Source organism: Pithys albifrons, chromosome 5 (genome assembly GCF_047495875.1).
Source record: "Pithys albifrons albifrons isolate INPA30051 chromosome 5, PitAlb_v1, whole genome shotgun sequence".
NCBI classification, from domain to species: Eukaryota; Metazoa; Chordata; class Aves; order Passeriformes; family Thamnophilidae; genus Pithys; species Pithys albifrons.
In genome coordinates this window covers 51,738,864-51,846,804 of record NC_092462.1, presented here as the reverse complement: position 1 = coordinate 51,846,804, position 107,941 = coordinate 51,738,864, and the positions used below count along the sequence as shown (strand labels likewise).

Below are 107,941 nucleotides of genomic sequence, written 5' to 3'. Positions count from 1 at the left end.
TATTTTAATGGCTTTAATCTTTGTTTTTAAATGGTAAATTAAGTGTGATCTAAGTACAAAAATTTGACGTGATTAAAAATTTGTTTCACTTGCATTTATGCTTAACATTATGTTGTCACATTACTATTTTTTATTGAAATATTTTATTAGGGCAGCATCTCTAACATGATTTTGTTTTCTATTCCAGGAAAGTATTACATAGCAACTATGACCATGATCACAGCCTCCACTGCATTGACGATCATTATAATGAATCTCCATCATTGTGGCTCAGAAGCAAGGCCTGTTCCACAATGGGCCAGGGTAGTTATTTTGGATTACATGTCAAAAATCTTTTTTGTATATGATGTGGGTGAAAATTGCACAAGTCCGAAAAGAGAGAAGGAAGAAGAATGTAGGTTAGAGGGGGATGATGGGTGTCGAAGGAGGCACAAAGAGGTTAGGAGTCCTCTTTCCAATAGGAATGAGGACTCTAATCTTAGGGAGAAGCTCAATGGAAATTTGAATAAAAGCTATGGAATTCATAGTGAAAATATTAGGGAAACTGTAAATTGCTGTTCCTGTTACAGAATGCTGATTAAAAATATCGAGTATATTGCTAATTGTGTTCGAGACCATAAAGCAAACCGGGCCAAAGGAATTGAGTGGAAAAAAGTTGCAAAAGTGATGGACAGGTTTTTCATGTGGATTTTCTTTATCATGGTGTTTTTTATGAGTGTGCTGATCATTGGGAAAGCAGCCTAACTGAAAATGAACATATTCCTTTTGTCAATCTGAGTATACTGGGTTAGTTTGTTTTGTTGGAGTTCTGGGACAGGGGTGCTTTTGAGAGCTTTGTCTTGCATTCTGTAACAATAAACAAATTGATTCTATAGGCTGTGACAGTGTGTTGAGACATTGTGTAACTGAGGACTTTGTTGGTGATTGTCCTTGACTTTTAGTGTGGGAGTACAGCCCTGATGAGTCTGCAGGGTGAGCACTCTGCTCCACATTGATGGGTGGTGGCTGTAACTTCAGGCTGAATGGGCCAGAGCATTGCATTAGTGGAGCAGACAGTCTAGCAGGAGCACCTTGTTCACAAGCACCTTGTAACGTGATCAGCCCTTTCTCTCCCGGAAAAAAAAAAAGTGTTTTGGTGACACAGTGTCATTTTCTGGAAATTATCCCTTTACGGCATTGCCATTTTACTTTTATTTAACCTTGTCTTCTGAACTTATATTTTTTCTTATGGTTCACTGATCACTGTTCCTATAATTTCATGGACTCCACTTTTTAACTGTGGCACCTTTCACTTCTAATACAATTGAGCTTACTGAATATGATGTCTACTTTGATCTTCCTCTTTATCATTCCCTGCTGCTGGTTATTACTGTATTGTCACCTTGGCTCCAGTAAGCAGGTCTGCCAGGGCTTCTATCTCACCAAGTCAAAGGGCTTCTCATCAATTCTTTTCCTTGAGCCTAATAATAGGAGGAACTTCTCCTGTCCTTTCTACATGTCTCATTGCCCCGGGCATTCGTGTAAGATGGGCCTTTAAATGCTACTTGAGACTGCTAGAATAGGAGGCTGTGACTTTTGTCTCTGCTCATTGTACTTACCTTCACCAGTGTTCACCCCATGTGTCCTTTGTCTACTCTTACATGCTCTTTAATACTTAAATTTTAAACAGGAATGCCAAAGTTGCTCTGTGCATTACTTAGCACAAAATCTTGATCTTACAGGCTCATTAAAGTAGTGCTATAATCAACACTCCTTGCTCAACACCTTAGTACTTATATGTATGTGAATGGGTTTGTTGCTGACAACACCAAAACCTGGTCTTCTGTGTGTTAATTTTTGTTAACTCTCTCAGACTGACAGAGCTCTGAAGGAAGTCTCTTGTAGTAAAGTGAGAAACCAGTACCCCTGCAAGCCCATGGCAAATAAATTGCTTTTACAAAGCACCCTGAACTTTGAAACCATGATATTCTAGATGCAGTGAGAGAGGCAGAATGACACTGTAATGGATCCCAGTCAAAAGTTCATGTGATAAAACTCATTTTCATAATTGTTGCGATTAATAGGAGCATACCTGTGAATAAGTAACTTAAGAGTAAGGAGCCAAATGGCAAAGTGGTTTGGTTGTTATGCCCAAATTTATTGGAAGAAAGGGTATTGTTATTTTGGTTATAATGATGTAAATGATGCATTGAATTGCTAATGGTAGGTTTTCTTTTGTGTGGAATAATTAACACTGTAAACTTATCTGTATTCTCATACATAATGCAACACTTAAAGTCCAAGTTTTAATGTAAAGCTAAGCTGGGTGTCTAGCCAAGAATAAACTCAGTATATGGAAAAGTCTCAAGTGTGTTCACTGTGTATTATCAGTTCCCAGTCAACCAGGGTAACTTTGAATAGCTCCTTTATAAGACAAGCTGTTCATTTGCATTCACTGTGCAGAAAAATGGTTGCACCCATTTGCCATGCAGTTCAGGGTTTGGCACTTACACTGCCTGCTTGAGGAAACTGATTTGCTCTTTATTGTGGAAAAAATGTCTATAAGGCTGAGGGAGAAAAGTATGTAAAGATAAGGGTAAAATATTCAAACACGAGTCTTCAGCATGGAAAACTGGCAACCAAAGGTTTGTTCAAGGCTTATAGGTGGCATAAAGAGTTCTTGTTCACAGTCTCGTACAATACAGGAACTGGGTACGTGAAATTGGTACAGGAAATGGGTATAGTGTGGACAAGTCTGTAAGAAGGCTGAGGAACTCTTTGCAACGCAATTGGTGAATGTTAAAGACTATATAGATTTAAAGATGGGGAAAACAGAAGAAAAATCTGTTAGCATACTTCTAAATACAGTCACCAAGTGTTGAAAGGTGGAGCAATATTTTAGGGATTCATGTCTGCATGTTTTTCAGAGCTCTTCATCCCACTGCTGGCACTGTTTAATGTAATTCTGTCTGTCTTGGTCTCTTTCTTCTTTATGTGCATCATACATAGATCTAGTAACATTTGAGGAAGATTAAATCCAGAAATGATGAATGACCATGATTATAGTAATGGAAAAACAGTTATTTATGTACTTGCTTTAGTAACTCTGCAGGCTTAACATGAAGGCAGCAGGGTGACTTTATATTTACTGAGGAAGACAATGATGCTGTAAAAATACTGTTTGAGATCTGTGTGCTGCAGAGGCCTTTGAGAAAGGAGTTGACAGATTTTTTTGTTGTATCGTCTCTTGGCAGAGAGATCACCTCTCCTCTCTAGTATTGAGTCATTGCAGTTTTAAAATGATGAGAAATATAAGCTATCTCCTGTGATGCCTTTACTGCTGTCTTCACAAGCAGAATTACAGAGCTAAGTGTGATGGGATGCAAGGGTGTTGCATTTCCAGTGGTGCAGAAAGATAGGGAGAAGCTTTTACTACCAAGGAAATCTGTTTCTGTTTGTGGAAATTGCAGCCTGAGGATTCAAACTAAACCCAAAAGGATCATCCTGAACAATAATTGACTTGTGAGATAGAGAAGTGATTGTCACCATGTTTCAGAAATACAAATGTCACATTGTAAGCATCTGCATGTTTTGTCCACTGCTTAACCAAGCTTGGTTCTCTGACCCTGCCAGAATTATGGCAAGGGCTTCAGAGTTGTTTCTCAAGAAATCCAGAAGTGTGGCAAGAACTCCTGATTGTGCATCAGTCCCAACCTGAGAAGCAGAAAAGATGTAATGTGATTGTTTAGAAGATGGGAAAAGGAGACTATGGGTTGAAAGGGATCTCCTTCCATTCTGTTTATAAAACTGAGAAGAATCCATCTTTTCTTACAAACTTCCATTACTTATTGAAGAAAAGAATATATTGACTCTTGTTTTCCTTCTTAAAATCTTTTCATCAGTGACAGGATATAGGACCAAAGGTGACCTCATGAGTTTGTGTGCAGCCACCTCCTTTGTACTTGCAGACAGAGTGAGTGACCTACAGGTCAATTAAAGGAGGAGAGCAAGCCAAACATCTCTTTTGTCTCTGTTCTATGAAGTCTACTAAAAAGGAGAAATCTTTCTTCTTTGTTAGAGACAAGGCCAGCTGTGTGGAAAGGACAAGAGGTAGCAGAGGAGTTTGTATCTAGTTTGTGCTGTGCAAATTGAGCTTCATTGTCTCGAGACACATTCTAAGAACTCTGTTCTGCAAGGTGGCAGGGAACAATATTGTTTTTACATCTCTTGCAGCAAGGAATAACTGAGATAGCAAGTACCTAGCTCAGGTTTGGTCTAATCTCTGTCTCTCCAAATACTTTTGTGCATTTGATTCCTAGTCTGTAGGCCACAGACCACTGAAGATCTGCAAGGCCACCAGGAATACACTAACCCACAAAGATGAGTGTTTCAGAAGTGCAACCTGCATTCTGGTTATCTGAGATGCAGGAACCGACCTTGCAGCAAGCTAGTGGCAAACTAAGTCATGCCCTAAGTCACACAGGATCTTGAGTTGCTTTGTCTGGCCATGACAGTGGTATATATTCTATCAGGTGTAGTTATAGCCACTGTGTTTGGGAAGGCAGTCCAGGGGTATCTTTGCAACAGGATGAAAGACAAATATGACTGCTGAGGGAGGGATACCAGCCAATGGGAAGCACAGCAGGGTTGGTCTGTGCAAAAACTGCACCTGGAACTGTTATGACTTGGTCTCTCCTTGGGTACTCCCTGTTCAGAGTATAAGTGCATCTCATGAACATCCAGAAAATGCAAATCGAGATTAAAAAAAGAGCAGCTACAATCTCAAATAGTTCTTTTTAGCTTCAGTTTCAAATAAGGTTTTTATTCTAGTTTCTGAAGACATTTATTTAAAAAGTGATTCAGTGCTACCTTGTAAGTAACCTATCTAGAATTATGAATTTTTCTGAGGAGTAGTTATCACTGTTTGTTTCCTCAGCTATTACCATGTTTTATGCCTTTGCATTCATACAGCTACTCACAATAAAGTTTTTACTCTGTTTTAGAAGAGTGTTTCAGCGAATAAAATTATTAAACTGAGATTCACTGGGTATTTGTTTGCTATGTACCACCACTACCAGACAACTTTGATTAATAGTGGTCTTAAATACTGTATGATCATATTCTGGTTTTGTTTGCTTTTGAATTCTCCATTAGCCTGCTTAGGAACATGTTAGTAGGAGATCTTTGAGACATAGTGTGAATGAATGAAGAATGATACTGTAATTAATGCACACATCTGTATGGTTCTGTTGTTAGTGTGCCACAGGTAAGTAACAGATCTGGCCCTGTTTCATTCACTCTATATTTTCAGTTCTAGCTGAACACTACAAAGCTGCTTACTGCATTTCAGTGACAGGAGTGCCTTTTGCTAGCGTTTCACTGTAGCAAAACCGGACTCTGACAATAAAGTTAAACAGATGGTAAAGTCATCTGGAGTATCCTCCAGAAGTTAGAAAAGACCTTTACAGATAATGCAGTTGGCTATAACATGGAGTCCATGCTCAGTGGGGATGAAAGTGGTGGTGTGACTTCCATAGGGCCACAGTTGGTTAGAGTATGGCAGCAGACACATTTGTATTGCAAAATAATGCTACATAATGTTTGCAAAATGAAGAAGAGAAAAGAGAGGGCAAAATCTAACTAAACATGAGGTGAAAAATGTAAAATTACTGCGACTGTCATTCAGCACCTGTGAGTTCACTAGAGCATGTTCTAGCTGTGGAATAGCTACTTTCATTGTACATCCCATTCACTGGCCAGCCTGTATTCAGGGATGGACTGCTAGGGAGTCCAACACAGCTTCTACGCTGTGGCTGTACTGCAGCAGTGGGTCTGTTCTGGGGTAGGAGGTTACTGTCCCAGTCAAGGGCAAGGGTGCCAGCTTACCCTGAGGCATGATGATGTGTTCAAGCCCTCACCAACTTGATGGATAGGTGGAACCCTGAGGACCTACTGTCATCACTTACTGGTAAAGTAGTTCCACTTCATCTCTCTGCTCAGTTCCCAAAGGTATATGTCTTGGTGGCACTCAGTATGAAGACTGTCACTCATGTGGTCTGGAATGTTGGATTCCTCTGGGCTATTTCATAGCCCTAAGTTGTTTCTAACACCATGATTATTCAAATAATTTTCTGTCCAACTCACCCAATTTTCACAGAAAGTTGGCAGCTTCCTCCTCAGGAGGTCTGACATGGTTCACAGCTGTTTTAAGTGTATTATCCTGTCCTGCAGGTTGTGCGTACTTTTGTTTAGCATTTTAATATTCTAAGTGACTGCCAGCAAGATATATGAGGTGAATGAAACTTGTGTTGCTTTAATCTAGTGTTTTTACTATAGCTGAAAACAGAATGGTGATCATGAGACGATCCCTTCCCTTACATTTAAAGGACCAGAGTTTATGAAAAATTTTGTGAAAAAGATTTGACACTAACATCCCAAACCCAAGGGTAGACTGGTTTCTCACCCCCTTGCACTGAAACAGTAGGAGAGTACAAATGAGCTCAGGGGTATGTTGATAAGAGGTATGGGTAACAGGTACAGTGCCTCAGTTCTGGTTTTGAATGCCATGTTCACTACCCTGCAGAGGTTGTTTGAACTGTAACAAATAGCATTTCTCAACACCATAGTTCAAAGTAGCTTGGGCTGGACAGGTGGCTATTTGGCACAGCACGCCTGAGCTGCATGACTTCTCAGCAGTGCTTCAAGCCAGCAAGTTTTGTGTCTGTAGGAGCATTACAGTGGGATCCTCAGGTCCTGAGGCATCAGCAACAAACAAGTCCGGAGTCCTGCCCCCAGGGGAGGGTTGGAGAGGTGGTATAAGAAGGAGTCCAGGGCCAAGTGTCTCTGCTGTGAAAGCACCTTGCAAAAGTTCCTCCTGTGGAGTTAGTTCCTCACCTAAATCTTGAGACCTCTAGGGGTCATACAAGTGCTGTTCTAGTTGCTGAGGGTGATTCAAGGCCATGCAAGGCAAGAAAATTTTTTAAAGACAAAAGCTAAAAACGCCCTTGTGCTCTTGAATCTAAAAGTACTGTTTTCTCTAAGATGCAGCAAGTGATTTAGCCTTGGTTCCCTGTTAGCAGACTTGTTCCTGTTAATCTTTTGTTAAGGACTAAGTAAATGAAGGATACTGTCCTATGGCCAAGTGCAAGACTACAGTTCTGAAAGGCTGCTTCATTACTTCCTCAGAAGCCATGCTTTAATTTATAGTGTGATCCTGAGGTCAACAGTCTTAGGGACAGACCTGATTTGAGGTAGTTTGTTAGTCCTCGATGTACTGCAGATTAAGGCTTCATGAGCTGTGGAGGTTGTTCCCTACACCTGGTAAGGATAGTATGGTATATTGCTGGGACCAAGAGACAATTCTCAATATTGGAGGCATTGGGTGCTATGGCAGGAGGAACTCGAGCACTTGGCGAGGTTGTGGAATTAATTTTCCCAATGGCAGCCCTCACAGTGCTGTCCTTTGTATTGGTAGCTAGAAAGGTGTCAATAACACACCTGTGTTTTGGCTGCTGCTGAGGAGCACTTCACTCCATCAGGGCTGTCACCCCAGCATTCCCCTCATGAGTAGGCTGAGGGTGGGCATGATCTTGGGAAGGAACAAAGCCAGGACAGCTGACTCACTGACCAAAGGAATATTCCATAACATATGACATCTGCTGAGCTATAAAAGCTAGAAGGAAGGAGGAAGGGCCAGGGAGGGAATTTTTAAGCAAATGCTATGCATGCTGAAGCCCTACTTCCTAGGAAGTAGCTGGAGAGCAACTTCTGATGGGAAGTAAAGAATAAATCTTTTATTTTTCTTTGCTTTCATGCACAGCCTTTGCTTTTGCTTTATTAAACTGCCTTTATTTTGATCCTGGGCATTTTTCCCCATCTTATTTTCTCCCTCTCTGTCCTGCTTAGGAGGTGAGTGATAAAGTGGCATGGTGGGCACCTGGTGTCTGGCCAGGGGCAACCCACCACAACAACTTAAACTTTCACTGTTGCATCAGATGACAATCCTCTGGAGGATTCCTGGAGTGTAGAGACTGTGCAACTGCTGCTATGAGGAAACAGATGACATAAGACTGTGTTGGAGGAAATTTGGTCTAATTCAGGAGACCCACAGGGCTGAAACTGCAGCCCTGTCCTTGCCTATGCTCCAACCTTCCCCCATGACACTGTTTCCATCGTACCTCCTGCTTTTTGCAGGTGGTCCTCTCGAGTCCAGCCAAGCAGGTGACTCCTTCCCCTTCCTGCTCTACTCCAGAGGCACGGACACATGAAACTCTCCATGCACATGGCAGAGGGGAGGAGGCAGTGCTGCTGAGCAGGCAGAATGGCTGCAGATAGTAACAGACTGTCATCGGTCTCGGTGTATTTTCTTGAATGGTCATACAGCCAGCTTGGGCAGCAGGACTTCATCTTTGTGCAGCAGCAAAACATCAGTCACTTTTATTTCCACTCTGCTGCAGCTGTGACTGTTACATTACTGTTTTGTAACTTGTATTTTCTTTTTAAAAAATCAACAAACAGAAAAAATAGTTGAAAGAGGAAGGTAAATGTTAATCAGATAGGTATGAGTATTGGCTTGAATACATTAAATACATGAAGCCCTGCCTATAGTGAAGGACCATGGCAAAATTACTGGTTTTAGAAATTCCTGTCCATACAGGGCATCTGAAAAGTTGCAAGCAGTGAACTCAAATGAAGGAAGCCTTGTGGGGATGCAGTGGGACCTAAACCAGAAGGTTTTGCACAGGGATGATGGGGCTTTATCACAGACGGGAGAGAGCCAATGCCAGATCTGCAGTGCTGGGGCACCTAGTTTTGATGAGATACTCTAGAATGCTAAAAAGGAGGCACCAAAAGATGATTATACCTCTGGGCCTTGGTCCTGCTGCTGCTGCTCTTGTTTGACTGAGGCCTACTCTTGTGCCTTGTCCAGCAGCAATCACCCTGTGGGTTTTTGTTGCAGGGTATGTGAATAACTTGCTCTAGATGGAGGTGAATACAAGACTGAACAGAGTGACACCAGGTTTCTTCATGGCCTGCTGTGTTTAGTGGGGGTGCTTAGTTAGGAAAGTGTGTTGCATTAGTGATTTCTCTATTCCTTTTAGGTAACAACTGTAGCTTTTTTTCTTTTTTTCCTTTCAAAATTAAGCATCTCTTCACAAATTTAGAGATGGTACTTTTAGAAATGGAGCGCTGTGTTAGAATAGCTGCTTTGGCTAAGCTCTGGGTGCTGCTGAGGCTGCTGACACCCACGAGTGCTTCATGCCCTAGAGGCAAGACCACTACTTTGGAGGTGTCCCAAAAGCGTGTTGGGCTTACCTACAGCTCCACAGTTCTCACATGTTGACCCTTCAGATGCACCAGGTGTTATTGCTGAAAAAACAAACACCGGCAATTTGTATTACACAGATAAAGATTTCTCTTAAAATGGATTAAATCTACAGGGAAAGGAAATAGAGAATTAATTTTATCCAGGAAGAGCTGCAGTGGGGAAAGTGTGTCAAACAAAATGTAGCTTTGTTAGGATTTTATTACTTCTCATCTGGTACATGAGCTTCCTCTCTTTTTATCACTCCTATGGATTATGCTGTCTCACTGCAAGCAAGGTCTCTCCAAAGAGCAGCTTTATCTATACCAAGTAATTCACTTAATTGCATGCTATTGAGAGAAAAGGGTTTTCCTCTGGTAACACACTGGAAGTTCCAAGGTTGGTTGCAAAACTAGGAGAAAAAGTATCTTATCAGGGAACTATACAATCACTTGTAGTTTGCTTTTGTTCTCTTAAATACTGCCCAACAACTCTGGATCCTGCGTGAAATAAGTGGGTTTACTTTTATGACCTTGGCATAATAACAACTGATGTTTTGCAAACCTGTTCTCCTGAGAAGATCAATGCTAATTCCTTTCACTTCTGTTGGTGGGTGTAGCACTGCCTAGCCTTGGCTTTTTTGCTTCAGCCTTGCTAAGTTGAATGCCAGAGGTTTATTACATGCTTTCTATCTGGGTTAATTTTTTTGGCCTCTGAATCTACTAATTGCAGTTTGTAAATTTTCCTGGTGGTAAAGGTCACAAAGATAACTTGGCTCCTATAGCTTAACCTCTTGGGACATCTCAGGTTATGAAAGGTGGTGTTGAAGTCTGCTGATTAAATTTATTACTGAGGTTTCATCACAAAGAAAGATGCTTTTGCCTTTGTAGTTTGCTTCCATCCAATTTTTGCACCACATCTCAGAGTTGGGTTAGGAAACTCTAATTTTGCTGGGGTACAATCAGATGGTAGAAACAGCTTTGCCAAACATAAACCTGATCCTGAACTGTGTGTTGTATAGGTGTCTTCCCCTGCTTCATGAGACTGGAAGACATGCTGTTACTAGGTACATCTCCAGGCTGATGAAATTAGAGCAAAGTCTGAGAATAAATCCATGGTCCTTTGGTGCCTAAAGCCACACAACCCAGCACTCAGTGCTCACTCTAGCCCCTGCAGACAACTTAGTCATGGAAGTGTGTGCTTCTGAGAGTCACATACACTTTCCATAGCTACATCTAAGTGCAAATAGGGGACCCAGTGGCTTAAACTAACCTGTTCCTGTTTAAGGGAACCAGGAGCAAGCTAACACCAGTGTGTCTTCATAGAAACCTAGGCTCTCCCTGTTTCTTCCACCTGGCACTCCTGGTTAGCCTTTGCTCCCTTGCACTGAAATGCACAGGCCTGTCTCCACTGCTATTCCTGACAGTCACACTAGCAGAGTCCAGCAGGGCAGGTAGAGCTGAGTTAATCCCAAATCATGCAGAATGGCCGTTTATGTGAGCTATTTGGAACAGGTGGTTGTGGGCAGGATGTGCAGAAGTGAATGCCCTTGCCCCTTCTGCATGCTGGCCCCTTCTGCTTATCTTTGCCAAGGTGGCCCTTACTGTGTTTTATTGCTGGGTACAGCATTGCAGAGGTGGCATCACAGCTTTTCTGGACCTGTTGCAGTATAGCTGGTCATGGTAATGTGCTGGCACTGAAGTTTACAAAGCTTCCCAGCACAGCTGCAGATGAGAAGGCCACTATGTGCAGAGGTAATCAGCCCAGGGACATCTCACCTATCTCCTCTTTATGGTCTGGGGTCCCTATGGACTTGCATTGCAGCCTTGCCTTTTCTGCCAAGAGCATCTCCAAGGCAGTTGCAGCAAAGTCACTGTGGTAGCTGTAAAATGTAGTTTGTGAGTTTAAAACTAGGCAGTAAAGTATACTTATGGCTACATGAATCACAAAGCAAGAGGTAATCATTGCATTCGTAGACTCATAGAATGGTTTGTGTTGGAAAGGACCTAAAAGATCATCTAGTTCCAATGCCCTATCATGGGCAGGGACGCCTTCCACTAAACCAGGATGCTCAAATCCCTATCCAAACTGGCCTTGAACACTTCCAGGGATGGATCATCCATAATTTCTCTGGGCAACCTGTTTCAGTGCCTCACCACCGTCATAGTAAAAAATTCCTTCCTATTTTCTAATCTAAATCTACCACTTCTCAGTTCAAAGCCATTCCCCTTGTCCTATTACTATATGCCCTTTCAAAAAGTCCCTCTCCAGCTCTCTTGTAAGCCCCCTTTAGGTACTGAAAGGCTGCTAAAAGGTCTTCCTGGTAGCCTTCTCTTCTCCAGGCTGAGCATCCCCAACTCTCTCAGCCTGTCTTCATCAGATAGGTGTCCCAGTCTCATCATCTTTGTGGCCCTCCTCTAGACTTGTTTCAGCAGGTCCACATCCTTCTTATGTTGGGGGCCCCAGATGGATGTAGTCCTGGATGCAGTACATTAGATGGAAGAATTCTGAAATGCTTACAACAGTTTGAATATTTTGACCTTCAAAGCCCTTTGTAGGTACCTCTGTACTTGCATAAGAGACTCAGCTAGAGGCTCATCTATACCCCTGCGCTGTACCTCAGCTCAGGCAGTGGGGCTGGAGCCAGGGTGCTGCAACTGCAGCCCTGGGCCTGATCAGCCCCTGCTGCTTTTCTTCCTGCAAGTCCAAGCCTGTGGGGATATTGCACAGCATATGGAGGAGGAATGTACACTGTAACTTCTATGTCCTGTTGTACTGGGGAAAAACTGATTTCAGCTGTTTACAGTGCCTTTGCTAGATTAGGTTTTAGCACAGAACATGAATGCAATGATTAAATGTACTTCTGAAGCAGCTTTTCAGGCACCATGTGGTGACAGGGCAGCTTTAGAAAAAGGATCTCCAAATGAGTTCTAAAGGCCATACTCACAATTATTCTTAAAATGCTTTTGCCTTCCTTCTTTTTCAGAACATCCAATCCTCATGTCTTCTCCTTTTTCTACTTAGTCTCTGCATATCATTTTTCCAAAACTCAACTTCAAAGCTCCTCTGCTCCATCACTTCCTAACTTGGAAATAATTTGCAGGGTATCCTCGTACCTGATCTCAGGCAGATGAGATTCCCAACTGAAGCCAGCCTTTGTTGCCCCTTGTGCACAGGACATACTGGATATATGAGTGGTACTATGCCTAGTATGTCATTACATCTGCTCCATTTCTTTCAGCTGCCAGGCTATATTCCTAAGCAGTACAGTGTTCAGGCATGATCTGAATAGCCTGAGCACCTATGGCAATACCTGGCACTGAAGTTGTCATCTACCTGCCAATACGAATCACTTTCTGCAATATTGGGGATGTCGTAAGATTTAATTGTTCTTGTGGACAGAGTGTGACAGCTATTTCTCAATATGCTAATCTTGAATTGCCTGGTGAAAAGTAGCTCTTTCATCCATAACTCCTTCCTTAAAGTCAATGGCAGCAAATAACAGTATTTTCAAAAGTGCTCAAGATGAGATTTTCAAGGACACGTTGCTTTAAATGAAGTTTAGTGTCCCAAACCCTAGGACAGAATAAGGGCTAAATCTTCAGAGTAGAGACTCCTGGATGAGTCAGCATGTCAGAATAATCACTACAGTCTCCAAAGTTGAATGTTCCTTCCCAAAATGAGACATTATTCTCCTTCTATATTTCAGGCCTGGGAAAGTCATGTATAGCTTAAATGGAAGCAAATGCATGACAGAAAGTAAGAGGAATGTACAAAATACCTATGCAAAATAAAAAAGAAGAATGGCTGATTGAGCTGCCTTCAGTTTGACTCAAAAGAGAGAGTACTTGTCTGTTGACAGTTACTAAATAAACAGAAAACATGTTCATCTGCAGAAATCCCCTGAGATGGAAGAGCCTGAAGGCTGAAGGAGTGCTGGGGCACAGTAGATAAACCTACCCTGTTCTTTCTCTTCTCTGGCTATTGACTTCTACCATTGCTGGTCACTAAATCTTGGACTAAATGGGTCCTACATCAGTCAGCACAGATGCCTGTAAATTTTAACTGTGCAGCTGCTAAGAGATGGAAAGATCTTTCTGGGGAATTAATGTATTTTCTGTTAGGTTGTAAATGATGTGGAAGCAAATCCATCACTCTGCTTCTTCTATGTCATTAATCCTGGGCTACTTTGAAATACAGCCTTCTCTCTTAGCATTCCCTATAGTAGCAAGCAAATTGGGTGAATTCAAGCTGCTTTGCAGTTTGGGCTAAGCAAGTGTAGAAACGAGTTTAAAACAGTGACAGTAGTCTCAGTTTTGCCAAAAAAACATCCATACTACATTGGACCAGAACAGTCATTGCATGACGTTCCTTATAGTGGGAATGTCCAACCAAATATCAAAATTTCACATGAGTAGTTGCTTTGGCAACAGCCTGCTAGCAAGCTGTCATCCAGCAAGCTGCCAGGATAAGTCTTCCTACCAAGTGGGGAGGTGTTGGCAGCTCAAACCCACAGCAGCAGAAGTGATGGGCCAGGTCTGCAGTACAGGGTTGCCCAATGCAGCACTGCTCATTCAATGCACGTGTGCCTGTCCTGTTTGGGATGTAGCTCAAATGGATGCCTCTGAACATCTTTTTGGCAGAAATCTTACAAAGGTTTGCCCAGCTTTATGTGCTAGTTGCTGTATCAGTTCATCCTTGATACCGAGCCTTTTTTGCCAATTTAAATGTATCTATTTCTACCTTTCATCAGTTTGAGCCTCTTATGCCAGCTGCTAGTTGTCCAAAAGCTGCCTTCTTACTAGAAAATTGTAATTGCTGTATTTACCTTTCAATTAGAGATATTAGTTCACTTGGACCAGGCTTTTATTTTTGATCAATAGATCCTATAACAATCATCAGAAGCTTTTGCTCCTTCTGATCAAAGTGGAAACATAAAATTTAGAGAATCACCTCAATTTTCCTTAGCATTCTCTGCTTTTTGAGAAGAAGAGCCCCATTCCTTGTCTATTTTCTTTTCTCCACCCTCTCAAGCCTCATCTGCTATTAAATCCTATCATTTGGGTTGCCATTGTCTTCTTGGTATAAGCAAAGCCCTAATTACACTGAATTGCTCTATTAAAAGTACTAGGCAGCAGTGACTTAGCCAGCCCTGCCATTTCTGGAGCAAAATACCTGCTTGCATAAAGCTGCCCTTTGTTTTCCTTGTTGACCTCTTGCAGGTTTTTCCACTCTGTCTTCCCTTTTTTCCTTCCCCCTTCTGGTTTCATTAAAAGAGCAGCTTTCATCTTTTGTTTCGGGAGGTGTGTGTTCCCAAGCCCATGTGTGCTGGCCCTTTTGTGCTGCTTTCATGTCAAACTCAACAAAAGTGGAAAACTTGCAGGGAACAAGACCTGAGACCTCTAAGCCCCGTTCAACCCTGTGTCACTGTCCTGCCCATTACACCAGGGTTGTAAGGTCAGACTGCAAGCAAAAACATTCTGGAAGTGCACGTAGATACAATTTTGACAGATAATGACTATACTTCCATCCTTTCTACTCATTTTGGGGCTTATTGATTAATCAATTAATAAATAGCCAGGTAACAACTAATTTAAAAAAATTAAAATTACTGTTCTGGTAAGACTGGAATCATAATGGGATAATACAGAGGAACCCTAAGAAAACCTGTCAAGCTTAATTTACAATAATGCTTTTCAGTTTATAATTGAACTATCAGAAGGTTGTTCTGAAATATCTTTCTAGCAGGCATGTTCTCTTTTTTTCTCAACATAATGTGTGGTGCCAGGATGTTTTAGTAGTCTCTTCTTAAAAGACTTGTCATGAAATATACAGTCATTGAATTTGAGTATTTAAGACTATTACATGTGATTGCTTATCTTATACAGTTTGAGGGTGTTCCTAAATTTTGTCAATTTTTAAAATGATTCTTGGTAGGAATTTTCTATGGTTGTGGTAAGACGAGAAGAAAATTCTTCTGCCCAGGTGCAGTGTGATACACCAGTCAAATCAAACCCACAGATGTGTGATGCCACAGTAAGCCTTTGGTTTTCATTAATATTTTTGTTTGTTCCCTATTTAAAGGCAATGTAGCCTCTGCAGATCACAATGGCCAGGTCAGCTCTCCCTGCAACTTTCCCAGTTTGCAGACATGAAAACCCATTGCTCAAGTGAACTGAAGTCAAATCTCTTAAAGGTGAGGAAGTGATTGCAGTGTCTGGGAGAACTACCATCAGCAGGATCCTGTGACCATGGCAGGAGAAAGCTGGGGGGAGTAGCAGCCAGGGCAGCACTGATAATGTGGAAAAGTTATCAGTGCTTGATCCTTGCTGCTGGCTCTGTGGCCCCTCCTAAGCCTAGAGATGTGTAATGCCATTGTGCAAGCAGCAGGTGAGACTCGGGAGAACAGATGAGAAGAGTTTGGTGAAGCAAGCCCTGGGGGAAACACAGCTGGCAGGGAATGTGGGGCTGTGCTGGGCCCAAAAATATCTTTGGAAAAAATGTACTCGCCAGAATAAAGGGGAGCAGGAAATCTTCCAGTTAATAAAATATTGCACATAGCAGAAAATATTGGGACTGAGCATCAGAGGCAGCCTGATGGGAAGAGTCACAGTGCAATGTGGCATTACCCAAATTCATATACAAGATATTTTCTGTGCCACAGGTAGGGCTTTCACATTGTACTGATATGCCATGCTCACCTGCCCAAGGCACCACTAGTTGTGCTTCTGCCACTGTGCCTTCACCATTGCCCTGGGGATGGAGGCAGGCTGAGACGGGAGCAGGTGCCAGGCTGGTACTGTGGAGCTCCCTTGGACTGCACAGCTCACCCCTCTGCCTCTGCCTGTGACAGTGCAATAGTTCCTCTGGGGACGTGGCAGACTGCACCAGGAAGCTGAACTTAATTAAACACAAGCCCTCGCTCCTCCCCTTTTGCCCGTCCTGGCCAGTGGGGGCTGGTGGAGCCAGACTGGGCTGGCAGCAGCAGTTCCCTGAGGAGGGTTTTAGGTGGCTGTGGTGTGGCTCACCTGCTATTGCTCTGGGCTGGTCAAAGCTGAGCCAGCCCAGTCTGGAAACCTGGATGTCATATTCTCATAGCACCAGAGATGAAAAGCTCTGCTTAGCCTGTACAAATGTGCAGCTGGTGTGTTTCAAGGGAGAGCAGCAGTGCCTGTACAAAGGTACTTTTCAAATTTAGCTATTATCTTGCTGAGGCCAATGTTTCCATGGATCGAGCAGACTCTAGCAAAAAGCTGTTTAAATAATCAGACTAATGTTGCTCTAAAGAAGATATTGGTATGTGTTAGCATGTGGGAGTGAAGCCAACAGATTAAAACACAAAAGCAAAAAGCCACAGTTCTCAGAAATCATCAAGTATGCCGCCCTCATCTCTGGAGAAGACAATCTCCAGTGCCTGGCACTCTGACAACTGCTATCACACCCGTCAGTCATTTGAGGGCAGTTCTCTGTGCTAACAGGAAAATCAGCGTGTACCCCATGGACTGCGCTGGAGGTGACTCATGGGCATAGTCTACAGAGTTTCTTGAACATTTTCTGTCTCCACTGACATTTTCGCAGCCTGTGTCCTTATTTCAGCTGACAATGCTGATTAACCATTGCCTTGCCAAGGATGCCTCCTACTCGTAACCCAGACTGCAGTGTCTTAGGGGCAGGGACTGGTCTTGTGACTGCGTGAGCTGCATGCTGGCCTGGGGATGCTCCATAAGGAGGGACTTGCTGAGTATGCCCTGGCCTCACCACACATGCTCCTCTCCAGAGGATGCTCCTGATCCAGGGTGGAGGCAGACCTGTGCTTCTGGTTGGTCTGAACTAGCTTTCCCTATCCCAGTACAGCAGAATGCCCAACTCGCCAGGCATCCAGCTGTCATCTCAACAGTTGATGATATTCTGGAGATGAAGCAAAAATTGTAAAGCTTGCTGCTTTCCAGGGTGATATGGTGTTGAATAACTTCCTAACAACTTATGTGTGGGTAATTGCTGCTGCTTTAGCTGGAAAAGCAATTGGCTTTTGGAAAGTTGTTATTCTTACTCTGGTTGCAAAAGCAAATGGTTTGCAATCCTCATCTGCAATGAGCTGACACGTGCCTAAATGCCACAGCCAGGGAGAAATACTGAACCTCACTGAGTTTTTAAGCTAGAGAAGGGTATTTGGTCATGAAGAGCTGCCCTGTCCCCGCCTTCCCTATGTTAAATAATTTGGTTGTGGTCTTTTTCCTTTTGTGGGCAAATCATTTACTGTAATTTAATGATCATAGCCACATGAAATTCACTTCCTTGTGGTAACAAAAAAAAAAAGAAAAAGAGAAAAGAAAAATAGGATTAAATGTCTCAGTTTATCTTTCCGCATAGATCACACGGCCAGAGCTGGTTGTAAAATGTTGAAAAACTAGTTTGAGGTGTAACCAGTGCCAAGTGCTGTACATTTCCGTATTCTCCCTCCCCTCCTGTTGCTCACAAAGATGTCACAGAAAGACAAGGAAGTTTGTTTTCTCAGGGAGTGGATTTTTTTCTTAATTTAAATTTAAAGTACCATTTATTATTCTTAAATCTAATCGTTTGAGACCTTGGTGCTGTCCTAGTCCTAACTCCAAAAGGAACAGCCTGAGAAAAACTTGTATGAAGGCCAAAATGTGTAACAAAGTCACTTAATCAGAGTGTCTCAAAACCCCACACATGCTGAAGCAAGGGGGTCCAGGTCTCAGTCACCCTGGTGAAATTAAGAAATGCTAGGTGAGCTCAGCAGGAGATCCTTGTGCAGCACATAGGCTTTTTTACAAAGCACCCTTGGAGCCAGGCAGAGGACTCAGGAAAAGGCAAGGTGGTTGAACCTGGTGAAAACCTGCCTGCCAGGGATGCTGAGGAGGTTGATGGTTTGGATCAGCATGTGTGAATTTGGCTCCTGAGTAAGGGTGATAGGTGTAAAGGAGTTTGGGACTCAGAGAGAGTACAGGGCCAAACAGGACTTGATTTTTCTTCCCAACTACAAATTAGAGCAGATTTCCATGATTTCTTTTTCCACGAGCAGCAGCTCACATTGGCCGTGCTGGAAGCAGCTCATGTTTCAGTGCTCTGCCAGGCTCTCGACAGTTGTACCATTGCTGCTTGGATGCCACCATTGCAGCTGCTGCCTGGGATTGCATCCCTCTGTGTCCCACACAAAGGCTGGTGAGCCAAGGCATCTGTCTACCTGGACTGAAGCCAAGCTTTAAGGGAATACTTAGCTTATCCTTGTGACGAGAAAGCCCTCCAGTGTGGGTCAGCAGCCGAGAAAGACTCAAGAAACTCAGGATGTCCTGTGTACAGCCATTGTGTGCACAATAAATTTAATAAGTAATCTCTTGTCATTGCACGCCCTGTTGAGTGCCTGTAAGACACCCTAGTCCATATCCTACAGATTTGTTATAGGAGTGAGAATTGCTTGTTGTAGTTACTACTTCAAAGTTTTAGAGCAAAGGACCTACTCCAAGGCTATGGTGGTTTGCCTCATTGATTTAAATGTGTATCTCTCTCTGCTGGTTAGGTTGAGGTCACTCCTGTGGCTTGTGTATGTTGTTTGCAGGGGTTTATTTCGTGCCTTATGAAGATCTTCTGGCTAACCTGTGGCTTCCTGCTTCCCACCAGTGCACATACTGCAGGCGGTGGCTGAGCTAACACTGAAGCTCCTTGACATTGCAAAAACACACAAAGATGGGCTCAAAGTGCAACCTGGCTGGCAAAAATTACATGTGCGTGTTTGGGAAGAGGTAAAAAAAAATGAAAAACATACCTTGCTTTGAAGTACAACGGTGTCAGCCAGAACATGAAAAGTGACCCAGCTTCCTTAAGTGTGGCAACCCCCCTACAAACCTGCTGCTTGCAGAAGCACAGGAACAATCAGGGTAGGTACTAGCCCACAACCCAAGTTTGTGATCTTGTCTCTTCAAATGCCCTGGGGAAAGATGGCTGTAGAGAGTCCTGGGCGGATGGAGGTGAAGCATCAACTGGCACAGCCTATATACATGAAGACATCTGTCACTATGTTGGGAAGACACAGTCATTTGGTGCACATGGGAAAAACATGAGCACATCTGAGCACTTTTCCATATAAAATTTTCTGGTACAGACACAGTCCTTGACTGCTCACCTCCCACATGGAGAATCTGCAGTTTTGCCTGATTGAGGACTGTTAGACAAAACTTCTGTCTTCTTTGATTAGGAAATGAGTGAACTTCAGTCCTGGTCATCTGACTAGAGAAAAAAACTATCTGATCTAATTCATCATCTTGTCAGGAAATACTTCATGTGGAAATACTTCTACAGTACCAAATTTCTAAAACTTTCCATAGCCTACTTCCTCTCTGGCAATTTGAACAATCATAAGTGCATGGCACAGCCTGCCTTTGTGCCAAGAGGGAAGGACTTGGTGCTACAAAGCTGCCTTTTTTTATTCCCTAGCTTGGAGTCTCTCTCTGCAACACCCTTCCAATCATTTTGCTGCCTGGCAGGACTTGGCCCTAAAACTCAGTCAACTGTGATTTGGCATTTAACTGACACACTGGAGCATAAAACCTGACTTTTTGCTGGCTTTTAGATGCACAACAGAGGTATTATCTCTTGTAACAAGGTAGGTCTAGGGTTTATATATTTTACAGATCATCATGATGGTCCAGTTTTGTGGCTGACTGGTGTACAGTTGATGCTCAGGACCTCTCCAGACCAGACTTGTTAGGGGTATAACACCAGCCACAGAGAGGGAGATGAGGTTCAGCATATACTTTTTCAGATGTATCAAAAATGCATTTTGCATATACTTTGAGCTCTAGTGTTTATATAAATGACATGTTGCCATATCAGAGTGGTGCTAATGCTCTTGAATTTCTTGTTAATCTGTTCATATATCAGTTGTGTCATAGTTCTGTTAATGGATGGTGTTTCCTGAACCAAGTTAACAAAGGTTTTTAGCAGTTTAGGGCAATACCAGCCAGGGAAGCACATGCCTACTCTTCAAGATCATCAAGAAAGACATTCAAAAAGGAAATGGGATCACCTTGGCAGCATTTTGAGTTGTCACAGTGCCCAAGGCCTCAGCAGAGCTCCTGACATTCCCAAGGCAGCAAGGTCATCTTGAAAGCACAATTGCATTTCTCTGGGGTTGTTTATGTTAATACCCTGAGAATGACTTGCATATTTCAGCCTTACAATGAGTTAATCATTACTTAAGATCTTACAAAACTGAGATCAGAAATCAGCAGTCTAGGAAAATAAAGAAATTATTTTGTAAAGTGTATGTTTAAAAAACCCTGTAGATTAATTTTAATCTTGTGTAGCTTGGATAAAGGGAAAAAGGAAAGAGCCAGAAACACATTCCTGTATGTCATAGTTCATCTCACTTGGAAAACACTGCTTTTTGTGAAGCATGCCTTACTTTTGAACACCTGGAAAGGGCCATGGCTTGCTGGTGGTTTCTTTCTCATCCAAGTGAATCATAGAATAATTAAGGTCGGAAAAGGTGTCTAAGATCATCAAATCCCACGGCTAACCTAGCTCTCCTGTGTTCACTGATAAACCACATCCCAGGTGCCACATCCAAGTGCTTTTTTAACACTTCTAAGGAATGGTGATTCCACCACTTCCCTAGACAGCCTGTTCCAATGCTTGACCACACTTTCAGTGAAGGAATTGTCCTAATATACAATTTAAATCTCCCCTGGCACAACTTGAGGCCATTTCTTCTTGTCCTATTGCTTGTTACCTGGGAGCAGAGATGGAGCCCTGCCTTTCAGGCAGTTGTACGAATCTCCCTTGAGCCTCCTTTCCTCCAACAACACCAGTTCCCTCCACTGGTCATCATAAGACTTTTGCTCCAGACCCTTCACCAGCAATTATGAGTCCAGGACCTCAATGTCTTTCCTGTAGTGAGGGTCCAAACAGCACAGGATTCAAGGTATGGCCTCACCAGTGCCAAGTACAGGAGGAGGATGATCATCACTGGCCTACTGGCCACACTATTTCTGTTATAGGCCACTGGCCTTCTTGGCCACCTTGGCACACTCCTGGCCCATGTTCAGATGCTGTTCACCAGCATTCCCGGGTCCTTTTCTGCTGGGCAGCATTCCAGCCACTCTTTCCCAAGCTTGTAGTGCTGTTTGAGGTTGTCGCGACCCAAGTGCAAGACCCAGCACTTCACCATGTTGAACCTCATACTGTTGACCTTGGCCCATCGATCCAGGCTGTCCAGATCCCACTACAGAGTCTTCCTACTCTCCAGCAGATCAAAACTCCCACCCAACTTGTCATCTCTGAACTGGCAGAGGGTGCACTCAATCCTCTCATTCAGGTCATCAACAAAGATATTAAAAAAGGCTGGCCCCAGTAATGAGCCCTGTGGCATTGTGACCAGCTGCCAGCTAGAAGGAATTCCATTCACCACCACTCTCTAGGCCTGATCATCCCACTGTTTTTTTACCCAGTGAAGAGTAAACTCCTTCATTTCATGGGAAGCCAGTTTCTCCAGGAGAATATTGAGGGAGACAGTGTCAAAGGCTTTACTAAAATCAAGGTAGACAACATCCACTGCCTTTCCCTTATTCACTAAGTGGGTCACCCCTGCTAGTTCCCTAGTTTCTCCTTCTGCCCCATCTTGTACATGGATGTCAGATTTGAAATCTTACAGGCAACTGGGACCTCCCTGGTTAGCAGGACTGCTGGAAAATGACATAGTCATTTACCTCTGCTCTCTCACCCTGCTCTTCTTCCCAGAGTTAGTTTTTGAAGCAAATTTTCTTGAAGTGGACTTACACCAAGGAAAGAGCCAGGGATTCTGGAGGACTGCAAATATTGCCAAGAGGTGCCATTTAGCTTTCTGCACATTTGAAGCATAGAGCACGCCGAGATGAAAAGGATGGGCCAGTCCCCAGTGCTCATGCCATGCAGTGAGGACAAGCAACAGAGCTACAGGAGTTTGAGTGCTGGGTGGATGGAAAGCACAGAGGAATGCCAGCTTCAGCTCCATCCACATCTAGGCATTGACTCTAACCTGGCTGCAGAAAGAGTTTTAGACTGTTCAGAAGTTGCTTGAAGAATGAGGAAATGGCTTTGATGTGTGCTCTGAAGGTCACTATCCTCTGCAGGTAGTGGAATTGGGGAGCGAGTGGGATAATTAATCTCCCCTTCCTGCAGGAGCTCATGGGGATCCTGACTGCAGTGCCTGCTCCCCTTCTGCCCCAAACGCCCTCCTCCCAGCTTGGAGAAGAGCACAGCCTTAGCAGAATGGGATGTTGCAATGAAATAACAGTCTCTGTTTTTAAAGAATGCTTTATTCACTACATCCTAGAAATGTACCATAAATGGAGCAAGAACTAAATAAACTCAGAGGCTTCTGACAATACAGAGAACAGAGATACAATAAAATGTCTAAAATACCAGCTCTTTTGAGAATAAGGCACACTTTATGGTTTTTTTTTCTTAGAATAGTTTGTTCTTAACCTAAAGATGTTCACATTTCAAGTTATCAGACTTACCTCAGTAGTAGTGTACATGAAATGGTTTAGAAGCAAGTGTAAAAGACAGGCATGGGTAGGAGGCTCAGCATGACCAGGCTGCCTACATTCTCTGGATCCTGTCTCCATCCCTGGGTACTGCCTGCTCCTGCCCTGGCAGGCAGTACCCACTGGTGGCTTGGGGCACCTCAGGGTTTGCCCTCATTGACTCCTTTCTGTTCCTGTCACCTCTGTAAGGAGCAGAACTCTTGTCCTGCTGTCAGGGAGAGGATTAGTGGGAAGGGAGCCATCACCCTTCCCCTCTGTGGGTGAGCCATGGCATGGGGCTGTAAGGTGGGCAGCAGAGGCCCAAAGCACTCAAGTGCCTTTTCCTGCCCCCAGGGGTGTTTGTGCAGGGCCCAAGGACCCCCAGCTGAGCTGTGCAAAGCCTTACCTGTGGGACTGGAGAAGGCAGTGCTGCTCTCCCCCTGGGGGCTCCCCTGTCCCACCCCAGGCTTTGCCAGACCTGTTCTCACCCTACACAGGGGCAGGGCCTTGGGGCTGAAGTCTGGATGTGCTTTCAGATGGGCAGGTACAGACTATAAAAGCACCTCAGGAAGGGGCGTGGAGGGGCAGAGTTCGACCTAATGGTTAACCTCACAGTGCTTTTGCTAAGGGTCAAGGGAGCTCAGCTTGTCTGAGCAAGAGCACCTAAAATACAACCCCTCAATTTAAAGGCAAGCAAAAGAAATGGATTTAAAAGGTCACATAACTGAGCTGGATGTGGTCTGGAAGTGGTTCAGTTGTCAAAATATACTCAATGCAAAACCCTTTTGGTAGGTACTTAAACCACAAAAAGCAAAGAAACATTGTTTACTGACTCCCTGCTATGCACCTTGTGTCACCAGAGCTGTGTTTGCAGAGCTGATGCACTTCATACAAAGGGCAAGATATTTCTATACCATTTTACTATATTTTACATTCACTGTACTACTAAATAAAAGCCTTTAAACAGGCCACAAAACACTGCAATAATATATTTACTTCTTAATAAAACAAACTTTCTTATAATATTGCAATAAAAGGTTTTTGTTTTGTGGCAAACCACATACCATGTAAATTTGCAACATAAAATGACTTTAAAAATGTATATTAAAAGATATTTACAAGCTCTATGTCTTAAAATCATTGGATCTAATTTCTTCCACCTTTGATGTGCATGTACAACTCCAGTTGTGGAGAAGGGGAATTGAGAGTGGAAGGGAGGCTGGGAGGGGGGCTAGCCCTGTTTCACTAATTCCAGTATCACTACCACCCCTAGTACCTTTGAAATTTCTCATGGAACATGATGGAGCAATAGGTAAGTAATGCTGCAAATCCCCTCAGCGAGAGCGTGGCTGCTTTTGCTGAGAGCAGCATACATTCTCAGTCACTACGACATATACTTCAAAGAAGAAAATAAAGAGCATTGATAAAGAGCCTAGGCTTTATACTGGATGAAGATCTAAGTCAAGACACCTCACGCAAAATATCAGCTACTCGTTTCTGCACATGCTCCAACTACAGGTAGCTTCAATAAATAGAAAATCCAGTTGTTAAGAAAAATTTGGCATCTTTTCTCTGCTTAAGACAAGCCTGCAAATCACACTGTGAAGAGGTATGTGTGAGAAGGCTTTTTTTTCTTTTTGTCTTTCTCCCAAACAGTCAGTATTGGTTACTTGTGATTTCAAATAAGAACAAGCAGATTGTATTAATGCCAGCATAAAAATGCAGAGGTCTTGCACATTTTTTAAATTGCACTTTCCAGTATAATTTTTAAATAAGATACTTGTTGTTTTTTTCTTACAAAACAAAACAAAACAAAACACTAAGGTATGTATTCTTTAAATATTGAATATATTCTTCAAAATATATTGTTAAAACTTTCCCTAGCTGCTCAGATGTGCTTTTTAATATATATAGCTGATATATTATTAAAGGCACTACAAAATAGACATCTCTGGAGTGCAGAAATTACTAAAAAATAACCTTCATACCACAAATATATTGAAAATATAACTGCTTAAAAAAAAAAGACCCTATGCAACCCCACTACAATGCGTATAAATGCATATCAGCGGTGGGCTGGATGCATTGAGGTCCTATGGAAATGTATGAATATAGGCCTGTTAAATTTTAAAAATAGCCTAAAAAAGTTAGTGAAACCTTCAAGCATAGAAAATATTTCAAACATGTTTTTCTATGACATTCTTCACTTTCTGCATCAGTTTACCAAGCCAAATGTTTACTCTTTCGCAGGCGGTTCTTTCTTCATAAATAGTAAAGTGTTCCTTCAGTGTGTGTTTCTCCACCACCCTCCTCTGCCATCAGTCTCAGTACGTCTGGTAGACATCGTGGATGGGCACCTGAATGGTGGCAGCTGGGAAAGCTGGGGGGATGTAGCCAGCGTATCCTCCATAGGCAGCAGCAGCAGCGGCAGCGGCGGCGTTCTTCTGTAGCGTGGCTATTGTCGCTGTTGCCGCAGCAGGCGCTGCGAATGGCACATAACTTGTCCCATAAATCCCGGCTGTGGGGATCCGCTGCACATTGGGAGCCATGGTGTACACCGGCGTGATGGGACGACCCTGGAAGGAAAGGGTCCAGACCTCAAAACAAGCGCTTCATTTGTTGTGACATCTTGCTTCTACACCCTGAACTGCAAACCCCCTAGACGGGGAGGAAATAATGGGAGGGTAGGCAGTGCTTGCCCTATTCACTAAGCTATGCCATCCTGGGAGGCTGTTCCCTCTGTCACAGTTTGGGTGCCCTATAGCAGGGAAAGCAGCTGCCCAATGTGCAGATGTCTGACAGGTCAGATGAACTGCAGGACTGCCGGGCACCATAACATGCTCAACATCTCCTGAATGACACAGGGCAAGAGACTAGTCTTTCTTCCCACACTGGATATGTGTAGCAGGACGCATGGGAAGCAGGATGTATGGGAAGGAGGACTTCTGTGCTTAACTCACCTGGAAGGGAGGAGGTGTAGAGACAGCTGGAATTACAGCTGCAGCTGCGGCTGCTGCAGCAGCTGCTGCACTAGCTGGGTCCTGCTGGACAGCTATAGGGTTGATGATGTGTTCAACAGTGTGGATTTTGCCGTCTTCCATCATCTTGGCTGGAGGTGCAGCCTGAAACATGGAGTACTGGGCACCGATAGCAGGGATGGCAACTAGGAGAGACCAGACATTATCAGATGCACTGGGAGAGAGTTGCCAGGATCTCATCTCAAAAAGCTCTCCCTCTCAGCTGTGCAAACTCTCCAACAGCAGACCCAAGCTGGTCTTATCAGGGCATCCAGCCTTATGTGCAGGCTGGAGATCTGTGGCACCTCTGCTCTCCCCACAGGTGGGAGCACTGTGGCTGATACATAGTGATGGTCTCAGTGCTGACTGCGTGGTCCAGAATTTTTCCCCATGCCCCTGGCATGGGTGTCCTAGGGCCAGAGTCCTGCTGGGCACTGGGAGCTGTGCCCTGGATTTACACAGCCAATTCTGACCCTGCTATCCTCCCCCCAACCCAGAGTGTAGCCTAAGCATAAGGTCAGGTAGGAGCATGTAGTATCCCAGCTGGATCCCTACTCCAGCTGTTGATATCAAGGGATATGTAGCTGCCATAGGAAGAGCTCTTCAGGACAGAAAGCTGTGGTTTCTACTGCAGAAATTACAGGCAGCAACCAGTCTGGTTTACACACCTCCTTTGGCCACCTCTGTGAAGTATCAACTCGTTTACTATTAAGCATTTTCCAGGACTAGTTTGACTAAATATGTTTATCCCATCTGTCTGCTACAAGATCAATCTACTTAATGAACAACAACAACAAAAAGAAAGAATTGGTCTTTAGGGAAGTCTCCCTCATGCCAAAATGGACAACGTAAGATAATTGGAGCCATGGTCTTTCAGAAAAAGGAAAACAATCTGGTCAGAATGATAGTGTTCAGAGACAGTGAGGCTGTATATGGCTCAAAACAGAGCTTCATGGCTTTGCTTAGGGAAGAAATGGGCTTTGCTGAGCATTCTCAATAATCACAATGCACGTGACCCAGCAATGTGTGCTTGCAGCCCAGAAATCCAGCTCTGTCATGGGCTGCATCAAAAGCAGTGTGGCCAGCAGGACAAGGGAGGCGATTCTGCCCTTCTATTCTGCTCTGGTGAGAGTTCACCTGGAATACTGAGTCCAGCTCTGGGGCCTCCAATGTAAGAAGGATGTGAACCTGCTGGAGCAGGTCCAGAGGATGCTCAGAGGGCAGAAGCACCTCTGCTGTGAGACTGAGAGAGTTGGGGTTGTTCAGCCTGGAGAAAAGAAGACTCTGGGAAGACCTTATTGCAGCCTTTCAGTACTTAAAGGGGGCCTACATGAAAGACTTTTTAGTAAGGTCTATAGTGATAAGACAAGAGGGAACAGTTTTAAACTGCAAGAGGATAGATTTGATTTAAATTAGATGTAAGGAAGGCATACACTATAATGATGGTAATGAAACACTGGAACAGGTTGCCCAGAGAAGTTGTGGATGAGTCATTATTAGAAATGTTCAAGTTCAGGTTGGATGAGCCTTTGAGGAACCTGAGGAAGACATCCATGCCTATGACAAGGGTATTGGATTAGTTGATCTTTAAGGTCTTTTCCAATCCAAATGGTTCTATGATGCTATGATTTCTATCATTGCCTCATATTGCACACTTCCCACAGCATTCAGCTTGTGAGCCTTCTAGCAGTAAGATTATTCAGAAGGGAAACAAAGTAATCAATAAATAATGGACTAAGGGGTGATTTTGGCACCTATGGGAGGTGCAGTCAGTAAGTCAAAAATGAAGCCAAATATGCATGATTTTCTTTCAGTGTGATGAAACTTTTCAGTGTGGAAGTGTGCCATTCTGCCTGTTGGAAGGAGGTGTCAGAAAACAGTACTCGTCTTCATCCTGGATACTGCAACAAAGCAGCTGATTAGAGAGCTTTCCAGCAGAGGTGTTTCCTCTGCTAGTAAACTACCTCAAGCAGAGCTCCATACTCATGAGGTTTTCCAGTTCTCCTTTTACACAAAGTCTACCTGGTCAGCTCAAACCAGGTTTATCTCTGGTTTAAGTACCCTGGGTTATGTCTCACCAAGGTAAAGGCAAAGGGCTTACATGCTCCGTTTTGCAGTAACCTCTGGCAGAAAAGCAGTAACAGGCAGTCAGGGTATTGAAGTGACCTCTCAGGAGTTTTCTCACCATTTGCAAAGAAATACACTTTAAGGTTGTTCTAGACAGTAGGTAGGAAACTTCGCAGTCTGTACATCTTTCCTCCTCTTTTCTGGTAATGTGCTTTCAGAGTCATAACCTCTTCACAACAGAGGTAAGTTTTGCATGTCGTGTGTGTGTGGTTCAGCTTTGCTGAACGAACATTTGGGAAGGGCTGTCCCCATGTAGGTGGGCCCTTCCAGCCTGCGCAGTGGATGTTTTAGGTGAGGCACAGCATGCGCAGAACTGGCCCCACCATTTAAGTCCTGAGGGTTCATCTGCCACGGCCGAGCAAGCCTGGACAGTGCCAGTGAAGTCCTCAGGACTAGAATCTACAGCACCCGGTATTCCCAGAAGGTCTCCCATCCAAGTACTAATTCAGGGCTGTACCTTTTACTAGATCGGCTGATCTGGTTGGGGAAAAGAGACCAGGTTCTCTGTTCAAAGGCTATGCCGGAACCATATGAGTGGAGAAGGTCTGACAAAAAAATTTGGATCTCAACATGCTTCAAGTGTAGGAGCATTTAGACTTGAGGTTCAAGCTTTTGTTTGGCAGTCAAATGAAATACAGACACCAGTAATAGGCATGCATTTCAAAGATCACCTTTCAAGCATCCTTTAGTAATACCTGGAATTCCTAAAGTATCTTTGCAAACACACACAGCAGTAATATTTTCTAAGTATGAGTGGGTGGTTTTCTCAGAAAGTCTGATCTGTCTTTGGAAAGATCTCTAATCTTAACAGCCTTCCTTTGTCTCTAGACTTCTGACATTGTCTCACCCAGCTATTAAGAAGAACTCTTCACAGCCTTCCTTAGATGCAAGCTGCAGTTTTTGCTGACAGTATGGAGCATGTTTGGGGAACCTGCTGTAGCTCTGTTATTAAACATCACTTAGATCCTGCAGTTGCAGTTTACATGGAAAGAGGAAAAAGGAGAGGACATGAGAACTTCTGCAAGAGGTTTTGTCCCTGTCACCTGCAAAGATCCTCTTCCTCAGACTAATTTTCCAAATAAAAATCTTTCCAAACAGGATCATGAGGAACTGCAGATCTTCAGCCTTCTTCGATTAGGAATGGCAAGGGCTGGATACTCAGCTGAGAAGGAGACAATCGCTGCCTCAGCCCTTGGGCTGGCTTGCCACAGCCCAGCAGAAGTGAGGGCTCTCCCATAGGCTGCAAGCTGGACCCTGAGGGCTCCTTATATTGCTCCTTCTCCATGTTGCTGATGGTGATGAAGGAGCTTGCCTCAGCTAGGGACTTTGCTGCAGTGGGAAAGCCCCAGGTCCTTTTCCCAGCCCCATAGCACTGGAGAAACAGAAACTAAATGGGAGAACTCTGGCCTGGCTGGAATTCCAGGATAGGAATCTCCCAGAGTGAAATTAGCATTGAAGACATTAAGAAAATTGCTTTTAGTCACCATGCTCTAGTGTACATGACTAGATGGAGAGCAAAGTCTGTTTCCTCCTGAGAAGGCACAAAAGGGGACAGGAGTGGTGGGCATTGCTTCAGCCTTTTTAATGTAGCCTGAAAGTTCCCACATGATCCTGTCTCCTATCCTACTCGTGTGCCACTTGTTTGACTAAAGCCTGGCCAGGGCCAGGAGGCATCTAGCACAGGGGAGCACTGAGCCCTAGCTCTGGGGCCATCCCCACTGCCACACTCATGGGCTGGTCCTGAAGAGGTCCTTGCATGCTTGACAGGTGGCTTGGAGTGGGGGCTTGCCCATCAGCCCTGCTTTTCTTCTCTCCTTGCACATACTAACCTGCACCAGGCTTAATGGCCACTGGATTGACCGCAGGTATCTCCAAGTTGGGAACCAGCTCGTATCCTTTCTCTTGCTGTTTTCCTTTGCCTTCATGGTACCTGCTGTAGATTCCACGGCCAGCAGAGTATCCCCCCAGGTAGGAACCCCTGGGGCCTGGGGCTCTGTTGCCAGCTGCACCTCGCCCTCTGCCTCGTATACTGCCTGCTTATGATAATAACAAAGAAGAGGATGGTGAATAATGGAGAGCAGTAGCTCCATGAGGAGCACAATTCACCCCAGGCTGAGATCTGGAGGCTTGTGCTTAGTAATGTGGCTGCTGAAGTCGGCATGCGCCGAGTCTTAGTGACCCTACTTAGGAAAACAGAGGTGCCTTAGAAGCACTCAGTAAGCCTATGATTGTTTTGCTTTTGATGCTTCTGAGCATACATTAATTGCTCATTTATACTGGTGCAGCTCCTGTGGCAAGTGGTAAGGGCTCAATGCACTCAGCAGAGAGAGGGGGTCCTCAGGGTGATTTCTGTGCATTAGGAACAGGTTCTGCTTTCAGTTGTCTTCCAGAGGAGACCCAGCCTGTCAATTGGCCACAATGGGACCCCTTGGAGGTGGTACGACATTGTACCTGGCCTTTACCCAAGTTTGTCCCACCACGGCTTATATTTTTATTAGTGTTGTTTTCTCTCTCTTTTATTAGTAATATGAATATACCCCATCTTAAAAAATACTGCTTTTATTTATCTTAGTGACTCCACATGTGTTATGAAAGTACTTTGAACACTACAATACTCTACCATGCATTAATTGAATATTTAGACTGTCAGTCAACTCCTTCATAGTTCATTGCAAGCACAAAGGAGAAGCTGAAATTCTTGGTCAACTAGGGTTAAAAATACTTGTTTTACTTGAGTGCTTTAAGAATATATTCATGCTAAACAGCCTGTTATAGGGAAATACATATCAAATTTCAGGAAACTCTAATTCTAGTTGCAATTATCACACCAGTTATAACTGATAGGGTTTTTTATGAATAACAGATTTTTGGTTAATTTTTAATGACTGTAACTGATAACTAATTAAAGTATACATAATAAAAGAATTATTTTGCACTCACGTGATTCCTTCTGCTTGTAGCTCTCAAATGACTTTATAAAGGACACAGCACTACTGTCATTTTAATGTGGAGAGTAAATGATACCTAGAGAGCTCCTAGCTAAGGCTTTCCCTGACATTCCTCTCTCTGGGTGATCAGGTCATCATACCCATCATACCCACACCTTCAGAGCACTGTGTCATGATTGCTAATACTTAGGATCCAACTTCCTTCTTTGGAAGGAGACATCAAAAGCTGGACTCTTTAGACTTGCTCAGACTTAGTACAGCATTCATGCCACCCAGATCCCTCTTTTCTCCATCCCAAATATTTAATGCCTCCCTTCTACTAGCCTGTACATTAACAATTATGTATAGATAAATACTATTTGTAGTCAGAAATTAAAGTGAGACCAAACAGAAATATAGCAAAAATACCAATAAAAGAGTATTTAAAAAACAATTGCATAGCACCAGCTGTCCTTTGGCCCAAGCAGACGCTGGGTCCATCAGCCTGAGATCAAACCTCATCACATCCTCTAATTGTGCTTACTAACCTTTCACAAAGTAATCTCTGTTGGGCCCAATCAAGGCATTGTATGGATATCCATAATATGCTAGTGTGTACGGATCACAAGAGTAAACATAGTTAGGTTGCTGAGTTACTTCAGACGTTGCTGCAGCCCCTCCTTTTGCTGCTTTCTGGTAGCGAGTGTACTGCTCCTTGTCTACTGGCTTGGCCAAGGTAACCTCCAGGCACGAGCCTTCCAGTTCAACACCATTAAGGTTGTTCATGGCATGGATGGCATCTTCCCTGGTTGTAAAGTGCACAAAGGCGTAATCACGTATTTTTTTCACTCTTTCTACACAGCCAGGGTTGAACTGACCAAAGACCTTTTTAATGGTGTCCTCTGTGGTCTCAATCATTAAATTCCTCACATAGAGGATTTTAACAGTCTCCATGACATCTTCATCCACATCTATCTCTGGTTCTGCCCAGTCAACAGCAATTTGATGTCCCCACAGCTGGATTCTTCCTGGCATGAGTTTCCTCCTGGCCATTGCTGCTGCTCGATGGCTCTCATACTCCACAAAGGCAAAACCTCTGTTCTTCATCTTGTCTGCAGCGCTGGCATACACGATGACATCCAGCACACCTTCTGTCACCTTGGCAATCTCTTCCAGGATCTCCTCTCTCTTCTTCATCTTGGGAATGCCTCCGATGAAGAGACGGCAGTTATCCACACTGCAGCACACACCCAGCAGCCTGCCAGGACGGATTTCATAGTTGTTCAGCTCCCTGACAGCACGCTTTGCCTCGTGCTTCTGTGTGTACATCACAAAGGCATAGCCGCGGTTCTTCCCATCAAAGTCCATCATCAGGCGCATCTCATAGATGCGGCCAACAGACTCGAACACAGGGACAAGCTCATCTTCGTAGACATCGCGGGGGATTTTGCCCACAAAGACTTCACAGCCACGAGGAGGGTGCAGGCCGTCCCAGCCGGGGGGAGGGCCGCCGTACTTGCGTTGCCCATTCTCCTGGATCATGCTATACCCAGTGCGGGCCATGAGAGCCAGTAGAGCTGCCTCATTGGGCGCACCAGCAACACCCTCAGGGACTTTTGTGGTAGCCACGTTGGTGGAATCATTGCTCATCCTTGCAGTGGAATCCTCAGCGGTCATGGTGTCAAACTCATTCACAGCCTGATAAAACCTGGGCAAAGGGAGAAGGAGGACACTTGTTAAAAGCTGTTGGCTACAATCAGAATTCCAACTCTCTCTTGTTTTCCTATAGATGTTCTGCATGTTTGTTTTTCAAACTGGGACTAAGGCTGAAGAAAAGCAGAGGAATGAGCCACACCAACCTGAGGAGTGGAGGAGCTCCTGCAGGGAGAGCGCATCCTGGACATAGGCACAGCCCCTCTTTGAGGGAGGTGGCTGAGGATCACCTTCCCATACCACCCTGGCATCAAGACCAGCTGCCACAGGATGCCAAAGTCCCATGAATGGATGCCACGAAGCACCTCAAAACCTTGAGACCTTAGGGAGACTTGTCTTCTCTTTGAAATGGTAGAAAGGAGGTGACACGGGATTGAGAAAGGGAAGATACTGACAGAAAATCAGTGGTTCCAACCTCCAGAGTCCTCTCCTCCCTCTCAGTCATTCCTCAGTTAATCCATTTATTCCTGAACAGCACAAGTATCAGGTGCCATATTCCATGGGGAAAGATGACAAATGTATGAGAAGCACCAGACGCTGTTTCCATCTGAAAACAGTCTCTTGTTCCTCTGGGCCTTCACATTAATTGTTGAGTAGGAAATAATAAATACACTTTAGCATCAGGGGAGGACAATTCTTGTTCTCTTGCGCAAAGGGCGACCTGACAAGCTTTTGAGTTGCCTGCTGCTTGTGTTACAATGTCTGACATGTTTATCTCTTCCATTATCATGACAGGACTTCACAAAAGCTGAAGAGAATCACTCCTTTATGGCAGACAACTTGCTTAAGACTAAGCAGCCAACACAGGAGGAAGGCAAATCTCAGAAACCTCATTCTACATTTGAACACAGGCGAAGAGCAGGAAATATAGTAATACAGGAGGAGATGACCATGCTAATGACCTCAGTTGCAAGACAGTGGGCTTTCTCTCTGAGAGCAATTAAATAAGACACTTTGGACTCTGAGGGTAGTCATTTCATTGACTTTTAAAGCTGGAAAGGTCCATCAGATCATTTAATATAAGTGATTGTATATGACATGGACTATGACATTTTATTGTTATTTCCACACTGAGTCCTAAAATATTTATGAGAGTAAATAATATTTTCCAAAGCAAGCTTGGCTTTAAGGAATCAAAGAGCTGTAGATCCCTTTCTTCCCTATATGGCATGTTGGCTAATCACTCCATCAGACAAGCAATTGTGCTGTATTTCTCATGGGAATTTGTCTGGCTTTTGCTTCCAAATACAATTAATTTTAAACCTTTCTCTGATAGACTAAAGAGTTTTTCAAGACCTCAGCTTTTGTCTTATTGTGATATTTAAGGTGTTGGCTTTTTAATAAAACTTGCAGGCTGAACTTTTCATTCACAATTAGTTTTTAACCTATAACTGCTGTTTGTGGGTCTATGGACAGTTCTCTAGAGTTTCAGTTTTTCTCACCTTTCCCATATACAGGGGTGAAGAACATCCCTCCTTCTTCCCATGTCTCTGCATTGCCAAGGCTTGTTTCTTCACACCTTCTCACTAGCAAACTACATGGAGTTGCTTTTTGCTTTTGTTTTTGTTTTTTTTTCCCCCAATTCTAACCTCAAACCCTTTATAGAAGCACCACTTACTGGGGTTATGTCCCATGTAGCAGGCATGCCTTGTATTATTACTCCTAAATGCCACAGCCTTGCCTTCAGCCCTATCCCAACTGCCTTTTGAGTAGATCCCACATACTGAGTGCTACACAACGGGCTCCTCCTCTCTGTTTCTTACAAGTCTTTCCTTCAGCCACTGATTTATTTGTCATGTTTTACATTCATGACCAGTTTGTAGAGGGAACTGTCAAAATACATTGATCCTTGTAGGAAACTGCAAACAACCATATGAAATGCTCGTAATATGGGTTTGACAGGCTTATTTTCCAAAAAACAGGACAAAACTTCAGCCAGATTTATTTATTCTATGTAGCTGTGTTATTCAGTGGGAACAGGTTTCCCTCTGTCCCATGGGAACTCATTTTTATATATATATATATATATATACACACACACACACATATATATATATATATATATATATATATATATATATATATATATATACACGCACTCTTTCTTGGAATGATTTGCCCATTGAATTGGTTACCACGCAGACAGGTCTTTCACTAGTACAGCAAGCCCAAGTACATAGAAATATGGGCACAAAATTTAGGCACCTATGTCCAATTTGTATGGTCCACAAAACCCATTTAAATCCCAGGAATTTCAGCACCTCAGATTTTTTTCAGTAAAGCTCTTGAGCTGCCCAGAATTGTGCTGGTCTGTACCCAGGGATGCCTCTTCACCAGACAGAGCAAACACAATGTTGTTTGTCTCAACTTCTAAATGCATTTGGGATTGGGAAATCAGACCTCTGAACCATGGGCTGCAGTAGGACCTGATCCTGCATGTGGTTTTGGAACATTAGTGTTACACACTGATGCTTCTGAGCCATTTTAATTTAAAAATATGGAGAACAGAGGGGAAGATAAAGAAGATGGAGGGCAGTAATAATGATGCTGATGCTCAGTAATACTTTAGAAAACATAATTCCTTTGAAGTAAGGTCTTTCACGGAATTGCCTCAATTTTGATAGTTTTTTGCGTTAAAATGCTGTTGATTAAAATGTTTCTCTCAGATTCAAATGTATCCCTGTAACAGTCAGACAGTTTAAGTTTATTCCTGGGAATTATCTGACATAATTAAGAAAATTAAGGCACAGTGAGACAGTTTCATTTTTCACTTGACAATTTGTTCCTAAAAATATAACTTCACCTTTCCCAGAACAAAAGCATAGCTTGTTATACAAACACTTTACTGGGAAATAATCATTACCTTTACATGGGCCACCTGTGGGCAAGTGAAGTACTTATCACCCCAAGTTTGTCTAAGTTTAAAAATAAGTCATTGCCATCAGTTTTGGTTCAACTTTCAAAATAAAAGTCTCTGTATTCTATCATCTGCAGGGCTTGGTTGCTGGGGCTATAGTTAGAAAGTGCGACAGGTGAGCACTGGGATTGTGGAGTGCAGAGAGTTAAAGCAAAGCCTCCCCAGACCACCAGAAACCAGCTGGTAACTCAGTGGCCATGCAGGAACTAGCATGTTCTCCAGCACTTCACGTTGCACCAGATGGATGACTTCTGGTACTGAAAGTTGTACTTGAGGCTGCTCCCAAGTGCTGATGGTCACCTTTGCTCCAGACACTACCATACACCATTTGTGATAGTGCATAATTAAAAACTCCTTGTGAACCTAAAATGCATTTATCCCTGTCTAATTTATTAGGAATCAAGATTTAAGATCAAATGTGGTTTGTTTTTTATTTCCTGTGCAGCTCCATAAACCTGGGTTTCATAAGTAGGCACTACCTGTGAAAGTTAGCCCAATGCAGACCCAACTGATGTAACTAAATACACACTTAACAACTTATTCATTGCTACATGACACAATCAACACCTTCACAAAGTTCAGATTTCTATTCTGAGATTAGCTCAATTGGTTAAAACTTGGTACTAATAATGCAAAGGTCAGAGGTATTAATGCCAATAATGCCAGTGGGTACAGGTCATTCACCTCAGAATTGGACTCAGTGATCCTTGTGGGTCCCTTACAGCTCAGAATATTCTGATTCTACTGTGAAGAGAAAGAAACACAGGCATGTCTAGTCTGAGAGCTTTCCTCTCCTGTTGTTACTGCCTTACAAAATGGGCTACCACTACAACCTAACCTTTTCATGTTGAAAAACAATCCCTCTCAAGAAAATAGTTTTCAAAAACACGTTTCCAAAGTGTTCAACCTTACTTGTGCACTTTTTTTAGTCCATGATAAACCAGTTGAGAAACATACTATCATATGTTGTAGGTGTACATAAGGCACGAGCTAACTGTGGGTCTAGTGGCCTTAGTAAAGTCAAACTGGTTTCAGTATATCTTCTATGTGTGATTAATGCTAGAAGTGAAAAAATTAAGCTACATTAAAATATAGTGTCTTGTGAAATATAAGTGCTTGATTTCTAGTCTCTGAGGAAGAAGGTACACCTGATCTTGATGAAGTAGATTAATAAAAGAGAGAGAGTCAAAAATACTGCTAACGAGAAATGTTGTGTTTTGGAGACAACTAACTAGACAATGACTCATTATCAGGACTGAAACAAAGACTGGCTTCTTTTCTTCTCAGAAAAAAGTAAATCCTGCTTGATTTTTCAATGCCACATTAGATGGATGCTAACAACTGCCAGCCCACCAGGAGCCAGGCTTTTGAGCCCCCCCATTCACCATCTCTTCTCCAGGGATTCTTCCTTGCACAGGTGAACTGTCAGACATAAAGGTTTCACTGAAACCATCCAAATTTCACTTTCCCTTGCTTACAAAACTCCTTCCCTGCTGCAAATAGGATGTGTATAAGTAGTTCTTGCCCTAAACATTAACTGCCTTGTTTTTAACCTATGTATTTCACATCACAGATCAGAATATTACATGGGAAACTTTCTGTGTTGGCAGTGGCTGACCTAAAGCATACCATAAACAGGCTGATTACCTGAGGCAGATCTTTTATTAAATAGAAATACCACACCTTGATTAACAACAACACAGGGCCAAATGCTGATGTCCCTTGTGCCAGGGCAAAGGGGGCTTGGGACCCCATTGAGAAAGTGATGTCCTAAGTCTACACATCAACTTATCCTTGAACTAGTCCAGAGCAGGGCAGTGCCCTGTGAAATTAGGCAGCCACGTGCTCCTCTGTTGATCCTGATGTGGTCGAATAGGTTTTTACAAACAGGTACACAGCAGTGTCCTTGTGGCAGTAACTGTGCGTCCACTTCACTCACATTCTCTTATACAATGAGGTTGTTTATGTTTGGACTTAATTCATCCCTCTAGTTTTGCAGTACATAGATTTAGTGACATCATGTGTCCTTCTGTAGGGGACAAAACCGCCAGCAGTCACATAGCCTGGGGATGGGTGCCAGCACCATGGCAGGCAGCAGGAGAGCCCAGGGAGACCTGCTGTCTCTGTGATAACTGTTGGGGGCAGCACATGAGGACATCTGTGCCACAGCTGCAGACCATGTACTGAACAAACTCCTGCTGAGCTGACAGGGCATGTCTTCATGGACAAACGCACAACCACCCACTGCCTTCAAGAAACTGCCAGTTTTACATTTTTAAACCACAGCTGCTGCAGAAGGAAGGTTGGTTGCCGAAATTTTAAATACACTCTGTTGGCAGAGGGGAATGTCAGCTACTGGTTTAAATTTGATCTTCATAGTTTTTCAGTTGAAATAATAAGGGAAAATGCTAATCCTGCTGCTTACGATAGGGAGCAGCTCTGAAATCACGGCTGTCATTAAAGCTCTTTATTTTCAAACCCTGACCCTATTCTCATGACAACTTTATATAGGTAAAATGTACACAAAACCATCAACAGCTTACTAAGAACAACTGTGTAACTTTAGCACAAACCTCAGATATCCACAGAAATGAGACTCAAGTACTGCTTCAAGTGTAATGTCCAAGTTACCACCTCATTTAATAATAACCACGGTATCATTATAAAGGAGGTTTCTTTTTCTTGGCAAGACTTTCACTCTTTCCCTGCTCATTATTTTTATAAATAAGCTGAACAAAGCAGGAATCTTTGAGACTGTTGCTGAAGCTGAGCCATGATGTGCCCAGCTTCAGGACCCAGGGCCATCCCAGTGATCCTGCAGCTGCAGCCATGGCAGGGAACTGGCGTGCAAGGTGCTCCTTCCTAAATAATGGTGAAACAGGATGTCACACCTCTGTTACAAATGAGTCTAATACGGCCACTGTCCCCACAAGCACTCATTGCCACCACACAAGATTCCTGGCAGAAGACTTTTCCCTCTGTTTGCAACTAGTTTAGGAGTCATCCTGCTGGAGACAGCGTCCTTGGCTCCTCTTCATGCACAGTGGAGACAGAGGTCAGGCAGGCAGCAGGTGCAATGAAAAAGGGGTCTGATCTTTGGTGCAATACCCATGCAGAGACATTGCCTGACAGCAAATTTATTTATATTTCAAGTGTCAACGGCTAGTTCTCAGAGTGGTTTTCAACAGGAATTGGACCACATCTTGGTTTCCTACATGCTACGTCTAATGAAATGCCAGTGTCGAAGTTTAATCTTGTGGAGGGTCAGTGTAAGAGAGTGCAGCATTTCAGCACAGCCTTTTAGTCAAAGACCTTTTCTGTAGGTCTTCCATACAGGAAAGAGGAAGGTTACTTGGGATGGATAATGTCTTCACATTTTACAAAAAAGCAATACCTGAGGCCAACACATCATGGAATATTTACAGTGTATCTGACACATTGATTTACCTGCAGCTGAAGAGGGTGAAGAAGTTGCCCCAGGCTAGGTTAAACACTTTGAAAAGGTGGATTTTCTTAAACTGGATAATTTTGACAAAACTCTGTGGAGAAAGTGATGAACTGCTTCAGAGGGGGGCAGGAACGTTGGCTGACAAGAGACTTGATGAATAGCTTGCCATGATCAGCTTGGAAAAGAGGAATCTCAGAGATCAAATCAGCACTAGTTATTGACAATGACACGTGTGTCTACTGTGCAAGTCATCCTGCTGCCAGCACTGCTAAAGCACTGCTTTCTCTCATCATCATCATTCATGTGCCTGAATTAGGTCATCAAACTTGTCCCTTTCCAGCCAGGGTCACCTGGAAGGAATTGTTTGGTTCAGGTGCTACATGGAACACAATGACTAAATTATTTCCCATGTATGTTCAGGCAAGAACGTATACAGTAGGTGCTCTCTGCCCACTGGAAGTACTGCACTGAAATACATAGAGAGCAACAGCACAACCAGGAAGGAAAAATTTCTTCATCAAAAGGGCTGTCAAACACTGGAACAGACTGCCTAGGGAAGGGGTTGAGTCACGATCTCTGAAGGTATTTAAAAGACATGTAGATGTGGCACTTAGGGACATAGTTTAGTGGTGGACTTGGCAGTGTTCAGTTAATGGTTGTACTCAATGATCTTAGGGGTCTTTTCCAACCTGAATATTCTATAATTTTATGAAATTCCCACTTCTATTGATGGTGACACTCGGCATCCTAATCTAGGGCCTGTCATCAGGGTTCTGACTACTGATTGCATTGCAAGAATTCATATTTTATGCTTAAATTTCAATTTTATTCTGGTCAGTTAGCCGAATTCCCCTTGTATGGGACAAGTTAATGTTCTGGGTCTGAGAAGCAGTTTTCATGGTGGATCTACTGCAGAGAGGGTCTGTGTATGGTTTTCAGTTGCTTAAATTTGTCCTAAGCATGCTTAAGCATGTTAAAAATGTTTGGCTTAAAACTCACCAAAACCTATTGATTTTGTCTTTTGATGGTATTAGCTTCAAAGACAGAAACAGAAAATTAAGTGTGCTATTTCCAACAGTACTTAGCAGGTAGCACTACTCCCATAACAGCAGTTACAAGACTCTGACAGCTTCTATAGTGTTATATTTAAGAGAGTGACAAGCATTACTGAAAATTCTGCTTTAAAGATCTGCCAGGGGTGGGTTAAGTTCTCCAAGCACCAATCAAAAGCAATGTATTTGGCTTTGAAAAACTGTAACAAAATTACTAGAAATCTGGTTTTTTGCTTCTTGCTGGTTTTAAGAGCAAAATATGTGAAACTATTCAGTAAATTAACATCCTGGAATTTCCCAGATTAAAGTTTGAATGCTAATCAGATAATTCAACAAGGAATTTATACACTCAATGAATGGCTATAACTTCAAACCAGGATTTGAAGGTTCAATTCCTTGTTTTCATCACTGTCATTAACAACAGCAACAATCACAGATCTAACTCTTAGCCATATCTTAGCAATTCCCTCGGCTGATTAATCATACCTCACAGCAGTTTTATATGCAATTTTAAAAACAGAGCTACAATTATTATTTCTATACAAAATATAGTCACATTGTATTGTACAAAAATTCCATTATCAAACCTCTCTTCATCCTTCTATGGCATATTTAATCTGGTGTGTGATTTTCTTACATTGTCCATAAGCACTATCAATGCCCAGCAGTGAACATTCCCAGGGTGAAGGTCCGTCGATGACCTATCTCCTGGCTTAAAAACTGCAAAAATAGTATTCAATAAGATATCAGTGAAGATCACAGAATCAAAGAATCACAGAATATGCCAAGTTGGAAGAGACCCACAAGGATCATCAACTACAACTCCTGTCCCGGCATAGGACATTCCCAAGAGTCACACCATGTGCCCAAGAGTGTCATCCAAATGCTTCTTGAACCCTGTCAGGCTTGGTGCTGTGACTACTTCCCTGGGGAGCCTCTTCCAGTGCCCAGACACTCTCGGGGTGAAAAACTTTTTCTAAGATTCAACCTAAACCTGCCCTGACACAACTTCAGGCCATTCCCTTGGGTCCTGTCACTGGTCGCCACAGAGAAGACATCAGTGCCTGCCCCTCCTCTTCCCCTCACAGTAAAGTTTTAGATTGTGATGAGGTCTTTATTCAGTCTACTCTTCTCCAGTCTGAACAGACCAAGTGACCTCAGCTCCCCATACAGCTTCCCCTCAAGGCCCTTCACAGTATCTGTTGACCTCCTTTGGACACTCTCTAAGAGTTTAATATCTTTCTTATATTATGGTGTCCAAAACTGCACACAATATTCAAGGTGAGGCTGCCCCAGCGCAGAGCAGAGTGGGACAATCCCCTCCCTTGACAGGCTGGCAATGCTGTGCCTGATGCCCCCCAGGACAGGGTTGGCCCTCCTGGCTGCCAGGGCACTGCTGACTCGTATTCAACTTGCTGTCAACCAGGACCCCCAGGTCCCTTTATGTGGCACTGCTTTACAGCATCTCATTCTCCAGTCTGTACATACATACAGGGTTGCCCCATCCTAGTGCAGAATCTGGCACTTCCTCTTGATGAACTTCCTATGGCTGGTGATTGCCCACTCCTCTAATTTGTCAAGGTCTCTCTGCAAGGCCTTCCTGCCGTCAACGGAGTCAAGAGCTCCTCCTAGTTCTGTGTCATCTGCAAACTTGCTTTGTATCCCTTCCAGCCCTATGTCCAAGTAATTTATGAAGATGTGTAAGAGCAAAGGGCCCAAGATGGAGCCCTGTGGAACCCCACTAGTGACAGGTCACCAGTTTGATGCCACCTCATTCACTACTACCCTCTGTGCTCGACCCATGAGCCAATTGCTCACCACCCCATGATGTGTTTATACACCTGTGCTGGACAGTTTGTCCAGAAGGATCCTGTGAGAGACAGTGTGGAAAACTACTAAAATCCAAAAGTATTACATTAGCTGACTTCTCTTGGTCAAGTAGGTGGGTTATCTTGTTATAGAAGGAAATCTGGTTGGATGAACAGTACTTCCCTCTCATGAAGCCATGCTGGCTGTGAGCAGTGACTGCATTGTCTTTCAGATGTTTCTCAATACTTTCCAGAACAATCTTCTCCATAAATTTACCAGGCACTGAAGTGAGACTGACAGGCCTGTAGGTTCCAAGGTCCTTCTTCTTGCCCTCCTTGAAAATCAGGACAACATTCACCAGCTTCCAGCCAGCTGGGACCTCTCTGGATTCCCAAGAATGCTCAAAAGTCGTCAGGCAAGGTTGTGCAATTGCATCAGCCAGCTTTTTGGGGATTCTGGGATGAATCCCATTAGATCCCATAGATTTGCAGGGATCCAACTGGAGCAGCAGATCCTGCATGATTTCTGGGTCAACTGGGAGTTGATCATTCTCACAGTCATGGTCCTTCAGCTCTGGGCACTGAAACTCTCTTGGTCCGTCATCCGTGTTGAAGACAGAGGCAAAGAAAGCATCAAACATCTCTGCCTTGTCTCTGTCCCTGTTTGTGAGGTGACCATCCTCATCCTATAACAAGCCAATGATATTTTTATACACCCTGTTGTCATTAATGTATTTGAAAAACTGTACTTTTCTGCAAGTCATTCAGAATTTTGTCCAACAAGTTGTGTAACTCTTGTGTGTACTGTTTGACTTAGCTCTGTCTTCTACCCAGTCCAATTCGAAATAATTCTATAACTTTGAGCTATTTTGATAGGACTGGTCACTGGCTGAGGCTGAAGTTATTACCCTGCAGTATGTTGAAGTCACATGGTGAAAAAAGCTGAGAAGATGAAAGATGGTTTGTGTAATCACTCTTATCAGCTGTCTAAATCAGAAAAGAACACAACCCTTCCCTTCTTCCGAAATTCCCATATTTCAATCTAGTCAACATAGTCTATTATTACCATGGTCAGACTGGAAAATGTGTGATATAAATAAAGTTCAGTGTAGTCACTTGGTATGTAACAAGTCTTTCCTATTCTGGATGAGCTGTACTTGATGGAAAACCTTTTGTGGTATTTCTTTACCACAAAGCAATTAAACTCTGTTCTTGGCAGAGATGCTGATACAGATAAGCGTGTCCTCCTTATTAACTTTTAAAAAGCATTCTACTTAGAAAGCGAGAAGTGTTTCGCTCAGGGTGGACTGGCATCTGCAAGCATTTGCCCTAAGAAAGACAGGTAAACAATGTTCTGCAACTGAAAAACAAAACCACAACTAGACTCATATGTTAATTGTTACACAGAAAAGATAAGACATTCACTTCTTGCCCCTTTGAAGAAAAATCTTATATATGAACAGAGTGATTTAATTCTAAATGTCTGTGAAAGGCTTTGCCCAGCTCTGGAGTAGGGTTGTATGCTTACGCTTCTTTGTTGTTGTAACACAGAACAATCTGTCTGTCTGTCTACATAAACATTACAGTAATATGTTCCAGCCTGCAGTGCAACCAGTATCTTAAAAACTTCATCAACTACAGTTCCCTTTTCAGCTTTTCTGATCAAACTTTTTCAGCTAACTCTTCCAGAGATCCCAGAGCAAAACATAACACATCCTACCTGTTCATATAAAGTCTGCTTGTTTAGTCAAATTTATTACAATAAAAATAGCTTTGGACTTTTCAGTTTGACATAATCTCTTACACTATTTTTATTACAACATTCTTAGTTTTGTGTATACCATATGAACACTGCAACAGTGGGGGACCCAACATGTAGCCCTGCTTTCAGCAGGAGGCCAAGATTCCAGGGAAAGCTTAAAAGTAGTTCAGTATGTTCCCTCCCCCTCAGGTCACAGAAATGAAAATCAACATAAAGCCAATCACAGCTGGGATATGAATGCTGGCTGCTGAAAGTACATTAAACTCAAAGCATTTGATTTGGCTTAGTCCATGGCTGGTGGTTTTTTCTTTTTTTTTTCCTTTGTGCACTGACATTTGACCCTTTTTATAATTGCACCTTGCACCACTGAAACCCAGTTAGTTATTAATTAAACTCGGGTACCAATGGTTGACTTGTACATATCACGCTTTTAACTGCCTGGTGTTGCCTGTGCATGCAAGAGCGGGGGATGGAAGTCAGTCATCTTTTCTGTGAAATTTTGTCATATCGGCAGAAAGGAGCTGCAAAGTGCAGCAATTTGTACCTGACCTCTGATCTAAGAAGTTTGTACGGACCTTTGAACATTGAATTGAAATTGAGAAAGAAGGTTTAAAAGTACAAGGAAGAGATTTCCAGCACTCGTTACCTGTGCTCAGAGTTAATATTATAAATTAAAAAAAATGTTTAACCAAGGCAGGAACATTCTCGGGGGGCACCACTCCCGCACTGGGTTAATTCAAGACAATATAAGTGTACTAAAATTACAGATGGGTTGGAAATACGTATGGTTTGGGACTGAAATTTTTGTTTGCTCCAGAAAAGGAGTGGGATTTGAGAGATATAATTTGAAATTCACCTTTCGTTGACCTTAACTGGGATAACTTTTTTTTTAATTAAAGGCTGAAGAAAGATGACAAGGATCATTTGAGACAATATAATTTCTTCAGCAAAGAATGGAGCTGAAATGTAGAATTGAATAGAAATTATTAAACAGAGTAGCAAAATGGCTACTCCTTTGTTAACTTTATTTATCTTTACACAATGTATTATCTAATCTCAGTTATACAGTATATGAGAAACACATGGAAAAATAAGCAAACCAACAATAAAGCAACAAGCTCTTAATAGACAGTCATGTGGCCTCGCCTTGACAAGTAAAAAGGACTAATTTTGCAGTTCTGTTAGATTAACTGTGATAATTTAATTTAAAAACTGTCTCAACACTTTCATGCAATGGCAAGGTCTTTGGTGCAACATCCTCAGTTAACACCAACATGCACCACTGTGGACTGTGTGTTGGGTGTGAAGGCCTTCAGAGATCAACTGTGATAACATGCTTGAAAAAGATGCCCTTTCTGCAACCCAGCCTGTCAAACCATGGAGCACTGCAAGGGATGGCAGTAATATTTTCCCATGACATCCTTCAATGCTGTGAGTACTGGCTGTGAACCATGGCAAGCTTAGATGTGCAAAGGGTGAGGGAGCCTTTTACATACACATTTTGAAGCATGGCTTCAAGCCTCCCTGTCTCAGTCCAGGACACTATTATACATAGCTGCTGCATCTAGTCCACATGTAAATTGATATTTTTTGGCATTGGTCTTAATTAAACCTTACTTACAACTACTTTATTTTTTTTCCAAGTTTAAGTTCAAAATTCATTATTGTTATCAGCACTGACCCCAATAAAACAATAAATTAGTAAATAAATAAGCATGAACAGATAAATGTCATGTGTCCAACGTCATACAAGTCTTGCACACTTCACATGCTGATTAAGAATCTGAATAGAATAATATCTGAAGTTAACATTCTTAAAATGCTATCAAATTTTCAGTATGCAGAATGAGCTTTATAGATTCATTTGTATCAGTAACACTTGCATACATACCCTGGTTGCTTAACCTTCCTAGACACCTTCAATCCACAAGCCCCAAATTCTGTATCAGAAGCTGATAATGCATTTTTAAAGTTTGATTATTTATGTCACTCTCTTGAAAAAGCAGAACAAAATACCAGGCAACACAAACAGACAATGGCAGAGACAGACCGACTGAAAATGCTATGGCAAGCAGTTGTAATTGGCTACTTTTCAGTTCATTAATTTAAGGTAGTAGAAAAAATATCTTTGAAATATGATTTGTTTTCTTCTGCATAAAATACCAAGGGTTTAGTTTTCACTGTTCAGACATTTGCTTTGGTGTTTCTTATGCAAAGTCTTTTAGATATTCACATGTCGATCTCTTAGTTCAAGCTTAGAAGTAGTTGCTTACTTCTCAAATGTCTCCTTAGGGCCCAGTGAAGGAAGGCAAAACCCCAAAACAATACCTTGATAATGACATACTTTTGGTCTCAACTCCCTAATAACTGAAAACCAGATAAAAAGCCCTACAGAGCAAACAAGATTTCTCTTACCTCTCCGGTCCTGCGATCGAAGTACAACAGGTTAAGAGGACCTGCGCCTTTGCCCGAGCAACCTTTCTTCCTAATGGCAAGAGCTGTGTAACCTGGTTATACAGTTTATGTATCTCTTTATTGGCCAGCGAGCGTTAGCCATTTAAATTCCTTGGGAGTCATTTGTTAAGGGCTCTTAGGCTGAGGCTAAGTGGGTGGGACGGGAGGGAGAGGGGATGTTAGTACTGCCAGACGCAGAGAGCTCTCCAAAGTGGTTTGAAGATTAATAGAAAACCATCTGCAACGAAGGGATCTTTGGAGGCAGGTCTGGGTCCAAACTTCAGGAAAGCATGGCAAAGAGAAACTGTAACATTTTTGCTAGTAGGAGGAATTCAAAGAGAAAGATTTCATTCAAAATTCAAAACTTAGAAAAAAGGGAGTGAAACATGTACAAACAACTCCTTCCTAGCACAAGGCGTTGTGCAAATAGTTTGGGTTACTCACAACAGATAAGATAAGAAAAGGGCATATTTTGCCTGATGGCATGAGGCTTTTTCGGTAAAATATTTTTTTTTCTTTATATGTGTCTGGCAAAATTATTTCAGGCTACACTGACTCAATTTACCTTTGGTTGTAAGAAAACAAAGGGTCTGCAGCTCCTGGAGTGAGAGGTAGATTTACTGATCATGTCAGCAGTGGGACATTAGGAATAACTCAGCCTGTGCCGTGTACCCAACATGCACCATTTCAGCAGTAAACACGGAACTCCAACGTGTTTGCTTGAAAGAAAAAAAAAGCACCCAGTGCAGAAGTAAAAGCATAGGGATGGTAAAACATGATTCATGGCAGCAGAAATGGTCTGTACATAACAACGGAGCATTAGGCCCCAGAAGCACTTAGGCAAAGCAAACAACACACCTTCTCAAGCAGTCAAGAGGAGGAACTGCTCTGAAACACTCTTTGGATGATGTATTTGCCTGGTTGGCAAGTAGTGTGCACAACCAGGCAGCAGGAGAAGAGGGTGCAGGGCATGCCTTGGGAGATGGCTAATTTCAGGGAAAGAACACTGCCTAAAGGAGGTGAAAAGCAAACAACATACTGCAGAAGCAAAACAACTACAATTTTCAGTCTTTTCCCAGTTTATTTTTTGGAATTTTTTTTTTTACTAGCATTGCCTTTTCTATCTTCTTTCTCTTATTTTTTTTCCCCAAAAAGTAAAGCTTGGTCCAAACCTGCATCCAAGCAGCACATGGGCAACAACCTCAAGGCATCCCGATGTGCAAGAAGTGTATTAATCTCTCAATGACAAACCAGAAACTGGAGAGGATTCTGCAGAGGAAGCACAGTCAGATTGTATGAGATGGTCCTACATAATAATTTATTCTTGTCCTCTGAGTGCTTTAGTCTGAGCATGTAAACTTAAGAGACATACTTATACTGCCAAGTCCGAGGATGGTCAATAGGAAAGAGGGGTATGGCAGTCAACTAGTGTAGAGATAAGAGTTCTAATATTAGAAGGCTCCAAGTTAGAGAGAGAAATGGGGAAGATGGTAAAGACTGGCAAAAGAAGCATTTTTGTGGCAGTTTCTGAGATCCAACAGGAAGGAGAGTTGTTCTACTTACACTGCAAACCAATGGGTGATTGCAGTCACTCTGTTCTGGCTTTTTGCGCTTGTTTATCCACTGTACTATGGCTGCAGTGTGTTAGGCACTGTACAAACATACCTGCAGCCTGGATCCAGGTCCCAAAGTGCCTGCAGCCCAGGGCTACTGTGCAAGTCTTTGATCTTTAGACTTCATCTCTGCAAATGTTAACATGTTAGCTACAAGAGCTGCTGAGAAGGCAGGAAACTGCAGCATGGAGATTTAAGAGGCTTGCCCAAGACTATGGAAGAAATCAGTCTCAAAATTGAGGATAAAATCTAGGAGATTCTGCCACAATCAGATCCATGTCTTACTCCCACTGATCTCTAGAAGAAAGTATAAAAAATTTAGCTGGTATGAATTTGCAAAACTCCAATAGATTAATTGACTTTTTAAAGTCAGTATCCTTCTCTTGCTTTGGTTTTTTTTTCTGTTGGAAAACAAACTAAATTTTTAACCCTAAGCATTGTAAAGTGAATCCTATCAGCTTCCATCATGCATGTAGCTGAATGTCCAGAGAAGACTATAGTGGTGTAAGTGAAATGAAAAAGCATTGATGCCAGTGAGGTGATTGGCTCATTTTTAGAAGGGTTTTCAATATACCATGTCAATTAGGATCACACACAGAGGATGCTTGAACCCTTTGCTTTCATTTTGTACTTTCACTTTTAGCTGTAGCTTGCTGTTACTGTCCAAGTTATTTTCCCATTATTGTTTAAGGCAGCAAATATCAGCAGATCAAGGTGCTCCAGGTTTTTCTGAGGTGTTAGCAGCCCCAGTGTCAGAATTTAAAAATATATTAATTTGTTCTGCAGGCTGTGCTTTTATATTATAAGGAACTATAAAAAGTTGTGCAAAATTCTCTAAGTGTGTCTCCCAGCTTCCCCTGATATTAGGCACCTGCTTTCTTTTGACTTCATACACACTGTGCTCATAATGATTGCAGGACTCTTTCTATACCTCTTTATGATAACAGCTAAGGCAGAGTGAAAAAGCGTTAAGGGCAGAGCCATTTAAGTAGCAGGGACAATGGATTCTCTGCCTGTGCCTCTCCTCATACAGCATCTACTGCTCTGATGTAAGAATAAAAACACAACTTCTCTCCTTATATATAGCTTGACTACAATGGTGAAACCTCACCCTCTGTAACAATAATACCACAAATATTTAGTTGTTTCCTCTTTTTGATTATTGACAGTGAAGCAGGGGTTAATCACGAGAGATGTGAAAGGGAGCAGTCCAGAGCAGTCAATGCTCATGTTTCCCTTAAACCTTCTATCTCCCTTTATTTGTTCCTGCAGTGGAATTGCAGGGGAAAGTTTTTTCCTAAATAATTATTCTCCTGAATACAGTGATAGAAAAGGCTGGATATTTTAAGGAAAAAAGTGAGAGTCACTGGAATGTGCTAATGTTTGTCAAGGGAGACCTCCCTGATGCAGAAAACTCTTCCAAGGAGCTGGTGTGCTTTCCATCTGCTGTCTTTCTTCTACAACTGGCCCTTGCTGACAGGGTGCACTAGGCTTCTCAAAGTGATGACATACACTACTAAAGCACTGGATCTGCTTTCCGAGATTTTTAGAAAGATCAAACCCAAATGCTTTGGGAGATCCAGAGGCTGAACACAGGCTCATCTCTTTATTGGGGTGATATCATTATCTGGATAAGAGAAATTTTTATGATCATGGTAGTAAATAGATTTGAAGAGATATTTCATGATGGCAGCTTAGCATCATGTGACAGTACAGACATGTGAGCAAGTGAAAGGAAAATGGAGAGTAAGGAGTGAGCATTGGGTTGACCTTTATAGTTTTATTTGGTCTTCAAAAACTACTGAGAGACTACAGTATAATAAGAAGGGAATGTGCCAAGTAAAATATTTTACCAAAAGGACACATGAATTTAAGATTGACCTGCAAGGTCTTTAATCTCAGTCTCTGAAAGTCTTTACAGTTTATGGGTACATTCACACATAAGCCCATTCTCAGCGAAATTACAGCCACAAAAATTAGGATCTCATAATGCAACAGACAGCATTTTCCCCCCTTTTCTTTAATTTCCTTCTCTTTTTAACAAAACCACTTTGTATTTGGTGGAACAGGTTCTCACATGTTTATAGAACCATTTTATTGCCTATTTGAATGTTTAGAGGGACAACACTGCTTTATTTAAATGCATAACATGTTATTTTACACCTGTTCTTACACAATATGAATTAACATAGCAGAATTTGTCATATCCTGACTTTCCTAAGTTATTGAAGACCAAAACCTGGGGAGATCCTTCAGAGAACAGAATCAGTAACAGATACCACAACATTTCTGTTTTTTGGGAGTGGATAGTATACAACAAATATAATTGTATGTCTCAAGCCAGCTTTACTATATTGCCTTATGAGATCTTCAGAAGTATTTAGGCATCCAGGTAAACACCTGGAGACAACAGCTTTACTAGTTCTCTCCCATCAAAGCGCTTTCTATGCATAACCTATGTCAGCACTTTTATCTTTCTACATTGCAGAGGATTCCCAGTAAATCCCCTTTCTAACATGAACTCCCCATCTGCTCTGCCAGCCAGCCACATACCCCATCCCTCCATGGACACAACAGTCACAGCACTGAAGGTGAAGTTCCAATAGGGGGAAATTCGACCAAGGATGCCCTAGGCTTTCCCCTTTCATTTTTTAATCCTAGACTTCTCTGGTTCATGGGCAATGAGAGTTGCCCTGATAACCTTTACAGTCATTAGGCAAAGTTTTTATTTTTAGCAAGCACTTTATTGTCATTCTGCAATGAAAGTCAGCATAGAGAATCACCTTAAAAATAGTTAAATTCCCCACGTGCAATTTTGTGCTTTCATTTAAATCTGAAAGCAGGTTGTAGGTTCAAAAATCTAAGAAGACAGATACTGAATAAACCCATAGAGCATGATAGATTTTAATTAGCACATAAAAAAGAAGGAAATCAGCAAATCCCAAAGTTTTTTAATGTAGCCATAGCCATTACCTTGCTGTGACATATTTGCTTTCCATTAGAATAAATACAGGTAAGGTTATGGACAGACATCTACAAGGAAGGTTAATATGATAATTGCCTTTCAGTGCCAGGGTAAATAAAACACACTATAGAAAAAGGTTTTGCGCTCACTAGACTGATGTGGCTGCTCAAGACCACTGTTTCACACCACAGTCTCACAAATATATTAAACTGGTGCTCCTGATACAGGGGTCCCACTCCATCCTTCCTGCAGCCACTCTGCATCCTCTGCATGTGCTGCCACAAGTGTTTGTGTGGCTGCACCATGCACCCACACCACCTGAGCACCTGTGCTGGCAGAGGAGAATAAAGGGTGGGACCTGTCCTTCTGCCAGCACTGCTGCCTCAAAGCATTTGTCGGGTCACCAACATTGAGCAAATTCGTGGGAAAACAGGGGAAAGGTTTCTTTTGAAACCTGCTGAATCTAGTTTCACAGCACAGCTCCTGCTCTGGAGAAGCTGATGAAATTCCAGTGGGGTACATGAGAGCCTTTCTGCAACACCAAGGAGCTCACTGAACTGTTCAGAGAGACCAGAAGGTAGAACAGCAAACTGCTGCTCTTTTTAAGTTTGTATGCAGCTGGTGAATTTTAGTTCTGTAGGTTTTAGAAGGCTGAAGGTCCTGGAGGAATCAAATGGGAGGCAAGCATGGTTGTTTGAGCTCCATGGGTCACTGAAAGGCACCCAGTGGCCACCTCCTGTGGCTAGCAGGGATACTCAACCAGCACAAGCCAACCATGTACCAACCAATTTTGCTAATTAAAAGGTTCCTAGTGAATAATTCTCTCACTGATTTCCTCTAGGGCCTTTTTGCAAAGGAAAGTACCCCAAGATTTTGTGATACATGTTCACAAGAAGGATAAAGACTTGCCAACTTATATTTGCAGGTAGTTTTCAGAATCAGGGTATGACAATGAGTGCAGTTAGCACATATATCCTTGTTTCCTCTCTTCCAGTAATTGCTCTGGGGTTTTTTGTTGGTGGTTTTTTTTGTTGTTGTTGTTTTTTTTACAGTAGACTATAAGAATATTTAGGGAAATAACTTTTCTTTCAGCCAACAGGCATCATCCCTGGTTAGGGCATAAGCTTTTCTATTTTAATTCTTAATGCCTAATTGTAAAAAAGATAATAAACATCATATGAAAATTGTGCATAAAAAATGGTTAGCAGATAAGGGAACTGACACAGTTTCCTTTGGTAAGACAAATTTATTTTTCTGCTTTCCAGTATCACGAAGGAAAAATTTACAGGAGAGTGAATGATCTGCTGGGGAGTTTACTGTATCCATTAACTCCAGCGTCTCTTACATTACATTTTATTACATGTTCACAACTTCCATTTATCAGAAAACTGATTTATCATCAGGATTAGAAAGAGCAGCTTTTGAAAATGTTGGCAGAGTCTGAACTGCCATGCACAGCAAAGGCATCGTTACCAGAGAAGTCTGTGTTAAGCAGACTCAGCTTTGTACCAGCCTTATGCTTGTCAGAAGATCTGTGATGGGACTTCACACAGAAAAAAGCTGCTGTGACTGAGTCACCCACCGGCGGTGGGTGCTGCCATGAGCAGGGTCACACCTTTGGTCTCATTGCCAAGTCTTGGCACAGTGGACTTTGTCCTTTCTGTCCAGTGCAGATTTGCCCATGCTGTCACATGCTCCTGCCTTACCTAACCTCAGCCTGGCACTCCAGCTCTTCCTCTGCCACTGTCTGCATCCTGTCTGCTCCTCTCCTCTGCTGCCCTTTGCAATGGGCAGGCAGGACTGGGGCTGCAAACCTGCCTTTGGCTGAGCTTTCTTCTCCGCAGCCAACCAGAAACCAGTTGCAGGTACGCTGCTCCCAAGCCACTGTGTCCCACTTGGTTTGGGATGACTTAATTATGGTGCCAGTCTAAGATGTGCTTCTGCAGTGTGGGAAATAGGATGGATTTGCCTGTTATTCCACCAAACATTATCTACAACACAGGCAAGCCCTAGAGCTCTGTTTATACCAAGCCACTTGCACAGTTCAGAAACAGAAGCATAACATAAATGACTACTGACAGGAACTTTGCAACCCTATGGTAAAACCCCCCACCCTAACCAAAGATGCTTAAATAGTAAAAGGGCACTCTCACTTCTGGGGCTTCACCTGGGCTGAGGCTCACTCCTCGTATGGGGCTCTTGGGCATCATCTCCCCGACTGCCAGAACTGCCCAGGTCACCTTGTGGGGTAGAGCCAGCCCAATTAAACCTGAGAGCGCTCAGGGGCTGTGTTAATGGGAAGCTCTCAGTTATCATAGGAACGTGAATTTGTTTTGGTTTTGTTTTTTTTTTTACAAGACTAAAATTCTGCTATATAAAGCTTATTTCTCAAAGAAAGATCTCAGAATGCTGTTGACATAACTTTCCTTGATAGGTATTTGACAAGATAAAACAGGCAAAGTGTCTGTCATTTCAAGGACCATAATAGCTGAAATATTTGTGAACGAGAAGAATGGTATGAATGGATGTAATTATTAAAACCATTAGTTATATTGCTCTTTCCCTTCCTCAGTAAAGAAAATATCTTGAGACACTGACATCACCTAAGTGGTCTCATTCAGGATGCCCCTAAGCACCACACTTATCTCTAAGGGAAGGCTTGTGTTTTCAAGCGGGTATTTCCAAACTGGCAAAAGCCAAACCCTTCACTTCACATTCAGAAGCTGCGTGCAAAGGTCCTGAGACAGAGAGATGCTTTTACTTTGGCTAAAGAAGCAGCTGGGTCCACCAAATGAGCTCTTCTGAGCCATATCCACATTCAGCTCTGACCTTTTTCTCTCTCAGATCTCTTCTGCAGGCTGGATGCATGTAGACCCTGGAACTGCCCGAGGTAGGCACTGTGGTGGGTAAGGCCATCTTGTCTGGGGGGGGCAAGAAGACTTAATCTTAAAGGTTTTGTGCTGCACTGCTTTTGGGTTCAGGGAAGACACCCCAACATGTTTTATTTTTAGCAGAGATGTAACACAAGGGAACTACTGTCCTCAAATGTGGGGCAGAAATAATTCTCACCACGCACCTGACATACGAGCTGTTTGCAAGGAGGCATCTGAAATTGAACAAGAAATTGCAGCTTGTTGGTGGGTTAAATGAGTGACAAATGACCATAATCCTGCAGAGATACTCCCTTTTTTTTTGAAAACAAAGAAAATGAAATGAAAACAAAACACACAACAAACAAAATTAAAAATATCAGAACTTTAAAAGGTCAGTGACTTTGCCCTTCTTAAAAACAAGCAAGGTAAACTCCTAAAGGAAGCACACTGAATTGGCAAGCTAAGATGGTTGAAATTTGACCTTTCTAGGGTGGTGTGCTGTCTTCAGAGCACCACCGGAGGTAAGCAGACCTACATTTGAGGACATTGCCCTTCCTACTACATCACAGGAGGGTATTACAAAAGAAAAATGAAGACATTTTTTGAAGTCTGTACAAGTCTTACCCCATTTGTTTCACCAGTACATGATTTAGCACAGAATCTCTGAATCTGAAGATGTAATATATTGCTGTCTAGTGCACAAATTCATGTGGCAACAACCTGGTTGTCACCCATCCTTCACCTGTTCAATTACTTGGACTTCCATATCGCCCCTGAGGTCTGAATTTTCTCTCTGTAGAAGGAAGTATTTGCTCTGTTTCTATTTAAGGCTATATGTGAAGAGGTGGTTGAAATTTTTTTCCTGTATAAGTTTATCTGAATGAAGCCCATACCTTTTTGGTGCCACATCATCATGCTTTTGATATGCACAATGATACATCAGGGATTCAATTTGACTCCTCATATGTTTCATGGTATGAAACTGGTGGTATGTACAAGTCAGTGCATTCCAGAAAATGCAAGTAAAGCCATCAGGTGGTGAGGTTTGCCTTATTTTAATCTCTGGCTTTTGGAAAATGAAGCAAAAGCTTTTTCTGAAGATGTGCCACAAGACTGACTAAGAGTAGTAAGGTTATCCTGAGCCTTTAGACTGCTTTTCTTTGGAAATTCTCAATTCTTTAGGGAATAATTATTGCTAAAAATGAAATCTAAGTGGATTAAAATTGCCTTTCACATAATTTCCTAGAGTATATTGATGAAGCCAATGAAAGAAAATTAATTTATTTATGCAGTCACTGAGCTATAGCATTTCAGAGAGGAAAAAATGTAACATTTTGGCTTTGTGCATTTACTTCTGAAAATACCCATTTTATAGACTTATAGAAAAGGTTACTTTTCATCTGTAATAGATTTCACTAGAAGATTAAACATAACATCAAAAGAGCAATTGTGGAGTACAGCATGAAGGTTGCTGTACACACTGCGAGCACCTCCGCGGTGCAGGAGGACACTTGTGACCTGGAAGAACAGGACCCTCCACAATGACTGCCCATTTGTAACAGGAATAGTCAGTTGTGCTCAGATCACAGTCAGCTTGACAAAGGAAAAACTTTCCCATCTAAAGCACAAGACAGTTTCCTGCATTTAGTGACTAAGAAGACAGATTTCTTTGAAACAGGATCTTCCATAGCCACCTCCTCTATGAACACTTACATGGTGTTTTAGGGAATCTACTCCTTCCTAAGAGGCTGAAACAGGTGTCTCACTGACCAGGCTCCCTCCGGCCCCTTCTAAATACCATAGGAAATATAACCATGACCATAACACTGCCGTGGGGTATGGTTACTAACCTACAGCTTTTGCTCCTCAGTCGTCTGGCAGAAGTAGGCTCAGGCTCTGCTAAGCTGTCACACACCTGGTGCCACCGTCAGTGTTGCGTCCCCAGCACGCAGCTGTCTGTCCACTGCTTTGGGACCTCAGCCAGGGACTTCGTAGGTCACAGAGAAGCAGCAGGATAGACCTTGTGCTTTCAGATGTTCTTTTACTGAAACTATCAAGGGAATCTAAATCATTACAACCCCTAACGATGACTGGAGCTGATTAAAGGGCACTTTACAAAAGGTTCCTCCCTGGGTACACTGTGACCGTGTTTCGACAGGAGCAACCAGCTTCTTTCCTACCTCCGCTGGCCAAAGGTTAGCATGTTGCAGTGAACAAAGTCCAGCAGTTGCTCATGGTTAAACGGCTAGAGCTACTCCGGCGTATGGCAGGTGCTTCATCAGGAAAGCTGCTGTGACACTCAAAGCTCACAGACAGAAACTATGGTAAAATTTGGAAGGGGCGGGAGTGCATTTTGGCACAGAAGACGAACAGCATTTGCTGCTGTAACTGAACAAATGGGGAATAAATAGACTCGTTGTCTTTGCCCAAGTTAACTTCCCTGTTTGCACATTCTAACCCTTGCATGCTCTTCCTGGTTTTGCTGAATGTCCCATCCTGGTTTCCTAAAAATGGTCCCACATCCTGCCCGCCCAGGACCTATGAGCTTGTGCTGTGTTTGCCAGTCTAACCTCTCCATATTCTCGCTTGTGGACCTGTGGGCCAGTTGCAGCCAAGCCACTCGTGGGTGGAGAGAGGTCTCAGGGTTTGTGCAGCCTTGAGGAAGCCAAGACTGAGACAGATTACATTTTTATGTGGCTGAGGGAGAGGCTGTCAGAGCCGAGCTTTTCCTCCACCCTGAAAAGCAGTGACCAGCATGGCTTCGCACTGTGCAGGTGAGGGCACCCATGTCCCCCAGCAGCCACATAGCCAGCAGGACAGGGTGCAAAGAGGAGTATGGGAGAAGTACAAAGGTTGGGAGGATGGGAGTTGCTGGGGACACGGGCTGGAACTGGAATTGCTCTGCATTCCTATAGTGATATTGTAGAAAAGGAGACTTAATAAGTTGTGCTATTCATAGTTCAGCCAGCTATGATCTTAAATCCTCCAGTCCTTGTCTGTCAAATTCACACTGAGATAAGTAGGGACTAAGCATGTTCAAGAGCCTTTGAAGACTCTGTGGGTGCCTAGATACTGGCCTGGGGAGGTCTGATTTTAAATACCCATGTCTTAAAACAACAACATATAAAGAAACAGTTCTGCCTCTCAGACGCAAAATTTAATTACTATATTGCCCTAGTCACAGAGACCTTATAAAAAAAAAAGTACAGTTACATTCCAACCATGAATAAAAATCAGTTTTCTGAGACTGTGCTGTGATTTCATTTCATTAAGCAGATAAGATTTTTTAACCTAGACCTAAAATGGCCCTTCTGTCTTTAAAACCACTAAATTTAGGTTTCCTTAACTATACTACAAATATAAAATTACTGGAATGTCACAGAAGAAATCGTGACAACATCTAAAAGCATGACCTACAGTAGAGAGAAAAAAGTGGATTTTCACATTTGCAAAATGGGAGGACATGTATGGAAAATCTTGACTGCTGTTTTTGTTATTCTCAGTTTATTCACAGAAGCATTGTCTCCAGAAAGAGCATTTTTCCTTCCTTACCACCTTCTCTAGAAAGAGGACAACAGACAGAAGGAATAGCTTGAAGAAGTTGTTTTTCTCTTATCCTTTTCCATTTTCCAGTTGCTCTTTATAACATTATAAAACTATAACTGATTTTAAGGCCCTAGTAACACGAGCCATATTCAGGAAGAGTGGACCTTCTGATGAAACAAGGAAGTAACACCTAGGTCAGGAAGAGATCTGAAGAGTAGGTGATCTCTTCTAATAAGGAACCAATCCCACTAGTTATCTGACTGCTGGTTTGGAAACCCCTGACAGCTAACTGTGCCTTTATTTCAACAAAGGGAAAACCCACTTTATTTATTATCCATTACAGGACTTTGTTTCTGATGTCCCCACACTCAAAAGAAGCAAAAGCACCAAAACAATGTACTGTTTAATATCAAACAATACTCTTGTTTCTCATCAGAACAGGAAAGCCAATGCTTCCTCGATTACACAGCCAGAATGAATATAATTACACATTTACACTGGTCTTATCAAAGAAAATAAGGAACAGCATGAAAGCAGGAAAAATTTGTAACAGGAGCAAAGAGAACCCATCAGTACCCGTTAGGATTTTCTGTAAGTGCCTGTCAAACCAGAAGCATAATGTATTATAAAATCTGGTGTCTGTTCTTAGCTCAGAAAGGGAACCAGCAGCTGGAGATGTAGATTGGAGAAAAGGAACATGTTGCAGCTCATTGCAGAGTGGCACACGAGTCCCATCTGTTGTAGCTGGGGCACAGATTGCTGCTGACATCTCATAACTCAGATAGGTTCTCTGCCTTGCTTTAGAACAGTTCTTTTTCTTGGTTTGGTCAATATATTACATCTTGCACATGAAAGTTCAACTGAAACTGTGAGGTTTTAAAAGAACACTTAGTTCTAATCATATATGCTGTCCACCAAAACTGTGGGGTTTGTTTGAAAAAAAAAATCTCAACAAGCCATAACACAAGTACATAACCTTTAGTTAGCTCTTGTCTCTTGAGGAAGAGCAGCAATTACTCCATTCAGAAGGGGGATCACTTTTACTCCTAAAGGGAGGAGAAGATTCCTAGTGGAGGAAGGACTGGACCACTGCCTGTGCTGCACCTCCATTTGTCCTGTGAGAGAGCAGGAGAGGGTACCTCTGTCCTGTCCATTCCCAGCTGGTAAAATCCTCTGCCTGTTTTGAACCCTGGATCAGCTCAGGGCAGTCCCATGCCCTCTACACATCAGCACCATATGATAGCTCAGTTCTCCAGGTCATTCTCTGTCCTGGTCTGCTGAGCACCCACACTGTATCAATGCTCACTTTTGGTTCTTCTTTTTGAGAGAATCAACCTATTCTTCCTGAACAAAGTCCAAATGTGGCCCCAGGGACAGATAAAATGGATTAGCTAGTGCCAGTTGTGGTTGCCTGGGTTGATGCAAGAAAGTCTTCCAAGAGGATATGTGCACTCACAGGTCCTGTGACCCCATGCTGCAGTCACACACACCCCTTCAGTTTCATGACACCCCTCTGCTACATTTCAGGAGCTGACAGCAAACTAAAAGCATAGAAGAAATGATAACTGTGCCTTAGGACTAGGAGGGTCATCACACGTGCTAGATGAGACATGGCACACATGTTATGTGAATGAACCAGTCTGCTCAGGAGGGGTTAGCAAAGCACCCATGGGTTCCGATATAAATAATAAATTTATATCAATATAAATTAATAAACTGCTACCTACTTTTTGTTTTCACTTAAGCAACACGGCATAGTTGGCAAACATAAGTGAAAATTGTGGGTTGCAAAAGTTACTCCAAACAAAAGCAGTGACCAGTAGGCAAAATTAATTTTAAAAGCTGCAAATGTTTAAAAGCTGCAAATGTTTGGTGTCATACCTCCATATGACTTTCTATGAGTCTACTGAAATCTGCCAGGAAAAGCCTACCCTGGGCTCAGGTGAGGCAAAACTTGTTTTCCTTCTGGTTTCTCAGAAGTGGAGTAGTTGTATGAAATGTAGGCCTACAGCTAAAAGGTGATTTATTTTATAAATGTGAAGAAACTTACACCTAGCATTGGAGCACTTTGAGGGAGATGTAAACATTATTATACACATCCCCATGCCTGCCCCCTCTCATTTTTGAGAGGATATGCAGTGCAAGTGGTTAGAAACAACCCTATACAAATGGAAAATGAATCCTCCCCTAGGAAGAAACAGGCAAGCAGAGAAGACAGAGGCACATCATGGCACAGCCTGCTGCTGAGAGCCTTAAATCACCAAACAACAAAAAAGAAATACTGTGTCATTACACCCAGCTTGCACAGAAAGAATCCCACTGCTAGCAGGTGAATGGAAAAGTCATATTTCACAATCAGATTTCAGCTTTGAAGATGAGAGGCAGTGTGAAAGAGACAGTCTATTTTTAAAAGTCAAGTCAAGTGCTTGGAGAAAAGCTTTTAAAAGGGACCCGCCAGCACAGCTGTGTTTATGGGTCCAGTCAACCAGTGAGTAGCTGGCTCACAGATTTTGAGTGCAAGTAATGATTTAACATCATGACCCAAGCAAGAAACTGGAACACTCCAGCACTGATTTTGGCAAGGATGTATTTAATGAGTCAGAGTATCCTGTTACCTGGTGGTGTGTTTTTGCATGGTGGGAACTATTTTAATTGCTGTGTAATAATCTGAGAAGCTGTGAAGGGTTGAATGCTTCCCCCTTCACTGTCTCCCCAGTCACCACCAGTCATGTTTTTGCATTGTACCCCTTTCAGCAAGGTAAAATTGCTGTCTCTTGACCAGAACTATCTGGTCATGGACCTGGATATGGAGCCACCATACACATACTCTCCAGACAGCTGGGACAGCTGGGACTGTGAGCTGGTCTGCAGATTCCCTGCCCTTTGCTTTGCATTTGCCTTGTGTTTAGGGCTGGGGAAGGAATTTCATCTTCCTGGTATTTCTGTCTGTTCTTTTTCACATGAGGAGTCAGAGGAGTAAATAAGAAATAAAGCATGTTCCTGAATCAGAAATAAATCCTGTTTGAAAGCTGACTTGAACAGATGATCCAGATGGGTACATTTTTTCTGGTGAGGGTTTTCTTAAAGAACTTCGTCTCCTAGTCTCTTTACTCAATCCCCCATTCATTTAAAAAAACCCTAAACCAAATATTTGACCCTACACATCTCTAACTGATAGAGCTGACAGGAGACTTACACACACTCTAAATCAACTATATGAGTAAAACCTGATACTCCCAAATATTTTTATAAGCTAACAAGAATATCTACTGCATGTAATACCGCCAATGTCATATGCTAATCTGAGGTCTCAAAAAGCTGCCCTCATGGCTAAATATATTTACCATTTATGAAGTTGCTTAATTAAAAAAGTAGCATGTATTTTGCTTTTTTAATCAGATGAAAGTTAGATTTGGAATGACCAAAAGCCAGTCACTGAGCTATGTGCAATGTTTTTTTCTGTCAGGAATTGTCATCATCTCTAATACCAAAACTCCACCTGCAGATATTGAAGTATTGAGCCTTAACTGCTGTTCAGAGGCAAGGTGATCAGGTGCATCAAAGGGGAGGAGCAGAGGGAGGTTGCACCCACTGACTTGCTTGGACATTTGTTTGTCAGGTCCTTGTGGATGCCCCCACTTACACAAACTCAGAGCTCTTGCATGCTAACAGTCTGAAGGACACAAACCAGAGACATTTTCAGTGTCTGCTGTCTTGACAGAGAAACAAATCTCTAAGTTAGAATAACCCTTTTTTAAATTAGTTGGACTTCACTCACAGAAGTAATTTACCTAATTACAACTCCGGAAAACACGAGTTCAAACAAAACAGCAAAATCTCTGGAACTGGATTGGACAAGTGGAAAAACAAAAAAGAAGACACAGATCCTATCTCCTATAGCTTGGCATGTTAGCACAACTCTATTCCCCAAACACTGTTAGAATCTGACTTCCTAAAACACTGTCAAAATTTGACTTCTTCCAAACAATCTTTTTCCTGCCTTTTTTTTTCTGCTTTTTAAAACATATATTCAAGAACAAACCCTTCAAGCCTCAAAGTTCAGCACCATTGCAAGATTAAGTGCCAGTTAATAACTTGCAAAATGGAGCAATCATGGACTCTGGACACAAAGTTTAGTCAGGTTGCTGGAGAGTCCTACATACCCAGGGCCAATGAAGATCTGCACCATGAACTGCTGTTACGGGGTGCTAGAACGAGGTCCCCTTCCTTCACCAAACAGAAGTTTAAGAAAGCTGCTCATCTCCGTAAGGAAAGAAAGAGAAGAATTCATGAAAGCGTGAGTTTACATTTTACTAATGTCCATAAATTCTAAGATTTGACTAAGGAGGATTATTTTGCATGGTTTTGAGGTATTCCTTCTTGACTTGTTTTTAACTTAGCTCTTTAGTTTTTCACGGAATAAAGCTCTAATTAGACTCCTGATGCAGCAAAGGATCTGGGCAAGTGAAAACAGTTTAAACCTTATCTACATTAACACAATTACACTATGTCTAAAATGACCTGTGTGCTGTCTGGGGGTGAACCCCACCTGCCTCGAGCAAAATGCAACCAGAGGTCTCAGTAAACTCCCCACCACTGCAGTTAATAAACAGAAGACTTTTCACTGTGTTTTCACACTGCCCTAAAGACACTCCCATGTAATTCAACAATTTCTTTATTGAAACTTCCTTGTTTAAATGCAAATGAAGAGCAGAGCTGAGCCTACAGTGTTGAATGAACATAAATTGAAATGCTTTAACCGGATTTAATTTCTTTGCCTTCCCTCTTCTGTAAGGGAGATGGGTCATCATGAAGTTTAAAAGAAAGCTCTCCATGTATCCTACTTCTATTTACAGATGGCTGCTCACCTTTCTATTTGGCACTTTAAAAATCAACTAAAAAGAAACAAATCCTTCATTGAAACATATCCTCTATGTCTGTGCAGAAAATAGTCAATTCAAAAAATGTTCAGTTGCAGAGATGTACATTATTCCAGTTAGTCATAGCATTTGTATGCAATATCAGCATTAACACCAAATTATTCTGCAGCAGAAAATAGATTACTACCTAGAGTGAAAACACTTAGCATATAAAACAGCACCGTATTCAAAAGCTGTGCATGACTCTAGTTTTAATGGTGGTGGTAGTACAGAATCACAGTGATGGCTTTCATTCTGGCTTATCAGAAAGAAATTTTCTTCAGCCTCACTGTAGCAACTGCACAGCACAAAATGGACCAGGAGGGTTTTCGTTGACTTTAGTTCAGGGTGAAACCCCATTGGGGCTTCAAGGAAGAGGCTTGTTGAGCCTGTCAAAATAGGTTTGCATTGGGTATACTGATCATTCCCCTTATCTCCAGATTGTGAAAAGGAGGAGCCTGTTGAATATAGTCAAGAACACAGGCTTGTTTGGGCCCTTTTTATTGCTCCTCAGAACTCATTGTGGATTTCTGTGGGAATCGACTTACAATATCTGGAATGGACAAATTCCTGTCAGAAGTGGACTTGTGAAGACCCAACCATTGCGGATTTCCACCCAGATGACCCCTCTCTACTGCAGAGTGTGATAACCTTCTGGAACAGGCAGCTCCTGTGAAGTCCTGACATCTGGACAATCTTACAGGTCCCCCACCACTCTCCCTGTTTGTTTCTGTGACATTGCTCCCTTCCATGGAGTTTTTTCACATGGTTGTTCTGATACACCAAATGCCCAGAGCTCCTTTCCTGGTTTTCAGCCTTCCCTTAACCAAGGGAAGTATGTCCTTTCCACAGAGACTTCTGGGAACAGTGGTGCTCATTTGTAGAGATGTGCTTGACCATCTCATGCTCCTCCTTATGACACTGGTTTTACTGGTACTGTGATATAATAATGCCTGTACTTACAGCATTGTGCAGTTTCAAAAAATGTACCCCATGCTAAAAGTTTCCCACCTGACTTCTGAGGCAGTGCTAAGCCCTGTGCTTTTAGCCTGATTGAACAAGAAGTTTTAAGTAAGTATGTTGTGATAATACCTCCAGTAACCTCCACAGTACCCAGTCTCCACCATCCATACTGATGGTACCCACTATGAAGCCAAACAAGCTTTCCATGTAGTAATCCCTGACACCCTTCCTACTCCCATAAATATTTTGGTATTATGGCCTGTTTTTCCCTGAAAATCCATTCAGAGACATCTTTAGCATTATGTCTATTTAATGGCCCAGGCAGGCATAGCCCCTTCAGATACAGCATTTACTCAGAAGTGCAGCCTGATGAAACCCCTTCAGTATGCAGGATGTAATGCCAATGTAGGTCCCAAGGATGAAGCTAGTAGGTATAAAGATGATACCAAGTAGAGAAGAGTTTGCAGAATCAAGATTTTATCTCTTAATCCCACTGATTAACACCAGTGGACCAAATAATCCTGTTAAAGTCATCCTGAAGGTGCCTACCATGGATTTTCTATTGTGAAGCTCTTAGTTTCAGCTTTATAAAATTGTCTTCCCACAAAGGAGCTAATTGCAAGTGTGGTTTGATCACCTCTGGGAGCTGTTCAAGTGGAAGAGCTTCATGATAGAGTGGCTACCCCGAGTATTACTTGCAGAAGCATTAACAGAAGTGCCAGAAACCAAGTTAGAAAAAGCTGGTTTTCAGGTGAAAGTATTCTGTTCAGTAAAGCTTAGCATGATCCCAGCTGACAGTTTGCCTAAGGGCTGCTGCTGGAGGCTGCTTCCTCTTGCAGTAACAGAGTCTTCCCATAGGAAAGAAGATTCAAGAAAGATGTGCATTTTGTCTGGAGATCATTAAAAACTACGTTGCTGCTATCGTGCCACATCATTTTTCTGATAATATCTTTGCAAGAGGTAGGAAAAACTGGAATAATGAATAGTTACTGCTTTCTGCAGTTCTTCAGAAGGCATGAGAAGTCAATAGAGGATGACACTTCCCACAACACCAAAAAGAAAAGTTCTGGTTTGAACAAAGCATTTTTGTTTTTAATCTAAATACTCATTAGAGTATTACAAGAGAGGCAATCTGTTGACCTCTCAAACTTGTTTCTTTCCAAATACAAAGGTAAATGGCACTGTGGCACTTTTGCCTTTTTATTTTTCACTCTTAAAGCCTGGGAGATGCAGGGAAGAAGAGTGATAAAACCACATGAGTCAGGATACATGGTATGAGAAGTAAGCCTGTGTTTAGTCAGACATTAAAAAAACATTTCTGCTAAAGTTATTAGTTCCTATTCCTACATGGACCTTCCAGCATGTAAGTGAATACAGTTTGATACTGACAGTTGTTTAATATTGGAAGTAAAGGGAAACATTGTGGTGCAGCACTGGGGATAGGAAGGCAGAGCTCCCATTCATTTGGATAGATGTGCTTAATCATCAGCTGTAAACTGCAATCTGATCTGTGCAACATCTGACCTCTGAGAAGACGAATGTTCTAAAAGTTATTACAGGAAGCAACAAATTGCATAAGACATATTTTCGTTGAAGGTATACATTGCAAAGAAGGAAAAACTATAATCAAGATCTAAGCATTAGTTTCTCATTGGCACCATTGGGAACTGCATATCCATGCATCCAGCACAAATTAGTATTTTTAATTAAAATAATTAAAGTTATTTCATTTTTCTGAAGTCATATTTCATGTTCATCTGCAATTCATAGGTTAACACTCGGGGCTATTTTAGCAATACAGAAAAGTTTGAGTATCAGTGCATTGCTAGTACTTCTGCTCAGCTGGAAATGTGCAAAGGTAAGTTTGCTTATTGCTAATCACTGTCCTTTAAGGTTTGCATTTTACCTTTCATTCACTGCAACAGAAAAAGGACAATCAGTTTATTGACAAAAAAATATACTTCTGCAATTGCCTTTGAAAAGGTAAATAGTTTCCCTTAGAAAACTCTTACTCCTTTAAAAGAGAAAATCCCCCAGCAAAATTCACACTTCTGCCTTAAGGAAATAAACTACTTAAATGCCAATGTTTTAAATTGCTTCCAAAGTAATGCAAAGGAGCTTTTCTGGTCCTGTGGGTGGTGTACAAGTGGACATCTATAGAACAGGTCTTTCAATAATCAGAGAGAAAAGCAGGGAGCTTTCCTCATAGAAGGAATGAGACTTCTGCCAGAGGCTGCAGAGCTGCTAGCTCTTCTGTCTCAAGCCCAAAACATCTGCAATGACCTTATCCAAATGCCATATGGCTGCTGTGTCAGAGAGAAAAAAAATAATTATTATGAAGTTCTCCCTCAGGGTGTGTTCTTACACAAAGAGGTTCTGCACAACAAACCCCAAGTTACCTGTCTGATCCAGGTGATTTGTTGTCATTGCCTTTGTAATGGGGAATCAAGGAAAGCAATTGCACCATCTCACCAGTGGTGTGATAGCTGCTACACAAACAAGTACAGTAAACAAGTGTAAGCCACTGGAATGAGCGCTCAGGTGCAGGAGGTCACTGAGCACATGGCCCAGATGATCCTCCTGACACCCTCCCGGTGATAGCCCTGTCACTCACCCGCAGAGAGCAGGGACTGAGGCTACTCCTGCCTCCGAAAGGGCACTGCTCACCATGTGGGGCTCTGGCACAAGGAGCTCTGACTCTGGGCAAGCCAGGAAACTCTGACACTTTCCAGGAAGGAGACAGTGGAGTTTTGCTGTGCCCCACTCCATAATCCTGGTTCCATGGGGGTTTTTGTTTGGTCAGATTTCTTGTTTTGCCATCCAAACACTAAGCATCTCTATTGAGGGCATCACTCCCTTACAAAGTACCTGAAAAGATAATTCCCATTTTGATATATCCCTTTAACATGATCATTTCTGGTTCAAATACAAATTGAAAATTTTAAAAAGTGTCACTATGAAATCTTTGTGGGATTCAGAACATTTTATTTGATATAGGTCTAGCATTAATGCCTGTGTCACAGGGACTGCCTTTAAGGGTGAAGAGAGACTTCTTTTTGACTAGCAACTCTGTAACTAGCCCAGGCTAAGTATTATTCTCACTATTTTCCACTTTGTATATCCAGAAAAAGATTTTGCCAACCAGGCTGTCCTTAAGTTCCTTTGCACAGCTCTGTTCCTTTCAGACTATGTACACAGGTTTAACCAACTGAAATGTGGTAAACAGCTGTGCTGAGAACCAAGCCCAGGTGACGAAACCAATTTGCTTCATTTTAGCATGCAATATGTTATTATTTACTGAAATAATTTAAATTGTTCATAATTTACAGATGGTTAGAGCCCCCTTGCCCTGAAACCTGTCTGTCTGATGGTGTTTTTCCTTGACTTCTTGATTCAGAGACAGAAGGGGGTTAGTGTTGCTCTGAAAGAAGTCCTCTGTAGTGCAAACAGGGGTCAAAGACTAAACAGATTTTGTCAACAGTCCTATACCTTACATTTAAGTCACATAATCTCTCTTATAGTCACCAGGTAGAACCCTGTCTTTGTATGCAAACAGACAAGATAACATTTTCATGACTATCTTTTGTTTTAGATATTTATTTTTTAAAATTCAATCTCCGTGAACCCTGAGGTAAGATTTCTCTGGTTTTTTAGTCACTGCAGAAGCAACTTCTACATCAACCCAATTTACTGTCAAATACTGGAACCACTGTTCCTGGGAAGAGAGGATAAGAATCACACATCACTATGACACACATGAAAGTCACGGGATTTAATCATAGTCATGCTTTATGTCTACAAATTCACCAACAGACTGAAACTATGTTGCAGCCTTCACCAAAATTTTTCTTGAATCATATTTCAATACTTTAAAACAAAAACTTGTGGGGGAATCCAGTTTCTTTGTTCTCCACACTTTTCATTGCGCTTTGCTCCAGGAGTTTTAGTACTGCTGAGACCTGGAGCCACACTTATACTACTTATAATGAAGTAAATGTGTTACCCCACTTCACTACCACTTTACACCACTGAGCATTTACTGAGCATAAATATCATGTCATATTCAAGCCCAGTTAGCAAACACATCAAGAAAATCTCTGTCACATCAGGAAGGATTGAAGCAAGCAGCAAGCACAGCTAGGGCCAGACACTAATAAACTGAAAGCAACAGAATTTTTTTAATCTACTACTTGCATTTTGTTTCACACTCAAAACATTCTGACAATAAATTGTGACTACTGACTACGTGTCACTCACTTCACACTGAGCCCTCTTCAGGATTATTTGACAGTTACCTGGTGTGTTAAAAGGTCGTTTTTGAGGAGTTACCCACCATATGCACTTATATAAAGACACATCCAGATCAGCAAAGCACACATGGAGAATGATTTCTGCCTGAATGAGTCCATTTCCACTGGGTAGTAGAAACTTTCAGTCACTGAGCGAAATTAAAACAATTACTGAATCCATTCATCTTCACTTCTCTGAATGGTATATATATACACTAGGAACTTAAATCCTGGTATATTTTGTCTACTGTCTCAAAATATGGAAAAAAAATCTTGAAAAATGGAAAAAAATCTTGAAAAAATTAGTCACTTTGCCTATTTTTTCAAAGCTTATTCAAAAATCAGCAAGTATTTTTCAGCATGAGTCACTACCCACATCCCTGTTGCAATAATTGGTTTACACATTTTTATTAGAAACTGACTCCTGTTCCTACTCTTCAGTTAGAAGAAGAGCAGAAGCCAGATGGTTTGAGTTTTATTAGAAGACCATGAAGTTTTCAAACTCAATTATGCACTAATTTTGTTTGTTTGAAGATATAACAAAATTCAAAAAACTAGCTAATCAAGTGTGGGTTAATTACCATGCAGTCAGCTAGAGCTCACAAAAGCAAACTGCAAAACAACAAGGCTAAGTCCTCTTTCAGCTGCCAAGGAGAGAAGTTTCGACAAACCTTATAACTCAGCACCATTGCCCTTCTTTCTTTCAAAGCTGGGAAAATGAAAGCAGCAAACAGTACCTGCGGAGAAGATGGAGCGTTCCTGTGGGTGCTGGCTGCTGCTGGGCTCTTGCTGCCTGCTCGTCTCCCTGAGCAGCCCTGCACTTCCACGGCCTCCTCTGCCTGGGCTGGTCAATGTTTTACCAGGCTGTGATCAACACGTGTCCCACCCTTCCTGCAAACACCTGTGGGGGAAGGCAGTGGCGGCCGCTGGTGCAGAGCCAATGCTGAGCAGGTCACCCCTCGTCTGCCTGCCCTGTCCACCACAAGGAACACAAAGGCATACAATAAAGGGAAACCTGCTAAGAGTGGGATCTAGGGAAAACATGCCATGAAGGGGGAAAAAAGTACATAAATGGTGCTATTAATAGATAATTTGTGGCAGGTAAGTTATGATAACCTTTCTCCATATTGTTCTAAGGTTACATGCAAGCCTTGGCATGCCTTGCTGAGAGCTGGGAGGGAATGCTTCATTTGTGGGAGTACATAAATTTCCAAGTAAATCTTTGGCACAGGAGCGCAGTCATTCAAATGACAGCTAAAGCTTCAAAATGACAACAAAAGACTTGGAACTACATAATGAAATAATGCAAAAGGGAGCCTTAAACATGAAGATGGTAAAGAAATGGCCAAGGCAATACACAATGTTTTAACTTGCTCTGCTTCTGTGTCTTGACTTCTTGTGAGTGCCTCAAGAGTTAAAGCTCTACCTGTGCTAACCAGAGCTTTCCTATTCTCAGCGAGTTAACAATTACAAGCAGAGGGCAGACAAAATGGGCTGGCAGCTGAGCACAGTGCTGAAAAGCTGCCACTGCCACTCCCCGAGGAGGAAAGGGTGGTTGCTGAGCTTGGGAAGCACTCAGAGGCTGCGACTCAATGGCTGTTCCCAACACAAGAGATGCTTTCCAGACCTGGTACACAGATGTTTGCTCATGGAGGAGCAACAGGAAAATCTAGGCTATGTTGTATGTCCTGGTTTTGTGATAACTGCCTTGTCTGTTGCGACCTTTCAGAACTGGTTTGGAGAAGAATGATTCATTTTGTCTAACCCAGGATCCCTGACTTAAACAATATGTATTTTAATGCACATCCTTAAGGAGAAAATTGACACCACCAACTGCTCTAGATAGATGAGCTGCGAAAAACTGTCACACAGTGCAACAATGATTACATCTATGGGATAGGGTTGCTGTTGATCTGGATCTTGTATGGCCTTGCACAGGGATGAGGTTGTCCATATTCAGTGATGCTGGGCTGAGAGACACCAGCTGAGTGTGGCTGAGAGAGGCTGAGTCAGGTTGGCAAGGCTTTCTCTGCTTGCTGGGTTTGCTGCTGTATACTGACACATGGCCAGCAGCACAGCTGTGTGTGCACCTCACCAGCTTGCATGCACATGTGACACTGTCGGTGCAGCAATGGGATGTGGAATTCACTTGAAGAGATGTCACTGGAATCAGGAATGCCTTCCCAGAGCCAGGACTCCTCAGGGCTTAGGGCCCAGGGCAGGCCTGCAGGGGTTGATGCATATCCAGTTGCTTTGACAACACAAGCCCTGTGGCTGCAGTCCATGCTGGATGCCCAGTGTGCCCAGCGTACACATGTCTGCTCAGCTCTCTAAGGTGCCACCATTTGCTGCTGGTGCTTTCAGGTGTGGTGTTCCCTCCTGCCAGTTTGCGTTCACCTCCCCTCCCCTTTTGCCTGGAAAAGGAGGCAGAATGGGAATGTCTCATGGATTTGGTATTATGCCACCATGGCAGCAGCCTGTGACTCCCTACTAGGGCAGGATGTTGGCGTGATCAGAAAGGGCATATGGACTTCCCTACAGCTGCTAAATACAATCATGCTGCTGTAGAACAACATGCAAGACCAAGAAATATCTTTTGCATAAACCTTATTAATTGCCAACATCAACTTGTGCACCATCTATATAAAAACCCCTCACAGCCACTTTCCAGTATCTGTTACCAGCCTATGAGGAAAAACACGGCAATGAACATGCCAGAGAGGGGGAGAGACCCATCTTCTTCTGAGAGCTTCTCAGGCCTGTAGCATGGCACTTGCCTGATCATGTTGATGTGGGATCGTTGTGGGAGTCTACTATTGACCTCCTAACCAGGACAATGACAATGATGTCAAAGAATTATTCTTTGAGGAAGTCAGCTGCCCTTGTCCTTATGGGGTACTTCAGCTTGCCAGAAATTAACTGGAAGCATCACACAGCTTGTTCAACCTGGGCCAGAAAACTAAAAAACATGGATGACAAGATTATGGAACAGGTCCTAAGGGAGCTGATTCAGAAAAATGCCCTCCTTGATCTGCTCCTTGTCAATAGAGTGGATCTCATGAGCAAAGTGGAGATCAGTGGTGGTCTTTGTGACAGTGGCCATGAAGTGATCAAGTTTAAAATCTCTGTTGACAAGAGGAAAAGTGCCAGCAAAACCTCAGCTCTGAACATAAGGGGAGGAGAGTTCAGGCTGCTTGGGGAATAAGTAAGTAAGGACCTCTGGGAAAATGTTCTTGCAGGTGCTGGGGTCCATCAGTCTGGTCACTTTTCAAACATTACCTCCTAAGGGCACAGGAGCAGGCAGTTCCCAAATGTCAGAAGTCAACCAGACAAGGCAGAAGGGCAGGTTGGTGGATTAGGGATCTTCTCTTGGAAAAAAGGCAAAAAAGGAAGATGTATGCCCAGCTGAAGCAAAGTCAAGCAACATGGCAAGAATACAGAGATACTGCTAACCACTGTAGGGAGAAAATTTGTGGAGCCAAAGTTCAACTGGAGTTGAAGCTGGCCAGAAATATGGGGGACAATAAAAAGAGTTTTTTCAAATACATTAATGACAATAGGCAGTATAGAAATATCAGTGTCCTGTTACAGAATGAGGATGGTCACCTCACAAACAGGGACAGAGACAAGGCAGAGATGTTTGATGCTTTCTTTGCCTCCATCTTCAACATAGATGATGGACCAAGGGGATCTCAGTGCCCAGAGCTGGAGGACCATGACTATGAGAATGATCAATTCCCAGCTGACCCAGAAATCATGCGGGATCTGCGGCTCCAGTTGAATCCCTGCAAATCTAAAAGGCCTGAAGGGATTCATCCCAGAATCCCCAAAAAGCTGGCTGATGTCATCCTAAAACATCTCTGGATGATTTTTGAGCATTCTTGGGAATCCAGAGAGGTCCCAGCTGGCTGGAAGCTGGTGAATGTTGTCCTGATTTTCAAGGAGGGCAAGAAGAAGGACCTTGGAACCTACAGGCCTGTCAGTCTCACTTCAGTGCCTGGTAAATTTATGGAGAAGATTGTTCTGGAAAGTATTGAGAAACATCTGAAAGACAATGCAGTCACTGCTCACAGCCAGCATGGCTTCATGAGAGGGAAGTACTGTTCATCCAACCAGATTTCCTTCTATAACAAGATAACCCACCTACTTGACCAAGAGAAGTCAGCTAATGTAATACTTTTGGATTTTAGTAGTTTTCCACACTGTCTCTCACAGGATCCTTCTGGACAAACTGTCCAGCACAGGTGTATAAATATATCATGGGGTGGTGAGCAATTGGCTCATGGGTCGAGCACAGAGGGTAGTAGTGAATGAGGTGGCATCAAACTGGTGACCTGTCACTAGTGGGGTTCCACAGGGCTCCATCTTGGGCCCTTTGCTCTTACACATCTTCATAAATTACTTGGACATAGGGCTGGAAGGGATACAAAGCAAGTTTGCAGATGACACAGAACTAGGAGGAGCTCTTGACTCCGTTGACGGCAGGAAGGCCTTGCAGAGAGACCTTGACAAATTAGAGGAGTGGGCAATCACCAGCCATAGGAAGTTCATCAAGAGGAAGTGCCAGATTCTGCACTAGGATGGGGCAACCCTGTATATATGTACAGACTGGAGAATGAGATGCTGTAAAGCAGTGCCACATAAAGGGACCTGGGGGTCCTGGTTGACAGCAAGTTGAATACGAGTCAGCAGTGCCCTGGCAGCCAGGAGGGCCAACCCTGTCCTGGGGGGCATCAGGCACAGCATTGCCAGCCTGTCAAGGGAGGGGATTGTCCCACTCTGCTCTGCACCGGGGCAGCCTCACCTTGAAGATTGTGTGCAGTTTTGGGCACCATAATATAAGAAAGATATTAAGCCATTAGAGAGTGTCCAAAGGAGGACAATGAATATTGTGAAGGGCCTTGAGGGGAAGCTGTATAAGGAGCAGCTGAGGTCACTTGATCTGTTCAGCCTTGACTCAGGAGACTGAGGGGAGACCTCATTGCAGTTACATCTTCCTTGTGAGGGGAAGAAGGGGTCACAGCAGCAAGCCTGACAGAGTTCAAGAAGCATTTGGATGATACTGTCAGGCACATGGTGTGACTCTTGGGGATGATTCCATGCAGGGCTAGGAGTTGGACTCGATCCTTTTGGGTTCCTTCTAACTTTGCATTCTGTGATTCTTTGAATTTCTGATCTATGTTAGCTGCTTAGTGCCTTGCTGATTCCCCGGTGGAAATAAGAACATCCTGTTATTTCAGAAATTTTTGGAGTCTTGACTATGGCTATCACCTCTGAATCTCTAGGCAGAAAGAGGGGTTTTATCTGAAAGTGCTTATCTGGGCTTAAGACCCTGCTTAACCAGTCCCACGATGCAGGAATTTCTCATAGCAGTGTTGCTCCACCTGTTAAGGACAGCTACTCCCAGAGAGGTGAACTAGGTGGGCAAGGAGGAGGTCCAGCCTCTTTTCTACTTTGTTAAGGACTCCATTCAAGATCTCTCAGGTCTTCCCAGAAAAACCTGGGAGAAAGAGACCATGTTTCTGTGAAAATGTCTGCTTTTGCCAAGTTGGTGTTTCCTTGTTGCACTAGCATTTCACCAAAAGACTATGGTGGAGAACTGCCCATGCATCTGGATCAGATACAGTTTTTCCACTGTTGTGCTGTATGGTATGGTCCAGTCTTTGTCAAGATTGAAAACTGAGGCTGCAGTGGTGAGATTTGGAAGTGGAAGAGTGGCACACTGGTACTTGGTTATGGAGCCAGCTCCAATTTAGTTTGCCTAGCAGCATGGGCAAAGTCATTGCCTGTTATGGGAAGGTTGTACAAATACTCATTTTTCCATGGTACTAATACTGCTACAAACCATGTTAGCTTAGTACAGGCCTCAGAGAGTCAAGTAATGTGTAGCACTGACTCCCCAAGACCAAAGGACTTCAAAGAAACTCGGTTATCAGTTGTAGCTGCCAGGTGAAGCTACCACAGAAAAGTGATGGCTCTACTACAGCACATCTGAAGTTGTATCATGTCCTGATAGGGACCTTAGGCAAATAGAACAGTGGAAAATTTGATGGGTCCTCCCACTAAGTCTGCCCTTGTAGATAAGTTGATATAAAACAACAGAAACCAAACATTTTTTTTCATTGTTGCACAAACAATGAAAAAATTCTTCCCTGTAAAGCTAATACCTTGAGAAAACTTAGTCTGTCATTCACACATTTTGCTCTCTCAGGGATGAGGTTTTCACAGCTGAGGTCTCAGAGAGAGGTGGATGCTTCTCAGGTGGCCAAGTCTGCCCTTGTGTCACCTGGTCCAAAGTGTCCCACACCATGCTTTCACAGATCACTGGGGGTGGGTTTCTGATTCATGTATGGCTGTCAGGAGGGCCTGTGACCCATGGAAACTTGGCATTTCAGTCTCTTCTCAGCGTGCAACCTTTGTCACAGAGCACAGGTTTCAAGGGCAACGTAACACTTGTGTATTTACTTACTGCAAATGGAGGAGGTGCTGGGTAGTACAGGACACAGGCTGTAAAGTCAAACATTAATTTAATAGAGACACCGTATAACTTCAGACTGGTTTCAGAGCAAGTAAAAGATATGGATGTTAAAAGTGAAAAAGCACCAAAACCTCACAAAGCACTTTCAGTGAAATACCAATTTACCTTCAAATTGTTAGCAACCATAGCAACACAGAGACCAAACAACACAAATAAAACGTGGAGATCAGGTAACAGAGGGGAAATTTATGTGAGTCTTAAATGGGATTTAATTTTGTTCCAGTTCTTTTTCAACAGATGCATTTGGATTTCATCCTGCAGGGCAACACTTGCTTTGGAAAACGGTACAGGCAGATCAAGAGGGTCTATTGTGGAGGCATTTGAAACTTTTCATTCCCAGAAAAGAACCTCCATCTAAGCATATAGGACTATCAGGAATATGTTCAGACCCATCCCTAAGCAACGTGTTGAAACCACCTCCCCAGGAAATACCGGTACAGCACTGATCGCCTCTGACAGGAGGTACGTCCCCTCCTTCTGGAGCAGAAGGACTAGCAACTAGCTGCTGCTAAAAAAACAAGTGGGAGGGGGAAAATAATCGCTGTGAGCTGTAGAAGATCTTTATCATACAGGAAAACAGAAGAGATCTGAAGCATGAATTGAGAGGGCTTTTTCAACAGTGGCCTGAACATGGCCCTCATGAGGACACCTCTGTAGCTGTGGGTTTGACTGGGTGTCCAGGCTCTTGCAAATGCTACCTAGTCATGCCAGCAGTGTAAGACCTACAGTCCTGCCATACCTACTCATCCCTTTGGTCCATAATTTAGTATCTTGTGCTGAGCTTTTAGAGCAGAATGCCCTGTAGATACTCATCTATTGGGGAATGAGTTCTCAGCACTGAACAGATAAAGTACTACTCCAGATTATAAAAGAGATAGTAAGGGAACTATTTATGAAATGCTGCTGTTAGCTGATTCCAGAGCTGTCTGGCTAGTGGTTTCACTGGATAAGAGTTTCAGTCATTGCTGTTCCCTTAGAGGGAACAGACCTTGCCAAATACACAAGATATATAAGAAAACGTGCTCATGGTTCACAGAGAAACTCAATGTTGATGGGAGAGAGTACTTACAAGCAGTTTCTGTAGAGCTGCTAACAAAGAATAGGCAATGCTGATACAAAATCATATAATGTCAGGCTAGAAAACTCCCTAAAAAGAGTATTCATTCAAAAAAACAAACCAACACATTCCACCTTTCTTGTTCATTCCCCTATTTGCAGCTTTTTTTCCAAAATAGTATTACAAAACCTTATCATCCAAAGCTTTCAGGGAGAATGGCCTATTTTTACTCTATCTGTGTTTTGAAAGACCACACTACACTAGTGATTTAGCAACTTCACACTGCAGATAAATATTTCAAAATATTGCCTTCTTTGTGGCTTTTCAACCACATTTACATGTATTGTTACATTGCATGATGCCACCCACAGTTGCTCTTAGGAAAGGATCTTAGAAACGCAATGGTTTAAAATCACAGATGTGCATTCCCCATGGGCTTGATTTTAATGCAAAAATCTCTCAGCTAAGCTCAGGTTTTGGTGGTGCTGATTTAGTAAGGATCCTCCATGGGCAATTGGGAGGGGTCTGTGTGGTTAGAGTGCTTTAGCAATGTCCCCATTGCATCCCTGGACACTTGTGTCTACTTGTGGAGACCAGCTGCAGAGGAGCAAATGGACAGGTTGCCAATAGCCTGGGGGGAGATGCCTTCAGGAGCACCCATGGGCACAAGGAATGCCTGGCAGTCACACCTACTCCAACAGCCGTTGAGATGGCACTGGGTGCAGGTAGCAGTGTTGTAGTGCATTGGTGTGCAGGGAGCACAACAGAAAAGCACCCTGGCTAAGCTGGAGAACTTTTCACCCGCAGTGGAAAATCATCACTACTGCACGGAGAAAACCAGTATACATTAAACAACATTTTTAGAAGAGCCCAACTCTCACTTCAGATACCAAAATAAGCCTGCTTAGAAAATGGAGCCCAATATATTACATGGGTACAGGTGCCACAAGAGGAGTCAAGAAGAGCAGAACAATTTTATAAATAAGATCCTTATAAACAAGTACCTCTCTCAGCCTGTGCTTGAGCACTGCAAATACCAGCACAGGTCACTGAGCTTCCAAAATTCCCAGTGTCCTACAGCATCCAGGCAGGGTCCATAGGGAGTCTTTTACAGTGGGTGCCACTTGCCACACAATGTGCTACCAGACATGAAGGACAGGTAGAATATACAATGCATTAAATTACTTATAAGTTTCTGTGACTATTGCCTGCAAAATGGAAAACTTTCAAATGAAACAACCCTAATATCAGCATAGTGTCTTTCCTAATATTTTTCCTTTAAATGGATATTTCTATGAAGAGAAATTTCTCCCACCTCCATTTCAATTAAGACATTTTTAATTACTTGGTTAAATACACACATCATGCATTTGAATTAAACAATTATAAGCCACACCTTGATATGTAACATCTTTCTTCCCCTTTAAGATAGGAATAAAAGTGTTTATTTTATACTGGGGAATACTGAATCCACATCTATGGGCTGTCTGCCTATATCTAAGTATTTATTTATTTATTATCTATTATATCTCTTTATGTCAAAATACATTAGGTTTTAAAATGCTTTGTGAGAGCTGACTGGGCACGTGGACCTCTAAAAAGTAAGAATTTTTAATAAAAGAGAATAAATGTGTTGCTAACAATGCCTTAATTCTACTTTCTTGGGCATTAACATTGGAACTGAAACTAGCCTGTAGCCATTTTAGCATCAAACAGACTTCTTAGCACTGTCCTTAGCACATTCTGTTAAACTCGGGCAATATATGCTGTCAAATTCAGTGCCTAACATTTGATAACATGGAATATCTTCATTAGACTCCACAAATGCAGCAAGTTGCTTTGAATGAACCCCAAGAGACAAGTAACATTTCTATTTTAAAATAACAGTTAAGAAGATAGTACATACAGAGATTTTATAGCTGAGTTGAAAAGCTGGGTCTGAATCAGCCCTTCCAGAATATACTGCCAAGCAGATGAATGAAATATTTTTTGTTCTTATTTGCTTGCTCAGACTCTCAGGAGATACCAATACAGGTATCTGTGAGACTGGTTCCCAAGGACTGTACTTGCATATTTGGAAGATATTATTTACTTCTTAATTATCTCCATGCAGCCCAAAACATCCCTAAACTTCAGTACACAGATGCCTTTTACAGCACTTACATCCACTTTATCATCAAATTCAAGGCACAAAAAAAACCATTTGTAAAGGAATGGGATGAAGGTCTGAAGGTCTGATCCACACAGTGGAACTCTTGCTTTGTGATTTTCCTATCATCTGCCCTTGAGAGATGTCTGGCTGCCTCTTGATCCTCTCTTTTGAGGGAACCCAACAGAGGGTTCCTGAAACAGAAACAACTTGAAGGGAAGATGGTACGCGGAAATAACAGCATGGCTAAGACATAGCTGGAGGTAGATGGGTTACCATAAAAACATGAGTTAGATTGAGGATGCCTGGGTAATTGTCTTGAAGGAAGTTAATAGAGAATCACAGAGATGAACAGACATGGTTCAGGAGGAACGGGAGTTGCAAACTGCTTACAGGATGAGTGATTGCTGCAAAGGAAGACAGGGTAGAACTGGAAGGCATCTTGCATGTAGAAAAGATAAGAGGAAATACACAATTTCTGAAGGGAAATTAAAAATAGGATGAGGCAACCTAGTTGCTGGGTTAAGGTAAGTTGTTTTGGAGGGACAACTGATGAGACCTAGTAATGCTTGTGAGAAGGGAGAAAATGAGGGTTGAATTGGAAAGAGGAAGTAGTAAGTACAGGATGTGTAGATGATGGATCTGAAGAAATGCTTGTGAGTCAGGTAAAATAATAGAGTACTGGAAGAACATAACCAAAAGGACATTTAGTCCCTGGGTGAAGGAAGAATTGGTGGGTAGTCTGCTTTCAATCCAGGCATCTGGCACCACTGTGCTGGGTGCTGGAAGCCATCCTGACTCAAAGGTGGAACTGACGGAGTCCATCTAGAGAGAGAGAAAAGGAAAAGAGCTGGCGAGGACAGAGCGACAGAATCTGACCACAGAAAATGAAGGAGGTTAGGGACAAAATTACTTGTGTGCTGGAGCTGGTTCTGAGACAGCTGGCAGGATGTCAACCATTCCAAGTAGAACAAGATGGGAAAACCAAAGCCCTGAGAGTTCAGACCAGAAAATAAACTACTTATGGGCATCTGATCAGATGGTGGGCATTTTTGTGACCAGGATAACTCAGTAAGTGAAGCAAAGCAGTGAGGCTGAGAAGGCAGAAATCTACCAGGGACATGGGACATCCAAAGACAGTCACTACTGAAAAATGAGAGATCCCCAGGACAGCTGGAGAAAGCCTGAAGGGCACAATCTGCAGAGGAAAACAAAAGCAAGCAGCATGTCTGCAGGTAGTCAACCAGGGGGAGGAAAGACAGGCAACGCTGGATGCAGGCTGAAGGGACTGGAGGACACAGCAGTCCCTTTTTGACAAACATCAGTGCAGTGTCAGACAGGTGCTGCTGCTACTGGGGATGGGCTGCTGATGAGGCAGCAGGGAGAGTCGGGGAGGACAGGGAGAGCTGCTGCCATGGTGAAAGGAGGAGGGGGAACTGGAGGGGTAATGGTTGAGGAAGAAAAATGAAACAATGAACCTTTTTCCTGTTTATGATAAAAATAGCCCCAAGCAAATTTTCATACTTACTAAAAGTCTTCACATAAAAGGAACCTAAAAGAACCACCAATATCTTCTCTACAATAGCTACATCACATGTGCAAATAAAATATTTTGCTAAACTTAGTTTTGTCCCGTGTAAGGACTAAAACCAGATATCATTTACTCCTATGCACACACAACCAGTAAGAGTTTATGCTTGTAGAGTTCCTGTCTATTGTATTAAAACTGGAGAACTGAGTAACACAATGTTCTGTACCAGAAAACTGCAGCATTTAGCCAGTCTGTCAGTTTCCCAGAGTAGTTTTATGGTATTTCTATTTTTTAAATCTTCCATTAACACTGAAAGTGGATTTGTTTTTCCATGTGAAGGAATGATTTAAGAGAAAATCTGTAATGTCTACTCTGGCAAGCACATTGATGCATTTTCTGAGCTCAGTGGCAAATTGATCTTCAGTGTGGCTGTCCCAAGGCTTGCAGCATGGCTTGTGGGAAAATTATGATTCAAACTCCCAAGTTACAAAATTAATCTTGCTCCTGCTTAATATTTTAGAATTCAAAAACCTTTCACCAGATTATGCAAAATTCATATTGTAACATTTCAGTTTAGGCAGACACTGTATTTTGAGAGCTGACATACAAAACCCTGCTCTACTCACTACTATGAAATCAGGAGCTGCTCAATATATGTATTTCAGTGAAAAAGGTTCTATCTACTTATAAACAAAGGCATAGATATTTGTGGTTGTTTGGGTCTCAGTCTGGCTTAGATGCAGGCTACAATTCAGCTCTGTGGCTTGGACTTGATTTATATTAAAACTGGAATTACATAGTGTGCTTTCAGTGATAGATAGAGGGACACACAGGACTAGTTTGTTCTTGCAAGACTTCTGCTTAGAAGAAAACTTCTTGGAGTACAACAGTTTGCATTTGAGTTGAGCTTCATCTGTACTATAGCCAGATCTCAGAATTATAGAATCACAGAATAGTTTGCGTTTGAAGGGGTCTTTAAAGGACACTTAGTCCAGCCCCCTTCAATGAGCAGGTGCATCTCCAGCTAGATGTGGTTGCTCAGGACCATGTCCCCAACTCTCAGAGTTTTCTCACAGGAGGTGTTCCAGCCCTGTGATTGCTTTCATGGCCCTCCAGTGGACTCACTCCAGCAGGTTGATATCCCTTCTGTGCTGAGACCTCCAGATCTGGATGAAGTACTCCAGGTACGGTCTCATTAGAGCTGAGTAGAGGGGGAGAATTACTTCCCTCAACCTATTGGCCACATTTCTTTTGATGCAGCCCAGGATATGGTTGACTTTCTGGTCTTTGAAAGGACATTGGCAACTCATGTCCAGCCTCTCATCCACCAGCACCCCCAAGTTGTTATCTACAGGGCCACTGTCAATCCTCCAGCCTGTATTAATACTGGGAGTTTCCCTGACCCAGGTCCCCATAGACTTGATCCTGGTCCCTCTGGATGTCATCCTGTCCCTCAGACATGTGAAGTGTACAGTTCAGCTTTGTGCCATCTGCAAATTTGCTGAGGGTGCACTCCTTGACTTTGAAGTTTCAAAATCTAACCTTAATAACCAGTGAGGATTTAAACACCTGAAATAATTTCATTTGTTCCAACATAGCTCCATTTATTTCACAAGGACATTGAAGAGCACTGAAGTTTTGCCTGTGTTGTGTACTCCTAGCTGGGTCATTTCTATGGTACTGCATATCAGTCACAGATAGCTACACTATTTTTGTTGTTTCTTAAACAACGGAATAGATGTATGGAAATAGTTGTTCTGAAGTAACGTACAGAGTCCTAAAGGAATTTTACAGCTCACTATGAAGACAGATGACAAATCATATTTTAATTATTACCAAGACTCCAAGCATCACTAGATCATGAGAAAAGTCTTAAATGATGACTTAGTAAAGATTGCTAGACACAGTCTAACAGTCACTCAATTTATCACCATCAAAATAACCAATTCTGAACTCAAACAAACTCTTAGTATCCTGGCAATGTCTCCAAGTATGAAAATGGTATTACAAACCTTTTAACAGGATTTTTTTGTAATTGATCGTACTTTCCATTTTCTTTAACAACTTACCACCTGAACCTAGACCCAAACTTGATTGGTATTTTGGAAAAACCCTCAAGTATTCTGCAGTGATAGTCAGTATTTCATGTTACAGCTATGTACTTGTAGGCTTTTAAATGCTCTCAACTGCATACACTTGCTTAGCCTTTCCCTCGAAGGAATTCCAGCTCACTTGTATTTTCACATGGTGTTTCCACCTCCTCTGACATACAGTCAGCTCTGAAGGAGACCTCTGAAATAATTAAAGTCAGAAATGAAAAAAATAATACTTGGTTTCACTACGGTTACTGTGACGATTTTGAGTGATAGAATGCCTTTACCTGATCTCATTCATAGTCAGTTACTTGTTAAAAACAGGGATGGGAAACTGAGTGTCTTAGCCACTTCTAAAGATTTTCTTCCTACTAAAGTACAGCACTGTGTCCAAGAGTACCAGCAGCAAGTACCAATCATCCTAGGAAAAGGCAGAATGTTCTCATCTATTTAATAATTAAAATTAAAAATGGATCTAGATCATGAAAATGTTTCATATCCTCACCCATTGCTTGGACTGGCAGCAGGGGCACAAGATTGCTCAAAAATGAAGAACTGCAAAGGACGAGAACAGGTCCGACACAACAAACAACAACATCTCTGCTGTGTCTGGTTTGGGCCCAATTTCCTGTCTCCCATTTATATTTGCTTCATTAAAAGTAATACATTACCTCCTGTGAGACACTAGGTCTCTTTGAGCCAAAGTAGGAATTGCTGTTGCAGTGTCTTTTGCACAGGTACGGCACATAGCCTGCCCTCCCAGCTGGCATCACGTCTGACCAGCCTCACTCCTCTCTGTAACCTCGTGTCTAGGCTGGGACACTGGTTCAAGAGCTGGACTTGAGAGCTGCCATCAAGCAGATCTTTGTGATCCTCTCCCCACCCTGACGTTCGCTTCCAGTGTGGCCAGGAGAATGCTGGGAGAGCAGCCAGTAGCCGGGGAGTGCCTGCCACCCCGATGGGGCTGAGCTGTAACCCCAACATATTCAGGGGAAAGGTAGGGTGTTTCTTCACATCAGGCCTCTCTCAGGAGCGAAGGCAGTGGCATGTTGGAACATTGTCACTCCTAGACACAAACAAGTGAGGGCAACTCAGCCAATCTAAATAAACAAAAAGAAGCACAGAGGGATGAAAAATTGCACCTTTTGGATTTGTTGTCATTCTTCATGTGCTCATTTGACACTTAGATTCTACTACAGAGGTCGCTACAGTTCAGTTATGATTGAATCCTAGTTACTGAGCACATTTCTAGTTCTTGGCTGATGTGACTTCACTGGTAGGTTGAACACAATTTCATTTGCTTGCAGTTAAGTAAATCATCAGTGTCAACCAATATTTTCTTACAGTGCTAAGCTCACTAAAAACATGCACCAGGTAGAGTGTTGATGAATATAAGCCTATGGGATCACACTGTGTATAAGCCTGAAATTCCAGACTGTGAATTGTTGGACTGGGTGGCAGAGTGATCCTCTGCAAAAAAATGGCACATGGATTAAGACTTGCTGAAACTTCATTTTCATCAGCGTCTTAGTCAGTGTTTTTGAGTGTTAGCATCTTGTTGATTGCATTCTTTGTTAAAGAACAGAAAATAAAATGGTAGCTCGTAGTTCCTTTGGTATGCAAATCTGCCACCTGTGGTGCTCTGTCTTTGAGGGGGAGAAGCAAAGGAGAAACAAATCTAAAACCCCAGAGTCGTATAGAGGAATTGCCACTGTTTACACAAAACTCACTCCATCTCTGCACTACTCATGATGGTGTTGGTTGTCAGGAGCTCTGCAAGCTTCTGGACCTCTGCAGCCACCAGAGCTGTTGGTGGGTATTCTAAGGGAACTTATTTCTAGTGGGCAAACAGTCTAATATGTCCCATGCCCTGGGTTAGCATCCCCTGAATGCTGTGGATAGGCCAACACAGGGAATCCATGTCTGTTTAGTCCTAGAGGCTCTGTTCCTTCTATTCACTAACTGGAAATAGAGTCAAGGTGGTTGTATTGCCTTAGTTCTACCAAAATCCCTCCCTTGCCATCTGTAGGCCTATTTGAAGTAGTATATGCAAAGAAAGAAAGAAGATAAATGATGTTCCAGAGAAGGTGAAAGGAATTCTCACAGCCTCATCAAAAACACATATCCCTGGGAAATGGATTTCTAAAAATTTTTGACTGATTTAATTTCTGTTGAGTAAAGAAGGAGATGGGGGACTATGGTAGTCACTCAAAAAGAGGATTCAGCCCTTTCATATTATTGACAATATTCTTTTAGAAACCTGTGTCTCCATGGTCTTTATTGCGTTGTGAATAAGATGTTGAAGGAATATCCAATCCTGAAATGCTTGCATTTCTAACCCAAAAATTGATACCATGCAAACTGACATAACAACCAGAGTCCACCAAGTTCTCTGGAGTATCAGATTATGATTTGAGACAACTTCTTTTAACCTAATGAATCTGGATTCTTTGTTAAGGCAAGTTAGCATAATTCCACTAGAGTCAAGGTAGCTGTACTATTTCAGATACATTCTTATACTGTGCTTATTATCTGAGGGCTTCACAGCAAAGCTTCAAGCAATGTGACTAAATTGCTTCATCTCCTCTGAGACAAAACCCAAAAATGCTATAGCAGTTAACCCAACCTAAACAATGCAGATACCATTTATAAAACTTCTTATAAAAGCCTGTATTCCAGACAGTACAGATATGTACAGATCTCAAAAAAGGCCACATGAAACAGGCTTTAATTCCCTGCAGCCACAGAAAGGAAACTAACCACTTATGATGACATATATGTGCACATATTTAACACAATTCTCATGATTTTGCACAAAACCTGCAGTATCATTTTTCCAAAAAGTATGTGTAAATAAAAATAATTTACTATATTTAAAAAAAATTAGTGTTCATTTAAATATTTTTAATTACTAAGCAATAGTAATATCACAGTGATTTTTTTCTTATTTCATAACACATTGCATGTACTTTGCCACATCAGCACTCAGATGACAAACAGGCAAAACACAGTAGGCCAGAAACAGCTTGTCAGAATTTTTCCTTTCTACAGCTTGAGACTTTAAGGCAATGGAATTGTACTGATGCTTTAACAAAGTATTTATCATTGCTGCAGTATAAAAGAGAGGAATAAATAATGCTTGTTTTTCTGGTGGTCTGAAGATAAGCAAGTTAATTTAAACTACTGAGTATAATGTTTCTTGCTCTATGTTCTCAAGCACAAGGGCAATACAAGTTTTGCTGTATTGCTGTGATGTTTTACTTATTTAGCAGACAAAGGAAAAACTCGGGGTCATTTGTTAACCCATAAACTTTTCAAAAATTATTTTAGTTTCATAAAAGTAAGCACAGTTCTGAGTCTTCCTATGCACAAAAAGAGGGACAAAATGGGGCAGAGAACACAAAGAAGGTGCTCTTGGCTAGGCCAGTCTTGTTAGGCTAGTTTAACAGGGTTAAAAAACCTTCCTAGTGTAAATAATTTGGAACACTACAACCCATGTGGTCAGCACAGCTTTGCAAAGCATAGTCTGTACCTTACTGGAGCCTCAGGCAAAATACACCACCATGCAATGTTGCTCTTGCCACAAAGCCCTACTCCTCCTCTCTTCCTAAGCACCTGATACCTGTAGCCATGGTGTCTCTGAGGGAATTACCTGCTTCCCCATAGGTACTTTGGTACCACTGCCTCCTGCAGTGCTCTCCCCTCCAGTTCGGACACAGATGGGAAGACAAAACATCTTGATTTCACCTACACATCAGAAAACTAGTACACAATTAACTTACCATCCACATAAAAATATAAGAACACTGCTGTTATTTCAGATTTTTGGGGGCTCATATAGCCAAGTAACCTGTCTGCAGCAGTACCACAAACTGACCTCTGCAGAATAGCAAGAATAGTATGAACAGAAGTGATGTTTTCTGCAAGTCCTCTTTCATTCTCCAACCCTTTTCAGCTTAGGGGACTGCTTGAGCCTGGTCTAGTTTGCCCAATGGTGGACCTCTCTTCCAAGTACTTGCCCAGCCTTCGTTTGAGTGTCTGATAAAAATTACTGCAACTGTCACACCCTTTGGGAAAGAGTTTCACAGATCCAGTATTGCTGCATGAAGAAATACCTCCTTTTATTCTGAAAATTGCTCCTAAAGCTTTGTCTAAGAGTTACTACCTCTTGCATTGACTGCAAAGAGCTCACCCCCACGCACCCACTCCATACCACCCTGGATTTTATAGACCTGAATCAAAGAAACCCCCATGTTAGTCTCAGCCTGAGTCTACTCAGCCAGAAGCTGAGTATCACATGTAGGTTTCTGCTGCTTGTTTCCAAGGGATTAGAGAATTCACTAAATTTTTCTTCTTGCCCAGAATCTCTGCACATTGTTGCTGCAAAACTTCACACTCACTGGTTGGACTCCAAGTGTGCTGAGCACAGCAGGGAGGCACATCTTGGTGATCCCAAAAACTTCATCACCAGTGTGCAAGTGCTGAATTGCTCTTTTCTCACAATTGCTGTCTTCATACTACTCTGTGAAGTACCATGATTTTGCTTTACTTGCTGTACTACACTGGGGCTATTAAAGCTAGAGATCCCCTCAATATTTAGATTCACTCACTGGCTTTTAATTATACTACCTGACATCATATTTCCTTTCCATCACACCATTCTGCCACTTTTTCATTTGGCTTATGACTTGCTTTCAGTTAGCTGTAAGTAAGACAGAAAGAGGACTTTTTAATATTATGAGCATCATCAACACTGAGAGCACTCAGATATTTATTGCTGTCTGCAAATTCTGCATGTGGTGCTACTGAGATAGATAACCCAACTGAGTAGATTCTGTAAGCTTTCAGCTGCCCTCTGAAAGTGATTAGGTGATGAGCTCAGTCAGCAGACTGTTTTAAAAGCTGGCGTCCTAAGGAGTGATTTCTAGTACTTCACAGTTTTGCTATTTTAACTTCTCTCAGTAAAAGAGAAGTTTTCTGTAATGGACCGGATCATGCAGGTCTTGTTCAGGTAAAACACCTTCAATTGATTTTACATCCATTCATCAGAATTATTTGCTTTTAAAACTGATTTTATGTCTAGCTATGTTTAAACCAGGTATCCTGTGTTTATATGTGGACTATATGGCTACCTGCTTTTCCTCCTGTACTGGGACAGGAGGACATTTTTAGTTGTTCACAGCATAACCACACCTGTAAAAAACGGCTTGACCAGCCATATTCCTCACAGGCCTGTGGGTGCTGAGGTATCCCCAAAGAGCATTGTGTCCTGCTCCCTATACAAGCCTTCCAGGCATCTGCTCCCCTGCTGAAGCAGGGTCACCCAGCTCTGAGAGTAAGCATAGGCATCCTAAAGAGGAGCAGCTGGAGCCAGGAATGAGTATGTGGAGAATGTTGGGACAAATGTATCAAATACCTCAGGTTAATTTGCAGTTAGTTAAAGCTGATGCCTAGGGAAGCTCTCATGATACTGCAAAGTCAGGCTGAAAGGGGTAGATATGGAGGACTCTCCTCTCTACAACTTTAAAGTTAAATAGAAGATGCTGATATTATTTCTCATTTATTTACTTATTTATTTCTATTATGTTTTGAGATCTTCCAAAGCAAGTTTAATGTGAGAATAGGCCAAAAATAATTCCATAGGAGCACACTCAGCAAGGGTGATTTGGTCAGCATCACTCCTACTGACAGCTGTTTCAAGAACTCCACAGGGACAGACACAATAGGGGAAGATGATACACCTGGAAAAGTGCAGTGAAGTGATACCCCAGTGAGTGACCACTCATGGTCTTTCCCTCCACTCTTAGCTGATCAAAAAAAAATTGCTCGTTTCTCCAGACACTTGCTTGAGGAGCATTGCTAAATGCTCAAAGGATCCCTCTGAGAGAGACTGCTGGAGAAAGAGCTTAGTCCCAAGAATCACTTATGGATGTTCCGTGGTGGCTTTGCACAGTCGTGGCCCTGGTTCCATGGCAGAGCTAGTCTCGAGTTAATAATTTACATCTTTAGCATATTAATGCAAGCATTTACTTTTGCTTTTTCACTGGTGTCCATTCTTCTGCTTTGTGATAGCCACTCCTTCTGTCATTGATTTCACATGCCACAGGAGCACAGGTCCTGTTGGCATCAGCATTTTCCTCCCAGCCTTGCCTGTCCTGCAGCTGTGACCCTGTCCTTTCTGGATTAGGACCTATATGCTGCTCAAGCTGTGTTTTTTCTGGATTCAAATTACTAGGATCAAAGTTCAACAGGTTCAATCCTCAGTCTGTTAACATGTTTATTTTTTCCAGTAACCTGCCAGGTCTTCACCAGTTCTACCAATTCAATGAGATCCTTGCCTCTCTTCAGAGCTGGCTGGATGTCTGCAAGCACAAACTGAGGGGCTGCTTTGGAGAGAGAGCAGAGATGAGGGGCTAGTGAAGGATCACAAAACAGTGTTTGGAGCTGGCAAATTATCATTAAAGAATGCTGCCCACTTATGTAGAAAAACTGGGTGCCAGCCACTCACCAACCTTGTTATTCAAGTTCTGCAGGCTGCAGCAAAGGGCTCCTAGAATGTGCTCTCCCAATCTGGTGGTGAGACACCTCTGATGTCTAAAATCGGTTTGCCTTGGGGTTGTTAAATACCTGCTCCATGTGATTGGGCTAATGAAAAGTTTTTAGCCAAACAAATGCCTGTTTGTGAGGGTATAAGGGCTAAGAGGATTAGATGTTAGTTAAACTAGACATAACTGAGAAACAAAGTTGTTGCTGTTAATTCTTAAAAATGCTATCCTAGTGTCTGTGGGTGAAAGGAGTGGATATCAAAATTAATTTGTGAAGCAAAAGTCTCAGATGACAGTTAAATCAGTTGTATCCTATCAGAAACAGTGCTCGCTTGAATTCAATATTACTATGCAACAGGGGAATATATTTATTCTACATACAGGTGGCAAAACCAGATTTGATTAAAATTGGCCTTGTTCTCCTGTATTCTTTTTGTAAAGGAAATGAAGGTATTTTCTATTATCCTGTAGGTTTACTACTATAGCCCATTGACTATACAGGTATGTATAAATAATGCCAGAAGCGGGCTAAGCACAACACAACTCCACACTTTGATCAGAAGGATTGTGAGCTACTTAATTGAGAAACTAGCTGAGTCTCATTGTTGTTATACTGACCAACTGGGAAGTCAGTGTCTCTCAAAGACCTTCTACCCTACTCTTCCAGGGGGCTCTCATTTATAAAGAATCAGAGCCCTTTGCATTTCCATGGGAATCAAGAGTCAACTGTTTTCTTCTCCTGATAAGGAACTGCTTGCAATAACATCCCTAGTAAGGACAGATTAGGGAAAATTGAGGTTAGATTCACAGTATATTTGTTCTGAACAAATGTTTCTTCCCTACAAAAAACCCCCACCAAAACGAGGCCCTTAGAGCCTTCAGCCTCCTCCTCCCCCTTTCAAAACAGACTCATGTCTTATGCCTGCTTAGAAATTCTTGACTGTATTCCCAGTGAAACCACTCGGTTCAGCAGCAGCCAGCAGCCCTCTCTGTCAGCATCTGCTGCTACCTGCCATTCTGCTTTGTTTCACTGCTTCTTTCTGGGCAGACATCCCATGGATTCCAGGTTTTTATCTGCATTGCTCAGTTCTCCCCTACCAGAACACCTGTTAAAGCTGCTAGCACTAATTATACTTTTATTTGAACTTTGCTTGGGGACATAATAAGTATGCACCTGACTTTGGAGCCTCTGAAAGAAGGCTGTTCTGCTGATTGTGCCAATAAGGAAGGAGGAGATGTAAGAACTACCTCCAGAGAAGTAAATGATGTCAAATCACATCAGTGAGCTTTCCTGGATGCTGGAAACCAATTGCACCTTTTAAGGTCCAGAATAGCCCCTGGCATGCTCTAGACCCACATAATTTAAATACCAGTTGCCCAAACCAGAGGGCAGATATCACTCTCCGAGGTAGAGGCTGAGTGCTAGGGTGAGCTCTGGATTGCTCCTAACACAGAGTTTGAGTGCAGTCATTTGGTTTTGGCAGGCAAAACAGCATCCTCCTCTGGAGGCAATGAGCCTCTGTGCCAGAGAGCAATTCTGGGCACATTTGATTTACTAGCAGAGATGTGGCTAATGGGGAACAGAGATAGAAAACCAAACTCCTTCTTTTAACAACGAAAAGAAAGAAATCCTTTACATCTGGAAATATTGAGGCAGATGATCAAATAATTAGCACTGCAACAAGTTTGTACTGCCTGCAGCTAGAAGAACTGCTCTCTGTGGAAGCAGGAATGTGGTTGAGCCTGCGAAAACATGATAAGGGAGATATACCTAATATTTCTGGATACTCTGTGTATATCACAAGTAAGTTTCCACGGAGTTGAAGGAGCATTCATGATTGAACTCCAAGGAAAAATCTCCCTACTCTAACTAGCTGAGAATGGCTTGGCACTCAAGATCCAGTGCCAGAAATTTACTCCTTTTGGGAAGGTAAAAATATCAAAAATAGAGGTGTAGAAACAACCTTTTTTGTTTCTATAACAAATTGACTCTGGGAAAAAAAACAGTGAAGATACTTTTTACTTGCTTTTCTCAACCAAATTAAAAAGTAAATTTCAGTTTAATTTTTTCTCTGTAGCACTTCAAAAGTTTCTTCAATTTCCACATAAAGTGCTCCAAATTGAAAAGTGGAAAATATTTTCCTTGGAATTTTTATTTTTATACAGATCAGACTTTTTTGCAAACTTGACCCACACATAAAAATAGTTTTATTTTTACAATATTTTCACTTTTTGGTAAGTGTGCTGTTTACACATATTTTCACCCTAGCTGGAATCCTGATGAACTTGCATATTGTAAGGGAAAAAGTACAGGTACAGATTTCTATGCTGATGTTTCATCCCATGTGTGGGCTGATGCTGGCTGTAGCTATGAAATACAAATGTAGTACATACAAATCTTGCCGATCTAGTAGAAGTATTAAATAACACATCTCCTGGCCCTTTTACAGGAGGATGATTCAAGCAATCCATAGGTTCCTAGGCTGCTACACAAGATCACAGCCTGATCACACGTGTATGATGGCATAAACAGATGAATAATAACAACTGCATTTTCAGTCCCACCCACATTTCATCTTATTTTTTTAAATCACATAACACCTACACACCATGCTTGGCTGAGACTGACAAACACAGAGTACAAGAAAATCACTATGTTGTTTTCTGTATGTATGTATTTCAGGAGGAAATAATTGCTAAGGTTTCTTTTTCCTTTTTTTGTTTTCTTTTGAGGAAATAAATCTGAGAAAAACAACAGACAAGTGATGAAAGTCATTAGTTGCTATAGGATTTCAAATGTTTAGTCCTAGCATGAGTGCAGGTAGGATTGAACTAGAGCAGGAGAGAGCTGACCTATTCCAAAGTATTGCTGCCTGACTTCCCAATCAGGCTGCCATCAGCTCCAGTGCACACCATGACCTTGCCTCTGCTGAGAACTGGAAGAGTATTGCCCTTGACTTGAATGGAAGCAGGATCAAGCCCTACCCAGACAGTTTCATACGCTACGTGTCAGATGTGTGTGCCAGCATTATGCAACAGGGTGAAAAAAGAAAACCTGTCAGGTACAGAACTGGTGCACTCAAGGACATACTGTTATTTGTTTTGCAGCTTTGCCACTCTAACAGGAATTAACAATGTGCCATTGATAGCTGCCATGACAGAGTCAACCAGAACTCTTCATTTTTTAAATTTCAGAACGTGATTTAAATTTTTGAGGGAAATTACTTGCTTGGCCTCAAGTTTTTATTTAAAAAAAAACCTCAACAAAACCAATCTGAGAAAGCATTTACTTTTTCCAGCTTTCTCTCCACATTTTCCCCTCCTTTGTCCACCAGCTAACACAGCAGCAGATTGAATTCTCCTCCCAATTCCTTTATTAATTATTTTTTCAACCAAGTTGGTAGGTATTGTAAGTCGCCAACTTTAGCTTTCTGGAAATTCTTTGCTGTATTACTGCATAGCAGAGTGGTGTGACAAGGATAAAGAGATTAGAAGTAATTTCATATAACTCCTTCTGTCAAAATCTGCAGAAGGCTTTTGCTGGTAACTCTGAGTGCTGCTGAAATCTTCATTAAGAACTTTCAATATATGGGCAGGAAATCTCTAAGCATTAAGACACAGAGTAACCAAAACAGAGGGGAAGACAAGGAATATTAAATCAAAGTCTGAATAGAGAGAGACTACAAAGGGTAAAAAAAATACTGGTCGAGTACAACACTAATAATGCATGTTATCACCAAGGGGGTTGGTGCCAATTCAGCTCTGAAAGCCAGAAAACTAGATGCTGATCTTCACCAGCTTCAAGTAATTGGGCATAACCAGTGCAGGCACCACTCTCCTTCCCACCAGTAGATAGCCAAGGTGGCTGTAAGCTGCTGCTTGAGGGTCACTACTACAAGCTGCCATGGCTCACGCAAAATTCAGACTGTTTTCCCTGCTTCTTGTGTCAGCACACTGCACACACAGTCTAGACAGGCAAAATCTGGCCAGCAGATGAGACACCTTTCCTAATAAGGTGGTCAGGTATGGCCCTCAGTTTTGTCAGCATGGGAAAGCAGGGGTAAAGCACAGGGAGAAGAAGGAACTAAGTAAGATCTGGTGAGAACAGCCAGGTCAGTCTGCAGACCTGAGAGAAGCTTTGAAGGTGAGAAAAGAGTGGCTTGCATTCTCTATGATTATCCCATTAAATGAACAGAGGAATGGACAGACATGAAATTATAAAGGCAGTCCTGCACTTTTTGAAAAGTTACTATTGTGTTATAAAGCAATCACCAGGTATTGCAGGCCTTACTCAGAGCCCATGACTTTGCAGAGGAACAGAAAGAGTGCCGGTGAGCATGGACACAGGTGCATGAAAGGGAACATACCACTACCAGGATGGGTTAGGAGAAGAGTTTAAATGCTTTGTCCCATATTAGAGGTGCAAACTCTTCTGCTTTTTGGAGAGGTCCTTTTCTCACTCACCCATTAGTTTTCACAAGATGTTCATAACTCAGGTTCACTCAGTGAAGACTGCAGCACGATCTGTTGTGTTTCAGCCCACTCAAGACTGGAGATTTTGTCCTCATCTTCAGCCATTTGCTATGCATGAGGGAGGTTGCTCTGTGTACTTAATTTTGGAGTCTGGATTTCAAGCTGGTTGATCAGGGGATGCCTTCCCTCTGGTGTCTGCAGTACCCAGTGTGACAAGCATTTTTCATTTGTCCACTTCTGCTTCAGAACAATATATTAAAAGAATCAAAGATTTGCCAGTTCACACTGGCTGGGATATGTAATGCATTCAAGCTCTGATCTTGCACCTTTTGAGTCACAGAGAGTTTTTGGGATGGTTTTAGGGGAGGGGGAGCAGCACCCTTGCATAGGTGTGCCTCAACCCTAGTCTGCCTGAAGGCAAAGTGCAAAGCAGAGAGACAGCACTGTGTGGTGGGCTACTCTGAGTCCACGGTTCCATCATCTCTGTCTCCTATCAATCTCCTGTTCCTCACCTGAAAACAGCTTAGCTTCAAGTAACTATCACTTGAAACTATCACTCAGAAAAAGGAGAGTCAAACACCTCAGCAGCACAGGATGAATTGCTGCATTTGGCGCCTCTTGCTTTTACAAACCACTTTTACTAAACACATCTCTAGAAGAGGGGCATGCTGAACCTATTCCCTAAGTAAGGTAATATCTAATACTAGGACACGTAGCAAGGGTATTATTCCCTGAGAAGTGCCAGAGGTCCCCCGGAGCCCCTCATATTTGGAAGATGGGTGCTGCAAATTGGATCTCACACTGCTCTGGACTCCCATGGGGGATGGTGGCCTCCTTTGCTCTTCATGCAGTACAGAGGTTGGCCTTGCTCCTGCAGTGAACCAGGGCTCAAGCATCAAGGGTGGCTGCTGTCCCCGCCATTCTGTGAAAGACAACGAAGTGACACAGTGCCTGATGCACTGCAAGAAAGGGGAACTCATAGCTAAGACAGATAAAGAGGCTCTTAATTACAGCTGTCTGCCCTCACTCTGCACATGGATCCTGTGTATCACTGGCCAAGTCATTTGAACTAAGCTTTTACAGGTGATGACCAACCGCATGTTCCTTGTTTTCAAATGGCAGCATATTCTGGTCTGGAATTTGCTTGCAGATGCTACGAGCACTTAGAGCTGCAAGCAAACTGGCTGGGAAATACACTTTGGAAATGTGGATCTTAAGCAAAACTTAAGTTTTCTGGAAACATGAATCATGAGGCAAGCAGTGTGACTGACTCAAACTGGTAGCTGAAGTGCAAACAAAACGAGAAAAGGAGGCAATTTGCTTTGCCTCAAGGCAAACATTTAATTTTTGGATTCTCTACCCCATTTCTATTGTTAAATTGGTGAAATTTTTAAATGAAATTTCATTCTAAAATAAAAAAGGGGTTCCATTATTTTGAAAATGTAGAAATAACACTTCAACATATTTACATATGTCTATTTCTGATCACCCAAAATAACCTCTTAGCCTCACAAAAGCCTATAGCTAGAGATTGTTTACCCTAAAGCATATTACTCAGTCCTTTACCTAAGCAAATTCACCTGTGCCTGGCCCTGACATCCTAAACTATAAGGTCAAAATTATGGCAAACTTTTTCATTTATATCCTGTGACTCTATCTTTTAGTAAATAATATCAAATAGTTGTCGTACAGATTATCTTATTACTGTAAGTATTTAAATGTTATGGCAACAAGCACCACTAAAAGTCCAAGAGTAATAATCTCTCTTCAGAGCAAACCAATACAAGAGCATAAGCCATTTACATCCTGAAGAGCCGAAGAAAAAAAAATAAAGTTCATTGGCCACCCTCCCTTTATGTATGGTATATGGCAAGGATTCTACAAAAAAAGACTCATCAGTACTGAATGTGTCAAAAAAACCAGGATCATACTATAATAATACATACCAGAAGGCAAATTAGGATTGTGCAGAGTATAAATTTGGCACTATCTGAATTCCACACTTCATACTTTTTATGACTGGGATATATCTGTGCACAGGTCCTAAGCTTCTCTGTATCTTTCTTTTTTGGATGCAAACTGGAACCAAACCCCAGATTCCAACATGAGGCATCCTACTGATGTGTGCATCACCAGAGTGGTAGCACATGGGCACCAGGGGCAGCTGAAGTTTCGGGTTACATGTCCAGCTGTGATTGGCACCTTCCCTCATCCTTCCCCAAGACTCTCACAGCACAACTGCTCATGCACAACTGCCCAACCCTATCAAAATGGAGGTATAAGCCAAATACAGAAAAATCCCTGAGATTTGCCAAAGCTCCCCACAGATCCACCATAGCAGATCCTGCTACAAGATGTCACAACTTGCTGAGTTATTCAGCTATACTGACAGAGACCAGTAATCACAAAACATATCAACAGCAACCAGAAACAACCCACTTGAACATACCATTGTTAACTCATGCATGTCATCTTCTATGGTGAGGCAGGGACGTGAACCCAGGTTTCCTAAGCTTTATATGGGTGCTTTTCCTGCAAAACCAGTCACTCGTATATTTTTCACTTCTTGCCTGGCTTGTTCTACACCCTATTGCACATATGCATACAACAGTACATGAGAACCCAGAAGAAATCATTTAATGGTGACTGACATTTGCAAGAGCTTTAAGAACGCAATGATTTTGGCATCACTTACTTTCCAGGTAAGGATTAACAAACCAATGAGTTAACTAATTTCTTTGTTTAAAACAGGCCATGTTTCAAAATGAGACAGCTTTCAGATTTTTTTTTTTTTGCAGAAAGATTGTGTTTTGATTTGGAAATAGGGAAGCACAGGAAGGATTGCAACACAAAACCGAGAAGAAAAAATGAAGAGAAAATGTGATAGAGTGGTTTGGATCTATAGAAGGAGCAACAAAATGCTGTTCATATCATATTGTTTATGTTACAGTGCTTAATTCACAAGACACAAAAGCAGTGTCTGCTTGTCAGAAGTGAAGCAGAAGCTAAGCCTTTCCTGCATTTTGAATTGTGGCTGGAACCCAGATTCAAACGATGTAGAAATGCAGTGAAAATGAAAGCCTGGTTCCTTCACCTTGCCTGTCATTCAAAGCACCTGATGTTTGCAGGGTTGATCCCTTCTGGTCTTCCATGATCCCAGCATTTCTGCATCCAGCTGTCTAGTGCTCTGAACTTGTGTAAGCCCTGATGCTTCCACAGACCACTTTGCATTCTTGCAAACATGCATTCTGTGCCAGGATCCCTGTCCATGGACTCAAACTCACTGACTGACATGGACAAAGCCAGTAGAGAGCATGAAGGCCCCAGAAACTGGCACCCATGCCAGAAGGTGAAGGTGAACATCAGAGGCTGGAGAAGCAATGAGCCAGTGGTAAAGCACTACATGCTGACAGCCCTATTGCACCACATGGATGGAGTCTGGCCACTGAGGAGTTTTGGCTCTGTGGCCTTGGCCAAGTTTTGCTTTGAACACAGAACTCTGAAAGAAACTTGCACAACAACTAGCAAGCTTATCTAATCCTCTTTGCACTGGCCTTAGCTCTGGAAAGGGCTTGTCCAACCTGTTTGTGGGTATTCCTAGGGCATGAGACAGATAGCTTCATATCCACCCTGTGGTGTCAGCATTACAGCTCCCAAACAGCAACAGGATTCTTTCCAATTACTTTAGAGTACAAGAAAAAGAGAACATACAGTTGTCTATGCAATAAAACCATGAAGGTGTGTCCAAAGTTACTATGAACTTACACTCCAGCTTATAAATCTTCTGTGCAATGCCTGTCTTGGGTATTGACAGCATTCACAGAGAGCTGTGGTCTTTAACTGATTTTCATTTTTACAAGTGTGAAGCTTTATTACAAACTGAACCTTCTCGGCTTACAGATACATGGTATTTTTCATGAAATTAAGTTGATTGCAGGTAAGTAGACTGCACCATCAGCAGTTTTGCTTTAACTTTCTTTGGAGTCCCTGTATTTTTTACACAACTTATTTATTTAGAAAAAAACCTGTTGTGTCTGTTCCAAACTATAGAGATGCTTCGTGGATAGAAGATGCATTCCTATCACCTCTTTTATATATGCATTATATTCTTTAACTGCTTGTTAGTAGAGATATAAATATGGTAACTGACAGTGCTTTAGAAATTAAAAATACAGCACTGAGATTGATTTTTGTTGATACCTACCATGCATATACTGTTTATATGTTTATATAAATATACAAATAAAATAATATAGTTTCCTTTTTTTTTTTTTTAAGCTCAGCTATCTACAGATGTAAATGCCAGGATGTGGCTCAGATTTCAGTTTCCTTGGCAAAGGCCAATGGGATGAACACCACAAAAGTGCCAGCAGTCTGCTCAGAGCAAGCCTAGAGTCGAGGGGCTACTGGGATCACAGGTAACACTTCTGAAATCCCTAATGTGTTTAATGGTGCCTCTCTTCCCACTAGCCCATCACCACACACTCATCTTTGGGAAGTGACAGGAATCAAAAAGACACTGTTAAAACTCCAGATAATGCTCTAGACAGAGGCGGGGCGGAGCGGGGAGTGGGGGGTGAGAAGGTGGGAAAGCCCTGGAACTGCTCTAGGAGCGAAACACTTGCCCTGGGCTTTTCTCATCCTGATGCAAAAGTCAACAGACAAGGCCACCAATACCTGCGGTTTAGCAATACTTAAACGCGCCTACTCAGGGTTTCTGACAGTACATTCCACATCCCTCAGAGCTGTAGGTTTTACGCAGAGCCCTGTATATCAACCAGACAGTGACCTGATAACCTTTCACCGAGGCAGGTGGCCATGGGAATGGCCGGGAATTTGCATAGGAATTTCAACAGTAATTTTCTTACTTAAGGTCAGAAGACAGTAAAAACTATTTGCCAGTCTGTCTTGCTGCTTACCAGAAATGGAAGCTTGCAGATGATTCCCTGCAGAAAACCCAAGCTTCCCAGAGAAATCAAGACTGGCCATGGGAAGACGTGGTCTCTGTAATAAGGACCTGCAAACACCTGTGGTAAAACACAGGTAAGAGAAAAGACCTTCCAGTGCCAGGGAGGGCTGCAGGGGCCACAGGCTGGCACATTATGAGGCAGAGAGGAGCAGTGCAGCACAGTCATAGGTATGTTCAGGTGCTGTTGCCAGTCTCGGACCCCATTCCCACTGATCACACACCATGGGAGGCAGGGCACCCTCCTGACATCCCAGACAGCCCTTGCCACCCCTGTGGTGCTTAGGAAGATTTATTCTACACCCATGGAGTCTGACCTGTGACTCACATAGGTAAGATGATATTTGGAATTTCAGTATGTGTAAGAAGCACGTAGAAGCCTTTTTGTTTATTATTGCTCAATACAACTATCCTCTATGAAAATTATGTTTTTCCCTTCCTTGCAGGACAACTGTGGCCTGTTTGGGCCATGCCAGGTTGAAGCTTGCTCCTGGGCCCTGGGGTTGTGCAACACTGCTGGGTATGTCTGCAGCCACCCTGGGCCTGGGTCCTCAGGGTGAGCAGACAACCTTGTCAGCAGCATCTCCTCATCTTGTTTACTTCATAAACACTGACTAAGACACCAGACATGGCAGTAACAACATGCACGTTCAGATCTCCTTGACCCAGCCTGGGGCACCTCCAGCTTACCATCCATCGAACATGCGCACTAAGCAAGTCAGGTAAGTTGTGTCTTTTCTTCATGAGGCCAAGAAGCCAAGGGCAGAGTCCATCTTCAAGAGCCACAGTACTGCAGTCCCAAAAGTTTGAATACAGTTACCCATTAAGTCTATCTCTGCTTGCAGCGTTACCTGTGACTGTGCTCCTGTGAGCTTCAGGCACCATATTAGTGCTACCTTTAAGGGAATGCTAATGACAGTGAAACACTCCCTGTGGGGACTAGCCACTCACATTTGGATGTGGATAGCAGTGTATGAATTATGGTGAAATTTCGGCATACACAGTCAACAGAAATTTTATTGCCAGAAGCACGCACATGACGTGGACATGGCCTTAAGTCATGGTAATAATGATAGTATTTTATTGAAGTGAGGTGAACGTGTTCTTTTGTTGCAAAAACATCCAGAGGGCATGTCCCTGCGTGCATGTTCATGTTTGGCTCTATCTTCCCTCCTTGCCTTTCATGCCTTTTTTCCCAGCTTGGGTTCTTACACCCTCCCCAAGCTTGAGAGCTCTCTCAGTCCCACTCTGCATGCTGCTCAGTACTCATGACCTCTGTCACCCCAGTACACCTTCTAGCTTTAAAGACCTGACACCACAGTCTGTTCATACTTACCTCCTTACAGGTCCTGAAATCTTGAGCACGGCTTTCAAACCCTAATGAACCACCCCTGTCTCAGATTTTCCCTAACTGAGATCAGACTCAGTGAGTTGACCTTTCCCCTGCTTTCTCCCTCCTCCTCCTCTTTTCAAGGATTCCTCATTTCTCCTTTTCTCCCTTCCCTTCACAGCAGATGCCTCCCCTTCACCCAAGTCCGTAATTTTTCTCTTTTCACTGTTGCTGATTTATGCTGATGACCCACATCACCCCATTGTCATGTTGTGTCCATCTTACCTATTCCGTTCTCTGGTTCTCTGATGCCCTGATCCTTTTCTTTTCCTCATTAAAAAACCCCCAAACAAAACCATAAACAAACAAAAAACCACACACACCCATTTATTTGGCATGCACTGCTCAGGCTCGAGGCTCTCTAATGCTGAATTTTCCCTGCACTAACCTTCAAGTGGTCCCATTCAGCACCATCCATTAGCCTCCCCCATTGTGTCCCACTATCCAGCCTTTCTGTGATTTCCACTCCACCAACGCTCATGCCTTTTGCTTTTAACCCCTATCTTTCCACCGAGTTAAATTGCAAACTCTCCCTACATTCCAATTTCCTCCAATTTGCTTTCCCGTAATATTCAGTCCAGCCAATGCCCCTAACCTTCTTTTTCTAATAGAAAGGTTGAAAGACTGCCTGCTGAAAGCCTAGCTATCACTTCCAGCTCAGCATGGATTAAACAGAGCCTCTAATACCCCCACTCTCAAGGGATACCCCAAAGTCCCTTTTCTCTCCTTTCCACAGTGACCATTACTGCCCTGTTTGCAGGCAGGGCACAGTTTTCACTTGGGCATCCTTGCTTTCAAGTTACAGCTCAGATCTGCTGATGCTTTGCGCTTGCATGTCAAAGACACTGGCTATTCTGTCTGCTCTCATAGATTAAACACTTTCTCTGGGGTCTCACCTTCACATTAGCTCATTAATGGCGACATTCTTTTTCCTGCTTTCATGACTGATTTGCTGTTGATCTACAGTCTTGATCCACTGTTCCATCTTCCAAATACTACTTCAGGGGTCATTTTCATAGCTTTGAATGTGCTGCTCATTTTCAGTGCTCCTGTTGACCATCTCTCCATTCTCTAACAAATAAAATAAAATATGTCTTTACGCACAGCACTTGCACAGGCAGAGCTGAATAGCACAAATGGGTGCCTTTTCCAGCTTTTGAACACCTGCTTTATGCTTCTCAACAAGTGCCTTTCTGTTTTCCTTCATAATTCCTCCCTTGGACTACCTCTCTTGTCACAACTGCAGAGGAACTTTGCTCACCTCTCCTGAATTCCTTCTAAAATCTCTCCCTTGCTGCTGAAACAGTGCAACAGCGGCCAGTCTGCTGGCATGCTGTGCTCACTCTGTACCCAGCTGACTCCCTCACCATTTCCTTGTGCTCCACCTGCACCTAATCTGTCTCTTGCCTCTCACGGGGTATTTCATGCATAAACCCCACATGGCAGTGACAGTCCTTCCACTCTGCCTGCAGAGCAGGTACACATGCAGCAGAAACACCCAGGCCAGGAATCCCAGGTCTATGACACAGCAATCATTAATGACATCTTGAATGTTACTAAGAACTCAACTTGTTGAAACTCAACCTACACCCTAACTTGTGGAGGAGCTTACTAAGTTTCTGTAATAAAAGATAAAAATGCAGGAGCATTTCAGTTTATTTCAGAGGCACAATCAAGCACATCCACTGGATACTCAAAATAGTAAAAAATTAATGCAAACCCTGAGTTACATCACTTGGGGTGTTGCTTCTTCAGAGTAAACCTCACAGTGGCCCTCACACTGGCAAATAGAATAGAAAGCATTTTGGTTGTCAGTGGTTGGTTTAGCCATTCCCTCTTTGGACAGAGATGAAAATTACTGTTGTCTCATGATTATTGGTTGAGGATTCTTGTGTATTTGTAAGTTCTTTCTGTATTGTGACAAATAAGCCCATCTGTGCTGATTTAGTCTCAGCTTTATGATTTAGTTAGGTGAAAGATTACATCCAGACTCTAAGTATAGTTTGTAAAACACACTTTAAAAAATATCAGAAATCTCCTTTGCCTTTTCAAATAAAATCTTGCTTGTGATCATGGCAAATGAAAGCCTGGAAAGCACAGCCCTCAAATCTCAGGTAGTCAGCTTTGCAGTTACTAAGAAGTTGCTTTGCTCTGTTGAGTTCACTGTGTCACCAAAACCCTACCAGCCATAGCTATACAAAGCCTGTATTGTCTCAGCAAGGCTACTGAGATGTTCCTGATCTTGGCAAGAGTTAGGTGTACCCAGAAGCATTTTATTGAAAAAAATTACAACAGCAGAAAGAAATATTATTTTAGGCCTCCTCCTGGAAAGATAAAGGTCAGAGTCCTTCCTTCTGCTAAAGGAGCAGACAAAAATATTCCATTCACAGGGTTCATTTTAAAACCTTGAAAATTGCACTCAAAAATCCGCATATGAAACAAATTTCAAAGTGACTACAATATAAGAAAGGATTTCTGGGTTTTGGTCATCAAAAATTTGGAGATTTCAACTTATTGACAAAAGAGGCAACTACATACATCCACATAGAGGCATGGAGATAGCCTCTTCATAGTTAATCTGTCAAACCCACTTCCTTGCTACAAAGCAAACCTGATCTTTTTGTTCATCCAAGTCATTGATCTTTTTTTTTTTTCAACAGGAACAGGATGTGGCAACATTTCTTCACAAAGAGCACGTATTTGCTCCTATTAAATTTCTCAATAAACCAGATCACACATGATCAGAGACAACAGTTTGAATGAAAAAGCCAAGATCACATTTTTGTTTCACCTGTAAGTGTGGTATAGTATCTGCTGGAGTTTGTCACTCTAACAATGCTGTGGGCTCCCATGGTAAACCAAGAGGTACTTGCATACCCAGTTCAGACTAACCCCTGGATCTTCTTCTCTAGCTGTAGGATGTTAATAAATTTTGACTATGCCATTGCCAACCCAGTGAACAGGAATGCAGTATTCACTTACGACTATAAAAACCAAATTAACCAAACGCCTATGATAGTGGAAATAAGAATTGATATCTATGTTGCTAGGATTGAATATTTTTATTCAGCTTCCAAAAAACCATAATTTCCAGCATTTTTCCCATGTGATCTTAATTTTTTACAGGGGGAAACAGGAAACATCTGATAGTGGAAAAAATATATTGTAACAAGCAAAAACAAACCCTTCTGCCTTCTATCAGATGGTCTCACAGCTTCCACAGAAAAGGGTGTAGCATTTCACAGAGTGGTAGCAAAATGAAGGGGCTCTGCCATGTGGTGGAAGCCAAGTCTGCGAAATGTGGGAAGCTGCAAAAGCAGACCCCAGCGCCAGGGGCAGCCCTGCTGAAGTCAGCCAGATGTGGGCCACGCAAGGTCAAGGTTTCAGACCAAACTGCCATAGAAACAGTATTCCCTGAAGGCTCTACCATCTCCACTGCTTATATTAAATACTTTTATTCCAAGGTTTTTAATGTTGTTTTTTTTTAATCTGGTGTATTGAAGGCAGAACATTCCATTACTTTCTAAAACTTCCAACAAAGATTTTGCATCCCCAGCTGCAGCAGAGATTATTAGCACTCAGAAATTATTAGCAACTCTATTTACATGCCAGCCAACTCCAAATACTTCCCTAACAACTGCTAGGTCCCAGAGCCTGTGTCCCAGAAGAGGTCGGACCCCAAATGCAGGGGAGGGAGCTGGGCTCTCCTGGGCGAGGAAGCGAGGTGCGAGCAGCTGCCCTCAGCTCCCGGCAGGATGCACAGCTCTGAAACAAGCCAGAACAACCTCTCCCAGGACAGGAATATGTAGGGGAGTGGGGGGAGGGAGAATGAATGTGCAAAAAGAGTGTTTGTCTCTCGTTTTATCTCCCAGACAGCACTCCGTTAGCTTCAGCTTCAAGTCTGCTGGACACGGAGTGGCCCATTCCTGGCGTTATCTCCGCGTCCTCTCTGAGCGTACATGCTGCCTTCCAGTTTTCCAGCAGTATACCAGACTCCGCTTAACACTGCCTGCGACCTCTCGCCCCCCCGGCCCGGCACCTGCGCGGGGTCCGCGGCACAGCCCCCGGTCGGAGCCGCGGCCTTCCGTCCGCGCCCGGGCACGCCGCGCTTGCGAAACGCACCAAGTTCCCCCTCTCGCATCATGTGAACTCGGGCCGACTGGTGAAGAAAAATTGCAGATTTGTCCAAGCCATCATTTGCAAAGACTAGGAGGCACGTAAGGGCACCGATACTCAACTTGAGTTAGCCTCAGGCGGCTCATTTCAGCCCGGTCTATTGCGCCTGCCCTTGGCCAGGTCAGCCCAGTTCAGGTGATAAAATTTAAGGAAGGATTTTGCTACCTGATAGATCTCAGCCCATCTTTAACTTTTACAATAGTTTGGCTTTAGCTCAAATTTTTCTTTTAAATTCCTAAGAAGAAATGAGCTGTGTAACCTTACCTCTAAAATAAAATAAACAAATTTAGAAAACGCTATTTCTTTTAGCGTGAATAAGGATACCTGATACTGCTCACCTAATCACACATACCTCAGCATGAGGAAGATGCTTGACCTTCTGATCGATACATATATTTTAAAAGGTCTTCAGAAACTTTTCACAGATAAGATCCCATTCTTATGCTATTGTCTATAACAGACCGGCAGCCGGCAGCCTCAGAGCCCTCATGTCACCTCCCTGTCACTTGTGCCACCGCTCTGCGTTCAGTACAAACTGCAGTATTTAAAATGTTCCAAAAGAAGAAGCAGCCATACGAACAAAATACTGCTTCCGAAAGTGACTCCAAAGATACTAGGGACGTCCAGCCGTGTTTTTATTTTGACATGGAGAAACATACATCTTTTAATTTAAAACTCTCAGATCTGCAAATCACTTCTCACTCTGTCCTTGCTTAATATCTGCTTCTGCCTCTCATCTGTCTTCAGAATCACCAGAAATCTGTCACTTGGAGTTACCAAAACTTCACCGAGGACTTCTGCAGTCTTCTCCATTTGCCTTTCCCTCCTAAAATACTTTTAAATATATTTTCTGAATGATCTTCTGTTTGCTTAGATTGTCAACCCAATCACAGAAGAGTAAGGACAATCCAATCCTCAGGTAAGGACAGACCAAGTGCAGAGCAAACCGAAAAGCGACGGTACCTACCTGGAGCCCACCTCAGCGCCCAGCACCATTCGCAGCCACAGCAACGTTTTGGGGCAGGGACCTAACGCATTGTCCTTCCTACCGCGCTGCTAAATGAGAGTTGAGCAACTCCTTGCAGTGCTGCTTTGAGCAACAGCGCAACAGCTCTCCCAACTTTAACCCCCCTCTCTTGGCTCTTTGCTGCTTTTTTTTCCTTTTTTTTTTTTTTTTAGCAGAGTTTTTGAGCACTAAAACTTGCAATTAGTACCAGCTAAGCCAAAGCCCCTGCTCGCCCCTGCCCTAAGCCGCACATTCCAGGGCGCTGAGCGGGACGCTGAGCTCCCTGCCGGCACCGAGCAACTCTTCCACCACCAGACCCGACTTTCTCCCTACAAACTCGATAAGGCTGAGGAACACGCACTGAAACTCGGACAGGGGAAAAATTGGTCTCCAATCCCCAACCTGGGTGGTTTCTATTATAGCCCCCACCCCACCCCTTCCTCCTCTCTTTCTCTCCGCACTCACAGTAGCAAGGTTGTCTCTTGACTACTCCCTGCCTTAAACTCACCAAACCAGATTTTTACTCCCAACACCTTCCCGTAAATCTGAACTGAAATTTTACCCTGCTTGCTGAGCGCTGCCTGGCTGAGTGCCAGTACAGCATTCCTGTTGTTTTAAGAGGACAGATAAAAAAAAAAAAAGAATGAAAGGGGGAAAAAAAAAGAGAGAGGGTAACCTGGAGAGATGCAAAGGCTGGAAGGAAGCAAACTTTTAGAGCAGCTTTACTGAAAATACTGTGTGAGGGAGTGATTCCTATTTATCTTTAAAGGGCTAAACCAGTGATTTTTTTTTTCTGGCAGAGTCAGTCAAGGGGAAATATCCTTCTCAACCATCTGCATCCTTCGGGTGGATGGATATTTGAAAAGAAAATAAACCTCCGGTACTCACCTGAAGGACAGCATCAACGGCATCAGCATAGGAGGGAGAGGAGCCTACACCTTTGTCTGATCCAGTTACCCCAAGGCAGCGGTAACTCTGGTTAAAGAAGCGCCACATTTTACACTTTTCTGACCTAAAGTTACATGTGGTTTCTAGAAAAGGAACAAGAGAGAAACCAGCTTATAAAAACAACACTAAACAACAAACCATCAACCAAGCCGTCTTTTAACCTCCGGGTGATCCCTCTGACCGTTGTCTGGAAGGCTTAAAGAAACAATGAAGCAAGACTGTAAACTTTCTCACCCCCTTTTACATTACCTGTCTGTGCCTGGCTATGGGCTTTGATGTATTGAAACAAAGCACAAGACCTGTTTATAGTAAACGAAACCAACCAACAGAGAGATCTAATTCAGACTTGTGACTAAACAAACTGGAACAGGAAGCACACACCAGCAGATTTTTTTTTTAAGTAGTAATTCCTGCTTGCATTGTCAGGCAACAGAAAAAAAAAGGCAGAAAAATAAGTTTATTGCTTCTCCCGTCAGTCACATTTGTTCAAATGCAGATTGTGGTTTTGTTTTGTTTCATTTTTTCTGGAAATAAAAAAAAACAAACACAAAAAACCCAAAACAAAAAAACCCAAAAACAAAAAACCAAACAACGTTCCATCACATAAATGCAAATACTTAACAACATTTACCACTATTCTAAGGATTTTATTAATCTATTTGTTTCCCGGGGTAAGACGTTTCTGCAACTGATCAGTGACGTGTCCCCCACCCCAATTAACATCTGTAATTGATGACTAGATGGAGGATCTTCATCTGGGATAGCTGGGAACATCAAACCTCCAACAGTAGACTAGAAGTTCAGCAAGTTAAATCTTTAAAGAATAAACAATATTGGAGGTTAAAACTAGTGAAAGAAATTAGTAAGTATTCATGATACTTACTAATTTTAAAAATAATTCTTTTTATTCTTAATTAATTCTTAATTGAGACTTCTTAAGTTTTTCTTAATTTCTACAAGAAATATTCAGAGTATCCACCCACTATGCTGTGATATTAACTATGCTTTTTGAAAGCAGTTTGTCCTTCTAAATATGTATTTCTCTATTTCTATTCCTTTCCCAGTAGAGAAAAATCTCACAGGTTTTACCTAAGCAAATCCACCTTGACTCCCTAAGAGAGTTTTGCTTCAGGCAGAAACCAATGAATCAGACTACTATTGGGGTAATATGTAAAGCTCATAGTCAAATGTTGTGAAGTCCAAGTTAATAGTGTGTTCTCTCTATCATAATTCTACCAAAATTAATAAAAGGATGTGATTCTAATTTTAGTAAATGCATGACGAATAAAAAAATCTTATAGAACTTACCTGTATTAATGAGCAAATAATAATGGGGGAAATTTTCATAAAACACTTGAATTAAAATGAGAATTCAGTATTAGCAGCAAATATTTTATGCAGTTAAATTCTGTAAGAACAAATAATCCAGAATAACAAATAATGAGAGTTTTAGTGGTACAAAAATCTCTTAAGTATTCTATCACACTCTTCTTTGAAGTCATGATCCATTGTCCAAAGTGAGGCTTTCCTTACTGTCCTCATCCAATACATTTGTTAATAAAGTTTTCAGGCAATCCATCTCACATAGTGAGAACTTCTGCTACATTTGTTCCTTTTAGAGGAGAAAATTGGCATTTCTAGCAGAAGTACTTCCTTAGAACATGTACAGATTACTTCTAAATGAGTGTCTCTGTAATGCAATGAGCAGTACAGAAAATGGAAAGACATGTGAACATACTGTCCTGCATGTCCAGAACGTGGCTATACTACCAAAAGTCATGGGTGCACCAATGTTGTAAAGCCAACTATTTTAAGGTATGCTGCGTAAAGTGTAGCTCTGCCTGATCTACTGACTGTTCAGATGAGCTTGTGGGTCCTCACTCTAACAGCTGTATTGGTTATCCTACCATGAGACATCCTTGTCAGTGCTGGTCAGACTGGATGTGGTATCCTCTCTGAAAGCCAGTTCATGTCTTTCTGGTGGAGGATTCAAACAGGCTTTCTTGGAAGATGCCAAAGACAGCAAAGAGTTCGACAGTTCAGGTGCAGGTGAAGAGCATGACAGCATGAAGGGAGTCTGGTTAGGGCTAGTGTCAGGCAATAGCTCATCCAGCAATTAAAATACCTTTTACTGCTCATTATGTGATGAGACACTTTTATGGACACAGGTGAGACTGCAAGGTACTACATCTGTCTGCATAAGGATGAGCATGACACATCTGGTCACAACTTTTTAATGGACTTCCAAACTTTGGTGATGAGAGGGTTTTTTATACTGCACAGGTGCCAGGAAAACAGTAGTGCAAAACCTCCACTATTTATCACTTGTGACAATAAATACAATATTTCACGCTCTGCTCTGATTCACAGATTCCAGTTCAAATGGCAGGTAAATGTTGCCAGGTTGTTGCTGAACTGCACTTTCTCAGCATGCAGGTGACAGTAGCAATTCAGGAAAGTCTCTTCTTGACCACCAAGTGCTGGATCTATTGCAAGCTGAAGTGGGATGAAATCATCCTCAAAAACTTATGATCAGTTGTAGAGATTGTTGCCATTGGGGTTTCAAGTAATCTAAAATTAAATGTTAGATCTAATTGATCTAATGCCAATCTGAGCCATTTTTGACATTAGAATAATTTTTCTCCCTCTTGTCCTGATTGTCGAGTTGACAAAGTGTTGTAAGGGGTTCAGGGCTGTTTCTATAGGAAGGAAAGAGAGACCTAGATGTAATTTGCTGCAGCACTCTCCAGCCTGTGTGTTAAAATGAAAGAACAGTCACAACCCTGCACCATGGAGAAGAGATTTCCTGTTCTGCTGCCAAGCCATGGTAGGGTTTCTGACCAAAAGCAAGAATTTAATGAGTCCATAGCAAAGCAAATTAAGCTAAGTGCAGCATGATTAGGCTGTGAACACTAATCTTTAAAGGCAATAGTATTTGATTAAGGAAGACGCCCTCCAAAAGTGTTGTTAAAATTGCAATAAAAAGCATCTGGCCATGAACATTCAGTATTGGGCGACTGGGCTGTTTTTTTGGGGGGTGAGCATGTCTCCCAGTTTTTAATGCTTCCTTCTGAATATGGCTTATTGTGGTATCAGTTATGTAATACCTATTGTACAGCTTATCACTACTGCCAAGAGCTCACTTTACTGCAGCAAGAAACTGCATGTTGAAAGTTTGGTGACTGCATTTCATTCAGGAGATTATGAAAAAAACTTTTTTTTCCCCCTCTCTAATTGGGAAACTATGAAAAACACAAATGAGTGTGTGTTACTCAAGAATGAATTTCTAGTTATCAGAAAACTAATTGGTGAAGTAAAACATTTCCCACTTTTGTGAAAAGTTAAAAATTCTCTACTTCAACTCTAAATTTTGCTTAAATTTTCAAATTCAAAATGCTCCCTTGTACAGGTTAAATATTTGGATATAATTCAGTGAGCAAAGAGTCTGTAATTAAGTTGGTCATCAGAATGTTTGATTTTTTCCCAGTTAAAGCTGAAACTCGAAGAGTAAACATTTCTGATAATGATCTGTAAAATCATGTCCTTTCCTATGTAAAAGATATCAATATGCTTTGCCTGTTACACAGCACTTTATTCTCCAGGTAGGTCATGTGTGGAGCAGATATCCCATATTTTCTCATCTGCTTTGTTTTGTTTCTGATACTTCCATGCAGTATGTTTACAACCTCTGTCACTGGTGGCCTGCCTCCCTCCCTCCCCACATCTCCTCCCAGTCTGTACCTCTTGCTTTCCTACTTGGTGGTTTGACCATCTTAGCCCTCACAACAGCTGTTTGTTTTATCTATACCCATTTTGGATTCAGGCTTCGTTTATACTGCTAATTTCTCGGCCCTTCCCATTGTTGTC

At 42.4% G+C, this 107,941-nt stretch overlaps 2 protein-coding genes and 1 long non-coding RNA gene across 19 annotated transcripts in view; 2 read left to right on the top strand and 1 right to left on the bottom strand.

Annotated features, from left to right (window-relative positions):
- The window catches only part of CHRNA9 (cholinergic receptor nicotinic alpha 9 subunit), a 25,317-nt gene extending 24,573 nt beyond the window's left edge, over positions 1-744 (top strand). For both annotated transcript variants that reach the window (XM_071555209.1, XM_071555211.1), the window contains exon 5: positions 188-744. In XM_071555209.1, the coding sequence (XP_071411310.1) occupies positions 188-744 (557 nt within the window). The remainder of the gene's footprint in view (positions 1-187) is intronic.
- Positions 745-22,579: 21,835 nt separating this feature from the next.
- RBM47 (RNA binding motif protein 47) lies at positions 22,580-104,430 on the bottom strand. 14 transcript variants are annotated; one of them, XM_071556600.1, is made up of 6 exons: positions 104,324-104,430; positions 104,015-104,157; positions 31,429-32,588; positions 29,783-29,989; positions 25,770-25,972; positions 22,580-25,385 (listed from the first exon to the last, which is right to left on the bottom strand). In XM_071556600.1, the coding sequence occupies exons 2-6, from the start codon at positions 104,041-104,043 to the stop codon at positions 25,134-25,136; spliced, it is 1,851 nt and encodes a 616-aa protein (XP_071412701.1). In that variant the 5' UTR covers positions 104,044-104,157; positions 104,324-104,430; the 3' UTR covers positions 22,580-25,133. The 14 variants fall into 14 exon arrangements, with proteins under 14 accessions (XP_071412701.1, XP_071412704.1, XP_071412702.1 ...); XM_071556603.1 differs by lacking the exons at positions 104,015-104,157; positions 104,324-104,430 and adding exons at positions 98,841-99,015; positions 103,088-103,554; XM_071556601.1 differs by lacking the exon at positions 104,324-104,430 and having other exon boundaries at positions 104,015-104,259.
- Positions 95,259-105,981, top strand: LOC139672472 (uncharacterized). 3 transcript variants are annotated; one of them, XR_011697932.1, is made up of 6 exons: positions 95,259-95,525; positions 95,867-96,006; positions 97,001-97,276; positions 100,605-100,737; positions 101,817-102,240; positions 103,927-105,981. It is a non-coding gene; the product is annotated as an uncharacterized lncRNA (long non-coding RNA). The 3 variants fall into 3 exon arrangements; XR_011697934.1 differs by adding an exon at positions 96,462-96,631 and having other exon boundaries at positions 101,817-105,981; XR_011697931.1 differs by having other exon boundaries at positions 101,817-105,981.
- The last annotated feature ends 1,960 nt before the right edge of the window (positions 105,982-107,941 follow it).

Coding starts and splice junctions, on each gene's coding strand:
- RBM47 (XM_071556598.1), bottom strand. CDS start 34,079: ATGGGAAGAAGGAGGGATGTTCTTCACCCCTGTATATGGGAAAG. Junction 29,990..31,428: donor CAGAGATTACTTTGTGAAAG/GTTAGTAAGCAC, acceptor TATTATCATAAG/CAGGCAGTATACGAGGCAGA. Junction 25,386..25,769: donor CTACACCTCCTCCCTTCCAG/GTGAGTTAAGCA, acceptor CTTTCCTTCCAG/GGTCGTCCCATCACGCCGGT.